The sequence below is a fragment of the Scyliorhinus canicula genome, chromosome 3 (assembly GCF_902713615.1).
Source record: "Scyliorhinus canicula chromosome 3, sScyCan1.1, whole genome shotgun sequence".
In the NCBI taxonomy this organism is placed as follows: Eukaryota; Metazoa; Chordata; class Chondrichthyes; order Carcharhiniformes; family Scyliorhinidae; genus Scyliorhinus; species Scyliorhinus canicula.
In genome coordinates this window covers 26,329,852-26,474,030 of record NC_052148.1, presented here as the reverse complement: position 1 = coordinate 26,474,030, position 144,179 = coordinate 26,329,852, and the positions used below count along the sequence as shown (strand labels likewise).

The 144,179-nt window shown below is 46.5% G+C and overlaps 1 protein-coding gene across 1 annotated transcript; it reads left to right on the top strand.

The window, feature by feature from the left end:
• Positions 1 to 62,200: 62,200 nt before the first annotated feature.
• On the top strand, positions 62,201 to 139,878 carry eif2ak3 (eukaryotic translation initiation factor 2-alpha kinase 3). Its single transcript, XM_038793230.1, is given in 18 exon segments — positions 62,201 to 62,538; positions 68,379 to 68,508; positions 99,151 to 99,345; positions 100,613 to 100,746; positions 101,652 to 101,886; positions 102,021 to 102,195; positions 103,830 to 103,967; positions 106,650 to 106,772; positions 113,998 to 114,221; positions 117,139 to 117,251; positions 117,909 to 118,031; positions 120,125 to 120,274; positions 123,474 to 124,035; positions 124,037 to 124,222; positions 128,857 to 129,024; positions 129,121 to 129,222; positions 131,364 to 131,426; positions 138,376 to 139,878. Coding segments are annotated over 18 exon segments (3,225 nt in total). The 5' UTR covers positions 62,201 to 62,311; the 3' UTR covers positions 138,553 to 139,878.
• The last annotated feature ends 4,301 nt before the right edge of the window (positions 139,879 to 144,179 follow it).

Genomic DNA, 144,179 nt, shown 5'->3' with positions numbered 1-144,179 from the left:
GGGTGCTGCGCTAAGGGCTTTCTTTAACTCTTCCACAGCCTCTGTATGCTGCGGAAGCCATTCCCAGGGGGCTCCTTTCTTAAGGAGGTCTGAGAGTGGGGCGACTTTTGTCGCGAATCCGTCGATGTGGTTCCGACAATAACCAAACAGTCCTAAGAACGACCGGAGGGCTGAAACATTCTGGGGAAGGGGCAATTTGACAATCGAATCAATTCTTTTGAATTCGATCTCGCGTTTGCCGTGTGTGATGACTGTTCCCAAATACATCACTTTATTTTCCAAAATCTGGGCCTTGGGTTAACTTTACAGCCAATTGAGGTTAAAAGTTCCAGGAGTTCGGCCAGAAGCGTAATGTGCTCTGCCTTTGTGTCTGTCTGCAGTAGTAGGTCGTCTACATACTGTACCAGACATTCTGGGCGGGAAAATTTTTCTAAACCATTCGCCAGCTGTCGGTGGAAAATGGAGGGGGAATTGTGGAATCCTTGTGGAAGGCATGTCCACGTATACTGTTGAGCTTTGAAAGTGAAGGCAAATTTGTACTGGCACGCCTTTGCCAATGGTATTGACCAGAAGCCATTGCTAATGTCCAATACCGTGAAATATTTGGAGTTGAGTCCCTGTTTGAGCATGGTCTCGGGACTTGTTGCTACCGTGGGGGCTACTGCTGGGGTTACTTTATTGAGTTCCCGATAATCAATGGTCAGACGCCATGATCCGTCGTGCTTTCTCACTGGCCAAATAGGGGCATTATTGGTCGAGGCTACTGTTCTAAGCACACCTTGCTCCAATAAGCTACCTATTACCTTCTCTATTTCTCCCTCTGCTTCTAGGGGAAACCTGTACTGTTTCTGTGGTCTGGGGTCAGGTCCGGTAACGTGAATTTGTCCAGTCATTCTGCCGCAGTCGTGCCGGTGACTGGCAAATGCTGTCCTGTGTTTGTGTAATACTGCCTTAACTTGTCTGTCCGTGTTTAGTGTAGTCAAGTCAAATGAATAGTCTCCTACTGCGCTAATCCTATTAGCGTAGTCTCCAACTGTGAGGGTAGCGGGTGCTCTGTCCGATCTTGCCATTCGCCAGACACACTGGTTCACTGGGTCGAACGACAGGCTATGTGCATTCATGAAATCTATCCCTCGGATGTGTTCTGCTGTCCGGGGAAGATTTACTAGAACAACTGGGTGTTTGGTGGAAATGTTCCCTAGCTGGATTGCTACGGGTGCTGTAATGTGTCCCTGCTGCGAGTGTCCTGTGAAACCGCTAAGTGTGATGGTGGAGGTGGTCGGCCACGTGTCTGCCTGTGCCGTGGTGGTGGAATTAATTGTGGTGCGGGACCCTCCTGTGTCCCAAAGTAACTCTATGGGCTTCCCTCTAACTTTTGCCGTGACTACCGGTCTTCCGGATGGATCCCATAGTGTGTCACAGACCTAAGTGGGGGAGCCCGAACACCGTCAGTTCGTTCCGTCCACATTGGTCTGTCCTGACTGGATCCCTATACTATGGATCGGTTTGGCTTTATTGCGATTCAGAGTGCCTGTCTGCTGGCCTCTCTGTGATCTCTGGGGTGCATTACATTCTTTTGCCCAATGTCCTAACTGGCCACAGTTGTAGCATTCCTGCGACTTCTGTGGAGGGCTGCTCTTTCCTTCATTTACCCACGCGGGGTTTTGGTGCGCTCTCACTGCCTGTATGTCCGCTGCAGCCTGAGCTTCTTCTGGGGATTTCACTTTGCCTCTGCCCTGAACTGATTGCTCCCAAGCGCGGGACAATCTTTTCAGGACCCACTTCTCATTATGGGCCTCCTCTGAGGGGTCATAGCTGTTGCAAGCGCTCTGTCCTGCTTCTGTTGCATGAGAAATTATGGTGCGCGTCCATTTAACCATGTTTTCACGGTTCAAATGGGCTCTATTTAAATCGCCAAAAACTGCGTTAAAATGGATCCACAGCCTTCCTGCGAATGCTGTGGGGTGCTCGGTTTTCTTCTGTCGGCACTTATTAAGTCCTTCTACGGGGTCACCTCGATTATACCCTATGGCATCTAAAATGGAGGTGTGCATTTCCTCTAGGGTGCCTCCGCCAACGTTCTGTGGGTCGGGGAGGGCTGCTACTACCGATGGGTCTAAACTCAGAACTGTGAGTTTAACCTGCTCTCTTTCGTCCAGGCCGTACATGGTTGCCTGTTGCTTTACCTTTGCGAAAAACTGGTGGGGGTCTGCGGTGGGGAGAAACGGAGTGATCTTTTCACACGCGTCCCTTAGTTGGGTTACAGTTAAGGGGTGGTGTAAGTAATATCGGGTGCGCCTTCTGTGGTCGCTTTTCTCTGGGTGGTGACTGGATTCATTGGAACGGTAACTAGCTGATCTGTGGGGGGTTGGGGTGCTTGTCTTTTCTGCTGCGCTGCTGGCGAACATGTTCCCTGAACATAACACTGCGCTGTCTCACTTAACTCTTTCCAGTCTGGGGCATTCTCCTCATCTAACTGCGTTCCAAAGGTGCTTTGAAACCCATTTTGTACTGAAAGCAGCGATTGCAGCTCTGCAATCTGCTTCCTGCATTTCGCATGATCTACAGTACTCTGTCTTTGTTCTGTGGTGGCAGCATGGAGTGCTCTCAAAGCTGCTTTAAGGTCAGAGCATTGCCTCTGCAAAGCCTCTACCTGCTTCTCTGATTCTTCTCTTATCAGGACGGCACGTTGCACGTCCTGATAGGCCTTTTCGTACTGGGTCTGGCAACTGCTGAGATGGGCTAGACAAGACTGATGTGCCCTCTTGGCATCATCCACCTCTCTACCTTTCTCTGCCAACTTCCCTCTAAGATCCATGTTTTCCTTTTCGATGTCCCTGACATCCACTTTACTCATTCTATTTCTTTCTTCTAATTCTGCCCGGAGCGTCTGAACGACCTCCTCTGTGCCTCGCAATTGTGCCAAACAGGACACAATCGCCATCGGCTTACGTGCTTTACTCATATTTTTCTTGTGAATTTGAGAGAGGTTCTCCCACCAAGTATGTCCTATACTTCCGGGACCTGTCTCCTCATTCAAACAAAACTCTTTCCAAAGGGGCCATCCCTTTCCTTGCAGATACTTGCGGAGTTCCAGCTCCCACATGGGACACTGACCTACTCGGCTACTGCTGGTCGCTGTGACCACAAACCGTTCTGGGTTCATGAGGCGTTCCATTGCCTGCATGGCCATTTTCTGACTCACTTTAATTTGGAACAGGGGGTGTTGAGGTTATGTCTCACGAAACGGGTAAGGCTTACGCTATGTTCCGTTCACAAAACTACCGAAAGTTTGTCGCAACAAAAATGCTTTCAGGTTTTCCTTACAACCCTGTTAGTACGCATGCACTAAACACACTTCCGAATTACGTTTATTCCTTTGAACACCTTGAATATTTGTGATTTCTTTCCTTTTTCTTTACCAGATTTCTAATTCAAATTTCAGGGTCCTCGACGGAGTGGGGGTACCACTTATAACCGTGTCCCGTCAGGATGTCGCCACTAAATGTTGCACGTTTTACTTGAGTGTAATTCGCGTTTATTGGAGTGTATTAACACGCCTCCGTTTAAAGGCCGTGTGCTTAACACTGCTAGGCTCTATGTATGTATTTTCAGCTCAGGAGTCGCCAGGTGCCGTATCTAGACACCTCACAAATATTCCAAGGTCAGGTTCAAAGTAATAAAACGATACACCGATTAGTAAGGTCCAAACGATCAATATTTATTATACAAATATAATAAATACACATGCACACGCTAAGGGACTAAGCTATAACTAAACTAAGCGATCAGAATACTTAACTAAACAGGAACAGGCAAGGTCAGGGAGCGAGGCCTTCGTTCCGATCTTGGTCTGCAACCTTCAGAGAGTGTGCTGGTCGCTGGGGGTCTAGTGGGCCTGGTTCGCGTAGCGAGCGTCGTATTGGCACTTACGGTTCGGCGGCTGGTGCTCAACGGCTGGAGTCAGGATACAGGTCGAAGTTCTTGGTCAAAGCCGGAGCACGAAACAACAGACAGGACCATGTGTGGGGTCTATCTTTTATAGGGCCCCAATGTCCGTGCCTCTTTTGGGGCGGGCTTTACCTTCAGGTATCGATTGGATCAAATTCTAATCGATATCTTTTGAATTCCCCCAATGTGAGGGTCTCTTCTTGATGGAGGGGGCGGTTTCTATAGTGGATACTTCTGGTGCCGCTCTGTCTGGACATCCACTTAAAGTATCTATTCAAACCTAAATGTTGCCATCGTGTGTGCCCAGATCTGGATTGCCTCATTAATATGCAAAGCGTTTTGCCATTAACACCTTTGGTTTGGATCTTCCACCTGGCCAGAAACTAGTTTTGCTGCTTGCAAAATGCTAATCAGTCTTTGCAGACTGCTGTCTTGGCTAAACTGCTTTTTCCCTGCAGTCTTAGCAATTCTCCATCTTGTTAGTCCAGTGTCCATTTTAGGTGGCTACATCTTTCAAGTTATAACCAAGTGAATTTTTAGCATACAGCTAAAAGCAATGTTTCACACCTTCATTGAAATGACCTCTCTTAGTAAACAGCTGGAAAGGAAAGGATGAGGTTCAGTTGAATTTGCTGACAATTCTAAGTGTGAGGTTCTGCCGATATCAGGTAAATTAAAGAAAATTGGAGTCAACCTGTCTATGAGAAACATAATTTAAAGTCAGAATCAAAGTCAAAGTTATGAGCTGGGGACACAATTGGAAAATAAAACTATAGAAATGTAAGGATCCAAACCAAAATTCACACCTCTATTGAAACCAAAGCATTTTTGAATATCACACAGGAACTTTGAACATCACAAAGGAAACAATGTCATCAGAGACCTGAGAGGTGAGGTCATGTCAAAATGAATACCTAGTTGTATTAGAATGTTTAGATTAAAGATATTTTTTACAATCAAAGTGGAATAATAGTTACTTTACAATAAGTTCATAAAAACTTAATAACTGTTAGAAAGAGAATATAAACCCAGAGGCCAGAGCAGGAACTACCAGAACCAGAACTCAGAGAGAAGGAGAGAAGGAACAAGAGAAACAGAGTCAGCTTGGTCATGGGAAAGATAAGACACAGCAGCCGAGCTAAAACAGCTAATACATCTAAGGAAGACTAGAATTTAAACAGGAGTCAGAGTCAGCTCAGAGATAGCTAGCAGAGCCAGCTCTCATAGCTCAGTACATGGGATCGACAAGACATAGCAACCAATCTAACCAGTGAATACATCTAAAGAAGAACAGACTTTAAAGAAGATTGATTGTCAAGTTGGGCCTGAAGGTCCCTTCAACCAACCAGCAGGATCCAGAAGCAAGATCTTTTTACCTTGCTGTAAAGAAAGTGATTGCAGCTTTTAAAAGAAAAAATATAATAATAAAATAACTTAATTTAACCTGAAACAGTGGTTTATTCCTAAGACTACTTTACTTACTCAGCAATGCAGGACCCAGGACATCGATGCTACTAAGTGGTAAGTAGATGAAATCTCCGGTGAAGGTATGGGTTATACTGGGGGATAACTTGAAAATATAGTTTGACCTGAATAGCACCCACCGAAGCCTGCATCGGAGTCAGGAGTGAGAATCCCTGTTCACCATTTATAATGTCGGCCCTTTTTGGTATAGGGCGAATTCTATGAATAGTGGTGTGTTTTCAACAACAGTATATTTTTAAAATAAAGTTAGCATACCTAATAATTTTTTTCCAATTAAGGGGCAATTTAACGTGTCCAATCCACCTAACCTGCACATCTTTGGGTTGTGGAGGTGAAAACCATGCAGACAGGGGGAGAACGTGTAAACTCCACATGGACAGTGACCCAGGGGCAGGGTTTGAACGCAGGTCCTCAGCGCTGTAGTCTCAGTGCTAACCACTGCGCTACGTGCACCTGTTTTATAAATATATTAAGGGAAGAGGGTAACCAGGGAAATAGTACCATAGAATCATCGAATTTACAGTGCAGAAGAAGGCCATTCGGCCCATCGAGTCTGCACCAGCCCTCGGAAAGTGCACCCCAGCCAAGCCCACACCTCCACCATATCCCCGTAACCCAGTAACCCCAACCCAACCTTTTTGGGCACTAAGGGCAATTTTGCATGGCCAATCCACCTAACCTGCACATCTTTGGACTGTGAGGGGAAACCAGAGCATCCGGCGGAAACCCATACAGGCACGGGGAGAAAGTGCAGACTCCGCACAGATTGTGACGCAAGCTGGGAATCTAACCTGGGACCCTGGAACTGTGAAGTAACTGTGCTAACCACTGTGCTACCGTGCTGTCCATGTATGGTCCATTAGGGACCAAAGTGGCAACCTCTATGTGCAGCTGGAAAAGGTAGATGAGATATTAAATGTTTGCATCTGTGTTCAACGTGGTGAAGGATGAGGTAGGTATAAAAAACAGGGAGGGAACTGTAATATAATTGAACAGAATAGCATTGAGAGGAGGTTTTAGCAGTTGAGGGGGCATAAAAGGGGATAAATCTCCAGGCCCAGATGAGATTTATCCCAGGCTGCTGTGTGAGGCAAAAGAGGAGATGACAAGGGCTTTGACACTAATTTTAAAATGCTCTCTGGCCACAGTAGAGATGCCAGAGGACTGGAGGATAGTGAAAGGTGTACCATTATTCAAGAAGGAGAACCTGGGGGATCCAGGGCAATTTGGCAAATTGGATCCAAAATTGGCTTTGTGGAAGGAGGCAGAGAGTTATTTTTGTAAGGGCAATGAAGAGTCTACACCGAGTAGGTTGAAACAAAAACTTACTTTATTTTACAATGTTATATACAGCACCCGTAGTTCCCTACTGGGTCTTTTGTAGGTGCCTGTTTGGGGATTATCAGGAACTAAGAACAAAATTAAAGAACAGGTCCTCAAGGGTTATAATCTCTGGATTACTACCCGAGCCATGCGCAAATTGGTGTAGGGATGAAAAAATGAAGGAAGTAAACACGTGGGTAAAGGAGCGGTGCGGGAAAGGGGAGTTCCACTTCATGGGGAACTGGCATCAGTATTGGGACAGGCGGGATCTGTACCGCTGAGTTGGTCTCCACCTGAACCGATCTGGGACCAGTGTCGCAACGGAAAGGATAAATAGGGTGGTCATAAGGACTTTAAACTAGCAAGTGGGGGGGAAGGGAAGGGTAAAGCCACAAGAAGTATAATGGTTAACGGGAAACAAAACAGCAGGTTGGCACGTGAGGAGGAGGTAGAGGATAATAGGATGAACAGGCAGGGCCAGTCTAACGACTACAGAGGGAAAAGGAAATGTAAAAAATCAAGGTGTAAGGAGACTGTGGGAGTGAAAGTTGGGGATGAGGCTGAGTGTTGTCAGAGATTAATAAAGGAGGTGTTGAGTGTTGTCAGGAGGTGAGAATGTCTGAAAAGCACAGTGCACAAGAAAGTAAGGGTACGGTAGCCACGAGGGAGATTTCATAGTGTGTATGAGGGATTGTTTCTTCAAGCAATATGTTATGGAACCAACCAGGTAGCAGGCTATTTTAGATTTAGTATTATGTAACCAAGAAGGGTTGATAAATAGTCTAGTCATTAAGGATCCTCTTGGAAGGAGTGATTACAGCATGCTGGAATTTCCGATTCAGATTGAGCAAGAGACGTTAGAGTGCCATACTAGAGTTTTAGCATTGGACAGAAGTAATTATACAGACCTGAGGAAAGAGTTGGTCCAAGTACACTGGGCACAGATAATGGAGGGTAGGACAATTGAGGAACAATGGTGGATGTTCAGGGAGATATTAAATACCATTCAATTAAAGTACATTCCTGAGAGGAAGCGGAATTGTAAAAGGGTGAAAAACATTCCATGGCTAAACAAGGAAGCCACGGAAGGCATAAAGGCAAAAACTAGGGCATGCCATACTGCAAAAGCTAGTGGTAAGCTGGAGGATTGGGAGAAATTTAAGGTTCAGCAAAAGGCTATTAAAACTAAGATCAAAAGAGCTAAGATGAACTACGAAAGGAAACGAGCAGAAAACATGAAATGAAAAACGCTTATCGTCACGAGTAGGCTTCAAATGAAGTTACTGTGAAAAGCCCCTAGTCGCCACATTCCGGCGCCTGTTTGGGGAGGCTGGTATGGGAATCGAACCGTGCTGCTGGCTTGTTTGATCTGCTTTCAAAGCCAGCAATTTAGCCCTGTGCTAAACACTGATAACCAAAAGCTTCGATAAGTATATAAGGAGGAAGATAATAGCTAATGTAAATATTGGCGCTTTAGAGGACGATGCTGGTGAAGTAATAATGGGGAACACAGAGATGGTGGAGGCACTGAACCAACATTTTGCCTCTGTCTTCATGGCAGAAGATAATAAACATTTTCCCAAAACATCTGTTAATGCAGAGGAACTTGGCGCAAAAAACAATACTCGGCAGATGCTATCGAATAAACTGATGGGATTAAAGGCAGATAAGTCTCTGCACCCTAAGGTATTAACGGAGGTGGGGACAGAGATAGTGGACACATTGATTATGATATTTCAGAATTCCCAGGATTCTGGATAAGTCCCAGTAGATTGGAAACACATTAATGTAACTCCTCTATTCAAAAAGGGAGAGAGGCAAAAAGTAGGAAACCATTGCCCTCTGTGGTGGGGAAGTTGCTGGAATCAATCATTAAGTAGGAGATAACTGAACATTTGGAAAGACAAAGCTTAGTCCCCCCAATACCAGCATGGTTTTATGAGGGATAAGTCTTGCTTGACAAACTTGCTTGAGTTCTTTGAGGATGTAACCAGCAAGATGGATAATGGGGAGCCTGTGGACGCGGTATATCTAAACATCCAGAGGTCACTTTGATAAGGTGCCACATAAAAGACTGATCCAGAAGGTGAGATTGCAGGGGATTGGTGGTAGAGTACTAGAATGGGTTGAGGATTGGCTGATTGACAGAAAGCAGAGGGTTGGGATAAATGGGTCCTTCTCCGGCAGGCAAACTGTAACTAGTGGGCTGCTGCAGGGATCAGTCCTCGGACCTCAACTGTTTGCAGTTTATATAAATGATCAGCAAGCAGGGACAGAGTGTAATATAGTAAAATTTGTGGATGATACTAAAATAGGTGGGAAAGCAGGCAGTGAAGAGGAGATAAAGATTTTATAGACGGATATAGATATTCTAGGAGATTGGCAGATGGAGTTCAATGTAGATAAATGTGAGGTTATCCATTTTGACAGAAAAAATAGAAAGGCAAATTATTATCTAAATGGAAAGCAGATTCAAGACACAACTGGGCAGAGGGATCTGGGTGTCTTTGTTCATGAATTGCAGAATGTTGGTATGCAGGTACAGCATGGAATAAAAAAGGCAAATGGAATGTTAGCTTTTATTGCAAAAGGACTGGAGTATAAAAGTAGAGATGTGTTGTTGCAATTGTATAGGGTGTTGGTGAGACCACATCTGGAGTATTGTGTCCAGTTTTGGTCTCCTTATTTGAGGAAGGGACTGATGGCATTGGAGGCAGTTCAGAGGAGATTCCGGGGATGAAAGTGTTTTTTTTTTTAAATTTAGAATATCCAATTCATTTTTTCCAATTAAGGGGCAATTTAACGTGGCCAATTCACCTAACCTGCACATCTTTGGGTTGTGGGGGTGAAACCCACGCAGACACGGGGAGAATGTACAAACTCCACACGGACAGTGACCCAGAGCCGGGATTCGAACCTGGGTCCTCAGCGCCGTAGGCAGCAATGCTAACCACTGTGCCACCGTGCCGCCCTCTGGGGATGAAAGTGTTAACGTACGAGGAGAGATTAAACAGTCTGGGCTTATACTGTCTGGAGTTTAGAAGGATGAGAGGGGACCTGATCGAGATGTATAAAATATTAAATGGGATTGATAAAATAAACGTAGACCAAATGTTCCCCCTTGTGGGGAAATCTAGAACGAGAGGTCACAGATATAGGTTGAGAGGTGATAGATTGAGAACTGAGATGAGGAGGAACTACTTCTCACAGAGCATGGTGAATTTGTGGAACTTGCTGCCCCATAGTGCAGTGGAATCTGAGCCATTAAATTGTTTCAAGAAAGGGGTAGATATATTTTTAATTTTCAAAAATGGGTTAAAGGGATATGGGCAATAGGCAGGGAGCTGGCTTTGAGACAGGAAGAGATCAGGCATCATCTGATTGAATGGCTGAGCAGACTCAAAGTGTTGAATTGCTTGCTTCTGCTCCTAATTCCTATGTTCCTATGTTACTGGCAGATTCAATTTATACAAAGCCAAGTATTGATAAAGGTCCTCGGCCTCCTTATCGGGGTGTGGGGAGGGCTCGTATTCTGCAAGATCTATGGGGTAGTTAATCATCCCTACCCTGTAAGACCCGTGCAGATTATAACATCCCTCCCCCCAAAGTCCGAAGAATCCTCCTCAGACTGTGACGAAGGAGGGCACCAGACCCTCTTGGCGTTGGGCTTGGCATTAAACACCCAACTTGCTGGATTAGGTGGCGAGCATCGAGAAGGGTAACGCCGCTTCCGACACGAATGATGTGGCTACTGGAATTTCCGAAGTTGTGGATTCAAAGGTTCCCAATCAGAGATTTCCTGCATCTTCATCTCTGAGTCCTTGGTCTCCTTGGGTTCCGCTGTGGCCTGATCAAGGAGTAGATGGGGTTTTGGAAGAAGTTTCGGAGGACAAGGAATTTTCCGAAGAACTGGTCACCTGGACCGAATATGGTCAAGGTGCTTTCCCAGTATAACCCTGGGCTTGCACCTGGTAAGAAACCCGACCCGTCTGGCGAAGGATAATGCCCGTGATCCACTGGGCACAATTGGCAAAGTTTCGAACAAACACAGAGTCACCCGGTACAACGTTGAGTAGGGACAACGCCTTTGCTGCTACTGGTGGTGATGCACTTTTGTACCTATGTCTGGAAAAACCATGCTATCGCAGGTACAGAGTCTCCGGTCCATCAGCAGTTCCATGGGGGATACCCCAGTCACTGCATGCGGAGTGGTCCTGTAGCAAAACAAGAAATGAGCCAGCCCAGTATCCATCGATCCCGAAGACGGTTTCTTGAGGAGCCGCTCAAATGTTTGCACTGCTTGCTTCACGTAACCATTTGAAGCCGGGTGGTATGGGGACAATACAAATATGCAGCACCCCATTAGCCTTCAACACACTGGAGAAATCCTCACTCATGAAAGGAATGCCATTATCAGGGACAAATACTTCAGGTTGTAGAATGATAAAAGTAGTTTCTCAATAGTCGCCCAGGACAAGGTTTCTGACATCTTGCGCATTTCGAGCTATTTCGAATGGGTGTCAATCAACAAGAGAAATAGGGATTCCTAAAACGGACCTGCAAAGTCAGCATGCAGCCGGGCTCACAGCTGGCCTGGCCATTCCCAGTGATGCAGGGGTGTGTCCTTCATGACTTCTGATGCTCTTGGCACACAGAGCATTGTTGGGCTATCTCCTCTATGTCTGAGTTGAGGCCTGCCCACCAAACGTAACTGCGTGCCGGCATTTTCACCTTGGACATGCCTGGATGACCGTTGTGGAGGTCTTTTACGGTCAACATCTCTTTTGTCTGGAACAACTATGCATGTATCCCACAGCAGGATACCATCCTCTACACTGAACTCAGACAGCTTAGAGGAAAATACCTTTAACTTGCCGAGAAGCTGTCGTTGCTACCCACTGTATGAAATCACGTGCTGAACTTTGGATAGGATCGGGTTTGCTAGGGTCACTCACAGATCTACGATGCCGTGACAGGTAAAGACCATGCTGGGGATCGATAAGGGGCTAGTCGACAAAGGCAACCTTCTCAGTGCGTCGGCTTTCGCAATTCGAATCCCCGGAGTATGTCAAAGCAATACCTGTAGGCAGCAAATAACAAGGCCCAACATTGCATTTGTGCGGAAGCAATGGGCAGAATTGCCTTATCCTCCTTGAAAAGGCCAAGCAAAGGTTTATGATCCATAACGAGTGTGAAGTGGTGGCCGTAAACATATTGGTGAAAACGTTTCACTGCGAAGACCATTGCAGGAATTTCCTTCTCGATCTGCAGCCATTGTACCGGGGGGTGGGGGGGGGGGGGGGGGGGGGGGGGGCGTGGGGGGGCGAAGGTGATTGGCCGTTCCGTGCCATTTCCCCATCCAGTGGGATAGGGTGACTCCAATACCATAGGGCGAAGAGTCGCATGTGATGAGCAAGGGTTTGGCAAGTTCGTAATGGGTCAGTAGCTCTAGAGACAACGACTGCTTTGTCACCCGCCCAAAGGCCTTTTCCTGCGGCTGACCCCAGGGTCATAGGTGATTTTTCTTCAGGACGAGGAAAGAACAAAGTTCCGAGGCATATGTTGGGGTGGGGGCCTACTGGTGGATGTGCACCTTCTCCGCGACAGGGTCCATCCGAAAGCCAAGGTGGACCACCTCTCTGACATGAAATATGCACTTCGCTTGTGATAAGCGGACGTCAGCCCCAGAGGGTCGCTTTAACATGTTACATGTGGCATGTTACATTTGGCAGTCTTCGTAGGATTTTCTCCGTTACGCGCAGGAAAATAGCATAGGCGGAGGACATTCCAAAATGCAGCTGTGTGTATTCGTACAAGCCCCTGTGCGTACTGATGGTGACATATTTTCGGGAGACAGGAGCCAACATGAGCTACAAAAAGGCGTGGCTCACATTGAGCTTCGTGAACAAATGCTCGCCCACAAGCCTCACATAGAGATCCTCTCTGTGGGGCGTGGAGTAGCAGTCCAACCGGGAAGTCGTGTTTACCCTCAATTTGTAGTACCCACTCAAGTGAACCGTTTTGTCCGACCACATTACTGGTACCACTGGCACTGCCCAGTTAGCGAACCAGACGGGCCTGATGATACCCAAGGACTCCAACCGATTGAACTCTGGCCTTTTCCAACAAGGCATAGGGAATCAGGAGAGCCTAGAAATACCATGGTGGGGCTCCCAGGTCGACCTGTATGCAGGGTACAGTCCCTTTACTGTTCCCAATCCAGTTTGGAACACTTTGGGGTATTTTCCTAACACCTCGCCCAGACTACTGGAACCCATCTGGAGGATGTGCTGTCAATACAGTGAGAGATGGCGCAACTAGTCATGGCCCAACAGGCTAGGCCCATAGTCCTTTACCACAATGAGCGGAAGGCATACTGACTGGCGCCCATAAACCACAGGGGTGATAGTAGTGCCTGCGATATCTAACAGTTCTTCCATGTATGTGGCCAACCTGACCTGGGTGTCCGTCACACCCAAGGTCTGAATCCCCAGTTTAATGTGGTCAAACACCTTTTGTCCGACTACAGAGACTACCGCGCCAGTGTCCAATTCCATATTGAGCTGGTGCTCATTCACCCGCACTGCAACCTTAATGGGGGCCACGAGGGGGGCTGCCTTGAAATTCAACTGCATGCAGTCGTCTTCCTTGTTTGGCTCATCTAAATGGAAAGTAAAGGCTCTGGGCTGGCGTCTGCCTGTACTTTCCATTTAGATGAGCCAAACGAGGAAGACGACTGCATGCAGTTGAATTGCAAGGCTGCCCCCCTCGTCTGCCTCTACCGGGATGTGGGGACTGCGGATTCACTCGTGGCCTGTGTTCACACGTGGTCGGCGATCACAAGCCCCACATCAGCTTGGCTCCTCATCTGTAGACTTCGGGGAGGTCTCCAATCGGGAAGGCTCTTCCACGGGCACTGCGTCGGGCCTTTACAACATTCGGTCCAGGACAAGGCGCCGGTTCGGGGAGGGGCCCCTTGATGGGAGGGGGCGTGTCCTGGGGCGTTCACTTCCATGCGCTGTATCTTCTGCACCCCTCACTCTGTGCTTTCCTGGAACAGTGTAATTTGGATGGCTGGTTGCAAGTTAAGGGAAGGCTTGCCTAGTAGTTTCTTCTGAGAGGCCGCATTGTTAATGCTGCAAAGCACATGGTCATGCAGCATTTCAGCAGGGGGAGGCAGTGTTGTTGTGATATCTTTGCTGGACTAGTAATCCAGAGTCCCAGAATCATGCTCTAGGGTCCAGGGCTTGAATCCCGCCATGGCAGATGGTGAAATTTGAATTCAATAAAATCTGGAATTAAAAATCTAAAGGTGACCATGAAACCATTGTCGATTATTGTAAAAACCCATCTGGTTCACTAATGTCCTTTAGGGAAGGAAATCTACCATCCTTGCCAGGTCTGGCCTACATGTGACTCCGGATCCACAGCAATGTGGTTGACTCTTAAATGCCCTCAGAGATGGGCTATAAGTTCTAGCCAAGCCAGTGACGGCCACACCTCATGAACGATTATGAAAAAAAGATAAGGCGGCGCCATATTCAAAGAATTCTGCGATTTTACATCATCTTTTTTTAAATAAATTTAGGTACACAATTATTATTTTTTCCCAAGAAGGGCAATTTAGCGTGGCCAATTCATCTAACCTGCAGATCTTTGGGTTGTGGGGGTGAAACCCACACAGACATGGGGAGAATGTGCAAACTCCACACGGACAGTGACCCAGGGCCAGGAATCGAACCTGCGTCCTCAGCGCCGTAGGCAGCAATGCAAACCACTGTGCCACGTGCCGCCCAGATTTTACATAATCTTGACAAAAACTCGGTGACGGACTCACCTGGGGTCCGTTCAGCGGTATTAAACCAATACCGTTGTAAGATAACGGACGGGCTCGGGTTAAAGCCACAAGTTCAATGAAGGTTTTAGTGTCTAGGGCCGCTGGGTATGTAAGGCGCCACAGGCAGTTAGCAAGGTGACTACCTGGTGGTCATTCTCTGCGATATTATTGGCCCGGAAAAAGTAACACATTCTCTGTACATACTGATTCCAATCTTCCAGTCCGGCATCAAACACGTCCAAATATCCAAAAAGAGGCACAATGAAAGAAATGTTCCAACCTGTATCAAGAGGGCGGATAGCTATCCAGTTTTATCCTCATCGCCAGTTTTGTAAGGGCAATGAAGAGTCTACACCGAGTAGCTGGAAACAAACTCTTAATTGATTTTACAATAACTATTATATACAGCTCCAGTAGTTCCCTACTGGATCTTCCCTGGTTGGTGCCTTACTGGCTGACTCTATTTATACAAAGCCAAGTATTGGTAAGGGTCCCCAGCTCCCTTTTTAGGGGAGCTCGTATTCCGAAAGATCCACAGGGTAGTTAATCCCTACCACCTAAGACCAGTGCGGGTTATAACAGTTATGTTCAATGATTGCTTTAGTGACTGAAAACCTGTATCCATGCTGTACCGCAGGGATCAGTGCTGGGGCCCTTGCTGTTTGTAGTGTACATAATAATAATAACCTTTATTGTCACAAGTAGGCCTACATTAACACTGCAGTGAAGTTACTGTGAAAAGCCCGAGTCGCCATATTCTGGCACCTGTTCGGATACACAGAGGGAGAATTCAGAAAGACCAATTCACCTAACAACACGTCTGTCGGGACTTGTGGGAGGAACCCGGAGCATCCGGAGGAAAACCACGCAGACACAGGGAGAGTGTGCAGACTCCGCACAGACAGTGACCCAAGCCGGGAATCGAACCTGGGATCCTGGTGCTGTGAAGCAACTGTGCTAACCAGTGTGCTCACGTGCCATCCATTAATGATCTAGCTGTGAATGTTGGGGAATATGATCAGTAATTTCGCAGATGACATGAAAATTGGTGGTGTGGTAAATAGTGAGGAGGAAAGCGTTAGGTTACAAGGCGATATAGATGGGCTGAACAGACGGATAGAACAGTGGCAAATGGAATCCAACCTGAAAATTGTGAGGTGATGCATTTTGGGAGGATCAACAAAGCAAGGGAATATATAATGAACAATGGGGCTCTAGGAAGTATAGAGCACCAGAGGGAACTTGGGGTCCATATCCAAAGATCCCTGAGGGAAGTTGGACAGGTAGATAAGGTGGTTAAGAAGGCATATGGGGTCATTGCCTTTATTAGCTGAGGCATAGAATATAAGAGCAGGAAGGTTATGACGGAGCTATATAAAATGCTCGTTAGGCCACAGCAAGAGTATTGTGTGCTGTTCTGGTCACCACACTGTAGGAAGGATGTGATAGCACTGGAAAGGGCGCAGAGCAGATTCTCCAGAATGTTGCCTGGGCTGGAGCATTTCAGCTATGAAGAGAGGCTGCATAGGCTGCGGTTGTTCTCCTTAGAGCAGAGAAGGCTGAGGTGGGACCTCACCGAGGTGTATAAAATTATGAATGATATAGATCGGGTAGAGAGGAAGGAACATTTCCCCTTAGTGGAGGGGTCAATAACCAAAGGCATAGAATTAAGACAAAGAGCAGGAGATTTAGAGGGGATTTGAGGAAAAACCTAGAGGATGGTGAGAATCTGAAACCTGAAAGGTAGAGGCAGGAACCCTCAAAACATTGAAGAAACATTTAAATAATCACTTGGAATGCCGTAGCATACAAGGCTACAGACCAAGTGCTGAAAATGGGATTAGAGTAGTCAGGTGCTGGACGGCAAGTACGGACACGATGGGCTGAAGGGCCTCTTTTTTGTGCTGTAAAACTTTTACTCAATGAATCCCTCTACTCCACCCCAGCCACGGACTCTTGTCGACGTCACAGATGACTTCCTAGATGACTGTTACAAAAAAAATAAACTTACCCTTCTCATCCTTCACCACCTGCCTGCGGCCTTTGACATGACTGACCACTCCATCCTCCTCCAATATCTCTCCATTGTTGTACAGATGGATGTGATTGCTTTCTATCCATAGAATCTCTACAGTGCAGAAGAAGGCCATTGAGTCTGCAATGATCCTCCGAAAGAGCACCCTAACTAGGCCCACTTCCCCCTCTATCCCAGTAACCCCACCTAACCTGCACACCTTTGGACACTAAGGGCAATTTAGCGTGGCCAATCCACCTAACCTGCGCGTGGTTGGCCTGTGGGAGGAAACCGGGCCACCTGGAGGAAACCCACGCACACACAGGGAGAAGGTGCCAGAATTGAACCCGTGTCCCTGGCGCTGTGAGGCACAGCACTAACCACTGTGCCACTGTGCTGGTTTTCACCTGGTTCCATTTTTTAATCAGGCAGGTTGTCTCACATCCTTTAACATTACCTGGATAAGTACTTGGCGCATCATAACATTCAAGGCTATGGGCCAAGTGCTGGCAAATGGGGTGAGGTAAGTCAGGTGATTTCATGGCCGGGATTCTCCAATCCTGCGGCAAGTTCTGACGCCGGCGTGAAAAATGGCCCGAGCCTCGCCGGCGTCAACAGGCCTCATCTGGCAGCTATCCACCCCTTCCTCGGGGGCTAGTACGGTGCCGGAATGCGCCACAGCCAGCGCAAGTTTGCGCATGTGCATGGGTTCCCGTCTCTGCGCCGGCCCCTGGGCAATATAGCGAAGCCCTACAGGGGCCCGGTGTGGAGCGACTTAGGCCCTCACGGAAATAGCCCACCCGATGATCGGTAGGCTTCGATTGTGGGCCAGGCCACCGAGGAGGCCTCCCCCAGGGTCGGATCCCCCCGCCACCCCCACCAGGACGGCCCCTGCAGACAGAACTCCGAGGTACCGCCATGTGGGACTATACATAACCCACGCCGGCGGGATTTCGCCGAACTTGGCGGGCACTCGGCCCCTTCGAGGACTGGAGAATTGCCAGGGGGGGCACTTTCAATGCTCCCCCCCCCCCCCCATCCCCCCCCCCCCCCCCCCCCCCCCCACGCCAGGTCGGAGAATCCCGGCCCATGTGTTGGTGCAGACCGGCCGAAGGGCCTCTTCTGCGCTGTATTATTCTGTGAATCTATCAAGGAAATTACGTCCTAAGGTTTCTCTCCCTGCTCCCCCACCATGATGCTTTCCAGGGTTCTATCCTTGGACCCCATTCGTTTTTAAAATTTCATTCACAGGATGCAGACATCGCTGTTCGGCCAGCATGTATTGCCCATCCCTAATTGTTCTTGAGAAGGTGATGGTGAGCCACCTTCTTGTTCGGGAAGGAGTTCCTGGATTTTCATCCAGCATCAGTGAAGGAATGTTGACATATTTCCCAGTCAGTGTGGTGAGTAACTTGGAGAGGAACATCCAGGTGGTGGGGTTCCCAGGTGTTTGATGGTAGTGGTCGTGGGTTTGGAAGGTGCTGCCTTAGGAGTCTTGGTGAGTTACTGCAGTGCATCTTGTAAATTGTACACACTGTGCTCCGTGGTGGCAAGATTGAATGTTTGTAGAAGGGGTACCGATCAAGTGGGCTGCTTTGTCTTGGATGGTGCTGAGCTTCTTGAGTGTTTTTGGAGTTGCATCCATCCAGACAAGTGGAGTGTATTCCATCACACTCCTTTTTAAAAAAATATAAATTTAGAGTACCCAATTCATTTTTTCCAATTGAGGGGCAATTTAGCCTGGCCAATCCACCTAGCCTGCACATCTTTTGGGTTGTGGGGGCGAAACCCACGCAGACATGGGGAGAATGTGCAAACTCCGCACGGACAGTGACCCAGGGCCGGGATCGAACATGGGTCATTAGCGCCACAGTTCCAGTGCTAACCACTGCGCCACATGCCGCCTCTGCTTGATAGCATTGTTGATCACCCCAGCCATCACTTTACTGATGATTGAGCAGACTGATGGGATGGTAATTGGCCGCTCCTTCTTCAAGAAAGGAGACAGTGCGGACTATGGGAATTACTGATGAAGCTCCCTGCTCTCCATCGCTGGAAAGGTCATCGCCCGAATCCTTCTCCCAGTCTCTGAAGAAATCCTTCTGGAAAGCTAATGCGGCTTCCGACCAAACCTTGGAACAGCGGACATGATTTTCACTGCTCAGCAATGCCAGGAGCAACATCCACCACTCTACGTGGCCTTCTTCGATCTGACAAAGGCTTTTGACTCAGTCAGTCAAGAAATGCTATGGAAGACCTTTTCAAAAGCCAGCTATCCAGACACCCTTTGCCTCCAGTGAGTTGTTTAATTGCCCATCACTATTCACGGCTGGATGTGGCAGGACTGCAGAGCTCCGATCTGATCTGTTGGATGTGGAATCGCGTAGCTCTGTTTATTACTTGCTGCTTACGCTGTTCGGCATTACTGATAATCATGCTGCTCCTGACAATATCCCAAGGCCCAGTGACAGTTTTGATATGTTTGTTGATGGCACCGAGCTCGACTTCCCCACCACTTCTCTCAACTCCTCCACATTTGCTAAATAATCAGACTGCTTACCTGACATGCAGTACTGGATGCACAGTAATTTCCTCCAATTAAATATTGAGAAGTTTGAAGCCATTGTTTTTGTTCCCCACTCCAATCTCAATTCCCTAAGTGCCCCGGACTCCATCCCCTTTCCCTGATAACAGCCTGAGATTGCACCAATTTGTTTGCAACCTTGGTGTCACATTTATCCACAGATGAGCTTCCAACCTTCTGGCTGGTCTCCCACATTCTACCCTCAATAAACTAGAGGTCATCCTAAACCCTGCTGCCAATGCCTTAACTCACAGCAAGTCCTGTTCATCTATCATCACTGCAATCTTCAGCAAACCCACTTCCCTCTCAGATGTCTGCATTCCTCTATTCCAGCCTCCTGCGCATTCCCAATCATATTTGCACCACCATAAGTGGTTGCCTCCATTGCCTCAGCCCCAAACTCTGATATTCCCTCCTCCACCTCTCCTCCTTCCTATCTTGTTTACCTCCCTTAAGACGCTCTTTAAAACGTACCACTTTGACTCAGCTTTCTGTCATTTAACCTAATAGCTCTTTTTGTGGCTTGGTGTCATACCTTGTTTTATAATGTCACTGTGAAGTGCCGAGGCTCATTTCACAACACCAAAGGTGCTATATTAATGTAAGTTGTTGTAGCAGTGTGAAATGGCATATGAGACAGTTGCTGCAATCGAGTTTATAATGGTTTTCATGTGACAAATCTTTACAGCTTCTTCAAATTCGCAATGTCCCATTCAGCCTATCGTGTTTGAGGCATAGAAGCAGAAATTGATACGATAAATACCCACTTTTGCCCATCATGATGTGGACTGTGCCGGAGTAATTATACAACCTTTTCTAACTAGACTTAATGGATAGCACTCTCTCTCTCCACTGAGTCAGTAGGTCGTGACTTGAAATCTCACTCTAGAGATTTGAACTCAAAGGTCCATGATATGATGGAGGAATAATCCAGCAGCTTGTTTTTTACCTTCAGCAAGTTTATTCTGCATCCAACTCAGCAGTGATCCATATGACTACCATTACAGCAACTGTTACGTCTGTGTCTATTTATACTCTTTTGGAGGTTGAGCCAAAAGCATTATCTGTCTTTAATAAGGCAATTTGCTTCACAATGTAATTGCCACAGCGTGAGATGTTACACCAAGCCCTCACCTGTTCTCCCAGGGGCTTGGAAAAAGGATCCCATGGCATTATTCAAAGAGGAGCAGGGGAGAAATTCCCTGGTGTCCATGCCAATATACCGAACCAGTTCCGAAGAAGAGTCATTTTGCACCCGAAAGTTAACTCTTCCTCTCTCTCCACAGATGCTGTCACACCTGCTGAGTTTATCTTCCAGCACTTTCTATTTTTATTTTGGTTCTCCAGCGTCTGCAGTATTTTGCTTCAATTTTCGACCAACATCACTTTAACAGCTTTATCTGGTCACCTTCTCATGAGTGGTGTGGAAACGTGTGTACAAATTTGTCTCTTTGCTTTCTATATTCCAGCACTGCAAAAGTGCTCAGTTAGATGTAAAGCACTTGGTTGGTCTTGAAAGTGTGAAAGATGATATAAATGGAAGTCTTTTCGTTTTTAAGGACCATTTTTACCAAATATCTCCCCATTTCCTACACAAATGTTGACTCCTTGCTGGTGTACAGCCCATGCTCTTCCTATCTTGCCTAAATGTTATTTGATGAAACAGACATTGAGACGTTGCCAGCTAACCAACCATGGAGGGCATCATGCTGGAACTACTGTCTGACCTGCCTTAAGCTCCACTCATTCCACTCATTCTTTAGCAGGGTCACGCGATTGGGATTCAGAATTCTGACTATCGTTTTCAGATCCATAGTCTGGGGCGCATAAATCAACCACAGCAAATCAGCAGTAATTGTGATCAGGCAACTCAGGGCAAACCAGAGGTCTCAAACCCCAATAAAGGTTATCATTGAAACATCTCTGTTTCTCTTGACCATTTAAAAAAAACTTTCGGTAGCTACCAGGCAGGATTGCACAAGGTGTATTCCTTTAATTCAGTTCCTTTTGTGAGCACTGTGTCGCTGGGCCCCTTTCAATGCAAACACAAAGCTGCAAATGTATTACAAATGTTCTTTTGTATGATTTTCAACAATGGCTTGGCCGTCCGTGCTGTGCAAAAGGCGAACACTAGAGGGAGCTTTTTTCCAGGTTATGAATAGGATATTCTGCGAGTCACTGAATAAGTTCATGTTGAATTCACGGATAAACTTAATTCGGCATCTTTAAACTTTGACATCAGTTCTGTGGTATTTGAGTTTGGCTGGCATTCTCTGCCAAGTCATTCACCTTTAAATGCCAAAAAAAACCCGAAGATGTTCTGCAGGTAGCGAATTGCAGTTGTTGAAAAGTGTGAAAGGGAAGATGGTGAGTCAACAGGGAAGACAAGAATTGTGGTTTGATTTCTGCTCTTTGCTGTGATAGTGACAGAAGTCCTCAGCAAACCATATGAAGTTAACCAGTAGGTATATTTATTAAACACAGCCGCACAGCCCCCCCAAATATTACACTGTCCACGCTTATCACAGATAGCTGGCTATGCCGGACAAATAGACTAACCATTCACCGTCACCATACGAGTCAAAGGCACCGCGTATTGTGCATTAGGTTGGGGGCCTCGTTGGCTGGACAGCTGGTTCATGATGCCGAGCAAGGCCAACAACACAAGTTCAATTCCTGTACTGTCTGAGGTTATTCGTGAAGGCCCTGCCTTCTCAACCTTACCCCTCGTCTGAGGTGTGGTGATCCTCAGGTTGAATCACCACCAGTCAGCTCTCCCTCTCAAAGGAGAAACCAGCCAATGATCATCTGGGACTGTGGTGACTGATGCACCATCAATTGGACTCGAGTCGTAGAGAGGTTCCAAACAACAGGCTTTAATATGCTAGATGTGTGCCCGGCAGTGGTCGTACAGAGAAAGGCCGACTGCCAGCCGGTATGAGTTCTTATACCCCGCCTTGTAGGAGGAGCTACCAACCTCTCAGCCAATCGGCGGGGTGTCACATGACTAGCCACAGCCAATTGGCAGAGAGGCACATGACTTGCCTGGGCCAATGGGCAGCGAGTCTGCTGTACCAATGGCAACTTGGTTCTAAGGTAATTTGATCTCCCTAGTCATACTACCACAGTGACTTTACTGTGTATTTAGTGCACAGATAACTTTGGGGCACCCAGTAAATTTGTGGTTCCTCATTAATCCCTGTATGTAGCAAATCACATACCGGCTTTATTTTATGCACTGAGGATTTTGATCACAAAATATTCCAAGTAAAACCTATCTTGTGTGGTCACAGAAAGGAAATGAAATGAAAATCACTTATTGTCACGAGTAGGCTTCAATGAAGATACTGTGAAAAGCCCCTAGTCACCACATTCCGGCGCATGTCTGGGGAGGCTGGTACGGGAATTGAACCGTGCTGCTGGTCTGCTTGGTCTGCTTTAAAAGCCAGCGATTTAGCCGAGTGAGCTAAGAGAACTGAAATATCTGAAAGAAACACTGGAATCGGGCACGTTACCATAGCCGGACTGAGCTAGCGGGTAGGTTCCCTCAAGCTATGTGGGCTGACCATTATAGGATGTATGATGATGAATGAAAGCACATTCACATTTTAGTTGGCTTGCTTTAAAATGTACCTGTGCTGCTGTAGGTCTCAAACATGAGGGACTGGTAATGTATTTTTAAACAATGAAATGGGGTTAAACTGTCCATTGTGGATGTATTGTGTGAACACCAAGGCTCCCTCTGTAAATGATGGGGACCATTAGTGGGATAATAAACATATTTTGACTTTTTCATCCCTGGAACCATTCTTCTGAATGTTTTCTGCTATGGCTTCACATTCTTCCTAAAGTGTGTTCACAAGAATTGGACACAACATTCCAACTCAAGCATGGTTGCACAGTCGTTAGTACCGCAGTCGCACCAGGGACCAGGGTTCAATTCCGGCTTTGGGCTACAGTCTGTGTGGAGTTTGCACTTTCTCCCCGTGTCTGCTCCACTTTCCGCCACAGTCCAAAGATGTGCAGGTTAGGTTGATTAATTATGGTAATTTTCCCTTTAGTGTCCAGGGATGTGCAGGTTAGGTCGGGTTGAGGGAATAGGGTGGAGTAGTGGTCCTTGGTAGTCTGGTCTTTCAGAGGGTCGATGCATACCCGATGGGTCTCTTTCTGCATTGTAGGGAGACTGACCCATTGTTATAAACAGGTTCACTATAGCTTCCTTGATTTTCTACTCTATTGATAAAGTGCAGGATACCATTCACTTTTCTAAATGGTCTCTAAAAAACATTTTGTACGCATACACACCTGGGTCCCTTTGTCCCTGCACTTCCTCTACTTTTTAATTTGCATTGTCTCTCTGTTTCATTCCAACAAAAATGCATCACTTCACATGTCGCTGCATCAAATTTCATCTGTCACATTTGCATCCATTCCATCAACCTATTCATGCCCTCTTGAATTTTCTCACTACCCTTGCCGCAGTCCATAATACTTCCAAGATTTGTGTCATCTCACAACACCCAAATCCTAGGTCATGGATATACATCAAGAACAGCAATGACCCCAATGCCAACCCCAGTGGAGCCCCACAGTATATCTTCCTCCAGTCCGAGAAACAAGCATTCGCCACTACTCCGTGTTTCCTGTCACTCAGCTAATCCATGTCACCAATGCCGCTTTTATTCCATGGGCTCTAACTTTGCTGACAAGCCTTTTATGTGGTACTTCATCAATAGCCTTGATGGATCTCTGTGTCTATTTGGAACCCTGGATATGCGTTATCCCTCCTTAGTTCCCAAATAACAGAAATTCAGAACCGTGCTTTTTGGCAAAGCTTGAACTTTATTGTCAGCTTTAGTGTCCACTGGTAAACTTTGGTTATAATACTAACTTAGGTCAGATTGATTGTCCTTAGCAAATACAGTGGTTGAGTTTAAAATTCAAATTGTGGTAATTCTGCAAATCATGATACACAAATTACGGATTGATATAAATAAAAGAAAAATGGCGATTTAGCAAAGCCAAGCAGCAAAGACATAGTTTTCAGAAAGAAGTTAGATTGATTCCGGAATGGATTTTTCCATCCCGACAATTGATTTTAAAGGAGATCATATCTTAAAGTTTCACCTTCTTTACAGCTGTGATTGGCTTTGGCTAATTTATAATTCACTCAATTCGACCAAACTGTCTGTCTGTCAATTTAAGAGATAAATGTTTTGCTGTAATTTTCCATTCACTGGCTTGCCAATTATGCTTCTAACATTAATTAGATCAGTAAGAAGTCTTACAACACCAGGTTAAAGTCCAACAGGTTTGTTTCAAACACTAGCTTTCGGAGCACTGCTCCTTTCTCAGGTGAATGAAGAGGTATGTTCCAGAAACATATATATAGACAAAGTCAAAGGTGCCAGACAATGCTTAGAATGCGATCATTTGCAGGTAATTAAATCTTTACAGATGCAGAGATAGGGGTAACCCCAGGTTAAAGAGGTGTGAATTGTCTCAAGCCAGGACAGTTGGTAGGATTTCGCAAGCCCAGGCCAGATGGTGCGGGATGAATGTAATGCGACATGAATCCCAGGTCCCGGTTGAGGCCGCACTCATGCGTGCGGAACTTGGCTATAAGTTTCTGCTCAGCGATTCTGCATTGTCGCGCAGCCTGAAGGCCGCCTTGGAGAACGCTTACCCGGAGATCAGAGGCCGAATGCCCTTGACTGCTGAAGTGTTCCCCGACTGGAAGGGAACATTCCTGCCTGGTGATTGTCGTGTGATGTCCGTTCGTTCCTTGTCGCAACGTCTGCATGGTCTCGCCAATGTACCACACTTCGGGACATCTTTTCCTGCAGCATATGAGGTAGACAACATTGGCCGAGTCGCACGAGTATGTACCGCGTACCTGGTAGGTGGTGTTCTCACATGTAATGGTGGTATCCATGTCGATGATCTGGCACGTCTTGCAGAGATTGCCATGGCAGGGTTGTGTGGTGTTGTGGTCTCTGTTCTGAAGGCTGGGTCGTTTGCTGCAAACAATGGTTTGTTTGAGGTTGCGCGGTTGTCTGAAGGCAAGTAGTGGGGGTGTGGGGATGACCTTGGCAAGATGTTCATCTTCATTGATGATGTGTTGAAGGCTGCGAAGAAGATGTCGTAGTTTCTCCACTCCGGGAAAGTACTGGACAACGAAGGGCACTCTGTCGATTGTGTCCCATGTTTGTCTTCTGAGGAGGTCGGTGCGGTTTTTTGCTGTGGCGCGTTGGAACTGTTGATCGATGAGTCGAGCGCCATATCTCGTTCGTACAAGGGCATCTTTCAGCGTCTGTAGATGTCTGTTACGTTCCTCCTCGTCTGAGCCACCGTGCAGCCCGATCTTTTTAAATGCTTTCCCACCATCAAGGATAAACTGATTGACCTGTAGTTGCTGTATTTATCCTTACACTCTTTTTTGGGCAAATGTATTTTAACATTTCCAATTCTCCAGTCCTTTGGCATCTGAGGACATTGCACCCAAGGAGGGTTGGAAGATTATGGCAAAAGCCTCCACAATTTCCAGATTTATTTAAATATCTTGGAGGGGTCGCTGTCAAGTTCAGCCTACCTTTACTTTCCCTGGACTTGAGTGGCGTACTTGACCATTTCAGAGGGCAGTTAAGAGTCAACCATATTGCTCGGGGTCAGGGGTCACATATAGGCCAGACCGGGTAAGGGGCAGCAGATTTCCTTTCTGATGGACATTAGTGAACCAGATGGGATTTTATGACATGCTAATAGATCACTATGGATGAGGCTAGCTTTTTTTTAAATTTCCAATTAACGACCTGAGTTTAAATTCCTCCAGAGATGTGATGAGGTTTAAATTCCTGTCTCCGGCATATTAGTCCAGTGACAGGCACCAAGGTCCCGGGTTTGATCCTGGCCCTGGGTCCCTGACCATGTGGAGTTTGCATATTCTCCCCGTGTTTGCGTGGGTTTCACCCCCACAATCCAAAGATGTGCAGAGTAGGTGAATTGGCCACGCTAAATTGCCCTTAATTGGAAAAAATTTATTGCGTACCCTAAATTTATTTTTAAAAATGTTTTTAATTAGTCCAGTGACATCACCATCCAGCAATCTGTCATCTTGTTCTGGTGGCTTCTCAACTTCATTTAGTACCTGAACCATGTCCTCTGCCTCGATGTGTAAATGCACTTTTTGGTTCCTAAACCTCCTTTAATGACTCTATTACTATTGATATCATGACAAAAAAAAACTTTTTGATTATATTTTATGCTAGCTGCTGGTCTCTATTCTGTTTTTCACTTCCCCTCTAAACCTTCTATATTCAGCCTGGGTCTCACTTCTGGTATCAACCTGACATCTGTCGTACATCCGCTTCTGTTGTTTTGTCTGAGTGGATCTTTGTACCATCCAGGGAGCGCTGGCCTTGTTCGTCACACCTTCCCCCATTGTGGGGATAAATCTCAACTGTAACCAAAGTACCTCCTCTTTAGAGATTCCAATTTATCCAGGCCAGACACATTCTCACCTCACTGAAATTGGTACTCAAGCAATTTATTATTTTTACTCTGTTTGCTCCTTGTCCTTTTCCATATACCTTTTGTTTGTTATAATTTTATGCAGTGTGGTGGTCACTGGCAAGGCCAGCAATTGTTGCTTATGCATAATTGCCCTTGAGAAGTTGCTGGTGAACTCTCCTCTTGAATCAACACAGATACACTGAACATGCTGTTAGGAAGGGAGTTCCAGGATTTATAATAATAATAATCTTTCTTGTCACAAGTAGGCTTACATTAACACTGCAATGAAGTTAATGCGAAAAACCCCGAGTCACCACATTCCGGCGCCTGCTTGAGTACACGGAAGGAGAATTCAGAATGTCCAAATTACCTGACAGCATGCCTTTTGGGATTGTGGGAGGAAAACGGAGCACTCGGAGGAAACCCACGCAGACACAGGGTGAATGTGCATAAGTTGCTGCCATGCATCCTGTAGATGGTATGCAGCGATGACACAATGCACCAGCAGCGAGGAGATTAATGTTTAAGGTGGTGGATAGAGTGTCAAACGTGCTGGCTCTTTTCCTGGATGGTGCAGAGCTTTGTGAGTGTTGTTGGATCTGCACTCATGCAGACCAGTGGAGAGTAGTCCATCATTTGTGCTTCGTAGATGGTGGACAGGCTTTGGGGAGTCAGGAGGCAAGTTGCTTGCTGTAGAATTCACAGGCTCTGAGCTGCTCCTGTAGCCGTAGTACTTATATGGCTAGTCCAGTTCAGTTTCTGCTCAATACTAACCTCCAGAACGTTGATTGTGGAGCCATTCACTGATGGTAATGCCATTGAATGTCAAGAGGCGATGGCTAGATTCTCTCTTGGAGAATGGTCATTGCCGAGAAACTGGGTGGTACAAATGATGCTTTCCACTTATCAGCACAAGCCTAGATATTGTCCAGGTCTTGCTGCACATGGACACGCACTAACTATTTCAGTATCTATGGAGTTGCGAATGGTGCTGAACATTGTGCAGTCATCTGCAAACATCCCCACTTCTGACCTTATGATGGAAGGGAGGTCATTGATTAAGCAGCTGAAGATGGTTGGGCATAGGACACTCTTCTGAGGAACTCCTGAAGCAATGTCCTGAGACTAAGATCTCCAACAACCACAGCCACCTTTGTCATAATATACACCAGCATATCATGGTGCAGACACACACTGATGGGCACACACAGGGACCAATCAACATGTACAAACACCGCAGCCAATCACCAGTTAGAATACACACACTATAAAGGCAGAGGGCACCACGGTTCCCACTCATTCTGGGTGCTGCCCCTCAGTGTAACAAGAACTCATCCAGCCCAGCACAGACTCACAACACGTGCTGAGAGAATCAACCGGTTCGGACAAGGCTTAGGTCTCTAGTTTAAGTTAGCATCATTTAGACCCACAGTCATCGTGTGTTAGTGAGTTAGAAGTAGTAAATAAAATTGAGTTGAACCTTCATCGGTGTTGGAAGTGTCTGTTCATCTCTCAAGTCTGCACTAGCCAACACTTCAATCTTCCCTTGTGATAGGTAGGAATCCAACCAGTGGAGAGTTTTCTCCCCCTATTTCCGTTGCCTTCAGTTTTGCTGGGACTCCTTGATGCCATATGCGATCAAATGCTGCCTTAATGTCAAGAGCTGTAGCTCTCACCTCATCTGTTGGGTTCGGCTCTTTCGTCCATATTTAATCCAAGGCTGGAATGAGGTCAGGAGCTGAGTGACCCTGGCAGAACCCAAACAGAAATCAGTGAGCAGGTTCTTGCTCTGTAAGTGCTGCTTGATAGCGCTGTAGATCACCTCTTCCATCATCTTGCTGATGATTGAGAGTAGGCACATGAGGCGGTGATCGGCTTGATTGCATTTGTCCAGCTTTTATCTGCCAGACATATCTGGGCAATTTTTAATCAGAGTTGCAGTTGTTTGGGAAACCTGGCTAGAATATGATGATATGATTATTGTCCCTCAAACGTTCTCCTCCTGCCATTTGATCTACTTGACTCACCATACCACTGAATCAGATTGAGCAGGTACTCCTTCTTTTTTGCGTTGGAAATAAACTACAAAATTCTTCTGGACATAGTTCAGAAACTCTATCTCCTAGGGGAGGCATGGTAGCACAGTGGTTAGCACTGCTGCATCATGGCGCTGAGGACCCGGGTTTGATCCTGGCCTCAGGTCACTGTCCGTGTGACGTTTGCACATTCTCCCTGTCTCTGTATGGATCTCACCCCCATAACCCAAAGATGTGTAGGATAAGTGGATTGGACACAATAAATTGCCCCTTAATCGGAAAAAAAAGGAACTATTCCTCCTCTCTGTACTTCACACCATTACTACTCCTGTTTATATTAGAGTAATTAATGCCATCCATTAAAACTACAGATTTTGCCCACGTCTGGGATTTCCTTTCAAATTTGCTCCTCCTTAACTTTCCCACTAGTTGACTTCCGGTGGCAGCTATGAAGGAGTAAGTCGCACATTTGGTGGCTCCCACTCGGGTCGGACTTTTGGACCTTTTCCCCCGATTTTCTACCGGACTTGAATTGTAAAACTGAAGACAGAGGCAATTGTGTTACTGAATTCCCACATTGGTGCATGGAGAGAAGGACTAGAAGTGCTCATAAAGGCAGAAACAGGAAGACAGCGAAGGCTTGGGCTGAAGCTGCAGCGGGAGACAGCATGGCGGAGAACCGGACCTCTGGTTTGAAGACCCAGCGGTCAACGGACCAGCTGATGCAAGTTATTCAGGAAGGCTTTGCTAAGCAGAAATGGGACTGCTTGGACCCGATAAAAGAATCGATCGATCGGCTGGAGCTTAGATTGGACGCCAAAGATCGGGCGATCCAGGAGGTGGAGAAGGCGCTGGCTGAGCAGGAGGAACATCAAACTGCAGTGGAGTTGGAGGTGGGGATTCTGAGAGACCAGTAGAAGAAGCTCCTGGAGAAGGTGGAGGACCTAGAGAATAAGATACCGGACTTGGACTCTCACAGCTTGGTCATGGGAGGGGACTTCAACACAGTTATTGACCCTGGCTTGGACCGGTCAAGCTCAAAAACGGGCAGGGTGCCAGTAATGGCAAAGGAACTAAAAGGATTCATGGAGCAGATGGGGGGGTGGATCCATGGAGATTTGGGCAGCCGAGGGTGAAGGAGTTCTCCTTCTACTCACACGTGCATAAAGTGTACTCACGGATCGATTTCTTCATTTTGAGCAGGGCCTTACTGGCAGGGGTGGTGGACACGGCGTACTCGCCGATTATGACCTCAGACCATGCTCCGCACTGGGTTGACCTGCAGGTTAGTAAAGACAGTAACCAGCGCCCGCACTGGAGGTTAGATGTGGGACTTTTGGCTGACGAAGGGGTGTGCGAGCGGCTGAGGAAATGTATTCAGAACCACCTGCAGGTCAACGACAAGGGGGAAATTTCAGTAGCGATGGTCTGGGAAGCACTGAAGGTGGTGGTCAGCGGGGAGCTGTTCTCGATACGGGCCCATCGGGAGAAGGTGGACAGGGCAGAGACGGACTGACTGGTAAAGGAGATACTACAGATCGATAGGAGGTATGCGGAGACCCCAGAGGCAGGGCTTTTAAGAGAAAGGCGGAGGCTACAGACATAGTTTGGCTTTTAACCACAGGGAGGGCGGTGGAGCAGCTGAGAAAGACGAGGGGGGCAATCTATGAGTAATGGAGTGAAGGCCAGCAGGCAGCCAGGGAGATAGGGAAAGTAAATGACGGAGATGGGAACCTGGTTGGAGATTCAGCAGGGGTGAATAAGGCATTTAGGGATTTCTACAGCAGGCTGTACAGGTCGGAACCCCCTACGGGGCCGGAGGGGATGAGGCACTTCTTGGGTGGGCTGAATTTCCCAAAGGTGGACGGGGAGCTGGTAGAGGTTGGAGGAGATAGTGGAGGGTCTGAAGGCCATGCTGGCGGGTAAAGGCCCGGGGCCGGATGGGTATCCAGTGGAGTTTTATAAAAGGTTCTCTGGGATATCGGGGCCAGTGTTGATGAGGTTGTTCAATGAGGCAAGGAAAAGAGGGGTGTTGCCCCCGACGGTGTCACAGGCCACGACTTCGCTGATTCTGAAGCGGGACAGGAACCCAGAGCCGTGTGGGTCCTACAGGTCGATCTCCCTGTTGAATGTGGATGCCAAACTGCTTGTAAAATTTTGTCCTCCGGGATTGAGGATTGCGTTCCGGAGGTTATTGGGGAGGACCAGACAGGGTTTGTTAAGGGTAGGCAGTTGGTGGCCAATGTAAGAAGGTTGTTAAATGTGATCATGATGCCCCCGGAATATAGGGAGGTGGATGTAGTGATCGCAATGGATGCAGAAAAGGCTTTGATCGGGTAGAATAAGACTATCTGTGGGAGGTACTGGGACAGTTCGGACTTAGGCAGGGCTTTATTGACTGGGTCAGGTTGCCGTACCAGGCTCCTGTGGCAAGTGTACGGCCGAATAGGACAACATCGGACTATTTTAGACTGCACCGGGGGACAAGACAGGGATGCTCATCTCTCCCCACTGTTGTTCGCGCTGGCTATAGAACCGTTGACAATGGCTCTGAGAGTCTCAAGGGGCTGGAAGGGACAGGTCCGGGGAGGGGTGTGGAGCACAGAGTCTCGCTCTATGCAGACGATCTGCCTCTGTATGTACCAGACCCATGAAAGGGGATGGAAGAAATCATGAGGATTCTAGGGGAATTTGGCTGGTTTTCGGGGTATAAGCTAAATATGGGGAAAAGTGAGTTGTTTGTGGTTCAGGCGAGGGGACAAGAGAGACGATTGAGGGAGTTGCCATTTAGATTAGTAGGGGGAAGCTTTAGGTACCTCAGCATTCAAGACGCGTGGGAATGGGACCGGCTGCATAAATTAAATCTGGCCCGGCTAGCAGACCAAATGAAGGACTATTTTCGGAGATGGGATGCGCTCCTGTTGTCATTAGCTGGGAAGGGACAGATGGTGAAGATGATGGTCCTCCCGAGATTCCTTGATTGTATTTCAGTGTCCGCGGTCCTTTTTTAATCGGGTCAACAAAGTGATCACTGGCAAGACCCCGCAGGTAAAGAAGGTAATGCTTGAGCGGAGTCAGGAAGAAGGCAGGCTGGCGCTGCCAGATTTTAGTAACTATTACTGGGAGGAAAATATAGCCATGATCAGGAAGTGGGTGGTGGGGGAGGGGTTGGCATGGAAGCATATGGAGGCAGCTTCATGCAAGGGCACCAGTTTGGGTACGTTGGTAACTGCGCCTCTGCCGTTCCTGCCGGCACGGTACTCCATCAGCCCCATGGTGGTGGCAGCCCTGAGTGTCTGGGAGCAATGGAAGAGACATGTGGGAGCAGAGGGAGCATCAGTCTGGTCCCAATCTGTAATAATCACCGATTTGCCCCGGGAAGTATGGATGGTGGGGTTCCAGATGTGGCGGCGAGCAGGGATTGAGAGGGTGGGGGCTATGTTTATGGAGGGGAGCTTTCCGAGTAGGAGGACGCGGGAGGAGAAGTTTGTGTTGGCGAGGTGAAACAAGTTCAGGTGTCTGCAAGTGCGAGACTTCCTATATAAACAGGTGTCAATGTTCCTGCTCCTACCGCTAAGGAGGATGCAGGACAGTGTAGTTTCCAGAGGATGGGTAGGAGGAGCGTCTCGGACATTTACAAGGAACGTATGGGTCAGGGGAGATGCAGACCGAGAAGCTGAAGCGCAAGTGGGAGAGGAGCTGGGACTGCAATCTTCCTTTCTTTCCTTCTCCATCCGTCCTGAAAAGCCTTTATCCGGGAAAGTTTAGTAACCAGCCAATCATTTTTTGAGCCAGGTCTTTTTTACTACCATAACATCATGTCCCCACATGCACCAGCTGTATTCACCACACTCTCTGCATGCACATGGAGATACTAAAATCCTTCTTTAAAATAAATTTAGAGTATAACATAGAATTTACAGTTCAGAAGGAGGCCATTCGGCCCATCGAGTCAGCACCGGCTCCTGGAAAGAGCACCCTACCCAAGGCCAACACCTCCACCCCCTATCCCCACAACCCAGCAACCCCACCCAACACTAAGGGCAATTTTGGACACTAAGGGCAATTTATCATGGCCAATCCACCTAACCTGCACTCTTTGGACTGTGGGAGGAAACCGGAGCACCCGGAGGAAACCCACGCACACACGGGGAGGATGTGCAGACTCCGCACGGACAGTGACCCAAGCCGGAATCGAACCTGGGACCCTGGATCTGTGAAGCGATTGTGCTATCCACAATGCTATCGTGCTGCCAATCATTTTTTTATTTTTCAATTAAGGGGCAATTTAGCATGACCAATCCACCTAACCAGCACATCTTTGAGTTGTGGGGGTGAAACCCAAGCAGACAAGGGGAGAATGTGCAAACTCCACACGGACAGTGACCCAGGGCCGGGATTCGAAGCCGGGTCCTCAGCGCCGTCCCAGTGCTAGCCACTGCGCCACATGCCGCCCAGAGATACTGCAAACCTAATTCAGACCTAGTTGCATTACGTTTAGTCTGGCCTCATCAAATACATTATGATTTCTTAACCTGGTGCGATATGCTTTTCCCAATCCTCTGTATACCTTGCTTTTCCTTTCTCCTGTTAACTCGCTAAGCCACCTACAACAGCACCTTCCAAACCCATGACCTCTACCTCATAGGAGGGCAAGGGCAGCACATGCGGCTGCAAGTCAATCTCGCCCCAAATCTCTTGCAAAAGCCACACCACCACCCTCCTGATATGAATCCTTATTCCAGCTCCTTCACTGATGCTGGATCAACATCCTGGAATTCCCTCCTTAGCACCGCTGTGGTTGCATCTGTTCCAGAAGGACTGCAGTGCTTCAGAAAAGTGGCTCATCACCGCATTTTAAGGGGAATTAACAAATGCTGGCTTTGCCAGTGATCCTCGCCTCCAAAGAAAAAATGGAAAATAAAACCTGTTCCCATACCCCTGCCAGGTTAGTTTACAGCATTCCCAATAACACAAGAAACACGCCTCACAAGGATGTTGGTCCTGGTTCTACTGAGGAGCAATCAGTTCAGACAGTACAAGTCTCACCTCCACCCAGATCCCAATGTCACAGGAATCTGTAGTCCTGTCTCCTGCACCAACCCTCCAGCCATGCATTCATATGCTCTATCCTCCTATTTCTATACTCAATGGGGTGTCACACTGGGAATAATTGAAGATTCCTACCTTTGAGGTCCTGCCTGCCAGCCTCTTTCCTGACTCCTTAAAATCTGCTTGAAGGACTTCCGTTTGTTTCTGCCTTTGTCTTTGGTACTGATATGGAACTCAAACACTGGACTTTCACTGTCACACCTCAGAGCGTCCTGCAGACAGTCAGTGAAATCCTTGACCCTGAAACCAGGGAGACAAATGGCACCCTCGATTCATGTCTGCATCTGCAACGATTTCTGCCTATTCACCTAACTATACAATCCAAAGTTATCATTGCTATGCCAAATTTACTCCTGCCTCCTGCTGATCTTTGGACTTGGCTTTGACTACCCTCCCCAGATAAACTATCAGTCCCACAGTATTCAGAACTGAATACCTGGTTGGAGAGCAAGATGCACTCAATGGACTCCTGCACTACCTGCCTCTTCCTTCTTGGCTGGTGGCCATCCACTTTCTCTCTGCCTACACACTCTTAAGCTGCAGGCTAACCCCATCCAGAAAGTTTCAGCCTTGAAAAAGCACCTGAGTGATGCCCACTGTTGGTCAGCCTCCGAAACATAGAACCTGAGGTCCTCCAGCTAAAAACTCTTCCTTTCAATTTGAATGTCCAGGATGCCTCAGGACAAGAGGCAGCCTGGAGTTCACACATGGGACAGGTAGTGCTTTCCATGGGGCTGAGGCGTCCTGCCATGCCATGTATCTATTTATTCACTACCCCAGAGTGTGGTGGATGCTGGGACAGTGAGTAAATTTAAGGAGGACTTAGACAGCTTTTTAATTAGTATTCATTGAAGAGTTATCGAGAAGAGACAGGACGGTGGAGTTGAGGCCTTGAGTAGATCAGCCACGATCGTACTGAATGATGGAGCAAGCTAAATTGCCTATTCCTGCTCATAGTTCTTATGTTCTTATGTACTAAGGAATAACTACTCTTTCTAATTCCACCTTCCAGCTCTTGGTCTGTAGCCCTGTAGGTAACAGCATCTCAAGCACAAATCTGCTGTTCTTTATTAGTATGGGATCAGGGGTTATGGGGAGAAGGTAGGAGAATGGGGATGAGGAACCCATCAGCCATGACCGAATAGCGGAGCAGATGTGATGGGCCAAATGGCCTAATTTTGCTCCTATGTCTTATGAGGTTATTTACGGACTAACAATAATAAATAAAGTAGGGGAATTAGGAGAACGTTCCCCACCCAGAGTTTGGAGAATTGGGAACTTGCTACCACATAGGGTGGGTGAGGTGCATAATGTGTAAGTATTTCAACGGAAACTAAATCAGTGTAGAAGAAAGAAAGAAATGGTTATGATGATAAGGTGAATGAAGAAAGGTGGGAGGAGGCTTCTATGGGCAGCAGGGTAGCATGGTGGTTAGCATAAATGCTTCACAGCTCCAGGGTCCCAGGTTCGATTCCCGGCTGGGTCACTGTCTGTGTGGAGTCTGCACGTCCTCCTCCTGTGTGCGTGGGTTTCCTCCGGGTGCTCCGGTTTCCTCCCACAGTCCAAAGATGTGCGGGTTAGGTGGATTGGCCATGCTAAATTGCTCGTAGTGTCCTAATGAAAGTAGGGGGGGGTTGTTGGGTTACGGGTATAGGGTGGATACATGGGTTTGATTAGGGTGATCATGGCTCGGCACAACATTAAGGGCCTGTTCTGTGCTGTACTGTTCTATGTTCTATAAACACTAGCATGGACTATTAGTGTTCTGCAGATACTATGTATGTAACACAACAAGAATAATACAGCAGGGGGGTTGGGGAGTTCGTGACCCATTCTACCCAATCACTTGAGGCCAGTCTACTTTGTAGGTCATTCTTGGCCAAAGTGACCAACAATAATTTATGCACTTAATGTTGAAATCCTGATTCTAATCAGGTTGCCCTTTGGGTCTGATGAGCGAATCAGAGTAACGTTGGAGAACATTGTGATCACGTTCTGCTCTGAGTTGGTCAGGCTGCCTGTCATCAGATCTGTCACCAGCATAAACCATGCTTCTGATTGTTATTCAGTAGCCAACGAGACGGCACATTGCTTTAGATAACGCTCCTGTGAAGGGTCTTGAGTCGTTTGACCCCATTAAATACATGGCAATAAATTAAATTTGTTCATGTTGCTGCTACCCAATAGCCAATGGGATTGCACTCCCATGACAGATATTAGAATAATTCATGTATACTTTATTTATTCCAATTATATGCTCCCTCATTGTTAATTTATTTGAAGTAAATGTTGAATCCTGATGTAGTTATTACCGAATGAAGAAAACTTTATACTGAGGTGTCACATTCTTGTGCCTCACCATATATTAAATGTGTCAGTGCTCCTGAAGGGTTTATGTAGCTCCCAGTTTCCACATAGCACAATGTGGTAGGAAGCTCACAGTAGAGGTCACATGCTGAGTGCAAATCACTTGTTGCCAGTACCCTGGGGCCTCCCTTGCAGGCTGTCACCTGATGCAGGTGAGGAAGTTACCAGGAATATGGTTCAGGCAGTAACAGTGAGCAGAAGAAACAATTCCAGGATGGTGCAGTTGTTGTCTGGCATGGAAATGACTTCTGGCTGGCTTGGTGAGCTCAATGTGTGAGGTTGAGGTAAAATAAGTCTCACAACCCAATTCAGACTACTCTCCTGCCACACAAATGTTATGCTTCAAGAATATTCTTGGGTACTCAGAAAACTCACATTCCTCTCCTTCGATACATGTGCCGAGGAGATGTATTTCTTTTTAAAAAATAAATTTAGAGTACCCAATTATTTTTCCAATTAAGGGCAATTTAGAGTGGCCAATCTACCTGTCCTGCACATCTTTGGGTTGTGGGGGTGAAACCCACGCAGACACAGGGAGAATGTACAAACTCCACATGGACAGTGACCCAGGGCCGGGATTCAAACCCGGGTCCTCAGCGCCATAGGCAGCAATGCTAACCACTGTGCCACCGTGCTGCCCGAGGAGATGCATTTCTAACCTGACTTGCATCAGGCCCTTAACCTTTATTGGGAAGACTTGTTGTTTCCCTTGTGTGAGCTTTAAAGATTTGCTGTGGTGTGAAATACAACACAAAGGAGTGATGCTACAATGGGGTTTTCCAAGGTATTCATGTGACAAGTCCTTGTAACTGCTCGGAAATAGTAATGCCCTAACCAGCCTATTATGTTGGAGGCAGTGGGATATAAATGAGTATGAGATGCCTGTCCTCCCAGCATCCCCTCCCCATCACGATGAAGACTTGACAGTTATTCAACCTTTTCCACAAAATTAATGTGTCTCTGAGTGGTGTGACTCCAGATCCACATTGACTCTTTGCAAAATTGTCCTCTGGAATGGGCTTGGCAAGTCACTAGTTCAAGAGCAATTAGGGATGGGCTATAAGTGTTGGCCCAGCCAGCGACACTCATGAATTAATAAATAAAACAAGAAATGGTTGGGAGTGGGCTGGGTTAAACCCTGGGTGGTGGGTCGATCCTAGAACGTGCGTTTGGTGATCTGTGAGTGGGGTTGAGGTTACGGGTGACGGGTGGCTGGGTGGCTGGGGAGGGGTCGGGAGTTTAGAGGTTGGAGGGTTGGAGGATGCTGGTCACAGTGTTCTGTGATATGGGGGGGGGGGGGTGGCAGGTCAGATGTCTTGTGAGTTGTCGAGGTTGGAGTCCCTCTGTTGAAAGACATTGGCTGGGTGATCGGAGGCCTGGGGGTGGGTTGGTGGCAGTGGGGGTGGTGTTGATGGGGAAGGGAGGGCTGATATGGGGGTGGGATCAGAAATCTGGACGAACATGAGAATCGTAGCCTTTGGGGAAGCCGCCAGCCCTTGGGTTGAGAAATTAGAGGTCTCTTGGGGAATGTTGGGGTTGGGGAGTTTGGAAGGGTCTGCCAGGTTGGGTGTCTGATTGTGAACACATTGTCCTGGCAGTGACTCTGGATCTAGCAGGTATACGGAAAAGCACAATTACATCCTGGATCCGACTGTTCGCAGCTGAATGTAGTTGTCGGGTTTCCTGAGGCTTGAAAAACCTAACCCTCTGCAGTCAAATTTTAAAGACCGGAATACCCAATGAAGCTTGCAGCCTCAAAGTGACCCCTCACTTCCATACAGGTCAGTCACTTGGCCCCTGTCCCACCTCTGTTAAAACCAGGAGTGGGCAGTTTGTAGATGGGTTAGTGTCAGGATTCTGATTATTCGATGTCGCTTCCTCCCATTCCAAATTTACCCTTCTTTATGATTGAAGGCGAGGATGCGGTGGGAAGGGAGTGGGGGAGGGTGGAGTTAATTGGGTTAGTAGGGAATAGGATCAAGGGAGCAAGAAGCGGATCTCATGGACAAAATGAGACAGCTGATCCGAAGTTCTCAATCTTCATGACCAGGATATCCATGAGTTCCTCATCTTGTCGGTTGTGTGGGTGGAACAGGCACGGGTGAGAGTGGGAAGGCAGTTTGCTGTAGAGATAAAGAGCTGAGGGTTCTGTTTGCATTCTGGGATAATGATAGAATCATGGATTCGCTCCCGTGCCATTTGGCCCATCGAGTCTGCACCGGCCCTTTGAAAGAGCACTTCACCCATGACACCCCCCCCCCCCCCCCCCCTCCCATCCCGATCCCCATCCCAATCATCCCACCTAACCTTTGGACACTAAGGGTCAATTTATCATGGACAATCCATCTAACCTGCACATCTTTGGGCTGTGGGAGGAAAGTGGACCATCCGGAGGAACTCCACGCAGACACGGGAAGAGCGTGCTGACTCCACAGAAAGTCACCCAAGGCTGGGTCCCTGGTGCTGTGTGACAGCAGTGCTAACCACTATGTCACCGTACTGCTCCCAGAAGGGGGCCATTAAGCTTATCAGGTCTGCACTGACCCTTTGATGGAGCATCCAACCTAGGCCCACTACCCACCCAATCTCAGCAACGCAACCTAACTTTTTAATAATAAAAATTATCTTTATTAGTGTCACAAGTAGGCTTACATTCAGACTGCAATGACATTATTGTGAAAATCCTCTAGTCGTCACACTCTGGTGCCTGTTTGGGTACACTGAAGGAGAATGGGTGACATGATATCACAGTGGTTAGCACTGTTGTTTCACAGCGCCAGGGACCTGGGTTTGATTCCCAGCTTGGGTCACTGTCTGTGTGGAGTCTGCACGTTCTCCCCGTGTCTGCGGGGGTTTCCTCCGGGTGCTCCGGTTTCCTCCCACAAGTCCCAAAAGATGTGCTTGTTAGGTGAATTGGACATTCTGAATTCTCCCTCCGTGTACCCGAGCAGGGACCATAGTGTGGCGGCTAGGGGCTTTTCACAGTAACTTCATTGCAGTGTTAATATAAGCCTACTGGTTACACAATAAGCATTATTACTATTGTTCAGAATGTCCAATTCACCTAACAAACAAGTCTTTCGGGACTTGTGGGAGGAAACCAGAGCACCCGGTGGAAACCCACATAGACACGGGAGAACGTGCAGACTCCGCACAGATAGTGACCCAATCCGGGAATCGATCGTGGGTCCCTAGCACTGTGAAGCAACAGTGCTAACTACTGTACTACCATGCTGCCCTACCGTGCCAACCTGCACTCCCCTGAACACGAAGGGGCAATTTAGCAGAGCCAATCCTCCTAACCTGTACAGCTTTGTGACTGTGGGAAGAAACTGGAGCACCCGGAGTAAACCATGCAGACACAGTGAAAACGTGCAAATTTCACATAGACAGTCACCCAAGGCCAGAATTGAACCTGGGTCCCTGGCACTGTGAGACTGTAGTGCTAACCACTGTACAACCGTGCCTTCGCTAGATCTGGGAACATTGAACAGTTTTGGACGAGGATAGGACACTCTGTTAACCCTATGGTGCTTTATGTAGCCCAGTCAAATTTGGCGATGGATGGCTGGAACAGAAGAAGACTATTTAATGTCTGAAAACTGTTCTGCTATTCTATTAGGGCATACTTCATCAATACCTTAACACTCCCTGTGACCGTCAATATCCTTGCCTCACAAGAACTCTCAGTCGCAGTTTTCATAATTTCAATCGGTCCCAACATTTGCAGAGAGATGGAGGGGAGGGGGGGATGGCTTCAGATTTTCACTACTCTTCATGTGAAGTGTTTCCTGACGTCACTAGTTTGTGCACTCCTGCTCTCGACTTCCCCAGCACAGGAAATCATTTCTCTCCATCTATCCTATTAAATCTTCTAATCACCTTAAACACCACAATTAGTTCACCCCTTAATCGTCTGTGCGCCAGGTTATAGGAACCTAGTTGACGCAATCTGTCCTCTTAATTTAACCCTTTTAGTCCCAGGCATCATTCCATGTTATAGTATCTCTTCAATCCATTGGCTGTCTACGAGATGTTACAACTGCATGCCATTGCACCCCCCCCCCCCTCCAAAAAAACCCACAGGATGTGCAGTTCAATTAAAAAAAAATATCCAGCTCAATTATTGACCAAAGTGATCCCTGAGCACCGATCGGGCTCCTAGTCATTTACCGTAATGGATTTGTGAAGTGTTTAAAGTCTACACAGACACGGGATTGATTTATCGAGCACAGATATTTCCATTTCTCTTGTGTTTCAGAGTTAATATCTTTTCCTTATCCGCGGTGATTATTTTCTGTCTTCCTGGTGCAGAGACATTGCTTCATTGACGGAAATCACTTGCCCGACTCCCGAAGGGCAAGTTGCTGAAGTACATAAACAGCAGATGAGGTAATGTGCCAGCCTGACTCCCAGGGAATTTAAATATTGATAGGATGTGCGGCTTTTTGCTAATGCATTAAACCTTTAAGACCTGCGCTGTCTGAAGAGATACTGCGGGGAGTGAAGCTGACTGACTTCACACTTAAGTAGGTCAGAAGCAAAGGCAAGATGCCCATTTTATTTGGCGCCCCATCATCTTGTAAACCCTTCATACGCTTATTTTCCTGAACATCTGCCACCCTCTCCTATTGAAATCCTTCCAGACCTGGCCTTTACTCAATTGCGAATCTCTCTTAATAAATATGCAAGAGATTCAGTGCAGTGTGTAAAGACAATTCTCGTGTTTAGCACTGCTGAATTGCCCTTTAGTATCCAAAGATGTGGAGGTTAGGTGGGGTTATAGGGATAGGGATAGGGCGGGGGAGTGGGCCGAAGTAAGTTGCTTTTCAGAGGGTCGGTGCAGACTCGCTGGGCTGAATGGCCTCCTTCTTCACTGTAGAAATTCCATGGTTCTATGGTTCTGACTCTCTCCTGTATAACCTGGCACTGACCTTATATAGCTATTGTTTTCATACAAATTTCATAGAATTTACAGTGCAGAAGGAGGCCATTCGGCCCATCGAGTCTGCACCGGCTCTTGGAAAGATCCCAACACCCAAGATCAACACCCCCACTCTATCCCCATAACCCAGTAACCCCACCCAACACTAAGGGCAATTTATCACGGCCAAACCACCTAACCTGCACATCTTTGGACTGTGGGAGGAAACCAGAGCACCCGGAGGAAACCCACGCACACACGGGGAGGATGTGCAGACTCCGCACAGACAGTGACCCAAGCCGGAATCGAACCTGGGACCCTGGAGCTGTGAAGCGATTGTGCTATCCACAATGCTACTGTGCTGCCCAAAATTTTGTTCGCCAATGATACGAAAGATTTGGATATAAAGCCGGTGGATGCTCTCAGCCATGCTCACATTCACTTTTTTTTATTTGACAGCACATTTCAAACCCATAACCTCCACCACCTCAAAGCACAAGAGCAGCAGGTGCATGGCAACACCACCAACTGCAATTTCCCCTCCAAACCACACACCATCCTGAATTGGAACTATATCACCGTTTCTTCACTGCCGCTGGATCAAAGACATGGCACTCCCTAATAGCACAGTGGGTTTATCTCCACCATGCACAGTAGCATCATGGTTAGCTCTGTTGCTTCACAGGGCCAGGATCCCAGGTTCATTTCCTGGCTTGGGGGTCACAGTCTGTGCGGAGTCTGCACGTTCTCCCCTTGTCTGCGTGGGTTTCCTCCGGGTGCTCCGGTTTCCTCCCACAAGTCCTAAAAGATGTACTTGTTAGGGGAATTGGACATTCTGAATTCTCCCTCAGTGTACTCAAACAGGCACTATAGTGTGGCGGCTAGGGGCTTTTCACAGTATTCTCTTTGCAGTGTTAATATAAGCCTACTTGTGACACTAATAATGATTATTATTATTACTATATAGTTCAAGCTGCCCGTTTACCACAACCTTTTCAAGGGAAATTAAGTCTCACTGCACGAGGTAAGAGGTCTTGGTGTAGGTGGTAACATATTAGAACAAAGAACAAAGAAAAGTACAGCACAGGAACAGGCCCTTCGGCCCTCCAAGCCCGTGCCGACCACGCTGCCCGACTAAACTACAATCTTCTACACTTCTTGGGTCCGTATCCCTCTATTCCCACCTTATTCATGTATTTGTCAAGATGCCCTTTAAATGTCATTATCGCCCCTGCTTCCACCACTTCCAGTGACAGCGAGTTCCAGGCACCCACTACCCTCTGTGTAAAAAAACTTGCCTCGTACATCTACTCTAAACCTTGCCCCTCACACCTTAAACCTATGCCCCCTAGTAATTGACCCCTCTACCCTGGGGAAAAGCCTCTGACTATCCACTCTGTCTATGCCCCTCATAATTTTGTAGACCTCTATCAAGTCGCCCCTCAACCTCCGTCGTTCCAGTGAGAACAAACCGCGTTTATTCAACGACTCCTCATAGCTAATACTATAAGCATGGATAGAGGATTGATTAACTAACAGGAAACACAGAGTAGGCAAAAATGAGCGATTTTCCAGATGGCAAGATGTAACAAATGAAGTACCACAGGGCTTAATGCTGGGGACTCGGCTATTTACAATTTATGTCAATGACTTGGGTAGCTGAATTGAATGTGTGGTTGATAATTTTTCTGCTGACACATAGATAAGTAGAAAAGTAAGTTGTGAAGAGGACATAAGGATTCTGCAAAGGAATGTAAACAGATTGAGTGAATGGACAAAAATTTGGTAGATGGAGTATAACATGGGAAAATGTGAACTTGTCCACTTAGGCAGGAAGAATAGTGTGAGATTGTAAACTGAGGCATAGAGTGATCTGGCATCCCTGTACATAAATTACAAATGCTTAGTGTGCAGGTACATCAAATGATTAGGAAAGCAGATGGAAAGGGGTGGCATGTGGCACAGTGGCTAGCACTGGGACTGCAGCGCTGATGACCTTGGTTTGAATCCTGGTCCTGGGTCACTGTCCGTGTGGAGTTTGCGCTTTCTCCCCATGTCTGCATGGATTTCACCCCCACAACCCAAAGATGTGCTGGTTAGATGGATTGGCCACGCTAAATTGCCCCTTAATTGGAAAAAGAAAAATAATTGGCTACTCTAAATTTATCAAAAAAAGGAAAGCAGATGGAAGGTTATTGTTTATTGCAATGGGAATGGAATATAAAAGTAAGAATGTTTTGCTACAGTTTTACAGAGTATTGGTGAGACCCCAGCTAAAGTACTGTGGACAGCTTTGGTCTCCTTATTTTTAAATAATCTTCATTGTCACAAGTAGGCTGACATTAACACGGCAATGAACTTACTGTGAAAAGCCCCTAGTCCCCTCTGATGCCTGTTCAGGTACACGTACAGAGAATTCAGAATGGCCAAATTACCTAACAGCACGTCTTTTGTGACTTGTGGGAGGAAACCGGAGCACCCGGAGGAAACCCACGCAGATACAAAGAGAACGTGCAGACAGTGACCCAAGCCGGGAATCAAACCTGGGATAACCACTGTGCTACCGTGCCGCTTAATAAAGGACGTCGTAGCATTAGAAGCTGATTAGGTGGATTGTCCTTCTAGATCGTAGCGGTAATGGGGTTCAAAGGTGCTATCTGAGGGGCTTTCGTGAGTTCCTGTAGTGTATCTTAGACCATAAAATTATAATACATAGGAGCAGAATTAGGCCACTCGCCCATCGAGTCTGCTCCGCCATTCAATCATGACTGATATGTTTCTCACCTCCATTCTCCTGCCTTCTCCCCATAACCCCTGATTCCGCTTATTAATCAAAAATCTATCTGTCCCTGCCATAAATACACTCCGTAACTTGGCCTCCACAGCCTTCTGCGTCAATGAGTTCCACAGATCCACCACCCTCTAGCTGAAGAAATTTCTCCTCATCTCTGTTTTAAAGGATCGTCCCTTCAGTCTGAGATGGTGCTCTCCGGTTCCAATTTTTTCTACTAGTGGAAACATCCTCTCCAAGTCTACTCTATCCAGGCCTCTCAGTGTCCTGTAAGTTTCAATAAGATCTCCCCTCATCCTTCTCTACTCCAACGAGTACTCAACCGCTCCTCATACGGCCATCTTGTAGAAGGTACACCCTGTTACTACAGTGCATTGGTGCTGGAGGGAGTGAATGTTTTTGGAGTGGGTGCCAATCATGTGGGCTGCTTTGTCCTGGATGGTGTCACGCTTCTTGAGTGATGTTGGAGCTGCACTCATCCAAGCAAGTCGAGAATATCTCATTATACCCCTGACTTGTGCCTTGTATATTGTGGACAGACAATTGGGAGTCAGGTGAGTTTCTTGCTGCAAGGATACAGTCCCTGACCTGTGCTTGTAGCCACAGTATTTATTTGGCTAGTTTCTGTTTAATGGTAATCGCCAGGATGTTGATAGTGGGAGATTGAGCGACATAATACCATTGAATATCAGGAGGTGATGATTAGATTGTCTCTTGTTCAAGATGGCCATTGGCTGCACTTGTGTGGCATGAATGTTACTTGCCCCTTGTCAGCCCAAGTATGGATATTGTCCAGGTCTTGTTGATTTTGGACATGGATTGCTTCCGTGTCTGAGAATCGCAGAGAGTACTGAGCATTGTGCAATCATCAGCGAACATCCCCACATCTGACCTAAACTGGACGGAAGGTCATTGCTGAAGTAGCTGAAGCTAGTTGGTCTCAGGACACTCCACTAGGAACTCCTGGAGTGATGTCCTGGAGCTGAGATGACTGAGTTCCAACAACCACAACAATTTTCCTTTATCCCAGGCATGAGTTTGTATTGATGTCTTTACAACTTTTTTGTCTGGTGTAATAAATGTTTATTGTATAATAAAGATGTTATTATTTGTGTTAAAAGTTCATTCGAAGACTTGTGAATTTATTCAGTAAATTTCCTCCATCCTTGCAGAAAAAAAAAATTAGAACCAGGTTTCACTCTGGGATCCGACTTTTCCAGTATTAACATCAGCTGGAATCATAACAATATGATGTGGGTCCATCCACAGTGCTGTTAGTGAGATTTTGGCAGAGCTACAGTGAAGGGGTGGTGTTATTTTTCAAGTCAGTATGGTGCGTGACTTCCAGGGAACTGTGCAGATGGTCATGTTCCCTGTCTGACTGTTGCCTTTGTTCTTCCAGATGGTAGTGGTCACGGGTTTGGAAGGTGCTGTCGAAGGAACCTTGGCGAGTTGCTGAAGCGTATGTTGCATATGAAGGGAATTAATGTTTATGGTGATAGATGGGGAATCGGCCGTTTTGTCCTGGTTGTTTTTGAGCTTCTTGAGTGTTGTTGGAGCTGCACTCATGGACTGAGGTCATTGCTGAAGTAGCTGAAGCTAGTTGGTCTTGGGACACTCCACTAGGAACTCCTGGAATGATGTCCTGGAGCTGAGATGACTGAGCTCCAACAACCACAACAATTTTCCTTTATCCCAGGCATGAGTTTGTATTGATGTCTTTACAACTTTTTTGTCTGGTGTACTAAATGTTTATTGAGCTGCATTCAAGTTGAGAGTATTCCCTTGAGCTCTGGACTTGTGCCTGGTGATAGGAAAATAAAGGTAGTTTTGAGGCATTTATATTTGTATTGGCAAACATTAGAAATAAGGTATAGTTTGAAGTGGGTTTAATTAATGTTTCTGTGCTTGGAAGGGTAAAACCTATTGTTAGATTCAGGCTGGACAAAGGTGTTTGTATGTGTGGGGGTTGGTTTCAAATCCAACTGTGTTTCTATCGTGCTTAGAGAGGGCTATGGTGTGAAGAGTAAATAAACAAGCAGTGGTTGCTTAGCAACTATACTGTTGTAAGGTAGAGAAATGTTTAAGTTTTAGTGCAGCTAATTTGATTGCAGCTAGAGATGGGTCGCGAGAGAGAAGGCAGCTCATGTAGCTCTGCTGGAAACAGTTGGTTTTAGAAGGCTAAAGAGGGAACACCTCTCTCAGCCTTGCGAGAAAAAAGCCATAATATGGAGTAATGGTTAAGAAAACAGATGCCAGAAACCTAAAGTCCATTTAGTTAAGGAAACTAGAGAAATTAAAAGGAGTTTCCAAGAAGTCTGGAGTTAATTGAATAGAGATTACTGGGAGCCGGAACAGATTACTGTTCAGTCAAGTCAGAGGCTTGAAAAGACATTGGGTTGCAGGAGGCCAGAAAGATATCTGCAGTAGTGCGAAGGTTTGTGAGAAATTGTGAGAAGTTGTGAGAAATAGTTTGGGAGACGTTATTTGAAATAATTGTGGAAATCGGTGGCTGGACCTCGGAGCTAATATAAAACCCTTTAAGACAAAGGAAACTTGAAGGGAGGACTGTAAAAACCTAAAAGCAAAACTTTGAGGGAAGCAGTGGTGGGAAAGCATAATTTAAAAGGAGATTTAAAAGTGTGACTTTTGAAATTGGCAGATAAATCGGAGTTGGGATTATCTGCAGGGATAATTATTGAGAGCATAGTGAAACATTTAAAATTGGAAAGATTGTCAGATGGACCAAGTTCTTGGATTGGATTGGATTTGTTTATTGTCACATGTGCTGAGATACAGTGAAAAGTATTTTTCTGCGTGCAGCTCAAACAGATCATTTAGTACATGAAAAGAAAATGCATAGTAGGGCAATCCTCTGCACCTTCAGGGCTAGACCGGCGCCAGTGGAGTTGGTGACACGCCAACCGACACCGAAGGGCTTGGCACCGTACCAACTGGCGCCGAAGGGCCTCCGCCGGCCGGCGCGAGTTGGCACATGCGCGGGAACGCCAGCGCAAGCGCAGGGGGCTTCTCCACGCCGACCATGACAGACTGTTACAGCGGCCGACGCGGAGGGAAAGAGTGCCCCCATGGCACAGGCCCACCCATGGATCGGTGGGCCCCGATCGCAGGCCAGGTTACCGTGGGGTCTCCCCCATGGTTAGAGCCCCAGGCGCGCCCCCCCGAGGACTCCGCAGGCTGGCCGCAGAGCCAGGTCCTGCTGGTAAGGACCTTGTTTGATTTACGTCGGTGGGATTAGCTAAAAACGGGCGGCCACTCAGCCCATCGCGGGGCGAAGAATCGACGGGGGGCCGCTGCCAACGGCCCCTGACCGGCACAATGCGATTCCCGCCCCCACTGAAAAACCGCCGCCGGATAATCCGGCAGCCGGCGGCGGGACGGGATTCATGCCGCCCCCCCCTGGAGATTCTCCAGCCCGGCGGTGGGTTGGGGAATCCCGCCCGTTTTTGAATCTGTTAGTGTATGTTCTCAGACATTTGTATCTCCTCCCCGGTGGAAGAAGTTGGAAGAGTGAGTAAGCCGGGTGGGAGGGATCTTTGATTATGCTGTCCACTTTCCCATGGCAGCAGGAGGTGTAGATGGAATCGATGGATGGGAGGCGGGTTTGTGGGATAGACTGGGCAGTGTTCACAAATCTCTGAATTTCTTGCGGTCTTGGACCGTGCAGTTGTCATACCAGGCTGTGATGCAGCCATATAGGATGCTGCCTATGGTGCATGGACATGCCGAATTTCTTTTGTTTCCTGAGGAAATATAGGCGCTCTTGAGCTTTCTCGTTGGTAGCGTCGATGTGGTGGACCAGGACAGATTGTTGGTGATGTGTACACCTAGGAATTTGAAGCTCTCAACCATCTCCACCTCGGCCCCTTGATGCAGACAGGGGTGTGGTACAGTACTTTGCATTCTGAAGTCAGTGACCAGCTCTTTAGTTTTGCTGGCATTGAAGGATAGATTATTGTCATTACACCACTCCCTTCTGTATTGTGACTCGTCGTTGTTCGAGATCCGACCCACTATGGTTGTGCCGTCAACAAACTTGAAGATGGAGTTGGAACCAAATATTGCCAAGCAGTCGTGTGTGTATAGAGAGTATATTAGGGGGCTAGGTATGCAGCCTTGCGGGGCCCCGGTGTTCAGGACTATTGTGGAGGAGGTGTTGTTGTTTGTTTTTACTGATTGTGGTCTGTGGGTCAGGAAGTCGTGGATCCAGTTGCAAAGTGAGGAGCCAAGTCCTCGGTTTTTGAGCTTTGATATGAGCTTGGCTGGGATTATGGTGTTGAAGGTGGAGCTGTAGTCAATAAATAAGAGTCTGATTCAGGGGTCCTTGTTGTCGAGATGCTCGAGGGATGAGTGTAGGGCCAGGGAGATGGTGGCTGCTGTGGACCGGTTGCGGCGGTATGCGAATTGCAGTGGATCTGGGCATCCTGGGACTATAGAGTTGATGTGCTTCATGATCAACCTCTCGAAGCACTTCATTATGATTGATGTTAGGACGGTAGTCATTGAGGCATGTTGCCTGGTTCTTCTTTGGCACCGGAATGACGTTGGTCTTTTTGAAGCAGGTGGTTCTCGGAGCGGAGTAGGGACAGGTTGAAGATGTCCGTGAACACATCTGCCAGCTGGCCTGCGCTGACTCTGAGTACATGACCGGGGCCCCCGTCCGGACCTGTCGCCTTCCGAGGGTTCACTTTCAGGAAGGCCGATCTGACTTCGGAAGCTGTGACGGTGGGTATGGGTGTGCCTTTGAAAAGTGAGGAAATTTTATTAGCTAAAGTTCAATTACAAATAAGACAACTGGAAATGCAGGAAAAAGAGATCTTTACAGAAGGAAATTAAAATGAGAAAACTTGATGTGGAAGTGGAAAATTAGCAAAGGAAGAAAGGGAAAAGGAGTAAGAGAGAGAACTGCAGCATAAAATGCTGGCAGTTTAAAAAAAAAGACACTGGAGCAGGATGAAGAATAACGTAGTTCTAGACATGAACCTAGTAGGGAAATGTTTAAATTGACGCAAGCTCTTCCAAAATTTGAGGCAAAGGATGTGGAAGCATTCTTTTTTTCTTTTGTAAATATCACTAAACAGATGAAATGGCTAAAAGAAATTTGGGCATCAGTTTTACAAAATAGACTGGAAGGTAGAGCCAGTGAGTTATGTGTATATTTGTCAGAAGAGGTATCTGTAGATTATGATGTCGTAAAGAAAGCTATCCTTGAGTGTCTGAATTGGTTCCTGAGGCATATATGTAGAAATTGTGTAATTCAACAAAGCAGCCTGGAGAAGCTCATATTGAATTTGAGAGGGTAATGCAAAATAATTTTGACCTTTAGATGCCGACGTTAGAGATAGAGAAAACATATGAGAGGTGGCACTTTTAGAAGAGTTTAAAGGTCAATTTCCTTTGGTTATTAGGACGCAAGTTGAGGAACAAAAAGTTAAAACTGCTAGACAGGCAGCAGAGCTAGCTGATGGTTATGAACTGGTCCATAGAATCAGTTTCCCCATCATCTTGTTAAACCTGAGAAGAATAGGAAGTGGGAAGGAGAAAAGAAAACAATAGTCAAGAAAGAGATGGAACAGTTGGGAATGATCAGGCAATTTCGCCTCAAAACGAGCTGTAGTCCAGAAGCCAGTGTTGAGAGTAGTGAGGTACTGAGGAGGGTATCAAGGTTGCAGGAGTGTACCGGCAGACACGAAGGTGGGTTGAAGTGTGTCAACTTTAATGTAAGGAGCATCCGGAATAAGGTAGGTGAAATTGAAGCGTGGATTGGTACTTGGGACTACGATGTTGTGGCCATTACGGAGACATGGTTAGAACAGGGACAGGAATGGTTGTTGGAAGTTCCGGGGTATAGATGTTTCAGTAAGAGTAGGGAAAGTGGTAAAAGAGGTGGAGGAGTCGCATTATTAATCAAGGATAGTTTAACGGCTGCAGAAAGGCAGTTTGAGGGGGATCTGCCTACTGAGGTAATTTTTTTTTTTTTTAAATTTAGAGTACCCAATTATTTTTTCCAATTAAGGGGCAATTTAGTGTGGCCAATCCACCTATCCTGCACATCTTTTGGGTTGTGGGGGTGAAACCCACGCAGACACGGGGAGAATGTGCAAACTCCACACGGACAGTGACCCAGGGCCGGGATTCGAACCCGGGTCCTCAGTGCCGTAGGCAGCAATGCTAACCACTGTGCCACCGTGCTGCCCGCTACTGAGGTAATATGGGCTGAAGTTAGAAATAGGAAAGGAGTGGTCACGTTGTTAGGAGTTTTCTATAGACCCCCAAATAGTAATAGAGGTGTGGAGGAAGAAATTGCAAAGCAGATTATGGATAGGTGTGGAGGTCTCAGGGTAGTTGTCATGAGTGACTTTAACTTTCCAGATATTGATTGGAACCTGTATAGGTCGAACAGTTCGGATGGGGCAGTTTTTGTACAGTGTGTGCAGGAGGGTTTGCTGACACAATATGCGGATAGGCCGACAAGAGGTGGGGTTACCTCTGGGTAATGAACCAGGCCAAGTGTTAGATTTGTTTGTGGGAGAGCACTTTGGAGATAGTAACTACAATTCGGTGTCTTTCACTATTGCAATGGAGAGGGATAGGGCCATATGGCAAGGCAAGGTTTATAATTGGGGAGGCTAATTATGATGCGATTAGGCAAGAATTAGAGGGCATAAGATGAGAACAGAAACTGTCAGGGAAATGCACAAATGAAAAGTGGAGCTTGTTCAAGGAACAAATACTGCGTCCCTTGATAGGTATGTCCCTGTCAGGCAGGGAGGAAATGGCCGTGTGAGGGAACCATGGTTTACAAAAGAGGTTAAATGACTTGTGAAGAGGAAAAAGGAAGCGTATGTAAGGATGAGAAAACAAGGTTCAGTTGGGTCGTTTGAGGGTTACAAGGTAGCAAGGAATGAGCTAAAAAAAAGGGCTCAGAAGGGGCATGAAAAGTCCTCGGCGGGTCGGATCAAGGAAAACCCCAAGGCTTTTTACTCTTTTTAAAAAATAAATTTAGAATACCCAATTATTTTTTCCAATTAAGGGGCAATTTAGCGGGGCCAATCCACCTACCCTGCATATCTTTGAGTTGTGGGGGTGAAACCCACGCAGACACGGGGAGAATGTGCAAACCCCACACTGACAGTGACCCAGAGCCAGGATTCGAACCTGGGCCCTCAGCGCCGTAGGCAGCATTGCTAACCACTGTGCCACTGTGCTACCCAGCTTTTTACTCTTATGTGAGAAATAAAAGAATGACCAGGGTGAGGTTAGGGCCGGTCAAGGACAGTAGTGGGAACTTGTGCATGGAGTCAGAAGAGATAGGAGAGGCTTTGAATTAATACTTTTCTTCAGTCTTCACCAAGGAGAGGGGCCATGTTTTTGAGAATGAGAGTGTGATATAGGTGGGTAGGCTGGAGGAGGTAGATGTTCTGAGGAAGGATGTATTAGCAATTTTGAAAAACCTGAGGGTCGACAAGTCCCCTAGGCAAGATGAGATATATCCTAGGATTCTTTGGGAGGCAAGAGATGAGATTGCAGAACCTTTGGCTTTGATCTTTGGGTCCTCACTGTCCATAGGGATAGTGCCAGAGGACTGGAGAGTGGTGAATGTTGTTCCTCTGTTCAAGAAAGGGAATAAAAATGATCCTGGTAATTACAGGTCGGTTAGTCTTACTTCGGTGGTCGGTAAGTTAATGGAAAAGTTCCTGAGGGATAGGATTAACAACCATTCGGATAGATGCAGCTTAATCCGGGATAGTCAACATAGATTCGTGAAGGGTAAATCTTGCCTCACAAACTTGATTGAATTCTTTGAGGAGGTAACTAAGTGTGTATATGAAGATAGAGCAGTTGATGTTGTATACATGGATTTCAGTAAGGTGGTGATAAGGTTCCCCATGGCCGGCTCATGAAGAAAGTAAGGAGGTGTGGGATAGAAGGTGTGGGATAGAGGGAAATTTGGCCAATTGGATAAGTAACTGGATATCACATAGAAGACAGAGGGTGGTGGTGGATTTTCAGACTAGAGACCAGTTACCAGCAGTATACCACAGGGATCAGTGCTGGGTTCTCTGCTATTTGTTATTTTTATAAATGACTTGGAGGAGGGGGCTGAAGGGTGGGTCAGTAAATTTGCTGATGACATCAAGATTGGTGGAGTGGTGGATGAGGTGGAGGGCTGTTGTAGGCTGCAAAGAGACATTGATAGGATGCAGAGCTGGGCCGAAAAATGGCAGATGGAGTTTAATCCTGATCAGTGCGAGGTGATTCATTTTGGTAGGATAAATTTGAATGCGGATTACAGGGTCAACGGCAGGGTGAGGAATGTGGAGGAACAGAGAGATCTTGAGGTTCATGTCCACAGATCTCTGAAGGCTGTCACTCATGTGGATAGAGCCATGAAGAAGGCTTATAATGTGTTAGCGTTTATTAACAGGGGGCTTGAGTTTAAGAGCCGTGGGGTTATGCTGCAACTGTACAGGACCCTGGTGAGACCACATTTGGAATATTGTGTGCAGTTCTGGTCACCTCTGGAAGGATGTGGAAGATTTGGAAAGGGTGCAAAGGAGATTTACTAGGACGCTGCCTGGATTATGAGGAAAGGTTGAGGGAGCTAGGGCTTTTCTCATTGGAGCGAAGGAGGATGAGAGGCAACGTAATAGAGGTTTATAAGATGATGAGGGGGATAGATAGAGTGGACGTTCAGAGACTATTTCCTCGGGTGGATGTAGCTGTTACAAGGGGGCATAACTATAAGTTTCGGGGTGGGAGATATAGGAGGGATGTCCGAGGTAGGTTCTTTATTCAGAGAGTGGTTAGGGTGTGGAATGGACTGCCTGCTGTGATAGTAGAGTCGGACACTTTAGGAACTTTCAGGCGGTTATTGGATAGGCACATGGAGCACACCAGAATGACAGGGAGTGGGATAGCTTGATCTTGGTTTTGGACAAAGCTCGGCACAACATCGAGGGCCGAAGGGCCTGTTCTGTTGTAGCCATCTGGGATGGCCACTTCCAGAATACAAAATGGATGCTCGCAAAGAATATAGGGAACTGTGGACAATGTTAGGAAAACAAGCAGGCACAGAGCCTGCATGCATATTGGAGAGACAGCTCCCAGACGGAATTGTAACGATAGGTCGATTTGCATATTGATGGCCCATCTCCGGGAACAAAGGAAAGACACTCAAGCAACTGATACTGTTTCAGACATCCCGGCGCCAGTTCCCCAACCGAAAGCACAAACAAAGCAAGGCAAACTGCCACCAAAGAGACGCCCAGCCATCAGGGCACCCACCCCTTTATTGGTCAAGATCAATACCAGTGATCGAGAAGCGGCCCAATTAATTGGGGCCAAGTTTAAGGCCCACCCAAAACCGCGCGATGTCCCTCCGGGTATAAGAAGGAACCCTCACAAGATAATCGCTCTCTTGGACTTGGCTCTCGAAGCGGAGAGACCCGTCCACCAGCATCGCCAGAAGCAAGTAAGTTTAAGGTTAACGCTCGCTACCAGACGGACGGCCTTAGCTGTTCTCCTGTACCTCTTCGAACACAACAACCTCAGATCCGAACAACGGCCATTGTTCCTCTGACTGAGTGGGCACCCGAAGTTAAGTATAGGCATTAGCATTAGAGATAGTTTAGATTGTAGTACAGTACTTTGTGCATGAGTAGATATTACTGTGTGTGTAAATAAATAGTATTGACTTTGAACTTGGTGCATTGGCTCTTTGATCAGTATTCGGGGTTGAACCTTGTGGCAGGATCGAGATATACCTGGCGACTCTAAAAGTAAAGATAATTAGGATTAAGGAAGGCGACCATATTGACCGCCAGATTTATAGCAAGTAAACAGAGCAACACTGTGCTGTACTGTTTTTTGTTCTATAAATCAAAAAGGAAGGTGCTGAGGGTGGAAGTGACATTCAGGAACCTAAACGTTTCTATTTAACAAAGTGAGGCATATTCGGGCAGATTGTTGAAAATTAAATGGCAGATCTGTTTCAGGAGTAGAAAAAGAAACATCTGAAAAGGAAATGACTGTTTAAACTGCAGCAGTGATGCAGGTGAAAATGTTCCTTCAGAATCAATTGATGGGTGTCAAGATTGTTCAGAAAATTATTTGAGTACTAGTGTCGGAGGTCAGGAGGTTGTGGATGTTTTATTTCAAAGGGAGTTTTCCCTTACCTGTCTAACAAAATAAGTAGACAAATTAAAATTTTGAGAGACCCAGGAGCAGATCAATCTTTGAAGGTGGCCGATAATACAATTTGTACTACAGGATATTTTATGATGGAAACGTTTTAATAACAGATATTCATTGAAGGGATGAACCTGTTTCTTTCTGTAAAGTTAATTAACAATTTTGTAAATTGAATTGTTATGGGAGGAATTATTCCCAAATTATCTATTGGAGGAACAGATTTCATCCCAGGTAATGATTTTGCTTGTGGGGATAATAATGTGATGATAACTGTATCACAACAAGCAATATCATGCTGACCTTAATTGACATTTGAACAATATTGTGGAGAAAAATGAAACCCTTCTTACAAATAACAAGCAATTAAAGAAAAGCCTTTCAAACACAGAAAATTAACTTTCACGTATGAAAGAGTTATTTGCAAATGAAAAAAAAAGAGAATTGAGAATCAGTCAGGAAAAGTTGAACATTTGACGGGGGACTTGAACTGTCGAAAGGATAAAGTTGAAAAACAAACTTGGCAAATGTTGATATTCAGTTGAAACCTGATGAACGTCAAGCATCAGATGTATTTATGAAGCATCGTGGAAAATTCCTTGACCAAGAAAAGGAGGTTCTGGTAAATCTGAATAATTGGTTGAATGCAGAATTAAAAGCAAAACTATGAACTGTTATGTGGTGCAAATATTACTTGCCTATTATCAGCCCAAGCCTCCAGTAGGCAGTAGGCTCCATAACTCAGTGGTTAGAGCACTGGGTATGTAAACCAGGGGTCGTGAGTTCAATATTTTGTTGGGGGCAGCATGGTAGCATAATGGTTAACACTGTTGCTTCACAGCACCAGGATCCCAGGTTCGATTCCCGGCTTGGGTCACCATTTGTGCGGAGTCTGCACATTCACCCTGTGTCTGCGTGGGTTTCTTCCGGGTGCTCCAGTTTCCCCCCACAGTCCAAAAATGTGCAGGTTAGGTGGATTGGCCATGCTAAATTGCCATTAGTGTCCAAAAGGTTTAGGTGAGTTTACGGGGATGGGGTGGAGGTGTGGGCTTAAGATGGGTGCTCTTTCCAAAGGCCGGTGTGGACCCGATGGGCTGAATGGCCTGCTTTTGCACTGTAAATTCTATGATTCTGACATGTTGTCCGAGTCGTGCTGCATTTGGACACAAACTGCTTCGGTACCTGAGGAGTTGCAAATGGTGCTGAACGCTTTGACGTCACTTTGAAGTTTGCTTTGGAGGGATTGATGAAGCAGCTGAAGACGGTTATGCCTTGAATGTCTCCAACAATGTCCTTGGGCTGAGATGATTCATCTCCAAAAATCAAAGCCCGCTACCTTTGTTCTAGTTAAGACTTCAACCAGTGGGGGCAGCACGGTGGCACAGTGCCTACGTAGTGCATTGCTGCCTATGGCGCTGAGGACCCGGGTTCGAATCCCGGCCCTGGGTCACTGTCTGTATGGAGTTTGCACATTCTCCCCGTGTCTGCGTGGGTTTCGCCCCCACAACCCAAAGATGTGCAGGCGAGGTGGATTGGCCATGCTAAATTGCCCCTTAATTTGAAAATAAAAAATAAAAATAATTGGGTACTCTAAATTTATTTTTAAAAAAAGAATTTAAAAAAAAAAGACTTCAACCAGTGGAGGGTTTTCCCCTGACCCCCCAATGACTTTGTCAAAACACAGGAATGCAGACTCGAGATAGGATGATTTAGGGCTGAGATGAGGAGAAATTTCTTCATTCAAAGGGTGATGAACTTCAGAATTCTCTACCCCAGAGGGTTGTAGATTCTTTATCATTGAATATATTTAAGGCTGAGGTAGACCGATTTTTGGTCTCTCAGGGAATCAAGGGATCAGCATCTGGAGTCCTGTGTAGTGTATTGGTTCCCTTATTTCAAGAAAAATATAAATGCATTAGAAGCATTTCAGAGAATGTTTACAACATAATAATAATAATCTTTGTTGTCACAAGTAGGCTTACATTAACACTGCAATGAAGTTACTGTGAAAATCCCCTAGTATCCACAGTCCGGCACCTGTTCGGGTACACTGCGGAATAATTCAGAATGTCCAATTCACCTAACGGCACGGTTTTCAGGACTTGTGGGTGGTAACCGGAGCACCCGGAGGAAACCCACGCAGACACTGAGAGAATGTGCAAACTCCGCACAGATAATGTACCAAGCCGGGAATCGAACCTGGGACCCTGGCGCTGTGAAGCAACAGTGCTGATCACATAATACTAAGAATGGGTAGGTTGTCTTATGAGGAAGTGTTGGACAGGCTAGGCTTGGATCTTTTGGAGTTTGGAAGAGTAATAACAATAATAATCACTTATTGTCACAAGTAAGCTTCAATGAAGTTACTGTGAAAAGCCCCTCGTCGCCACATTCCGGCGCCTGTTCGAGGAGGCTGGTACGGGAATTGAACCTGCGCTGCTGGCATTGTTCTGCATTGTTTTGCATTACAAGCCAGCTATTTAGCCCATTGTGCTAAACCAACCCAGGGGTGACTTAATTTCAAACTTTAGGACCCCAATGTGGAAAAGGTGTTTCCTCTTGTGGAAGAACTAGGGGTCACTGTTTAAAAACAAGGGTAGCCATGATGTGGAGATGCCGGCGTTGGACTCGGGTGAGCACAGTAAGAAGTCTTACAACACCAGGTTAAAGTCCAACAGGTTTGTTTCAAACACGAGCTTTCGGAGCACGGCTCCTTCTTCAGGTGAATGGAAAGGCTTGTTCCAGAAATGTTTATATAGACACAGTCAGAGATGCCCCGGAATGCGAGCACCTGCAGGCAATCAAATCATCAAAGATGCAGAGAGAGAGGTAACTCCAGGTTAAAGAGGTGTGAATTGTCCCAAGCCAGTTCAGTCGGTAGGCCTCTGCAAGTCCAGGCTTGTTGGTGGGGGCCGAATGTAATGCGACATGAATCCCAGATCCCGGTTGAGTCCGCATTCATGCGTGCGGAACTTAGCTATAAGTTTTTGCTCAGCAATTTTGCGTTGTCGCGTCTCCTGAAGGCCTCCTTGTAGAATGCTGACCCGGAGATCAGAGGCTGAATGTCCTTGACTGCTGAAGTGTTCCCCAACTGGAAGGGAACAGTCCTGCCTGTTGATAGTCGCACGATGCCCGTTTATTCGTTGTCGCAGTGTCTGCATGGTCTCGCCAATGTACCACGCTTCGGGACATCCTTTCCTGCAGCGTATGAGGTAGACTACATTGGTCGAGTCGCACGAGTATGCGCCGCGTACCTGGTGGGTGGTGTTTCCACGTGTAATGGTGGTGTCCCTGTCGATGATCTGGCATGTCTTGCAGAGATTACCCTGGCAGGGTTTTGTGGTGTTGTGGTTGCTGTTCTGAAGGCTGGGTAATTTGCTGCAAACAATGGTTTGTTTGAGGTTGCGCGGTTGTTTGAAGGCCAGTAGTGGGGGTGTGGGGATGACCTTGGCAAGATGTCCATCCTCGCTGATGATGTGTTGGAGGCTGCGAAGAAGATGTCGTAGTTTCTCCGCCCCAGGAAAGTACTGGACGACGAAGGGTACTCTGTCAGTGGTGTCCCGTGTTTGTCTTCTGAGGAGGTCGGTGCGGTTTTTTGCTGTGGCGCGGTGGAACTGTCGATCAATGAGTCGAGCGCCATATCCCGTTCGTACGAGGGCATCTTTCAGCATCTGTAGGTGTCTGTTGCGCTCCTCCTTGTCTGAGCAGATCCTGTGTATACGGAGGGCTTGTCCATAGGGGATGGCTTCTTTAATGTGTTTCGGGTGAAAGCTGGAGAAGTGGAGCATCGTGAGATTATCTGTGGGCTTGCGGTAAAGCGAGGTGCTGAGGTGACCGTCCTTGATGGAGACGAGTGTGTCCAAGAATGGAACTGAATTTGGAGAATAGTCCATGGTGAGTTTGATGGTGGGATGGAACTTATTGATGTCATCGTGTAGTCGTTTCAGTGATGTCTCGCCGTGGGTCCAAAGGAAAAAAATGTCATCGATGTATCTGGTGTATAGCATCGGTTGAAAGTCCTGTGTGGTGAGGAAGTCCTGTTCAAACTTGTGCATGAAGATGTTGGCATATTGAGGTGCAAATTTGGTCCCCATGGCTGTTCCGTGCGTCTGGATGAAGAATTTGTTGTCGAAGGTGAAGACGTTGTGGTCTAGAATGAAACGGATGAGTTGCAGAATTGCGTCTGGAGATTGGCAGTTGTCGGTGTTGAGGACTGAGGCTGTTGCAGCAATGCCGTCGTCATGGGGGATGCTGGTGTAGAGTGCCGAGACATCCATTGTGACGAGGAATGTTCCTGGTTCAACTGGTCAAATTGGACCCCTCCGGAAGGCCGCTGCCCTAGACTCGACATGTATGCTCAAGCCGTCAGAAGTCGTGTCAATGCCAGATTCATCACTCGCAATCACAAGGCAGCCTCAAACGTCACCCAAGCACAACGCAACGCCATCCGCACTCTCAAGACCAACCGCAACATCGTCATCAAACCAGCAGACAAAGGAGGGGCCACCGTCATACTGAACAGAACAGACTACTGCAAAGAAGTATACCGACAACTCGACAACCAGGAACACTACAGGCAGTTACCCGCAGATCCAACCAAGGAACACATCCGCCAACTCAGCAGACTGATCAAGACCTTAGATCCAGACCTTCAGAACACCCTACGTGCTCTCATCCCACGTAATCCCCGCATTGGAGATCTCTACTGCCTCCCGAAAATACACAAGGCCAACACACCAGGCCGTCCTATCGTTTCAGGCAATGGGACCCTGTGTGAGAACCTCTCTGGCCACATCGAGGGCATCTTGAAACCCATCGTACAAGGTACACCCAGCTTCTGTCGCGACACGACGGACTTCCTACAGAAACTCAGCACCCATGGACCAGTTGAACCATGAACATTCCTCGTCACAATGGATGTCTCGGCACTCTACACCAGCATCCCCCATGACGACGGCATTGCTGCAACAGCCTCAGTCCTCAACACCGACAAATGCCAATCTCCAGACGCAATTCTGCAACTCATCCGTTTCATTCTAGACCACAACGTCTTCACCTTCGACAACAAATTCTTCATCCAGACGCACGGAACAGCCATGGGGACCAAATTTGCACCTCAATATGCCAACATCTTCATGCACAAGTTTGAACAGGACTTCCTCACCACACAGGACTTTCAACCGATGCTATACACCAGATACATCGATGACATTTTTTTCCTTTGGACCCACGGCGAGACATCACTGAAACGACTACACGATGACATCAATAAGTTCCATCCCACCATCAAACTCACCATGGACTATTCTCCAAATTCAGTTCCATTCTTGGACACACTCGTCTCCATCAAGGACGGTCACCTCAGCACCTCGCTTTAACCGCAAGCCCACAGATAATCTCACGATGCTCCACTTCTCCAGCTTTCACCCGAAACACATTAAAGAAGCCATCCCCTATGGACAAGCCCTCCGTATACACAGGATCTGCTCAGACAAGGAGGAGCGCAACAGACACCTACAGATGCTGAAAGATGCCCTCGTACGAACGGGATATGGCGCTCGACTCATTGATCGACAGTTCCACCGCGCCACAGCAAAAAACCGCACCGACCTCCTCAGAAGACAAACACGGGACACCACTGACAGAGTACCCTTCGTCGTCCAGTACTTTCCTGGGGCGGAGAAACTACGACATCTTCTTCGCAGCCTCCAACACATCATCAGCGAGGATGGACATCTTGCCAAGGTCATCCCCACACCCCCACTACTGGCCTTCAAACAACCGCGCAACCTCAAACAAACCATTGTTTGCAGCAAATTACCCAGCCTTCAGAACAGCAACCACAACACCACAAAACCCTGCCAGGGTAATCTCTGCAAGACATGCCAGATCATCGACAGGGACACCACCATTACACGTGGAAACACCACCCACCAGGTACGCGGCGCATACTCGTGCGACTCGACCAATGTAGTCTACCTCATACGCTGCAGGAAAGGATGTCCCGAAGCGTGGTACATTGGCGAGACCATGCAGACACTGCGACAACGAATAAACGGGCATCGTGCGACTATCAACAGGCAGGACTGTTCCCTTCCAGTTGGGGAACACTTCAGCAGTCAAGGACATTCAGCCTCTGATCTCCGGGTCAGCATTCTACAAGGAGGCCTTCAGGAGACGCGACAACGCAAAATTGCTGAGCAAAAACTTATAGCTAAGTTCCGCACGCATGAATGCGGACTCAACCGGGATCTGGGATTCATGTCGCATTACATTCGGCCCCCACCAACAAGCCTGGACTTGCAGAGGCCTACCGACTGAACTGGCTTGGGACAATTCACACCTCTTTAACCAGGAGTTACCTCTCTCTCTGCATCTTTGATGATTTGATTGCCTGCAGGTGCTCGCATTCCGGGGCATCTCTGACTGTGTCTATATAAACATTTCTGGAACAAGCCTTTCCATTCACCTGAAGAAGGAGCCGTGCTCCGAAAGCTCGTGTTTGAAACAAACCTGTTGGACTTTAACCTGGTGTTGTAAGACTTCTTACTAAAAACAAGGGGTCACCCATTTAGAGCAGGGATTTTTTTCTCCCAGTTTAGAACACTCTTCCTCAAAAGGCATTGGAAGCTGAGTCTTTGACTATTTTTAAGGCAGAGATAGAGAGACAGACTCTTGATAAACAAGGGAACGTTTATCGGGGTGCAATTATTGGATGCCAGAGCAGGCTTGAGGGGCTGAGTAGCCTACTGCCGTTCATAATTCATACAAATCAGAGAATGGGCAGGAAAGCATGCAAGAAACAATACTTTTCACTGTATACTAATACATGTGACAATAATAAATCAAATCAAAAGTGGGGTTGAAGCTGAAGATCAGCCACAATTGTATTGAATGGCAGTAGGGTTGACAAGATGTATGGTCTTCTACTTGTATTTCTTATGAGAGAAGCCCTGAGGAAATTCATCCCTGCTAACTTGTCTGCTCTGCAGATGTTGTCTAACCTGTCTGTGTTTTCACCATTTCGAGATTTCTAACATATTTAGCACCTGCATTATTTTTGTTTGTACAATCATGTAGAATTTACAGGACAGAAACAGGTCATTGGACTCAACTCATGCCCTTATACTCTAATTTAGGGTTTTTCAAAGTGCAGGTTGCACACTTTCTAAAACAAAAAGCAAAGGCTCTTAATCTTTTGATAAATACTTCCTCCAGGTATTAAGACCATAAGCTATCGAAGCAGAATTAGGCCACTTGGCCCATCGGGTCTGCTCCGCCATTCAATCACGGCATATGTTTCTCATTCCCATTCTCCTGCTTTCTCCCATAACTGCTGATCCCCTTATTAATCAAGAACCTATCTATCTCTGTCGAAAAGACACTCAGTGATTTGGCCACCACAGCCTTCTGCAGCAAAGAGTTCCACAGGTTCAAACACAGGGTTGTGAAACATTCCCTTGAGAAATATCTCCCTTTGCCTCCAATCAGAGAATATAAATGTGGATCAACCTCAGGTGGCAGTGCCCCTTTAACGCGATTTTTTTCTGTTTGTCTCCTTTGGGACGCCGTCGAACCTGCTCTCGCCATCCCCCACCAAACCCGCTGCCGCTTTGGATACAGCCACGTCTCTGTGGGTGATGTCATCCGGAAGCCCCTCCAATCAGGATCGGGAGCGACTGTCATGAATGGCAAGAGAGTGTCTGAGCCGGACACGGGAGTAGCGTCACGGGACGACCGACGCGCGTCATCCATCCCGCCCCCACTCCTCATTGGCAGAATCAGGCGCAGCTGAACCAATGAATGGCGGTGGGGCGGGCAGTCGGCCAAACGTCCAGCTGATTGGGTATTTGAAGATTGAGTGGCGGCCCAATCAGAAAAGAGACAACCGCCCCACTCGCCAAACCGATTCGGAGGGTAATCATTGGGCACAGTAGGATTGTCCAATCAGCAGTTGAGGGCGGGCCCTTCACGCATATTCCTCAGATCGATAGGCTGCAGCCATCTGAGTGACGGAAGGCCCAGCAAATCACAATGTAGGGAAGTGGCCGCCAACCCCGCCCACTCCCTCCCCTCGAACGGACCACAACAAAGTAGCAGGCGGCAAACGAGACGGCTTTCCCTGGGTTCGCGGCCGCTGCTCGGTCTGTTCATGTCCCATTTATGGATTCCTGGGTTCCGGTCGGCTACTGGGGCCGCTTCCTCCTCCTCTCCCTGCTGATGCTGTTCATGGCGGCGGCCGGGGCTCTGGCCCAGGCGGAGTCGCTGCTCGAAGCCCCGTCTCCCCGGCTCGGCGGCGCACCGGCCGCAGGAGGAAGTGGCGGGATAGAGGCGGTTGTGGAGGACGATGAGGGGGAAGAAAGCGAGGCGAGCGGGGCTGAGAAGCCCAGGTAGGAGCAACTCAATCCCCCCCTTTCCTCTGGTGTGTGTCCCCCCCCCCCCTTTCCTCTGGTGTGTCCCCCCCCCCCTTTCCTCTGGTGTGTCCCCCCCCCCTTTCCTCTGGTGTGTCCCCCCCCCCTTTCCTCTGGTGTGTCCCCCCCCCCTTTCCTCTGGTGTGTTTCCCCCCCCCCCTTTCCTCTGGTGTGTTCCCCCCCCCCCCCCCCTCTTTCCTCTGGTGTGTTCCCCCCCCCCTCTTTCCTCTGGTGTGTTCCCCCCCCCCCCCCCTTCCTCTGGTGTGTTCCTCCCCCCCCCTTTCCTCTGGTGTGTTCATCCCCCCCCCTTTCCTCTGGTGTGTTCCCCCCCCCCCTTTCCTCTGGTGTGTTCCCCCCCCCCTTTCCTCTGGTGTGTCCCCCCCCCCTTTCCTCTGGTGTGTCTCCCCCCCCCCTTTCCTCTGGTGTGTCTCCCCCCCCCCCCCCTTTCCTCTGGTGTGTCTTCCCCCCCCTTTCCTCTGGTGTGTCTTCTCCCCCCCCCCCCCCCCTTTCCTCTGGTGTGTTCCCCCCCCCCCCCCCTTCCTCTGGTGTGTTCCCCCCCCCCCTTTCCTCTGGTGTATTGTCCCCCTCCCTTCCTCTGGTGTGTTATTGTCGTCCCCTTTCCTCTGGTGTCCCCCCCCCCCTTTCTTCTGGTGTGTCTCCCCCCCTTTCTTCTGGTGTGTCTCCCCCCCCCTTTCTTCTGGTGTGTGTCCCCCCCTTTCTTCTGGTGTGTGTCCCCCCCCCTTTCCTCTGGTGTCTCCCCCCCCCCCTTTCCTCTGGTGTGTCTCCCCCCCCCCTTCCTCTGGTGTGTTGTCCGTCCCCCCCCTTCCTCTGGTGTGTTGTCTGTCCCCCCCCCCTTCCTCTGGTGTGTTGCCCCCCCCCCTTCCTCTGGTGTGTTGTCCCCCCCCCCCTTCCTCTGGTGTGTTGTCTCCCCCCCCCCCCCCTTCCTCTGGTGTGTTGTGCCCCCCCTTCCTCTGGTGTGTTTTCCCCCCCCTTTCCTCTGGCGTGTTTCCCCCCCCCTTCCTCTGGCGTGTTTCCCCCCCCCCTTTCCTCTGGCGTGTTTCCCCCCCCTTTCCTCTGGCGTGTTTCCCCCCCCTTTCCTCTGGCGTGTTTCCCCCCCCCCTTTCCTCTGGCGTGTTTCCCCCCCTTTCCTCTGGCGTGTTTTCCCCCCCCTTTCCTCTGGCGTGTTTCCCCCCTTTCCTCTGGCGTGTTTCCCCCCCCTTTCCTCTGGCGTGTTTCCCCCCCCCCTTTCCTCTGGCGTGTTTCCCCCCCCTTTCCTCTGGCGTGTTTCCCCCCCCTTTCCTCTGGCGTGTTTCCCCCCCCCTTTCCTCTGGCGTGTTTCCCCCCCCCTTTCCTCTGGCGTGTTTCCCCCCCCTTTCCTCTGGCGTGTTTCCCCCCCCCTTTCCTCTGGCGTGTTTCCCCCCCCTTTCCTCTGGCGTGTTTCCCCCCCCTTTCCTCTGGCGTGTTTCCCCCCCCTTTCCTCTGGCGTGTTTCCCCCCCCCTTTCCTCTGGCGTGTTTCCCCCCCCCTTTCCTCTGGCGTGTTTCCCCCCCCCTTTCCTCTGGCGTGTTTCCCCCCCCTTTCCTCTGGCGTGTTTCCCCCCCCCTTTCCTCTGGCGTGTTTCCCCCCCCGTTCCTCTGGCGTGTTTCCCCCCCTTTCCTCTGGCGTGTTTCCCCCCCTTTCCTCTGGCGTGTTTCCCCCCCCTTTCCTCTGGCGTGTTTCCCCCCCCTTTCCTCTGGCGTGTTTCCCCCCCCCTTTCCTCTGGCGTGTTTCCCCCCCCCTTTCCTCTGGCGTGTTTCCCCCCCCCTTTCCTCTGGCGTGTTTCCCCCCCCCCTTTCCTCTGGCGTGTTTCCCCCCCCCTTTCCTCTGGCGTGTTTCCCCCCCCTTTCCTCTGGCGTGTTTCCCCCCCCTTTCCTCTGGCGTGTTTCCCCCCCCTTTCCTCTGGCGTGTTTCCCCCCCCTTTCCTCTGGCGTGTTTCCCCCCCCTTTCCTCTGGCGTGTTTCCCCCCCCCTTTCCTCTGGCGTGTTTCCCCCCCCTTTCCTCTGGCGTGTTTCCCCCCCCTTTCTTCTGGCGTGTTTCCCCCCCCTTTCCTCTGGCGTGTTTCCCCCCCCTTTCCTCTGGCGTGTTTCCCCCCCCTTTCCTCTGGCGTGTTTCCCCCCCCTTTCCTCTGGCGTGTTTCCCCCCCTTTCCTCTGGCGTGTTTCCCCCCCCTTTCCTCTGGCGTGTTTCCCCCCCCTTTCCTCTGGCGTGTTTCCCCCCCCCTTTCCTCTGGCGTGTTTCCCCCCCCCCTTTCCTCTGGCGTGTTTCCCCCCCCCTTTCCTCTGGCGTGTTTCCCCCCCCCCTTTCCTCTGGCGTGTTTCCCCCCCCCTTTCCTCTGGCGTGTTTCCCCCCCCTTTCCTCTGGCGTGTTTCCCCCCCCCCTTTCCTCTGGCGTGTTTCCCCCCCCCCCCTTTCCTCTGGCGTGTTCCCCCCCCCTTTCCTCTGGCGTGTTCCCCCCCCCCCCCTTTCCTCTGGCGTGTTCCCCCCCCCCCTTTCCTCTGGCGTGTTTCTCCCCCCCCCTTTCCTCTGGCGTGTTTCTCCCCCCCCCCCCTTTCCTCTGGCGTGTTTCTCCCCCCCCCCCCCTTTCCTCTGGCGTGTTTCTCCCCCCCTTTCCTCTGGCGTGTTTATCCTCCCCCCCCCCCCCTTTCCTCTGGTGTGTTTATCCTCTTCTCCCCCCCCCCCCCCCCCCTTTCCTCTGTCGTGTTTCTCTCTCTTCCCCCCCCCCTTTCCTCTGGTGTGTTTCTCTCCCCTGGGACCTCGGCGCCGTGAGGTTGCAGGGCTAACCCACTGTGCTGCCCTATGCTGACCATCTTGATTAATGCTTGCTTCTCCAAGTGGAGGTTAATTCTGTCCCTTATAGTTTTAAAAAATAATTTCCCTACCACTGATAGACTCACGGGCACAGGTTTAAGGTAATTGGCAAAAAAAAAAAGCAACAATGCTGAGAGGAAAAACATTTTTGCGCAGCGAGTAGTTAATTTCGGGAAAGCACTGAGAATGAGGTGGAGGCAGGTTAAACCGAGGCATTCTGAAGAAAATTAGACTGTCATCTAAAATGGAAAATTGTTCAGGGTTACAGGGTGAAGGCAGTGGAATGGCATTAAACAAATTGCTCTTTTGGTGCATTGGTGCAAACCTGATGGGCCAAATGGCATCCTTATGGGTGGCATGGTGACCAGCATTGCTGCCTCAGTGTCAGAGACCTGGGTTCAGTTCTGACCTTGGGTAATTGACAGTGTGGGAAGTTTGCACTTTCTCCCGTGTCTCTGTGGGTTTCCTCTGGATGCTCCAGTTTCCTCCCACAGTGCAAGGATGTGTGGATTAGGTTGATTGGCCATGCTAAAGTGCCCTTTAGTGTCATGGGATGTTCAGTTTAGGTGGGGTTATGGAGATAGGGTGGAGGATTGGGCAGCACGGTAGCATTGTGGATAGCACAATCGCTTCACAGCTCCAGGGTCCCAGGTTCGATTCCAGCCTAGGTCACTGTCTGTGCGTAGTCTGCACATCCTCACCGTGTGTGCGTGGGTTTCCTCCGGGTGATCCGGTTTCCTCCCACAGTCCAAAGATATGCAGGTTAGGTGGATTGGCCATGATAAATTGCCCTTAGTGTTGGGTGGGGTTATGGGGATAGGGTGGAGGTGTTAACCTTGCGTAGAGTGTTCTTTCCAGGAGCTGGTGCAGACCCGATGGGCCGAATGGCCTCCTTCTGCACTGTAAATTCTCTGAGTGGGCCTAGGTAGGGTGCTTTTTCACAGGGTGGGTGCAGACTTGATGGGCCGAATGACGGCCTTCTCCACTATAGGAATTCTATGGTTCAAATAGCTGCCTCCTATGCTGTAGCAAATCTGTGATTCTGGGTTCATTAAGCCTTAGACTAATGTTTCTTAAACTTCAGCCAGAGATCTTTGCTTAACTTCTGTTCAGCTTTTATTTTCGTTCACCTACCAAATCCAACAGTATGTACCATCCACCCTTAAGTAAACCTGTGTAACACAATTGCCAGCTGCCTCATGGTTGCTCTTTGAGGAATAATTTCAAAATAAAGCCGGAACACGATCCGCCATTGGACCCAACATCCCAGTTCCTGTTGCAGGCCAGTGCTTATAGTTCTCGGGGAAGAAGGCAGCACGGTGATGAAGTGGTTTGCACTGCTACCTCACGGCGTTGAGGGTCAGTTTCGATCCTGACCCTGGGTCACTGTCTGTGTGGAGTTCGCACATTCTTCCCCCCCCCCCCGTGTTTGTGTGGGTCTCACCTCCACAACCCAAAGATGTGCAGGGTAAGTGGATTGGCCACACTGAATTGCCCCTTAATTGGAAAAAATGAATTGGGTAGTCTAAATTTAAAAAAAAGAGGCAGAAAAGTGGCAAATGGAATTTGACGCTGAAAAGTGTGAGGTGTTACACTCTGAAAGGAGTAATGTGACAAGGAAGTATTCAATTGCCCCTTAATTGGTGGAAAGAAAATTGGGTACTCGAAATTTAAGAAATGAAAAAAACATAGTTCTTGGAAGTAAAAGATGAATAACCAAAGAGGGTGGAGTTAGAGCATCGTCAGACAGTGCATGAATAAACCTTTGGATGTTTGCCACAATGGATGTCGCATTATTTCAATAATCTGACTGAAAACGCTTGCATAGTTCGGCCCATCAAGTCTCCTCAACGCAACTTTCCCGCCTTATCCCCATAACCCTTGATTCCCATACCGACTAAAGTTTGTCTACCTTAGCCGTGAAAATCTTTAACGACCCGGCTCTGCAGCTGTCTGCAATAAATAATTCCACAGATTTGCTACCTCTGAGGGAAGAAATTCCTCCTCATCTCTGTCTTAAATGGATAACCCCTTACTCTGAGATTATACCCCCTGGTCCAAGACTGTCCCAGAAGGGGAAACAACCTCTCGGTATCTACCCTGTCCAGTCAGAGGTTGCAAGAGCAAGAACTCTGAAAGGTGATATCTGGAAAAGAACATGTCAATATTTTGGCTATTTGAACAGAGCTGAAAAGCTCCCCGAGGACAAAATGGAGGGTAGCAGACAGAAGGGCTAACAGGAGTAGTTTGATGGTGGGTGTCAGAGTTCTTGAAGAAGGGTGGCGCAGTGGTTAGCACTGCTTCCTCACATACCGAGGAGCCCGTTCAATTCCGGCCCCGGGTTACTGTCCGTGAGAGAGTTTGCACATTCTCCCTGGGCTTCACCCCCACAACCCAAAGATGTGCAGGGTAGGTGGATTGTCCACACTAAAATTGCCCCTTAATTGGGGGAAGAAAAGGATCTTGAAGATGTGCTGTAGTGGAAGTGTGAGCATAATGCAAGACTGACGAGTGCCATACGATGACTGCGTTTCTCTTGATGGCAGCTGCAAGCGGCAGCAGCAGAGGATAACAGGAACATGACTGCAGACAAGGCAGGAAGGGCTTTTGATGCTTACAGGCAGGGAATCGAGGAATGTGGGAGAAAGACAGGGAGAGATGAGTGGGTGATGCTCGTTGGAGCATAAATGTTGGCATATACCAGGTGGGACTAGTAACTTTTTGATGTCCAGTAAATTCTGCTGTAATGTTTAATAGTTTTCTACGAATACAGTCCAAGTTTAGGAGGGCATACTTGCCGATTTATGATGGCGAACAGTTGTCTGTGTAGATGTGGAAATCATACCAGTCTGAAATTCTATTGATTGATTTTCTATCAACACAACGGGTAAGATCAGGCTTGTGACGTTTTGATGAGAAAACTTGTTTGTCAGAGCACCTCATCTTGCCTTTATCCTGCTTGTATCTGCTGGCAGATCCCTGGTTATTGTAAGCATGATGGATGGGCGCATTGCAGCATTGGATCCAGAAAATCATGGGGCCAAACGCTGGGAGCTCGATGTGGGTGCTGGTTCTTTAGTCTCAGCCAGTCTCAGCAAGCCTGAGGTAAGAGGCAAATGCCATTGTCTGTTACACCTCACTGCCAACTTCCACCTCCTTAACATTGACCATCTCCATCCCTGTTCTGCATGTCTGCCAAAATCTACATTGATGCTTCTGTCACCTCCAGGCTCAACCATCCCCGGTGCTCCTCTGCCTACCCATCCTCTCTAAATTTCAAGTCATTCACAACTCTGCTGCTCCCATCCTGTTGTGATCTAATTCACCATTATCCATCACCCTGAGGTCACTGACCTGCCCCGCAAAGCCTTGGAATTTGAAATTCTCACCCTCCTGACCTCGCCCCTCCCTATTTCTGTAACCCTTATGTCCTGCTCCCTGAAAGAGTTCTGTGTTCCATCGGCTCTGGTCTCTGGCGAATAGGCGATTGGAATACTGTTTAAGCTCTTTTAACTGAACTGCATTGACAGCAAAGTGCTTGACTTCTAGACACAACTTTGTTCAGATCAGAACCAAACTGCTTTCTCAAATGTCTGATGCCTTGGATCCACCCAGCAATAACATCATCTGACCAAGCTGAAATCTAATAAACTCCACAGGGAATCTCCTTCATCAAAACAAAATTCCATTAGCCCAAGCTTTTTATGATGGTTTAATTAACCCCTGTCTCCCAATCTTTCAAACCATTATTATTTTAAACATGACTGCAGCAGTCACACACACTAACCTAGGCTTTTAACCCTTACTGTACCAAGTACCTATAATACAATACATCTGAAATCCCTACATTAATCGCAACCCCTCCAAGCTGAACATCACTTGAAGAAGGTACTGGGGGAATTAAATGTCCATCCCCACGAGTGGCTCGGTAGCACCACCCCCGATCAAGCTGGCCTGGTCCTAAAGGACTTGGCTGCTAGAGTGGGTCTGTGGCAGGTTGGAAGAGAGCAAACAGGAGGGGAAACATACTTCTGAGATCGGGTGTTTCTTTCAGACTAGTATGGCCGTAAGCGGGAAAAACATACTTCACCTCATCGTCACTAACTTGCCTGCCGCAGATTTAACTGTCCACGACAGTATCGGTAGGAGTGACCATTTCACAATCCTTATGGAGACACACGTCCTGTCTTCACGTTGAAGATATCATGGGTGGCACAGTGGTTAGCACTGCTGCCTCAAAGCTCCAGGGACACTGGTTCAATTCCGACCTCGGGTGACTGTCTTGTGGAGTTTGCACTTTCTCCCATACCTGCGTGGGTTTCCCCCGGTGCTCCGGTTTTCTCCCACAGTCCAAAGGTGTGCAAGTTATAATATAATAATAAAAGATCTTTGTTGTCAAAAGTGGGCTTATGTTGACACTGCAATGAAGTTACTGTAAAAAAAAAACTAGGTGGATTGGCCATGACCAATTGCCCCTTAGTGTCTTAGGTTAGGTGGGGTTGCTAGGTTAAGGGGATAGGGTGGGGGCCTGACCCTAGGCAAGGTACCCTTCCAAAGGATCGGTGCGGGCTGGATGGGCCGCATGGCCTCCTTCTGCATTGTATGATTTTATCACCATGCTCGATGGGAGAGACTTTGAACAGATACAGCAACTCGAGAGGCACCGTAGGCCATCAGCAACAGCAGAATTGTACTCTGCAACAATCTCATAGTCTAGCATATCTACCATTACCACCAAGCAAGGAGACTCATCCCTGGTTCAATGAAAAGTACAGGAGGGCATGCCAGGAGCAGCACCAGACATATCTAAAATTTAGGTGTTAGCATGGTGAAGCTACAGCACAACACGGCTTGCGTGCCAAACAGCATGAAAAGTAAGTAATAAAAGAGCTAAGCAGTTCCACAACCAACTGATCAGATCTAATCTCTGCAGTGCTTCCACATCCAGCCATGAATGATGGTGGACAATTAAACAACTCGCTGGCGGAGGAGACGCCACAAATATCTCCATTGTCAATGATGGAGGATCCATGCTGCCCGGAATTATTGCACAGCAAACCCATATGTGTTGTTGGATAGCAGAGAATGGTTTTGATCAATTAAACTCTGTGTTTTTAGGCCCAGCATGCTTCCACTGTGCCACGCTGCTTGGAGTGATACCTGGCATAAATGAAGATGGTTGTGGTCGGAGTTCACTCATCTCAGTGCCAGGGAGTCACAGCAGGAGTTTGAAAATGAAAATCGCTTATTGTCACTAGTAGGCTTCAAATGAAGTTACTGTGAAAAGCCCTTGGGCGCCACATTCCGGCGCCTGTTTGGGAAGGCTGGTACGAGGCTGTTTTTATGGGTAGTTTCCATAGTCCAACCATCTTCAGCTGCTTCATTAATGGTCTTTTCGTCATAAGGTCAGAAGGTAGGATGTTTGCCAATGACTGCACAATGTTCACCTTTCGCAACTCCTCAGAAGCAGTCCATGTCCAAATATGCAGGGTTGGGCTGACAAGTTATAAGTAGCATTTATGTTAGGTAATAACTAGTAGCATTTATGTCAGGCAATAACTAGTAGCATTTATGTCAGGCAATGACTAGTAGCATTTATGTCAGGCAATGACTAGTAGCATTTATGTCAGGCAATGACTATCTCCAACAGTGGAGAATCTAACCAGCACCCATGACATTGAATTCCATCATCGCTGAATCACTTACTACCAACATCCTGGGGGTTGCCATTGACCAGGAACTGGACTAGCCATATAAATATTGTGCCTACAAGAGCAGGTTGAAGGCCAGGAATCCTGCAGAGAATAACTCTCTACCTGACTCCACAAAGCCGGTCCACCTACACCAAGGCACAAGCCAGGAGAGTGATAGAACACTCCCCTTGCTTGGATGAGTGCAGCTCCTACAACACTATAAGCTTCACGCCATCCAGGACAAAGCAGCCTACTTCATTGGCAGTCCTTCCACAACCTTTCACTCCCTCCACCACTGATGAACAGTGGCAGCGGTTTGTACCATTTACACTATGCACTGCGGGAATTCGCCAATGATTAGACAGCACCGTTGAAACTCAATGATTACTGCCACCTAGAAGGATAAGGGCAGCAGGCACATGGGGACATTGTCACTTGGAAGTTCCCCTTAACGCCACACACTATCCTGACTTGAAAGTATATCACTGTTGCTTCACTGTCTTAGGGTCGGAATCCTGGAACTCCCTCCCTAACAGCACTATGGTTGTACCTACACCACAGGCACTGGAGCAGTTCAAGAAGGGAGTTCACCACCAGCATCTCATGGGCAATTAACAATGGGAAAGAAATGCTGGCCTTGCCAGTGACGCTCGTATCCCAAAAATGAATTTTAAACAAAACCTACCTTAAAATCCATTCTTTTACCTTGGTCGTTAGTGACCCCTATTAATATCTCATCCTTTGGTTCAGCATCAATTTTCCATCTGCAATGCTCCTCAGCATCTTTAACATCAAATAATCCTAAAATGTAATATCTATTGAGAAGTCTCCTCTACCCATTGTTTTTAGTTTATTAACACGTCCGCCTTGGATTAGTTTGGTAAAGCTTTCAACCCTCAATCAGGAAGTGGTGGGATGAAACAAGTGATTAGGAAGGTAACTGGAATGTTGTTTATTGCTGGGGGAATTGAATATACAATAGGGATGTATTGTTACAGTTGTACAAGGCCTTAGTGATACCTCATCTGGAGTACTGTATTCGGTTCTAATATCCTTATTTTTTGTTTAATTAAGGGGCACTTTAGCGTGGCCAATCCACCTAACCTGCACACCTTTGAGTTGTGGGGGTGAAACCCACGCAAACACTGGAGAATGTGCTAACTCCGCACGGACAGTGACCCAGGGCCAGGATTCGAACCCAGGTCCTCGGCGCCGTAGCTAATGTCCTTATTTAAGGATGGATGTAAATGCATTAGAAGCAGTCCGGAGAATGTTCACTCGACAGATATTTGCGATGAGAGGAGGTTTATCTTATGAGGAAAGGTTGGACAGGTTGATCCTGTATCCAATAGAGCCTACAAGGTTAAGTGGTAATCTTATTGGAAGACATGAGATTCTGCAGGATCTTGACAGAGTGGGTGCCTAAAGGATATTTCCCCTTGTGGGAACTCGGGGACACCGTTTGAGATGAGAAGAAATGTTTTCTGAAGGTCGTAAATCTTTGTACCTCTCTTACCTAGAGTGGTGGAAGCATGAATATTTTTAAAACAGAGGATCGATAGGTTCTTGATGAATAAGATCAAAGCATATCGGGAGTTTGGTGGAATGCGGAGTTGGGGCCACAATCAGATCACCAGTGATCTTATTGGATGATGGTGCTGGTTTGTGAGCCAAATTGCCTACTCTTGTTCCTAATTCGCATGCCCCTATGAATCCCTACTGCAGAACTGGAGTATGAAATTAGGGTTCTGCTTCAGTGCTGTTCGAAAGGAGATATTATTGAAGTCGGCCGAGGTACATAAATACCATGGCACCATTCTGAGGAATATAGAGAGGTTTGCTGACAACTCATTCAACATATCATTCGACCAGTGTTGCCAAGCAGCAACATCTGGCCATGGATCTCATTTTCTGTCTATTGGATCTTCTGCAGCTTCAATTCCACACTGGCTATGGAAATGGAACAAAAGCAGAAAATATGGAAACCATTTGAAATTCTAATAGTTTCCTGATCTGATTTCCTGCTCTCTGCCCCACATGTGTACACTGCTCGCTCTCTTTCTGCCAGTCACTTTAGCACATAGTTGAATGTGGAGATCTGTGGTATCACTGCATAATCTAACCTTTTGGGAGGGTTTAAGATATCAGTTGTCCTGCCTACCTATGGAGATCATTGAAAGCCCTGTAGGCTGTTTGACGAAGGGCAGGACATTCCTTGATTTACCTTTTTTCCTCCATCAATAACATCAAAGAAATGCAAGACACTGTTGTCTGCTCGGTCTCAGTGGCCATAACATAGTTACTGTGTGTCTCTATCAAATAGCCACTGTACTCAATAATTCAACCTCTATCGAGTGCTTTATATAGATGTGGTAAAAAGCCACATAAATCCACACTTCCCCAAAAAATTGCCAGCTGCAGACCTTGTGCAGCAAACAGCAGAGGACAGGTAGGGGCCAGGAGGGAGAAGGAAGAAAGGTGTGCTGTGGGTCATGACCCAAAAGCCAACTTGTGGGAATCTATGACGAGAACCTGTTTAACTCGGGTTTTCCTGCTCCGTCTGAAGTGAATCCAGGCAGAGCTGTTTTTGTGTTGTAGGGGGCTTTTTGAAACATAGAACATACAGTGCAGAAGGAGGCCATTTGGCCCATCTGGTGTGCACCGACCCACATTAAGCCCTCACTTTCACCCTATCCTTGCAACCCAATAACCCCTCCTAATCTTTTTGGACACTAAGGGCAATTTAGCGTGGCCAATCCACCTAACCTGCACGTCTTTGGACTGTGGGAGGAAACCGGAGCACCCGGAGGAAACCCACGCAGACACTGGGAGAACGTGCAAACTCCACACAGACATTGACCCAGCGGGGAATCAAACCTGGGACACTGGCGCTGTGAAGCCACAGTGCTACCTTGCCAACAGAAGTTGACAATTGCTAGAGAGAGTTTTGCCTAATTTCAAAGCTGCCATGTACTGTGTACGAGGGTATCCCCAATTGTTTCTGGGTGCCTTGATCATGTGCAACATCTCCTGTTGTGAGCTTCTGGGTTTAAATATTCCGCTTTCCTTTTTTCATCTCCTTCACCTCCAGACCCACTGAGGAGTCTGCAGTATAACACAGTGCTTTTCATGTCATCCCAAAATGTTTGCAACCAATGAAGGTCTATTTTTTTTTAAAATGTGGTCAGTGCTGTGATGCAGGATGTAGTTGCCCTAGAAATGTGGACTGGTGACCTTGACCAGCGGAGGATTAGATATAGATTGAGAAAAGCCGTGGACTGAGATTTGGTGCCAGTTCAACCAGTCCATAAATATGGCCACAGCTGAGTCTTGTTCTCAAAGGAGAAAGCACGGGGTCTTGAACGTAACAACTCTTCTATTGTTGTTGTCCACACCTGAAACACAGTCCACCATTGTCCTCTCTCTCAGCCAGCTGTCAGCAGTTTTGCTCTTTGTCATGGATATTTTTGGGTTCAGGCACTGACAAAGATGGGAATGCTGTAAGGAGTGGACTACCAGTGTTCTTTAATGAGTAGTCAGGGCGGCGTGGTAGCAGTGGTTAGCACTGTTGCCTCACAGCGCCAGGGTCCCAAGTTCGATTCCCGTTTGGGACACCGTGCGGAGTCTGCACATTCTCGCCTTGTCTGTGTGGGTTTGCTCCGGTTTCCACCCCCCCCCCCCCCCGCAAGTCCCGAAAGATGTGCTGATAGGTAATTTGTACATTCTGAACTCTCCCTCAGTGTACCCAAACAGGCACTGAGAGTGTGGCGACTGGGGGCTTTTCACAGTAACTTCATTGCAGTGTTAATGTAAGTCTACTTTTTAAGAAGATTATTTTTATAGTCCAATTCAAATTTGGGGGGCAGCATCATAACCCAGGTAACTGATTGACAATGGCATTGTGTAGAAATATCCACTAATCTGATCAGGATCAGCTGCTTCTGAAGTTGGATTTGTGCCTAATACCACTAGTTAAGTTTTGAATTACATCATCTGTGCTATGAACTTGGGAGTAAATGCTGATGCTAGTTTTGGTACAGTAATGTGATTGAGTAAATGCTCGAGTGGTTCCATTAGCATTGAAATATCTATCCTTCAAGTTTATTCAGGGTAATGAAAGCACATTATTTCGTTTTCTGTGGTAAGTGGTTCAAGTTATAAAATTAGGCAAAGAAACCAGATGTTTGATATCGGAACATAAAAGGTAGGAGCAGGTGTTCGCCATTCGGCCCTTCAAGCCTGCTCCCCCATATCCTTTTGATCACTTTCGCCCCAAGAACTATATCCAACTCTCTGAAAACAGACAATGTTTTGGCCTTGGCTGCTTTCTGTGGAAGCAAATTCCAAGGGCTCACCACTCCTCTTCTCTGTCCTAAATGGTCTACCCATAGACTCAGACTGTGATCCATGATTCTTTGCATCCTTCCTGCGACTACCCTGCCAAGTCCTGTTAGAGCTTTATAGGTTTCCATGAGATTTCTCCTCATTCTTCTGAACTCCAGCGAATATAATCCTAACTGACTCAATCTCACCTTGTATGTCAGTCGCTCCATCCCAGTCTGGTAACCTTCACTGCTCTCACCCTAGAGCAAGAACATCCTTCCTCGGATAAGGAGACCAAAACTGTACTCAATATTCCAGGTGTGGCCTCAACACGGGCCTGTATAATTGCAGCAAGATATCTCTGCTCCTATACTTGAATCCCCTCGTTATGAAGGCCAACATACCATTTGCCTTTGTTTGCAGGTGCAGCAAGTAAATAAGGCGGCAAATAGAATTTTATCCTTCATTGCTAGAAGGATGGAGTTTAAAAACAGGGAGGTTATGTTTCAGCTGTGTAGGGTTCTGGTGAGGCCACACAAAGAACAGTACAGTACAGGAACAGGCTGTTCGGCCCTCTAAGCCTGTACCGGTCACAATACCACACTTTGCCAAAACCCTCAGCACTTCCTAGTGCAGTATCACCATATACCCATCCTATCCATGTATTTGTCAAATGCCTTTTTAACGCCGCTAATGTATCTGCTTCCACAACCTCCCCTGGCAACGTGTTCCAGGCACTCGCCACCCTCTGTGTATTTAAAAAAAAAAACCCAAAGAAAACCTGCACATCTCCTCTAAACTTTAACCCATGACCTTAAACCTCTGCCCCCCAGGTGACTGACCCTTCCACCCTGGGAAAGAGTGCCTGCCCATCCACTCCATCCATGCCCCTCATACCTGGAGTACTATGTACAGTTTTAGTCCCAAGGATGTGCTGGCACTGCAGGGGGTACAGAGGAGATTTTCCAGGTTGATTACGGAGTTGAGAGGATTGGCTTATGATGAGAGACTAAGTAGACTGGGACTATACTTATTGAAATTTAGAGCAATGAGGAGGGATCTTCTAGAAACATACATTTATGATGGGAATAGCTAGGATAGAAGCAGGAAGTATGTTTCTACTGGTGGGTGAAACTAGAACTAGAGGGCAGCATGGTAGCATAGTGGTTCGCACTGTGGCTTAACAGCGCCAGAGTCCCAGGTTTGATTCCCTGCTGGGTCACTGTCTGTGCCGAGTCTGCATGTTCTCCCCGTGACTGCGTGGGTTTCCTCCAGGCACTCCGGTTTCCTCCCACAAGCCAAAGACATGCAGGTTAGGTGGATTGGCAATGCTAAATTGTCCCAGCTGTCCAAAAAGGTTAGGTGGGGTTATTGGGTTCGAGGGATAGGGTGGAAGTGAGGGCTTAAGTGGGTCGGTGCAGACTCGATAGGCCGAATGGCCTCCTGCACTGCATGTTCTATGTACTATAGCCTTAAAATAAGAGGGAGCAGATTTAGGACTGAGTTGAGGAGGAACTTCGTGAATCTGTGGAATTCCCTGACCAGTGAAGCAGTTGAAGCTACCTCATTAAATGTTTTTATGGTAAAAGTAGATAGATTTTTGAAATGTAAAGGAATTAAAGAAAACGGTGAGCGGGAGGGTAAGTGGAGCTGAGTCCACAAAAAGATCAACCATGATCTTATTGAATGGCGGAGCATGCTCGAGGGGCCAGATGGCCTACTCCTGCTCCTAGTTCTTGCATTCTTTATGCCGCCTTTACAGCCTGCTGCACCTGTGTGCTTACTTTCAGCGACTGGTGTATGTGGACCCAGATCTGGTTGCACATTCCCCTCTCTTAATTTAAAGCCATTCAGATAATCTGCCTTCCTGTTTTTGCTACCATGATAACCTCAGATGTTTACACATTATATGCTGCATCCGCCATTCATTTGCCCGCTCATTCAACTTGTCCAAGTCACACTGAAGGATTTCTGCATCCTCCTCACAACTCACCCTCCGCCAGATATGTCATCTGCAAATTTGAAGATATTGCATCTAGTTTCTTCATCTAAATCATTAATATATATTGTGAATATCGGGTCACAGCACCATTCTCTGCATTGCCCCACTACTCGCTGTCTGCCATTCCGGAAAAAAAAACAATTCCCTGTCTGCGAACCAGTTTTCTCTCTATCTCAGTACAGTACCCCGAATCCCATGCACTTTAATTTTACAGGCTAGTATCTTGCGTGAGATTTTGTCGAATATATATATGCTGGCTCCCCCTCATCAACTCTGCTTGTTATATCCTCAAAGAATTCCAGTAGATTTGTCAATCATTATTTTCTTTTCGTAGATCTTTGTCTCTTCACATACCTATAGAATATTTTACAGTCTGTTTTTATGTTCCCCACTAGCTTACACTCGTGCTCGATTGGCCTTGAAGAAGGAAGTCCAGTACCAGACAAGCCTGGGGCAAGACCAGGACATGTCGGTGTGATTGGCTGAGTCTCCCTGGCACCATTCACACTTGTCCTCTCACCTCCAGGAAGAATCCGCCCATTCTTGTCCTGGTTAGGTGTGCCCTGTGCACCACCTTTAGTTGAGTTAGGTCAGCCCTGCGCACGTGGAGGTGAAGTTTGCCTTGTGCAGTGCTTTGCTCCAGAGTCCTCCCCCGATTTCCTTGCCTAGCTCTTCCTCCCATTTCTCCCTTGTCTTGTCCACAGGTGAATGTGCCCCCTCTAGTCGTCGTCCATATGTGTCCGTTCAGTTTCCGTTTCCTAGCTTGCCAGATGTCAGAAGTCTGTCTAACAGTGAGTGCCCTGGTATCTGGGGTATGTCGTCGTCTCCTTGTGAAGGAATCTTAGTTCATTCCCTTTTGGGAGCTGGAACTTGTCCATCAGTTCCTCCAGGATAGCTACCCTGTCTTCCTCGTACACGTCTCCTACCATCAGAGTCCCTTTTTCCTGTCTTCACCTTTTGAGGAAGCCGTCCATGGTCGCGGGGCTGAACTTGTGATTTTTGCAGATGGGGCCATAGAGGATACTTCGGTCAGACGGAAGTAGTGTTGCATTTGGTTCCATGTTCTCAATGTGGTTGCTACCACTGGGCTTTTTGAGCATCTGGCTGGGGTGGGTGGGAGTGTGGTCGTGGCCAGTGCTCGAAGTGATGTACCCGTGCAGGAACTCTACTCCATTCTGACCCATCACCATACCCTTTCTGCAATGCATGCCCAGTGGCCGTATTGGAGGTTTGGGAGGGACCAGGTCTTCCAAGTCCCTCCTTTTGTTGTAGAATGTTCGTCCTAACCCTCGGGCTCCCGCCCCCCACAAGCGGATACACGTACACGTTCCATTTGTGGATCTCTATCCAGTCATGGACAATTTGGATCCCCAGGTGTTGGAATTGGTCTGCGCCAGCTCTCTCGCTCGTGCGCTCTCGCTCTCTCTCTGAACAATTGTTGCCATTCATCCATGTTCTCTTTGAATGTTTGCCATTATCTATCCACTGTCATCCTTTTAAGTAGTGTTTCCCAATCCATCATAACCAACTCATATCTCATACCATTGTGGATTCCTTTATTTAAATTCAGGACCCTAGTCTCAGAATCAACTACATCTTTCTCCCAAGGGGCCTTGAACAACCAGATTGCCAAGTATTTTGTTTAAATTACACAATACCCAGCCTATGATGGCCTGTTCTCACTGTTTCCTCAACTTATTGGTCCAGAAAACCATCCCATATTCGCTGCAGGGATGATTCCTCCTTGAAATTGTTACTGTTCAATCTATATGCAGGTTGAAGTTACTTATAATTACAGATGTTCCTTTATCGCATGACTCCGAGTTATAGAATCATACAGCACAGAAAAGGCCCTTTGGCCCATCATGTCTGCACCGGTCAAAAACACCCATCCTAACCTTTCTAATCCCATTTTCTAGCACTTGGCCCATAACCTTGTATGCTCTGGGATCGCACGTTCCTATCCAAATACTTCTTAAAATGTTATGAGGGTCTCTGCCTCCATCACCCTTTACTGGCAGCGAATTCTAAATTCCCACCACCTTCTGGGTAAAATATTTCCCTCATCCTCTCAAACACCTACCCCTTACCTTAAATCTATGTCTCCTGGTCATTGACCCCTCCACCAACGGGCAAGGTTTCTTCCTGTCAACTCTATCTATGCTTCTCATAATTTAATACATCTAAATAATGTTTCCCTGCATACTCCTCGGCTCCAAGGAAAACAATCCAAGTCTATCCAATCTCTCTTCAAAACTAACACCAGCTGAGGCAACATCCTGGTAAATTTCCTCTGCATCTTTTCCAGTGCTACCACATCCTTCCTGGATTATGAATTCAAGAACTGCACACCATATCTAGCTGTGGCCTAACCAACGTTTTATACTGTTCCATCATAATCTCCCTGCTTTTAAACTCTATGCCACAGCTAATAAAGACAAATATACAATAAGACTTCTTAACCACTGTATCCACCTGCTCTCCTACCTTAAGGGACCGGTGTACACGCACACCAAGATTCCTTTGATAATCAGTGCTTCCCAGGGTCCTGCCGTTCATCATGTATTCCCTTGTCTTGTTAATTCTGCTCAAGTGTTTGTCCTGCTTGGGGCGTCACTTGGTACAGTGGTTAGCACTGGGATTGCGGCGCTGAGGACCCGGGTTTGAATCCCGGCTCTGGGTCACTGCCTGTGTGGAGTTTGCACATTCTCCCTGTGTCTGCGTGGGTTTCATCCCCCCACAACCCAAAGATGTGCTGATTAGGTGGATTGGCCACGCGGAAATGCCCCTTAATTGGAAAACAATAATTCTAAATGAAAAACAAAATTTTTTTCAAAAGTGCTTATATCACCTCAAACTGAACCGGATTGAATTCCATTTGCCTCTGATCAGCCCATCTGACCAGTCGACCTATATCCTCCTGTAATCAAAAGCTATCCTCCTCACTATTTACTACCCCACCAATTTTCATTTCATCTTCAAACTTACCGATCAACCTTCCCGCAATCATATCTAAATCATTTTATGTAAAGCACAAACAGCAGGGGCCCCAACACTGATCCTTGCTGGACCCCATTGGACACAGGCTTCCAGTCAGAAAAACACCCCTCGATCATCACCCTCTGCTTCCTGCCACTCAGCCAATTTGGATCCACTTTGCCAAATTATCTATCCTCCCGTCCTCTGGCACCTCTCCTGTGGCCAAAGAAGAATTGAAAATTATTGCCCTGCAGTGTCTCTGCTACTTTCTTCCTTGTCTCACTCAGCAGCCTGGGATATATTTCATCTGGGCCTGGAGATTTGTCTACCTTTAAGCCTGCCAGACCTGCTCTCTGTTTACTTTAATTTCTTTAATTTTATTACTGTCCTTCTCCCTAATTTCTGTACCCACACTGTCCTCACAAGTGAACACCGACACAAAGTATTCACTTCGAACTCTACCTACATCCTCCGATCCGACGCCAAATTGCCACTGTTGTCCTTAATAGCCCTACTCTGTCCCTAGTTATCTTTTGACCCACGATACACTGTAAAACAATTTAGGATTTTCCTTTATTTTACCTACCAGCATCCTTTCGTGTCCCCTTTTTTTGCTCTCCGAATTTCCTTTTTAATTCCCTCGTGTACATTCTATACACCTGCTTCTCTTGTTTTGTGCCATCGATATCTGCCACAAGTCTCCCCTTTTCTCCTTCTCCAATACAGTATATCCCATGATATCCAGGGTTTACTGGATTTGCTAGCGTTCCCCCCCCCCCCCCCCCCCCCCCCCCCCCCCCCCCACTTTTTCTTCTTTGGAACATGTTGGCCTCGCAATCTCCCTATTTCCTCCTTGAATGCATCCTATTATTCTGTCACAGATTTACGTAAAAGTGTCTGCCCCCAGTCCACTCTGGCCAAATCATCATATTGAGCTTCCCCCAGTTTAGAACTTTGATCTCAGGCCCATCGTTGTCCCTTTTCCATAACAAACTTTAATCTAATGGCGTTCTGATCACTCTCTGCAAAATTTTCCCCCACTGATATTTGAATCACCTTCCCAGCTTCGTTACCGAAAAGTCCAGGATCTCTGGTGGGTCCTTCTACGTAACGGCTTAAGTTCTCAGGGATGCATTTTACAAATTCAGCTTCCTCTAAACTTTTCACGTTATGGCTGCCACAGTTAATATTGGGGATGTTGAAATCCCCCACCATCAGAGGCAGCACGGTGGCGCAGTGGGTAAGCCCTGCTGCCTCACGGCGCCTAGGTCCCAGGATCGATTCCGGCTCTGGGTCACTGGCCGTGTGGAGTTTGCACATTCTCCCCGTGTTTGCGTGGATTTTGCCCCCACAACCCAAAGATGTATAGGTAGGTGGATTGGCCACACTAAATTGCCGCTTAATTGGAAGAAATGAATTGGGTACAAATTATTTAAAAAAAATAATCTCCCCACTATCACTACCCTATTACTTTTGCACACTGAAATTTGCCTGCATATCTGCTCTTCTATTTCTCTTGGACTTCAATGTCTCTAATTCCCTGTTTAATGCCATTCCCAACATCACCAGTACAGTTTGCCGGTTTACATACAACCCCCACTAACGTTTTCAGTCCATTGGTGTTTCTCAGCTCTACCCATACAGATTCCACATAATCAGAGCTAAAATCCTTCCTCACTGTTAATTTCCTCAGGCCAGCAATGCAACTCCACCGCATTTTCATCTTGTCTGTCCTTCCTAAATACTGAATACCCCTCGATGTTTAGTTCCCATCTCTGGTCACCCTGCAGCCATGTCTCCATAATCCCTACTATATCGCACCCATTTATGTCTATTTGCCCAATAATTCATCCACTTTACTGCAAATTCTCCGCACTTGAAGGCTCAAAGCCTTCAGGCTTGATTTTTTTTAGCATTACTTGTCCCCTTCCCAGTATTTTTCATTGAGGCCCTGTTTGATTCTGCTCCTTGATTTCTCTGCCTTCTACCTTTCTTATTCTTATGTTCTTGTCCTTGATTCCCCCTCTTCTGATTCGCTGCATAGGTTCCCAACCATGCCTTGATGAGTGCAGCTCCAGCAACACAAGAAGCTCAACAGGACAAAGCAGCCTGCTTGACCCAAGGAGGCAGTTCCCAGTACCTTCTCGGGGGCAATTCGGGATGAGCAAAAAGTGCTGGCCTAGCCAGAAATGCCCACATCCTTTGAATGAGTAAAAAATAAAACACTTGAATTCCCAAAGATTTTTCAAGGCACAAATAGGGGTAGCATGGTAGCATTGTGGATAGCACAATTGTTTCACGGCTCCAAGGTCCCAGGTTCGATTCCGGCTTGGGTCACTCTGTGCGGAGTCTGCAGATCTTCCCTGTGTGTGCGTGGGTTTTCTCTGGGTGCTCCGGTTTCCTCCCACAGTCCAAAGATGTGCAGGTTAGGTGGATTGGACATGATAAATTGCCCTTAGTGTCCAAAATTGCCCTTGGTGTTGGGTGGGGTTACTGGGTTATGGGGGTAGGGTGGAGCTGTTGACCTTGGGTAGGGTGCTCTTTCCAGGAGCCGGTGCAGACTCTATGGGCCGAATGGCCTCTTTCTGCACTGTGCATTCTATGATAATCAGGAGTATGACAATGTGCTCCTTGCTTGCTTGGATGAATGCAGTGGCTTTGCGATATTGTCACTGCGCTAGCAATCCAATTTAATGCACTGAAAAAAAAATGAAAATCACTTATTGTCACGAGTAGGCTTCAATGAAGTTACTGTGAAAAGCCCCTAGTCGCCACATTCTGGCGCCTGTCCGGGGAGGCTGGTACGGGAATCGAACCGTGCTGCTGGCCTGCTTGGTCTGCTTTAAAAGCCAGCGATTTAGCCCAGTGAGCTAAGCCAGCCCCTACTAAACCCACTGGGGACCCGGGTTTGAATCCCATCATGTCAGATGGTGAAATTTGAATTAAAAGTCTCATGGTGATCATTGTTGATTGTCATAGAAACCCACCTGGTTCACTAATGTCCTTTAGGAAAGAAATCTGCATCCTCACCAATAAATTTCTGCCATGGGTGAATTTTTAAAAGTTCAAACAGCACTCAAGAAGGCCGGCACAATTCAATTCAAAGTTCTGCCAAATCAGCACTTCAAACATGCATGGGCCGTGTGTACCATTTGCGGCAACTTGTCAAGGCTCCTTTGATAGCACTTCCCAAAGCTACAGAAATTATGAAATTTAATACAGGCCTTCTAATAAGAAATATAACATTTGTAAACTACTTGCAAAATTCTAATTAAAATCCATAAATATCGAAGACCTTACCAATTGCTTAGGACACCAGACTTTTAATGAAAATGTGCAGTTTCAGTATTGACTCTGAATCAGTAATCCCAGAGTTTTAGTGCCTAAGGCGTGTTTATAAGATGAAATGAGTCAGTGCCTCATGATGAGTTTCTCTCTGACTTTTACTGCAGTTATATTAATGTTTAACTTTCTTCTTGTCTTGTGGCAGTATATATTATTAACACTTGGGATTACTTTCCTGATGTCTTGAAGTGTGCGGCATTTATTTTATTATCTTTATTGTCATGAGTAGATTTACATTAACACTGCAGTGAAGTTACTGTGAAAAGCCCCTAGTCGCCTTTGTTTAGCGCTCTGCCTTTGTCCAAGGCCCCTGTATCACGGGTCTAACATTAACTCTTTCAGTCAGTAACGAGGAGGTGTTGCTTTTTGTCGTTTTCATGGTTACCTGGCTGTTGGAAATCTCCAGTGTTGGCATATTCTGATGTGGCAAATTTCTCTGCTGCATGCCATCCAGGCCAAACCAGCCTGCTTAATCGGCACCACATACCCCAGCTTAAACATTTTAAATCCCTCCAGCACTGGCGCGTGGTGGCAACTGTAGTCTCTCCTGTGACAATATATGGAGTTATGTCTTCACTCTACATGCCCACTGCTGGGGGAGGTGCTCCACAGTGCAGTTTCCAGGAAAGCCCCCAGCATGTTGCAATGTGTTTGGGGCTGGGAATGGGTGACAGAGGGAGCACATGCAGCAGTTAGCTGTCAGGCTAGAATTTAAACATGTGATGTGCTGGTTTTGCAGCATTGCCACAAGGATTGGGATTTTTGAATTTAATTTATGGAATGTGGGCATCACTAGCAAGGCCACCATTTATTACCCCTGAGAATGCAACTAAGTGGCCTGCTGGGCCATTTCCGAGGACAATGCAGAGTCCGTCACGTTGCCGTGGGTCTGGAGTGTAAGCTAGACTGGGTGATGATGGCAGATTTCCTTCCCTCGAGTGTTTTTCTTTAGTGTGTGCCAGGCAATAGTTTCCGCAGTTGCTGAATGGAGCTCTGTGAGCCCTCTGCTGAATTTTGTGACGTGTCATTGATTGAGGTGTACGTAGCTGTAATCCTGCAAGATCCCACTTGTGCCAATTTGCTGCACACAAAGGCTTTGGGAATGGTTGAGGAATACCCAATGTTGGTGGAAGCACAACAGTGAACCAGGTAGGTTTTTACAACAAACTGATAGTTTATGGCCACCATTACCATTTCATGCCAGGTTTATTTAATTAAATGAAAGGAATGTCATTGACGATGGTTGGGTGTAGGACGCTACACCAGAAGTTCCTCCAGGTAATGCGCTGGGGCTGAGACGAATAATCGAAATCTCCTTTGTGCGAGATAGGACACCACCAGCCAGTGGAGTATTTTCTCCCCCGATTCCCATTGACTTCCAATCTTATCTGGGCCTCTTGATGCCACGCTCGGTTAGATCGTGTCGAGGGAAATCACACTCACTTCATCTCTGTTGTTCAGCTCTTTCGTTCATAATTGGACCAAGGTTGTAATAGGGTCCTGGTGAAACCAAACTGAGCATTGGCAAGAACCATTGCTTATCAGTATCATCGCACAGCAATAATGTTAACAACCTTTTCCATGACTTTGCTGATGATTGCATATACACTAATCAGGCAATTGGCCAGATTGCACATTGTCGAGCAAATGCCAGTGTTTTAGCTGCACTGAAACAGCTAAGTAAGCCAAGTTACTGTTGTGTTAATCATTGACTATTGTGCCAACTAAATGTAGTTGAGCTGAATGGTGGGTGGACCAATTGCTGTGGTGTGTGATTCTATCATTGGCTGTGGACTTGTACATTTTCAATTCAAACAGTTGAGCTCATACCTGTTTCACTATCTTAAAGTTACATTTCTTGCAACCTTATTCTGCTTTCATGTGGCATTTCAGGTGACTGTCTGTAAACAGCATTCTTGTGACTTGGAGTGTTGACTCTTGTTTTGCATTCATTGGATAGGTGCAAAGCCATTCTAATCTGATATCCCAGCACCTATTGAGTTGGTAGCTTGAAGGTTACAGCTCCCATCTATCAAGCCAGCAGAGTGACCTCATCATTTTCCCTCAGTGTTCTGTTCATCTGTGCATATCGCAGCTTAAAGATGCTTGAATACATGTGCCTTTGTCTTTCTTACAATAATCATGGTGCCTAATTTGATAGTATTTTAAAATTTGGGCTTAAATTTCTAATTTTCTCATCGCGCACTTTCTCCGAAGCTGGTAACCATGACTGTCACTGTGGGTCAGTCTGGATAGTAAATGTTCCAGAGGTACTTGGCCATCCCAGGTGAACCATGGGTACAACAGTTTTGAAGGATAAATACGGCAAATTTTGGGAACCTTGGATAACGAGAGATATTGTAGGCCTTGTCAAAAAGAAAAAGGAGACATTGTCAGGGCTAGAAGACTGGGAACAGACTAAGCCTGTGTGGAATATAAGGAAAGTAGGAAGGAACTTGAGCAAGGAGTCAGGAGGGCTAAAAGGGGTCACGAAACGTTATTGGCAAATAGGGTTAAGGAAAATCCCAAGGCTTTTTACACGTAAATAAAAAGCAAGAGGGTAGCCAGGGAAGGGTTGGCCCATTGAAGGATAGGCAAGGGAAACTGTGTGGAGCCGGAGGAAATGGGCGAGGTACTAAATGAATACTTTGCATCAGTATTCACCAAAGAGAAGGAATTGGTGGATGTCGGGTCTGGAGAAGGGTGTGTAGATAGCCTGGGTCACGTGGAGATCCAAAAAGAAGAGGTGTTGGGTGTCTTGAAAAATATTAAAGTCGATAAGTCCCCAGGGCCTGATGGGATCTACCCCAGAATACTGAAGGATGCAAGAGAGGAAATTGCTGAGGCCTTGACAGAAATCTTTGGATCCTCACTCTCTTCAGGTGATGTCCTGGAGAAGCCTTGCGTCAGTGGTAGGGAAATTACTGGAGAGAATTCTTCGAGACAGGATCTACTCCCATTTGGAAGCAAATGGACGTATTAGTGAAGACAGCATGTTTTTGTAAAGGGGAGGTCGTGTCTCACTAACATGATAGAATTTTTCGAAGAGGTCACAAAGATGATTGATTGCATGTAGGGCAGTGGATGTTGTCTATTTAGACTTCAGTAAGGCCTTTGACAAGGTCCCTCATGGTAGACTGGTACAAAAGGTGAAGTCACATGGGATCAGGGGTGAGCTGGCAAGGTGGATACAGAACTGGCTAGGTCATAGAAGGTAGAGAGTAGCAATGGAAGGGTGCTTTTCTAACTGGAGGGCTGTTACTAGTGGTGTTCCACAGGGATCAGTGCTGGGACCTTTGCTGTTCGCAGTACATATAAGTAACTGGTCTGATTAGTAAGTTTGCAGACGACACAAAGGTTGGTGGAATTGCGGATAGCGATGAGGACTGTCAGAGGATACAGCAGGATTTAGATCGTTTGGAGACTTGGGCGGAGAGATGGCAGATGGTGTTTAATCCAGACAAATGTGAGGTAATGCACTTTAGAAAGTCTAATGCAGGTAGAGAATATACAGTGAATGGTCGAGCCCTCGCGAGTATTGAAAGTCAGCGAGATCTAGGTGTACAGGTCCACAGGTCACTGAAAGGGGCAACACAGGTGGAGAAGGTAGTCAAGAAGGAATATGGCAATCTTGCCTTCATTGGCCGGGGCATTGAGTATAAGAATTGGCAAGTCATGTTGCAGCTGTATTGAACCTTAGTTAGGCCACACTTGGAGTATAGTGTTCAATTCTGGTCGCCACACTACCAGAAGGATGTGGAGGCGTTAGGGAGGGTGCAGAAGAGATTTACCAGGATGTTGCCTGGTGTGGAGGGCATTAGCTAGGAGGAGAGGTTGAATAAACTCTGTTTGTTCTCACTGGAACAACAGAGGTTGAGGGGCGACCTGATAGAGGTCTACAAAATTATGAGGGGCATAGACAGAGTGGATAGTCAGAGGCTTTTCCCCAGGGTAGAGGGGTCAATTACTAGTGGGCATAGGTTTAAGGTGTGAGGGGCAAGGTTTAGAGTAGATGTACGAGACAAGTTTTTTTTTACATCGAGGGTAGTGGGTGCCTGGAACTCGCTGCCAGAGGAGGTGGTGGAAGCAGCGGCGATAGTGAAATTTAAGGGGCATCTTTTTTTTTAAATATAAATTTAGAGTACCCAATTCATTTTTTCCAATTAAGGGGCAATTTAGCGTGGCCAATCCACCTAGCCTACACATCTTTGGGTTGTGGGGGCGAAACCCACGCAAACACGGGGAGAATGTGCAAACTCCACACGGACAGTGACCCAGAGCCGGGATCGAACCTGGGACCTCAGCGCCGTGAGGCTACAGGGCTAACCCACTGAGCCACCGTGCTGCCCTAGGGGCATCTTGACAAATACATGAATAGGATGGGAATAGAGGGATACGGACCCAGGAAGTGTAGAAGATTGTAGTTTAGTCAGGCAGCATGGTCGCCATGGGTTTAGAGGGCCGAAGGGCCTGTTCCTGTGCTGTACTTTTCTTTGTTCTTTGTTCTATTTATATAGAACCTTTAACGAAGTCCCAAAGTGCTCCACAGGGGTGTCATCACAAACAATTTGACAGTGAGCCAAGTGATGACCAAAAGACTGGTCAACGCGACCGGTTTTAACAGATAAACGAGAAAATGATGGAAATTCTCCGCAGGTTTGGCCGCATCTGTAAGGAGAGAAAAGAGCTAACGTTTCAGAGTCCAAATGACCCTTTGTCGGGTATTGCAGAACCTGGGGCTTGTGGAGCCGGTAGCAGTGGAATCCGTAAAATTGAGAAGCCAGAATCAGGGCGCAGGTATCTCGAGGGCATGGGGCTTGAGGTTAGAGGTGGGGAGTGGCGAGGACGAAGTTTTTTTTTTGTAAACACTCAAAATAATTTTAGAGTACCCAATTAATTTTTCCAATTAAGGGGCAATTTAGCATGGCCAATCCACTTACCCTGCGCATCTTTTGGGCTGTGGGGGTGAAACCCACGCAAACACTGGGAGAATGTGCAAACTCCACATGGACAGTGACCCAGAGCTCGGATCGAACCTGGGACCTCGGTGCCATGAGGCTTTGGGGCTAACCCACTGTGCCACCATGCTGCCCCTTGCAAGGACAAAGATGAGAGATTTACTAAATTTGTGTGCTCCTTTATTGACCCCCCCCCCCCCGAATTTGGATTCCAATTCTGATACAAAATTCAATCCTTCCTGACATGCTGTGGCTCTGCAATTTATTGACGTTACAATAGTATAATCTCCACTTCAGCTCAACTGAAGTAGAGTTTTTGAATATCCAAGTGGCCGCTGTTCTCCCATTTGTCATATAGCTACTTCCTGAGGCATTGATTTTCTCCTCTTTCTGCTTCCTGGGAAACAGCCCTGTGGGTGGAGATCGCCCTCTGCTGTCGTGTCCAAAGAGTGTTCCTTGATTGTGAGTGTTAGTCGGGTGTGCAGTCACGGGGGGTCTCGCAACTGAGTCTAAATTTTTCTTTTCCCAATGCCCATATGTTATATTTTCAGCAGCAGTTACTGAGCGGCAATCCGTTTGAAGTTCTAGCTCGAGATTTTACTTTTCCATCTCTAATCCAAGTGTTTTCAGGGAAATGTAATAGCGCTACCACATGCCAGGCAAGATGAACAAAAGTCAAGCAAAGTGCTACCGAAGTTCCCAGTGAAGAGGGTGGCCTTTGCCCCTCCCTATTTGCCTTTGAGAAGGTGGTGAGTTAAAATGGGGTCACATTGGAATATTGAATCAGTGCCACAGTTCTTTGCTTTGTATGTTCATAATTCAGCAAGATCATGTTCTATTGTTTGTCTGGACTTCACCCTGTCTCGAGCCACACTAAATACTGAGCTCAATGGTTATTTTAGACAAATACTTTGATCCAAACAGTAATAGAAGGTAAAGGAGAACTCGTGTTTCCTACCCACCTGAAGCAAATAATTTCAACTATTTGAGAGAGCTGGAAACAGCAGCACTTCGCTACAGATCAGTAAAGTGCTCTGATTGCATGATTTCTTGTCACAAAATAATTTTTCCAGAACCTTTTGCCTTTGACCAGGCTTGCCCTTGTTACCTTTATTGGAAGTTGGCCTCCACGCTGGTGGTTGGTGAACTGAGCCTGCAGTTAAGCTTGGCTTTGTCAGATGCAGTCCTTTTTGTATTTAATTTCACATTCAAACACCGTTGAAAATTACCGTAGGAATTGCTAGGTTTGTGACCATTCGTGCAGCTTTACACCTGTTGCATTCTGTTCAGAATGACTGCATTTCATTCCGGTTTCACAGATACTGGCAGCTCGCCAGCTCCTTGCTGAAGAGACTATTTGTGCAGGTGCGTTGTCGGGCTAAGCTAATGCTTGTCAGCATGGGTCACAAGATGATGAGCAGGAGTGGTTTCCTTCCACCCTTCCCTTGGTCTGGAGAAAGAAACCAAATACAGTACTTGCGTTCATAAAGTGCTTCATAGAATCCCTACAGTGCAGAAGGAGGCCATTCGGCTCATCGAGTCTGCACCTTGCTCTGATACCTCTGCCCAAACCCACACTATTTCACCTAACCTGCACATCTTTTGGACTGGAAAACCGGAGCACCCGGAGGGAACCCATGCAGACACGGGGAGAAAATGCAAACTCCACGCAGGGGTCAGAATCGAACCTGGGACCCTGGTGCTGTGAGGTAGCAGTGCTAACCACTCTGCTGCCCCACAAGGTGACACAAAAGGGCAATGTTCAGGCCTTTACAACTGTTGTCTGCAGATTTGATTAAGACCGGGAATTCAACAATGGGATCTTTATTCCACTTGCACCATTAGGCAGAAAATCAAGAGGCACATGATTCCTGTGGGTATTTTTTTTAGGGGATCTTTTGTGAGGAATGAAATCTAAAGAATGCCATCTGCAAAAATTCCTTCCTTGAATGTTTGCACTGTTCGTGCTGGGTTTAATCTCTGCTGCCCTCTGGCATTCTGAAACATTGACAGACTTCTGTGAAGAGGGGATTTCTGTTTGAGTGAGGTGCCACTTTAAAGCCTTCAGTCTGGTATGAGTCATACTAGCAGATTAGCTGGTGAGGTAATGGTCTTTGCACAGGCGGGGGGGGGGGGGGGGGGGGGGGGGGTGGAAAGAAGAGTGGAGAGTGGAAGTGGATGATGTCACCTTGTTTCACACTGCACCTTCAGCAATACTACCTGCAGTGAGAGCTCAGACCTGATTATGGATTAGAGGACTTTGTCATTGATACGTTTCAATGCTGATCTCTGTTCCTTACAGCTGAAACTTTTCACTAAGATCCCCGCTGGCGGCAGCGGTACAAAATATGTTGCTGTGCTCAGCTTTAGGTTTAGCCCTGTACATTTTGCGACGGATGCAGTGCAGCATCAGTGCATGCTGAAGACTGTCTTCAGCCACAGGAGAATCCTTCAAGGGAATAGAAAATAAATTCATAGAACCTTTCTTCATAAAATGTGCAGGCTAGAGATGCTGGTCCAGAAATTATATTGGCTAGAGGATCATATCCTGAGAAATGATACACAGAGCAGCTTATGCTGTCATATGTGGCAATTTGTTCTTCCGTTTGTGTATTGTAACTCTTGTGACACTGCACTGCAGATTAGAAATGCTTTTATATATAATGGCCATGTTATAGTGTTATTATTATGCATCATCTTCGTGGCTGATGTCATCAGTAAGTGCTGTGATGTTATTAGTTGTTACCTGTATATATCCGTATCTAACTGTCGTTCTAATTCTATTGTTACTGTTATTTCTATACTCAACTAACTGCTCCTGTTTTTGAGTCCATGCTGTATTTTAAACTCAAGTTATTTTTATATATTAATGAAGATGAATGCTATTTTGTAGTTAAGTTACCACCGACCATAAAGGATTTTATGTTAATTACCCAGTAGAGGCGCACAGGTAGGCAACTAAGTGAGATGAGCGCGAAAGGGAGAGAAGGATATATTAATAGTATTCAATGACGAAATAATAAATAAAGCGTTGAGGGTTGGGTAGTAGAAATCCAGGTGGCCCATGATCCCTTCAAGATTGTAATGATTTATGTGGAGAGAGATAATGGCAAAATGCAGCAAACTGCTCAAGAAGAGATGCCATTCTCTCTAACTCCTTTGCAGTAGTAGAAACGCTAGTTGAGCTGACTGACCTCTCCCTGTGCTTTAAACTTGAATGAAAGCCGAGTCCGAGGAATAATGAATGTGGAGGATGGAGGGAAGTCCGAGGGAGTGATAGCTCTGAAGTTCATGGCTGAAGTTTGTCTGGAATCCTTGGGGATTGATGGAATCTGAAGCTGCAAAGGAGTTTGAGAGAATGGCATCTCTTATTGAGCAGTTTGCTGAATATTGCCATTATCTTTCTCCACATAAATCATTACAATCTTGAAGGGATCATGGGCCACCGGGATTTCCAGATACCGGACGCGAGTCCTGGTAGGACGAAACGGCAGCCACCCCTGATCAGCTTTCCTCCTGGGGGGATTCAAGAAGTCGGTTCGCCAGCAGCTTCTCAAGGACACACATCATCCTGACATGGAACTGTATTTCTGTTTCCTTGCTGTCACTGGGTCAAAATCCTGGAACTCCCTGCCTCACAATACTTTGGTGCACCAACACCACAGATTCACCGGAAAATATTCACTCTTGCCCAAATTATGCTTGTACCCCAAAAAGGAGCCAAATTCCATGAAAAACTTCATTATCTCTCCCACATTGGAGAGTGGATCTGTAATATAATAACAAATCATCCGCATAGAAGAACACTCTCATGCTCCCTGCCCCCATGCTCTATCCCCCTCTGTTTAGTAGAAGACCACAAATGCAATGGCCAGCAGCTTGATTGCTAAGGCAAACAGAAGCGGAGTCAATGGACAGCCCTGCCTTGTACCCTTGTTCAGCTGAAGATAGCCTGAGCTCAGGGCATTAGTGTACACACTCGTGGTGGGGTCCCTGTAGAAAAGTCTATTGCCTGATGTAACTTTTGGCCCAAAACCAAATCGCTCCAGGATCTAAGAGGTACCTTGGCGAACGCATTCCCTCGAAATAATCACCTGGCTCCGTCTCCAAGGGGGACGACAACACAACATCAACAACATCCAAATATTGGGAGCCAACTGCTGGCCTTATTAAATCCTGTCTGCTCCTCAGATCTCAGCAGGTCGGCAGGCCTCCAAACTCATTGCCCCCACCTTAGCCAACAGCATTTAACAGCGAAATAGGCCAATACAAGCTGCATTCTGTAGGATCCTTATCCTTCTTCAGCATCAAGGAAATCAATGCCTGCGCCAACGTGGCCGGCAACACCCCCTGGGACAAGGAATCATTAAAACTCTCCGGCAGGAATGGGACCAACTGACTGTACAAGCAAACTGTTTGTAAAATTTGCTGCTCTGCCCACCTGCATTAACCAAATACAGTTCATGATATCCGGCCCTATTGACGCCTCCAACTCCTGCCTTCTCTCCTGCTCCACCTCCAGGAATGCCAACCCATCTGAAAATTGATGATGCGGGCAAGTTGTTTCCACTGGCTGGTGAAAGCAGAACTAGGGGGCATAGCCTCAAAATAAGGGGAAGTAGATTTAGGCATGAGTTTAGGAGGAACTTCTTCACCCAAAGGGTTGTGAATCTATCGAATTCCTTGCCCAGTGAAGCAGTTGAGGCTCCTTCATTAAATGTTTTTAAGGTAAAGATAGACAGTTTTTTGAAGAAAAAAGAGATTAAGGGTTATGGTGTTCGGGCCGGAAAGTGGAGCTGAGTCCACAAAAGATCAGCCATGACCTCATTGAATGGCGGATCAGGCTCGAGGGGTCAGATGGCCTACTCCTGCTCCTAGTTCTTATGTTCTTATGACTCTACCTATACAGCCCACAGGAGAAGGCCTCAAACACTTCATTAACCTTCTCCAGGGCAGAAACCAGCCCACTGCCAGAGTCCCTAACCTGCTCTATCTCCCAGGAGGCAGCCTGCGTCTCACCTGTGGGTTAACAGATGACTGGCCTTCTCCCCTTACTCTTAAAAGGACCCTCTCAAGCTTTGAAGCTGGCTCGCTGCCTTGCCTGTTGACAAGAAGTCAAAATCCATTTGCAATTACTTTCCATTCGGCAATAACTCTGGTGTAGGGGTGATCGAGTACTGGCAGTCCACCTCGAGAAATGGAGTCCACCAGCTTCTGCCTTTCTTCCCTCCCAGATTTAACCCTTTGTGCCTTAAAAGAGATCATCACCCCCACCCCTCCCCCCCCATAACCACCTTCAGAGCTTACCAAAGTGTGCATGGAGAGACTGCCTCATTTCTGTAAATTACACGTACTCCCTTCCCTAATGGCCGAGGATATTCGCTCACAAAAAAGCTTATCCGCGAGCAACGTCACGTCCAATTTCCACGGGGCTCGGTGAGAGTGACCCAGTTCTCTCTCTCCCCACCCCCCCACCCCGATCTATCAACTCCAATAGCTCCTTTGCCACCCTTGTTGGACTCGGGGACTTGGGACTCGACCTGTCCAACCTAGAATCCCGAACACAATTGAACTGCACGCCCCCCCCCCCCCCCCCCCCCCAATAATTATAATATTTATTACAATAATCTTTATTGTCACAAGTAGGCTTAGATTAACACTGCAATGAAGTCACTGTGAAAAGCCCCAAGTTGCCACATTCCGGCACCTGTTCGGGTACTGAGGGAGAATTCAGAATGTCCAAATTACCTAACAGCACATCTTTGGGGACTGGTGGGAGGAAACCGGAGCACCCGGAGGAAACGCACACAGACACAGGGAGAACGTGTAGACTCCGCACAGGCAGTGACCCAAGCGGGAATGGAACCTGGAACCCTGGCGCGGTGAAACAACAGTGCTAGCTACCGTGCCACCCTAGCTGATGTGAATTGAGATCTGGGATAGATGCCAGCACCTTATTATTGAATGCCACGTCAACCCAATTTTGCATATATACATTGCCCAACACCACCAACGACCCACTGACAATTATGTGCCTCCCGTGTGGGTCTGTTAAAATATTAACTGCTGAAAAAAAACACCCTCTTATTAATCAACACAGCAGTTCCCCACGCCCTACAATCAAAACCTTTGTGATAAACCTGCCTCACCCATTCCTTCTGCAATCTTGGCGATCCTTGATTCTCAAATGAGTTTCCTGTAGGGAGTTAGGAAGAAAGTTGAGAAGTCGGACCTCAAAGGTAGTGATCCAGGGTAGTGGGAGTAGAAGTAGCAGGATATATCGGATGAAATATGTGGCTGAAGAGATGACGTGAGGGGGACAGTTTCCGATTCCTGGTGCATTGGGACTGGTTCTGGGGGAGGTGGGACCTAAACAAACTGGACAGGTTACACCTGGGCAGAACCGGGACTGATGTCCTTGAGGGGCAGTACATACTAGAGTGGTTGGGAAGGGTTTAAACTAATATGGCAGCACTGTAGCACAGTGGTTAGAATTGTTGTTTCACAGCGGCAGGGACCCGGGTTTGATTCCCAGCTTGGGAACGTTCTCCCCGTGTCTGCGTGGGTTTCCTCCGGGTTCTCGGAGTTCCTCAAGTCCTGAAAGACGCGCTTGTTCGGTGAATTGGACATTCTGTATTCTCCCTCGGTGTACCCGAACAGGCACCGGAATGTGGCGACTAGGGGATTTTCACAGTAACTTCATTGCAGTATTCATGTGAGCCTACTTGTGACAATAATAAAGATTATTATTATTGGATTGGATTTGTTTATTGTCATGTGTACCGAGGTACAGTGAAAAGTATTTTTCTGCAAGCAGCTCAACAGATCATTCAGTACATGGAAGAAAAGGGAATTAAACCAAATTCAAGAAAATACATGAGAATACATAATAGGGCAACACAAGATATACAATGTAACTACATAAGCATTGGCATCGGTTGAAGCTACAGGGTGTAGTGTTAATGAGGTCAGTCCATAAGAGGGTCATTTAGGAGTCTGGTGACAGTGGGGAAGAAGCTGTTTTTGAGTCTGTTCGTGTGTGTTCTCGTACTTCTGAATCTCCTGCCCGATGGAAGAAGTTGGAAAAGTGAGTGGAAGAAGTTGGAAAAGTGGGAACCTATGTAAGGATTCGTAGCAGGGGAAGGGGGGATCAAGAACAAGAGAAAAAGACAGCAAGGATAATAAGAGAAGTGATAGGTAGCTAAATCAAGGGCCTGTGTCAGATAATGATGCTGTAAAAACAATACGGACGGGACAAGGAACATTAAAAGCTTTAAGGTTTTTACCTGAACGCGCGGAGCATTCAAAATAAAATGGATGAATTAGTTGTGTAGATGGATGTAAAGGGGTATGATATAATTGGGATTACGGAGTCGAGACTCGAAGGGGACCAAGGATGGGAACTAAACATTGAGGGCTGTTCAACTTTTAGGAAGTACAGACAAAGGAAAAGGTGGTAGAGTTGCATTGTTGAGTAAAGAAGATGTTGATAGAATATGGAGGAAAGATATTAGCACAGACGAAGTGGAATCTCTATGGGTCGAGCTAAGAAACGCCAAGTGACAAAAACAAATTGTAGGGGTGGTATACAGTCCACCAAACTGCAGTGGTCATGTTGGGAATAGCATTAGATAAGAAGTCAGAGATGCATGTGATGAAGCTACATCTGTGATTGTGGGTGACTTTAATCTGCATATAGATTGGGTGAGTCAAATTAGTCACAGTACAATAGAGGAGGAATTTCTGGAGTGTATACGGGATGGTTTTTTGCACCTGTACATTGAGGAACCAGCAAGGAAACAGGCCAACTTTGAATAGTGTTGTGAAATGAGAAAGGATTAGTTGGCAGTCTAGTTGGGAAAGAACCCTTGGGGATAAGTGACCATAATATAATAGAATGCTTTATCAAGGTGAATAGAGAGATAGTTGATTCTGAGACTAGGATCCTGAATGTCAATAAAGGCAACTATGACGGTAGAGGCATGAGTTGGCTATGATGGACTGGGAAACATTGCCAAAAGGAAGGATAGCGGACCGGTAATGGCAGGCATTCAAGAAACAAATAGGTGAACTCCAAACGTTTATTCCTATTTGAAAGGGAACCGTGACCAAACCATGGCTGACGAGGAAAATTAGAGATAGTATTAGAAGAGGCAAATAAATTGGCAAGAAAAAGCAATTGACCTGAGGATTGCGAACAGTTTAAAATTGAGCAAAGGCAGACCAAGGGATTGATTAAGAAGGGGTAAATACAGTTTGAAAGTAAACTCGTGGGGAAGAGAAACTGACAGTAAAAGTTTCTATAGGTAAGTAAAAAGAAAAAGATTGATAAACAAATGTAGGCCCCTTGCAGTCAGAAATGGGGGAGTTCATAATGGGGAACAAAGAAATGTCTGAGGAACTAAGTTCATACTTTTCTTCAGTCTTCATAAAGGAAGACATGAATAATGTACTGGAAGTTCTGAGAAACCAAAGTTTTGAGTGAGGAACTGAAGGAAATACAATATGGAAGTAAGCTCGCAAGGAGCTGAAGGAAATTAGTATTAGTTGAGAAATGGTTTTGGGGAAATCAGTGGGATTGAGGGCGGTTAAAACTCCAGAGCCTGATAATCTTCACCCCAGAGTACTTAAGGAAGGGGCCCAGGGATATTGTAGATCTATTGGTGGTAATTTTCCAAAATTCTTTGGACTCTGGAATGGTCGCTAATATAAACCCGCTGTTCAAATAGGGAGGTAGAGAGAAACCAGGAAACTACAGGCCAGTGAGCCTAACACAGGTTGTAGGGAATTTGCTGGAGTTCATTATTAAGGATTTAATAGCAGAGCATTTGGAAAGTGTGGTGTAATCAGACAAAGTCAGCATGGATTTACGAACGGGAAGTCATGCTTGACAAATCTACTAGAATTCTGTGTCAATTTAACTAGCAGAGTTGACCAGGGAGAACCAGTGGATGTGGTTTTGTTTTAGCCTTTCAGAAGGCTTTTGATGAGGTCTCGCGTAGCAGATTACTATGTAAAGTTAAAGCTCATGGGATTGTGAGTAATGCCTCGAGATGGATAGAAAGCTGGTTAGCTCTGCTGGCTCCAGTCCCACCCATGATGGCCACCACCTCCCCCATAAAACCAATCCCAATACAAAGGAACCATCACAATCGGCAGTCTGCCCCTACCCCGCTCCCAACCCCACCCCACTCTTGACTACCAAACAGCCAACAGATGGACAAAGAACCCCCTCCCCAACCTGAAACAAAACGGAAACAAATAACCTAAACTCGGTATCTCAGAAGAACAACAACCCCTCCCCATGGTAACGAGCTGCAGACCTCTCCCCATCTTCACTTGTTCAGGGTAGAAAGCAAAGTCAACCAAATAGGATACCAATGATCAGCCCCGCCTGAACTGAACTTTAATACAAAATATTTGAGGAAAATCAATGGTCAACCTCGTCCCCCAAACCACTCCAACAATACAATGTACAAACCTCAATTTCAAAAACATCCACTAACGATCCCAAACCCTCCCCTCTCCCCCACTGCTAAAATCCCACCAAAAATACAAATGCAGCTGAACTCAACAATGGACGCACACAAACTCCGTAATCATTAAGCACTTTTGTTCATCCCCAGTCTGTGCTTCTTGACAAACTCCTCTGCATCCTTCGGTGCATCAAAAGAATAGTCTCTGAACTTTGAAGGTCACTTGAAGACGAACTGGGTACACCGCACCAAATCTCACCGTAACTCTTGTAGAGTACAGCCTTGGCCAAAAAACAAGTACCCTGGTGGGAGCCACCCCGTGTGCGACTGCTCACTACATAGCCGCTGTTAGAAGTCAAGAAAGTGTACTTGTCTGTGCCTGATCCGTTTGTTTTTGAAGGTAGCCCGTTGTTCAGCTACAGTTCCCCCCGCCAACCTTTCACTCCAGTCTATCCGGCCCAGCATACTGGATTGTACACCGTTCCTCATTATACCAGAAAAAACACATACACTTAAAACCGGTTCATATATGTATGTATGTGTACATTTATATTTGTATATGTAATTAAAATTTGGATTCAGTAAGCTCTTCGAATGAATGTGCAATTAAACCCCACAGTGTGTCTCTGCTCTCTTCGGTAAAGTGGGGTTGGGTTGCTGAAACAAGTGTATCTTGATGGGGGTTTCTGCACTCTATTCACTCTAATGCTTCTGTTGGGAAGTTTCCTGGCTGGAAATCCTTCCCCCTCTCCTCTTTCTCCCCATAGGCCCTTTTTCCCCCGTTCTGTCACTTGTGCTTTGAAAGAAGCTACTTTGGAATATGCAGCACCAAAAGAGTGCTTTCATTTCAGTCTGCAAACCAGTGGTTCTGAAACTTGCTCAGCTGCCCTCTGTGGGTGTAAACACATGACTGGTGCTGCTGTCCACAGCTTAAGCGGCACGCTGGATGTAACTTCTGTACTTACCCGCAGGTCTTTGGGAACAAAGTAATAATTCCATCCCTGGACGGTGACCTTTTCCAATGGGACCGAGATCGGGAGAGCATGGAGGCAGTTCCTTTTACAGTGGAGTCGCTGCTGGAATCTTCCTACCGACTTGGAGATGACGTGGTCTTAGTTGGAGGGAAGTCACGGACGAGCTATGGGTTGGACGCGCACACTGGAAAGGTAAGGAAATCTGTGGCTGTGTTTTTTAAATTAAAATCGCTTATTGTCACGAGTAGGCTTCAATAAAGTTACTGTGAAAAGCCCCTAGTCGCCACATTCCGGCGCCTGTCCGGGGAGGCTGGTACGGGAAGCGAACTGTGCTGCTGGCCTGCTTGGTCTGCTTTAAAAGCCAGCGATTTAGCCTTGTGAACTAAACCAGCCCCTGTGGAGGACCTAGACTGATGACAGCACAGGACGAGAGGAGTGGAAAGTTAGCACTGTTGTTTCATAGCTCCAGGGTCCCAGGGTCGATTTCTGTCTTGTCTCGCTTGTCTGTGCGGAGTCTGCACGTTCTCCCCGTGTCTGCGTGGCTTTCCTCCAGGTGCTCTGGTTTCCTCCCACAGTCCAAAGATGTGCGGGTTAGGTGGATTGGTCACACTAAATTGCCCTATAGTGTCCAAAAGTGGGGTTGCTGGGTTACGGCGATAGGGTGGAGGTGTGGGCTTGGGTAGGGTGCTCTTTCAGGGACCAGTGTAGACTCGATGGGCCAAATGGCCTCCTTCTGCACTTTAAATTCTGTGAACCATGATCTTGTTCCGGTGTGCCTGTGCTCTAAGGGTTACCAGTTAGTTCCACCCTTTGGCTCCTTCCCCAAAGCTGTGTAAATTTAACTTTTTAATGAACATCAATTTTCTTTATTGTGTTTTCAAGTCTGAAGGGCTCATCGTGTCATGTTCTGTAATTAATTAAGGTTCATTCTGCAGTTCTTTTTAACAAACATCCAAATTGATGCCAGTTCCAAGCAATTGAGCCCAGCCAGCCAGAAAAAGACCCAGTTAGTGATGTGGGAACAAAGGCAGCAGGATCTTCTGCCTGCTGGAGGATGCTGCTGGAGAGATAGGAACATCCGGCTGTTCAAGTTTTAGACTTGAAGTCCGCCTGAATGGTTGGAACAAATTAAATCATCTCCTCTCCCAACAGAGCTATTCTGCCAAGGATTAATCGTTTGCATTAAGTGCTGTCGTGGGGCTTGAGCCCACAATCCATCGGCTTGGATGACACCTTGCGGTCCTCACCGCCCTCTTGCACTTGACCCGGGTGGAAATGAGACCCTCGCCTTAGGCTCCATTTGTATTCCGCTGTTCCACACCTGGTCTGGTGCTGCCTGTGGTAGTGAATGGTAAAAGTGAACGTTGCTCTGCGGCATTGCACTGTCTGCTTTGTTGAAAGGATTCCTCCTTGTCTCTCTCATTCTCTCTCTTTAATACCTCCCCCCCCCCCCCAACAGATGCGGTACGCCTGCTCAGCGGGCGGTTGCCGTCGCTCGGAAGAAGAGAAGGCCGAACAGGAATCGGACCTCTTGTTGCTGCAGCGGATACAGAAAACGGTCAGGGCTGTGGGCCCTCGGTCCGGTGCGGAGAAGTGAGTTGAGTTTACCATTTTGTTCAACTCCTGATTTTAAGGTAGGTGGGTCAGGGGTGTGGCTCTGAAGAGGATATTTTACGATGGGACTATTTGGCGGAGAATGTTTTATAACCGGGGGGGGGGGGGGGGGGGGGGGGTCGAAGAGGGTGTTAACTGGAGAAATATTTTCACCCTTTCTGCTTCCACCCTGTTTGGTTTGAAGCAGTTTTTTTTTTTTTTTTGGAGCCAATTCCACTGTTTTGGCATCAGCGCTGAGCTGTCATTAGCACAAGAAGGAACTTGGGAGTTGGATGGATAATCCGACTACAGCCCACACTATGACAAGGAATTAAGTAATTGAGGGTCTTCAGTAAATCCCACAACATTCTACCACCTAGAAGGACAAGGGCTTCCGACACTCGGGAACACCACCGCCTGAAATTAATATTTATCTGGCCTTTGAGAGATGATTAGGTATGCATAAGCTGCTGCCTGTATAGTGATTGGCCAAGTTCTGGCAGGCTCCATTGACTTCCTTTCCAGCAACACCTCCGTTTTAAAATCCATAGCCTTCATGGCCTCAAACCGCGCGATCTCTACAACCCTCCCCTACTCCAGTCTAGGCCTCTGTGAACCCCCTGTTTTAATCGCTGCACTATTGTTCGCCATTCCGCCAGAAGTAAAGGCCTGAAGCTGTGGAATTTCCTGCCTTCACCTGTCTGACCCAACTCCATTTACGACGCTTCTTAAAACTGACTAAGCTTTTAGCTTTCTGTTTCTAATAACCCCTCGTGTAGCTCTGTGAAATTGTGTTTGATAACTTGATAATTCCTCCAAAGCTCCTCTTGCTGCCGTGTAGGTGCTATGCAAATGAATGTTGTTGCCCAGCATGTGACGGACTTTTGTGCTTTATTTTTTTTGAGATGGAACTTCAGTGTTGGGCACTATGAGCTGAGGTATATTCGAGACACCACATCGAGGATCAACTACATCGAGAGTAGTTCCAGTGATACCTGTAAGGATGGCCAATCAAAGATCTTCTCTGAAAGGGCCAAGGAAGCCACCATTAAAAACCGGGTCATAAAGGTCTCCGTCTCGGACTGGAAGGTGATGTCTTTTCGCAACCAAGGAGGTGGGCAACTGGAGTGGGAGCACCAGGTATTCTTAATGCACGGGTCTGATATCAAGAGAATTGTCTTTAGAATCTGCCAAATTCAAAATTCTGTACCGCTCTGTTCAGTGGTTTGTGACTAATGCAGGCGCCTTCTTGCCCTCTCCCTTTGCCTGAATAGTTCTGTACGCCAGTCGCATCCGCCTGGTTGGTAGAGGATGGAGAAGTGACCCCGGTCAGTCTCTTTGATGATGCCAGCTACTCGGCTAGTCAGGGAAACAAAATGGACGACGAGGAAGATCTGGTGGAGGCGGCAAGGGGAGCAGCCGAGTCGGCAGAGTCTGGCGTCTACCTTGGTAAGGGGGTGAAGCCAAAACCGCGGTGGTCAATGCAGAATAAGCTGGCAGCGTTGGAAATGATGCCAGTTTAATGGTGTAATTATCCACATAGTGAGTTCCTGACTGCTAATTGGATACAAGGAAAAATCGAGGTCCTGCCTGATTACCTTCAGGAAATGGCCTTTGGAAAGACTACTGAAAGGCAAAGTTGCAGGTGAAAAGCTTTTGGGAAGCCATGAGTGCTAATTTGCACACAGCCTATTTCCGCACTCTGTTTTCTGGAAGTTGGCTGAGGGATAGATAGTGGTCAGGGCACCAAGAAAGACTGCCCTACACCTCCAAGATACCATCAAGAGATCACCCACCCTGAGAGGGTCAATTTTTGACATCTCATTTGAAAGGCAGCACTTCTGACAGTGTTATAGGCACTCGTTACTGCACAGAGTTTGTGTCTGGATTATATCCTCTGTTGTAGGGCTTGGGCAGGGGTGCTACCACTGAACCAAGGCTGATGCTTAATGGAATTATTCAAGTACTGCTGCAGTGGTTGGGACTGCGAGGATCTTTCTGGACGGATGTACTGAAATGGGACTAGTAGTCTTGTAAATCATGTAACATGTTCAGAACCCTGAATAAAAACCATGAAAGAAAATCCACAAGTTGAATTTCCAGCAAAACCAAATAACGAATTGCGTAAATTGCAGCGAAGCGTAATTCAAAATATAAATACACAAAAATTTATCTTCCTTTTCAAGAAGTTTAACGGATCAAGCTAAGTTTCAGGAGTCTTGGCACTTTATCAAGTCGTTCTGTAGACAGTGCCTGAATTTGAGAGATTTAAAGCTCCTGTCCAGTTGTGACTTGACCTACCTTTTACCCACCCATGAGATTCAATAGATCATTGTAAGAACCATGCCTGATGTCTGTGATCCGGGAATACCGAGGTTCTGCCGGTGGGAATGTCTGTGACCCGGGAATTCCGAGGTTCTGCCGGTGGGAATGTCTGTGACCCGGGAATACCGAGGTTCTGCCGGTGGGAATGTCTGTGACTCAGGAATACTAAAGCTCTGCCGGTGGGAATGTCTGTGATCCAGGAATACTGAGGAGGCTTTGCTGGTTGAAAGAAATTCCAGGGAATCATTGCCGCTGGCTAAGATACAGCTTCCAGGAGATGAAGAAGGGGTTTAAGTGGAGAATGGTTGGAGGAGGCTGACCTAAAAGGGTTGAATGGCCTGTTTCTTTGTAAATACTGTGCGATGAAATTTTGCATTTGGTGCAACGGAAGGATGCAGGGATAGCAGAGAGCGGCAGCAGATGACTGCTTGTGATTTTAAATAAGTTGAAGTCGTGTAGTGAGGAAATCCGCAGATAGTTAATCAGCATTTGAAAGAGGAACTCTCATATCAGCTTTGCACAGCAATCCCCATCCTTATCAGTACACATGATGATCCAGACCACTGTCTTTCCACTTCAGGTGCTAACTGGTGTCATGTATTTCTGACATTTTCTGTTAATATATTTTTACCAAAAATACTGTGTTTTGTGCAGCTGAGGCAGCTGCAATTTTAACAGCAAAATACTGGATAAAGCGCACTGAACTCTCGTACATTCCTGCTATTTCTAAACATTTCTTTCTTTCACTGTTATTGCAGGCATGTACAAGGGACAGCTGTACATGCAGTCGTCCGTTAAATTGTGTGACAAATTCCCACTGATGATGCCGGCCATTGAGGACCGTGGGGACAATCAAGTCATGCCTTTGCCTAACGTCAGGTGGAAGCCTCTGATCCGTAAGTTACTCCGATACTGAAGCAAGGCTTTAGTCGCTTGACTTTAATTTTCCTTGAAAATTGATTTTCCCAGCAGGTACAGCTGAAATGCGTGTTCTCGTTTTCAGTACCTGTATTACATATTTAATACACCGTGTGTCAGAGCATGGAGACGGGGCATTCAGCCCGGCTGCTATGCTTCAAACCCGAATTCATCTCGCTCTGCCCTATTGGTCTCTGCTGCTGTTCGCTTTACTCCCTGCTCCACCTCACTATCAGCCTAACCTTTTCCTTTCTCCCCCTTGTAATGATTTAACCTCTCCTTAAATACTTCAGTGCTACTCGCCTCAGCTACTTTGTGTTAGCAAAGCCCACCTCTAACCACTCTCCGAGCCTTAGTTAAGTGAATGAATCCCCATCCACTGCATTCTGCGACCATTTCAATCCGATTTAAACAGACTCTGCCGGGCTTGCTGAATATTTACAGCCTTTTCTGTCTTTACTTCAGCTTTCCAGCATAGGCAGTATCCTGCTTTTCCATCTAAACCTGTTCCACAAGACTGAAGTTTATAAAGGAAACTTAGTGAAGCCGTTTGATACTTTGTGAGGTGCACACTGCCTCTCGATTGTCTTTCTATTTATTGTTTTCTGTTTGGAATAAGGCAGCACTATAACTCTCCACATAACCTGCACCCCAGAATACCCCCATTGTTGCTATATTTATCTGGTTATAAATATGGCAGTCAATATGGTCGCCTTTCTTAATCCTAATTATGTTTACACTTGGAGTCGCCAGGTATCTTTCGATACCGCCACAAGGTTCAAACCCGAATACTGATCAAAGAACCAATGCACCAGTTAGTTAGTTCAAAGTCAATACTATTTATTTACACACACAGTAATATCTACTCATGCCCAAAATACCACAAACTAAACTATCTCTAACGCTAACACCTATACTTAACTTCAGGTGCCCACTCGGTCAACAATGGCCGTTGTTCGGGTCTGAGGTCGTTGGGTTCAAAGTGGTACAGGAGAACAGCTAAGGTCGTCCATCTGGTAGCGAGCATTGACCTTGGACTTGCTTGCTTCTGGTGCAGCTGGTGGATGGGTCTCTCCACTTTGAGAGCCGAGTCCAAGAGAGCGATTCTCTCTCAGGGGTTTTTTCTTGTACCCGAAGGGGCTTCGCGCGCTTTTGGGTGAGCCTTGAACTAGGCGCCAATTAATTGGGCCGTATCTTGATCACTCTTATTGATCTTGGCCAATAAAAGGGTGGGTGCCCTGATGGCTGGGTGTGTCCTAGGTGGCCGTTGGCCTTGCTTTGTTTCTGCTTTCGGTTTGGGGAGCTGGCGTTGGGTTGTCTGGAGTTAGTTCGGCTGATTGAGTGTCTTTCCTTTGTTCCCGGAGATGGGGCATCAATATGTTAATTGACCTATAGTTTCAGTCTCGTCTGGGAGTTGCCTTCTCCAATATGCATACAGGCTTTGTGCCTGCTTGCTTTCTTAACATTGTCCATATTTCCCACCAGTCATTGCAATCATCCATTTTGTGTTCTGGAAGTGGCCATCTCAGATGGCTACCCCACCCCTGCCCGACACTCCCCTGTCCCACAGTGAGCAGTGGTTTGTTAATTAGATTTAATTCTAAGATCTCAGCTGGCACATATACTCATTAATTTGTTCAGCTGCTGTATCTTTCTTGTCCCCCCGCCCCTGCCGTTTTGCAGGCGACCGAAGCTGTTCCCATCTTCCACTGTCTTGGCTCCATAGTCCTCAGGCTGATATTCCTATTCAGATGTTACTCCTTTCCCAGTTTAAACCCCCACCCCAACTGGAATCTCTCATCCGCATTGCTGGCTTTGGTCAGCTTCACTGATGGCTGTCTGTCTGTTGTGTTTTACTTTGCGTGCTCTTTTATTCCAAGTTTATTTAAAATTCCTCTTCGTCCAATATTTCGCAATTCAATTAAAAAAAAAAAAAATGATGCCTGGCAGATCAGCTTGATTGTGACTTGCACAGTGTTGGTGACTAGCTTCACTTGTATCCCAGTTTGGTGGGGCATGTTATGGGCGCTACGGTAGTAAGCACTGTTGTTTCACAGATCCTGGGTCCCAGGTCCGATTCCTGGCTTGGGTCACTGTGCGGAGTCTGCACATTCTCCCGGTGTCTGCGTGGGTTTCCTCCGGGTGCTCCGGTTTCCTCCCACAAGTCCCGAAAGACGTGCTGTTAGGTGAATTGGACATTCTGAATTCTCCCTCTGTGTACCCGAACAGGCGCCGAATGTGGCGACTAGGAGATTTTCGCAGTAACTTCATTGCAGTGTTAATGTAAGCCTACTTGTCACAATAACGACTATTATTATTTAACATGAGCTTGGATTAGTATTTGACTGGCGTGGAGTGGGTCCCAGCAGTGGGTGCAGTTGGCATTTTGTCCACCAGATGGGAGTGTTGCACCATTCTGCTTGCTGCAGAATGTGTACGATGACCTGAGATGGCAGATGGAACCATGATTTAATATTTGATCTGAAAGATGGTACATCTAAATGATATGTGCTTTCAATACTCTACTGAAGTAGCAGTCTAGGTGATCTGCTTAGAACTTGAACCCGTGATCTTCGGAGGGGTGAGTGCTACCTACTGAGTTGTGACAGACCAGGGACAAGAGTCATTTAAAGTTTTGCTCCTTGTGTTTTTTTTTACAGATTCCCCAGCTAGAACGCCAGCATTGATTACATCTGATGAACATGATAAATGCCTCAGCAACGATAGGCACTCTCACGATGAATATAGTAATGGGGCGTTGTCGATTTTGCAGTATCCGTATGGTAAGTTGCAACCTGTCTACTGAGCTTAATCTTCTTGATCTTGTGAAATGTATACTTTATATTAAAAAAAATAAAAAAATTTAAGTACCCAATTATTTTTTATTCCAATGTAGTGTGGCCAATCCACCTAACCCGCACATTGGGTTGTGGGGGTGAAACCCACGCAGACATGGGGAGAATGTGCAAACTCCACACGGGCAGTGCAAACTCCACACGGGCAGTGACCCAGGGCCGGGATTCGGACCCGGGTCCTCTGCGCCGCAGTCCCAGTGCTATCCATTGCGCCATATGCCGTCCTGTAAAATGTATACTTCATCAGATAATTCACCACTTAAAATAAACTATGAAATTCTAGTTTCCATCTTTTGTCAGTAGTTGTGCTTTTTGTATCTCCTCAAGTTTAAGGAGAGGTACAATTTATGCTTTCAATTTGTGGTCACAAATGGCCTTTGTTCGCATCATTTTAAGAGCAAATGAAGCTCTATTGGGAGGTGCCATGGGAGTGTCCCTTTAAGAAAGGTTTTCGTCTTATCACATGGCTTCAGTGATGTCATTTTTAGGGTGGAGCTGAGCTGTGGTTGGGAGGTTTGTTTGTTTCATTTTCACTTTTTGACTGCTGTGGATTACAGATGGAGAAAAGTGTTTTGGCCTGTCTCTCTATTTGCATTTTAAATATTTATTCCAATAAAAATCACCTTGGTGGTGGCTCTGGATATATAATTGCTTTCCAGAAGGAGTTGAATCTGCTGGTTAAAAAATTGGATCAGAATTTCAGTAACAAGACCAGTCTTCGTCAACTGAGAATACAGTGTGCTGGGCCACACCCCTGAAAAGGAGTTTTTGGTTTATTGGATTTTGTTTTTGAATTGGAACAGTTAAGGAGGATTCATTAAATGTTATACATAGATTACTGTAGCTGTGTGGTGGCTTTATGTTTGCAATTGATAAAAATTCTTGCTGCGCGTTTATATAAATGTTACTAAGTTCTTCGAATAAAGCTTGTTTTGATTAAAGTGTCTCGGAAGACACCAGCTCTTGTGCTCATCCTAGCCAAATTCACCATAAAGGTTCTAGGTCAGGTGGACTTCATCATATACTTAAGCCCTGGCCCATTATAGTGGTTAATAAAAATAGAGAATGCTGGAAAGCTCAGGGCTGACCTTCTGTGGAGAGGTAAACGGTGACCATTATGAGTTTAATATATTCCTTTACGAAGACGTTAGAGGTGCAGGATAAATGGTAACCGGTGGATGTGCTGTACTTAGATTTTCAGAAGGAATTTATTCAGGTAATGCATCAAAGGTTACTACAGAAGCTAAAAGCTCATGGTGTAGAGGTGAATATTTTGGTATGGATAGAATATTGGCTGGCTAACAGGAAGCAATTGGCACAAATAGCCCTTATTTTAGGTTGGCAGGATGTGACTTGTGTGTCACAGGAGTCCGTGCTGGGGCCTCAACTGTTTACAATTTGTATCAATGACTTGGATGAAGGGGTAAAAGGTATGGTTACTAAATTTGTTCACGATGCAAAGATAGATAGAAAAATAAGTTGTGAAGAGGACATGGAAATGAAAATGAATGAAAATCGCTTATTGTCACAAGTAGGCTTCAGTGAAGTTACTGTGAAAAGCCCCTAGTCACCACATTCCAGTGCCTGTTCGGGGAGGCTGTTACAGGAATCGAACCGTACTGCTGGCCTGCCTTGGTCTACTTTCAAAGCCAGCGATTTAGCCCAGTGTGCTAAACAGCCCCTAGCCATGACATGAGGTTACCGAAGGAGATGCGTAGGTTAAGCGAGTGCTTAAAGAGCTGGCAAATGGAGTATAATGTAGGAATAGTTGAAATTGTCCATTTTGGTAGGAAGGAAAAAATAAATTGCAGAGTTTAGATGCAGAGGGATCTGAGTGCCCGAGTGTATGAATCACAAAAGGCTAGATGCAGCAAGTAATTAGCAAAGAAAAGAGCATGTTATTGTTTGTTGCAAAGTAGGGTGATAATGCTTCAGTTATCCAGGGCCTTGGTGAGACCATGTCTGGAGAACTGTGCGCAGTATACTTTCCTTATTTAAGGCAAGATGTAAATGCATTGGAAGCAGTTCACGGAGGGTTTACCAGACTAATACTGGAATGGTCGATTTGTCTTATGAGGAAAGGCTGGGCAGGTTAGGCTTGTATCCGCTGGAGATTAGATTGGTAAAAGGCAACTTGATTGCAGCACCCTGAGGGGTGTTGATGGGGTGGATGTGGCGATGTGGGGTGGATGTGGCGATGTGGGGTGGATGTAGAACTAAGGGCCACCCTTTAAAATCAAGGAGTTACCCATTTCAGGCAGACGAAGAAATCATTTTCAAAAGACTGATTCACCTGAATGTCTTTAAGGCAGAAGTAGATACATTCCTGATAAGCAAGTGGGTGAAAGTTTATTGGGGGTAGGCAGTTATGTGATGTTGATGTTAAACTTAGAGCAGCCATGATCTTATTAAATGTCAGAGCGGTCTTGAAGGGCCGAATGGACTACTCTTCCTAATTTGTATGTTCATCACAACTCTAGTTTGGGCAGCACGGTAGCACAAGTGGATAGTACTGTGGCTTAACAGCGCCAGGTTCACAGGTTCAATTCCCTGCTGGGTCACTGTCTGTGTGGAGTCTGCACGTTCTCCCCGTGTCTCCGGGTGCTCCGGTTTCCTCCCCCAGTCCGAAGACGTGCAGGTTAGGTGGATTGGCCAAGCTAAATTGCCCTTGGTGACCAAAAAGGTTAGGATGGGTTATTGGGTTATGGGGCTAGGGTGGAAGTGAGGGCTTAAAGTGGGTCGATACAGACTCGATGGGTCGAATGGCCTCCTTCTGCACTGTATGTTCTATGAGTAGGAATGTGATTGTTCTAATGCTGTTGAAAAAGGGAGGCGAGGCAGGTGGAGCAAAAAGGAAACTCAAGAATAGGTTAGAGGAGGGGGAGATTAAATCACAAAGATGAAACATGAGCCAAAAGAGAGGTAATGATTGTATTAAGGACACAGCAATGACCAAATAGGTGTCTGTGCGGAGTCTGCACATTCTCCCCGTGTCTGCGCGGATTTCCTCCGGGTTTCTTCCCACAAGTCCCGAAAGACGTGCTTGTTGGGTGAATTGGACATTCTGAATTCTCCCTCTGTGTACCCGAACAGGCGCCGGAGTGTGGCTACTAGGGGATTTTCACAGTAACCTCATTGCAGTGATGTGGAGATGCTGGCGTTGGACTGGGGTGAGCACAGTAAGAAGTCTTACAACACCAGGTTAAAGTCCAACAGGTTTGTTTCAAACACGAGCTTTCGGAGCACTGCTCCTTCCTCAGGTGAATTCCTCCTTCCTCCTTCCTCATTGCAGTGTTAATGTTAGCCTACTTGTGACAATAACAATTATTATATTATTATGATCCAGATCTTCCTGTCGCTTATCATTCAATTCACTATCTTCTCGAGCTCATATTTCTGCCCTTGGCATGTTGCAATGTTCCAGTGAAGCCCAATGCAAGCTTAACAGAGCAGCACCTCATCTTCCAGTTAGGCACTTCAGTCTCCTGGACTCCATATTGAGTTCAATAACTTCAGATCTCTCATGGTTTGCTTTCTGGCAATGCTGCCCTTTATTCTGCTTCCAACACCGACTCTGGACTGATGCTGTGTGTCTTTATCGTTACCACTCCTTTGCCTTGTCCTTGACATCTTTGTCATTTAATCTCTTCTGCCTGCTAAACGATCCCTCCACCTTTTTGCTCCACCTGCCCCATCCTCTTGTTTCGGCAGCATAAAATCCACCATGTTCCTACCTCTCTCCCATTCTGGTAAAGAGTCCTACGGATTCAGTGATCGCTGTTTCTCTCTCCACCGATGCTGCCAGGCCTGCTGAGTATTTCAGTTCTTTCTGTTTTTATTTCAGATCGCCAGCATTTGCAGTGTTTTGCTTTTATTTTGTCCAGTTTGATGTGGGTGAAGCTCTATGATTTCACCCATGTGTACTCTGTTTTAAGATTAGCTTATTTTTTCCTGTCCTAATTTTTTCCCCTTTCCATTCTCTCTCTGCTGACTCTGAAGTACAGTTCCATGTGTGCCAGCATCGCTTGCTCGAGAGATTGCTAGTTGTACGGGCCTAGACTCTGAGCTGTGGTAACATTTTCCAAAAGCAGTTTTAATCTTGCTGTGACCCGGCATAGTTTTCAACCATGTTTGTGCTTTGTTTGTATTCTCCGCATTCTTGGATACGGTAGTGTAGTGGTAGTCTTCCTCGACTCGTGCTCAAGAGGCTTGGACTAGATTCAGAGGACGCCTGCTCAAATCATACCTTCTGGAGTAAAACTTGCGTCGGTCAAAGTGACCATGAGGCCTTCAGCTTAGCACAAACCAGTTAGGGAAGGCAGTGTGCTCTCTTCACCTGGTTTGAGTTGTGTGTAACTTCTGCGATAGCTTAGTGAACAGTCATCTGTCTCAAACTGGCCACTTACGAAGGCACTTTACTAGCACCTCGGCAGTGGAAATGGGGAATAATTCCCAGCTTGTTGCCCATGACTGAATAAAGATAGTAAAATCCCCATTGCCATTGGTAGAACAGCAGAGGGCGCTCGGAGACCAGATTCAGGAAAGCAATAATCAATCCCTTATTGAGGGAATAATTAATCCCTTATTGATGGAATAATCAATAATCAATCCCTTATTGAGGGAATAATCAATAATCAATCCCTTATTGGTGGAACAGCAGAGGGCGCTCGGAGACCAGATTCAGGAAAGCAATAATCAATCCCTTATTGATGGAATAATCAATAATCAATCCCTTATTGATGGAATAATCAATAATCAATCCCTTATTGAGGGAATAATCAATAATCAATCCCTTATTGGTGGAACAGCAGAGGGCGCTCGGAGACCAGATTCAGGAAAGCAATCATCAATCCCTTATTGAGGGAATAATCAATCCCTTATTGGTGGAACAGCAGAGGGTGCTCGGAGACCAGATTCAGGAAAGCAATAATCAATCCCTTATTGAGGGAATAATTAATCCCTTATTGATGGAATAATCAATAATCAATCCCTTATTGAGGGAATAATCAATAATCAATCCCTTATTGGTGGAACAGCAGAGGGCGCTCGGAGACCAGATTCAGGAAAGCAATAATCAATCCCTTATTGATGGAATAATCAATAATCAATCCCTTATTGATGGAATAATCAATAATCAATCCCTTATTGAGGGAATAATCAATAATCAATCCCTTATTGGTGGAACAGCAGAGGGCGCTCGGAGACCAGATTCAGGAAAGCAATCATCAATCCCTTATTGAGGGAATAATCAATCCCTTATTGGTGGAACAGCAGAGGGTGCTCGGAGACCAGATTCAGGAAAGCAATAATCAATCCCTTATTGATGGAATAATCAATCCCTTATTGAGGGAATAATCAATCCCTTATTGCATTTGGTTTCTTCAAAAATAACCATTGCACTGAAGGATATAAGTGAGTTCAGCACTTCATGTGGGTGTGCTGATGCTGGCACTAGTGTGCTTCTTGCTATAGCATAGACAAACTTTATACCTGCTTTGGGAGGGACTTGTTGGCATGGCACAGGGACTCTAGGAGTCCTATATTCTTGGGGATTTCTAATGATCACAAAGGCCAAGTTCATTGCCTCTTCTGTGCACAGATCTGTAATTGCAAATATCGTGTCCATTTGCCCGAAGTTTAAACCTATACGTTACCGAGCTTGATAACGGGAAAGGTAGAAAGCGGAGGTTACAACGTCAAGCATGCCAAGAGTGGCGAGCGTGGTGGTTCTGTCCATACTCGGGTGCGTGCAAGTTTCTTTCTAATCCACACAGGGAAATGACCTCCAAACTCAGCAGAGCTGTGATACCACTACTCCTCCTATTCTCTGAAAAGTTTGCTGCTGGGTAAACTGGAGTGGTGTTTTGTGATTCTGTAGTTTTAATTTGTCGCCAGGTTAAAACTCTGAGCTGAGGGTGGGAGAGCCATTTAGGAGAAGCCGTTTGGAGTAAGGAATGCTTTGCCTGAAGGGACGGGTTGTGACAATTGCTGCTCTTTGGAGTATAATGAATTAATGTTCAAAGGGAATCATGAGGTGCTGCATCGAAAGCCATCACATAAGATATGACGCTGAGCTACATGGTAACTGAAAACTTAATCTAAGGTGTTTAAAGGTGAATCCTGAAAGGGGAGAAGTTCTGGAATTCCAGATCTTCGGGCCTAGGCAGCTGAAGGCATGGTTACCGCTGATAATGTAGTGAAAAGCCTGAGTGCACCAGAATTAGTTGAGCTTGGGAGAGTGGGAGGGCCAGAGCAGGTCAGAGATTGAAGCAGGCTCAGCCACGGGGAAATTTGAAGTGGAGAACAGGAATCCTAAAATCGATGCATTGCCAGCCCCGGAGCCAGTGTGGGTTAGTGAACCCCGCAGGAATGGGAGAGGGCTGTATGTGGCTGTGCAGGAATTGGTGTGAGCCAGGGTACGACCCAGCAGAGCTCCAGATAAGTTTGAATTGGTTGCTGGTGAGCATCTTTGATCTTTTATTTATTATTTTGTGGAACGAGGGCGTCATTGTCAAGGCCAACATTTATTGCCCATCCCGAACAGCCCTGAAACTGAGTATCAGAGGGTCGGTACAGTGGTTAGCACAGCTACTTCACAGCTCCAGGGTACCAGGTTGATTCCCAGCTTGGGTCACTGTCTGTGCAGAGTCTGCAGCTTCTCTCCCTGTGTCTCCGTGGGTTTCCTCCCACAAGTCCCGAAAGACGTGCTTGTTAGGTGAATTGGCCATGATAAATTGTCCTTGGTGTCCAAAAAGTTTAGGTGGGGTTATTGGGTTATGGGGGATGGGGTGGGCTTAATCTCTTTCCAAGGGCTGGTGCAGACTCGATGGGCCAAATGGCGGCCTCCTGCACTGGAAATTCTCTGATTCTGTGATGCCGGGAGGGGGGGGGGGGGGGGGGGATCTGGAGTCACATGTAGATCAGACCAGGTAAGAATGACATTAGTAAACCAGATGGGTTTTTATGACAATTGATAGTTTCACAATCACCATAACAGAGTACCTTCAATTCCAAGTTTTATATTCATTGAATTTCAATTCCACCTGCTGTCACGGAGGGATTAGAACCCCAGAGCATTAGCCTGGATTATTAGGCCAGTGACATTACCCATCACGTCTCCACTTTTATCTGGTTAATCTGTTTGTGTTCACAGACAATGGTTTTCATTTGCCTTCCTATGTGAGAGAGAGAAGCAAGCGGGGCACCCAGATTTCCATCAGACTCTTCGACTCCACGAGGGCGAAGAAGAAAATGAAAAGTAAAGACCCCGTTCTCCTGCTGGAATGGTGGAGGGAAATTGTTGGCACTATCCTCTTCTGCATCTTTGCAACTACGTACGTTGTTCGTAAGCTCGTCCGACATCCAGTTGCAGACATGGTATGTGCTGAAAATCAATGTCAGTATAACTTGCAGAAAGGCTTTTAATTCCAGTTCTAGTCCAGTCTGGATAAATGTTGCTCGTCTGGAATGCCATTCAATCCACCCTTATTGTGCGGAGTCTACTATCGCTAGAAAGTAGTCTTGTTGTTCTGAATATAATTAAGTAATTTCTAGGTTCCGTCTGTGTTCAGCCCTTGCTTCTGTAATGTTTTAAAAATGATTTTCTCAGTTAAGCTATTCTGCTGGTTGATGAAAAGTTCCAAGAGATTTTATTCTTGCAGACATCTTTGCAAATTCAGGTTTAAAATTAGTTTGATGATTTGGGAGGAGTCCATGAGCTTGAATGGATGCTTTTTATTGTTGTGCATGCGGTGCAACTTGTGTTCTGGTTTAGCCCTCACCTTTCCTCTGCAATGTTTCCCCCTTCGAGCTGTCATGGTGACCATGTCTGTGCTCCTCTCCCCCCCCCCCCCCCCTTGGTGGATCTTCCACCAGCCCCCCAACTTTCTGAGATTTCTGCATTGGTGGATTCCTGAGGTTGGCTCCCCCCATAGCTCCATTATTAGCGATCATGCCTTCAGCTACTGTGGGGCTAAACTGTGGAATTACCTCTCGAAGATCCCCACAAATAGGAGTGGTCCACTTGACCCAGTGAACCTGTTCCGCCATTTGCTAAGATCTGGCTGATCTGAATGTGGCCTCGACTCCATATTCCTGCCCCCTCTAGTGCTGGATTGTCTAGTCGATCAAAATTCTGTCCAACTCTGCCTTGAATCTATTTGATGAACCAGCCTCCACTGCTTGCTGGGGAAGAGAATTCCAAAGACCATCGACCCTCAGGAAATCCCCCTCATTCATCTTCAATGGGTAACTCTTTATTTCCCAACTCTCTAGTTTGAGATTCCCTCAAAAGGGGAAAGATTCTCTCTGTTTCTACCCTACCAAACTCCCTCAACCTGATGTTGCAATAAGATCACCTCTGATTCTTAACACTGCTTGAGTATAAACCCAATCTTTCATCAAAAGACAGCACCTTTATTCCTGAACATTCTCTGAACTGCTTCCAGTGAAAGTATGTTCCTCCTTTAGTGAGAAGACCAAAACTATACAAACACTCCAGATGTGGTCTCTCTAATGCCCTGTACAATGGTAGAAAACTTTCCCTAATTTTATGCTCCATATTCCTTGCAATAAAGGCCAACGTTCCATTTGCCTTACTGATTACTCACTGTGCCTGCATCCCAACATTTTGTGATTCATGTGCAAGGACACCCAGATGTAAGTTGTTAAATGTGCGAACTATCACAACATCCATGCCTCATGTTAGGGGCTCCTTCAGGACAGGACCTGAAATGAATCCCGGTTCATGACCATGTAGGCTCCGAGTAGAGACGCAGGAGAGAATAAAGAATTTTGCCTTTTTTTGTTCCCTTTTTCCCTTCAAAGTCTGAGAGGATACATTATGGCTTGCTCCCTGGCCTTATTATCTGTGGCTGGAGGTGGTTGTGGGGGAAACTCTGTTTCCTATTGAATGCTGTTGTCAGGAAGCAAACAGCAGTGAGTACAGGGGAGACAGTTGACTGACCCGCTGCTTGTAAAATAGTGTTGATATCACGTTGGCACAATGCCTTCTGCCAGTGTATAAGAAAATAGGAGCAGGAGCTAACCATTTGATCTGTCGAGCCTGATCCACTATTCAGTACAATCGTGGCTGATGTTCTGCATCACCTCCTTTCCTATCCACTCTCCATATTTCCTAATAGACCAAAAATCTGTCCGTCTCGATCTCTAATGTATTCAACAGTGGAGCAGGCTCAACGGGTTCACAACCCCTTGAGTAAAGAAGTCCCTCTTCATCTCAATCTTAATCCACCCTTTATGTTGAGTCAATGTTCGAGATTCCCCAGCCAGGGTAGCAGCCTCCACACACTTCAGCCCCTTCAGAATCGTGCATGCCTCAGTAAGATCACCTTTCATTTTTCTATACTCCAGGGAGTGGAGACCCAAGTTACTGGCCTTGCTATTGCTATCCAGTCAGTCCTCCTCCTCCTATATAAATTTACTGTAAGCTATCCCATTGACACAGGGTGGCTTTACACTTGCAGGCAGTGGAGGTAAATGATTTGGGGTGCAGAGCTCCAACGCTGGCTTCTATGTGATAGTCAAATGTGCCGTTCTCCCAAGAGCACCATGGGATAACGGTGCAGCCCTGCAGAAGGCCACTCGGCCCATCGTTTTTATGTCGGCTCTTTGAAAGAGTTATCCAAGTTTTTCGCTGTTCGTTCCGTTTCCAGTCAGATTACTACTTCAGCCTTTCAATCTAATCCACCCTCCATCTCTGTTTCAAGGAGAACAACTCCGGTCTACTCAATTTTTCCTCATCGTTGTAATTTTCCAGTCCTGGCAATATCATGAATCTCTAATGTAATCACACCTTTTCTGTAATGAGGTGACCACAACGGCACACTGTCCCCAAGTTGTGGCCTAACTAATGATTTATGCAGTTTCAACATGCTCTCCCTGCTGTTATGCATTATGCCTCGGCTAATAAAAGAGAGGATTCTATATGCCTTAACCACCAAATCCTGCTATCTTCATGTATCACTTGACAGCTAAGTTTTTGCATTGTCTACAGACCTGATCATTCCGTTTACAATTGCGTGCAAATTGTTAACATGTACCACAAAAAGCAGTGGACCTGTCACTGACTTTTCCTGAGGAAGCCCACTGGAAACAGCGTCCCAGTAACAAAAGCACCCGTCAACAATTTCACTTTGTTTCTTGCTGTCCAGCTTTCTACAATCCACTGGATCCCGTCGGCTTTTATTTTTTTAACCAGTCTGCCATGTGGCACCTTGTCAAAGGCACGTGTTGACTAACACACTGACCCGTGTTTATTGTCTGTTCTGTGCAGCAAAGGAAGGAGTCGGAGTCACCGTGCCAGACTGATTGCACAAGTGAGTCATCGATCGGAGAAGTCAAGGTTGAGCTGGGAAATTCCTCTGGGACAGCTGACTACGTGTCCAGGTAAAAGCAAACAAAATTAAACTTTGTTGTACATTAGTGTTGTTTACGACTGAAGGTGCATGTATTGTAATGAATCCTTCCCACAGCAAGAATCCGTTGAGATGTTTAGTCAAAATATTGTAGCCAGATTGCTGCCCTCTTGATAATGTCGTCCTAATTTAAATCTGCTTCTGGCTGCTGCCTTTCCCACTCTGAATTGAAACAACCCCACTCCCAAGACTTCAGCGCACAAAACAAGGCTGACACACCAGTGCAGCACGAGAGGGCCCTACAGAGTTTCCCTCTTTTGAATCCAACTTTAAGCTATGTCAGCCATCTGCTTGTCCCTAAAATTCAAATGGCCATTCCTCCCGTCTGCACTATCTGGAAAACAGCGAGGAATTCCTTGTCTGTGTCAAAGGTTTTTCCTCATCACTGAAATAACGACTTATTGGTGGTCTTCATTTTGGAGTTGTGTGAAAAATATGGCCCAATAGCCGCCTGCTCCTGTTTCTTACAATCTTTTTGGACTTGAGAGGCTGAAGGCCTGTGACTGCTTTTGTTTGTTTTGCAGTATTTAGAGTTTGGATCCTCCCTTCAGTTGCTTGGTCTTTCGCATATGTAAATATAAAGGCTCCATGTCAGTGGTGTCAATAATGCTGATGAAACCTCTTTCAGATGCCTTACTGACTTTGAGTTGGTTCAGTGTCTTGGGCGTGGAGGTTTCGGTGTCGTATTTGAGGCAAAAAACAAAGTCGATGATTGTAATTATGCCATCAAGAGGATTCGACTCCCCAATCGGTGAGAAAATGTTTGAAATTCCTCCGTTGTAAAAGGTTACCCGGTGGGCGAGCCCCTCCAGCTTTCACCGTTAAATTGGATGCACGTCTGCACGTGTCAGTGCTTTAAAAAGTATTGGTCTTAAAGGGTACTTCCATCACAGGTTCCCATCTCGTCTATCTCGCACTCAATAGCAAAACCACCATAAGATAATGATAATCTTTATTGTCACAAGTAGGCTTACATTAACACTGCAATGAAGTTACTATGAAAAGCCCCTAGTTGCCACATTCCAGCGTCTGTTCAGGTACACGGAGAATTCAGAATGGCCAGATTACCTACCAAGCATGTCTTTCGGGACTTGTGGGAGGAAACCGGAGCACCCGGAAGAAACCCACGTAGACACGGAGAACATGCCAACTCCGCACCGATAATGACCCAAGCTGGGAATCGAACCTGGAGCGGTGAAGCAACAGTGCTACACACTGTGCTATTGTGCTGCCCACTCACTGAAGACTCTTCTTCAATCATGTAAGAGTCATTTAATAAAGGTGGCTCTCTCTGTTCTGTCAGGTCTGAGACAGTTGACTTCAGAAGTGTCTTTTTATTTGTCTGCTGACCTGAGATTGTTGCCAGGTATGAAAAACCAACAGCAGGAGTAGCCAAGCATGCCAATGTCAGACTGCACTGTGGCATACGTGGCATTACCATAGCTGATTTTCCCACTGTCAACATTGAGGGGTTACCATTGACCAGAAACTGAACTGACCCAGCCACATTAATACTGTGGCTACGAGAGCAGTCAGAGGCTGGGAATTCTGCAGCGTGTATCTCACCTCCTGACTCTCCCAAAGCCAGCCCACCATTTACAAGGCACAAGTCAGGAGTGTGATGGAATGCTCTCCACTTGCCTGGATTAGTGCAGCTCCAACAACATTCGAAGCTCAAAAACATCCAGGACAAAGCAACCTGCTTGTGTAGCATCCCATCCACAAACATTTACTCCCTCCAGTGGCAGGTAGTGTCTCAGTGGCAGGCGTGTGTACCATCTACAAACTACACTGTAGAAAGGCTCCTTCAACAGCCCCTCCCATATTTGCGATCCCTACCATCTAGAAGGGCAAGGGCTGCAGATACTTGGGAGCCCCACCACTTGCAAGTTCCCCTCCAAGTCACTCACCATCCTGTCTTGGAAATATATTGCTGTTCCTTCACTGACGATGGGTCAAGATCCTGGAACTCCCTCCCAAACAGCACTGTGGGCGTACATACACCATGTGGGCTGCAGGTGTTCACAAATGCTGCTCGCCGCCACAACCACCTCGAAGGAGAGTGGGGGTGGGCAATAAATGCTGGCCGAGCCAGTGGTGATAAGATCCTGCAAATGAAAAATAAATCAGTCCTGCTCCTCTTTAACACTTGCCTGGGTTCAGTCGGCTTGCCTCCATCACATCCAGATGCTGTTTGAGCTGCTGAGCTTTCATTACATGCTGAGCAGGCTGATAGTGAGTCCTCTTCAAACCAATGTTTGAGTTGCGCTATCTTTTGAGTAGTCGTATGTATGTATGTGTGCATTGTGCCACTAAACGTAAATACGGTTCTGTTGTCGTTGTTAATTGTCCTTTTCAGGGATAAATAGAGTTTAAAAATAACGTAAATCTGCGATTAAAGAACCAGTGTTAGTAAAAGTGGCCATGGAGCTGTTGGATCGTCATTCCTTTACAAAAAAAAAAAAAGTCCCTGGCTCACTTGTGACTTTTTGGGAAGAAATCCTGCTGACCTTAACTGGTCTGGTCTGCACATGGTTCCAGCTCTACATTGACTCTTAACTGCAAGCTGCTGTACAACTATGCTGCTATGGATGGGCGATTGAGTGCCAATCTTGCCAGTGATACTCGGGTCCTGTGAATGAATTTTGAAAACAAAAACATGTTTCCTAAACTGCATTTTTAAAAAATATATACGAATCGTGATATCATAAATTAAGTCTGAAGCTTTGACAGTCCTGCAACTTCAAACCAAGTGATGAAACCATTCTCTCTTTTATGTAGTAAGGAGTATGGTGTTGGCTTGGGAAATTTTCTTCAGTCTTCTAACTGTTCATAATCCCACAGTGATCAAGCAAGAGAGAAGGTGATGCGAGAGGTAAAGGCACTGGCTAAACTGGAGCATCCGGGGATCGTCCGCTATTTTAATGCCTGGCTGGAGACACCACCCGAAGGCTGGCAGGAGGAGATGGACAAGCAGATGCTGAAAGATGAAGGGTAATAGCTCCAATGCTGCTGGGGTCAGTAAGCACACATGAACGCTCTTGTTAAATGACTTAGAAACAGGATGATCGATTGATATAATCTTATCCACACACCGTAAAAACCCAGGTGGGGGAGCACATTTCCTTTTAAGTCCCAATTTCCTGTTTCTCAATACTCCTTTTTCATATCTTAACTTCTCAAGTAAACACTGGTAGATCAAAGGAGCAGGAGTAGGCCATTCAGTCCTCCGAGCCTCCTCTGACATTCAATAAGATCATGATGGTCTGGTTATGGTGTCAACGTTAATTTGACATCTGCCTCCATTACCCTTGACTTCCTTGTCTATCAAAAATCTGTATAACTCGGCCTTTGAAGAAATTCAATGACCCGGCCTACAATGCTTTCTTGGGGAAGAGAATTCCCCAGACTAACTAACCTAGGTGAGAATTCCTCCTTAATATCTGTCTTAAATGGCCGAGCTCTTAGTCTTAAACTGTATCCCCAAATAATAGTTTCTCCCACAAGGTGAACCATCCCCCTGGTATCTACCCTATCGAGCCCTCCCCAGGGTTTTATGTGTTTCAATAAGATCTCTTTGGCACCGTAATTTTGTATCTGACACCTTTTGGGATAGTGTTTCACGCATCCTCAGTCTGATTGTATAAAGAACATTTTCTTTAGTTTTCTTTTAATTGTCTTATCTTAAATTCTAAGGCTGTACAGGCCTGGATCTTCCGTGAAGTGGTAGTCATGATTGGATTGGTGCTCCACTCAGAACTTTGCCACGGCCTAATGCTGCTCTATTATTCTTGCTGTTTTTGTGAGCCTGGCTTCTCCAGAAATATGGAGCACATCAAAGAATTCCATCCAGTGCTGGAGTATCAGGGGAAGACAGGACAAGCCCACGTTTTACAGCATGAGCTGTTGTATGCTCAGGTTAAAGATCCAGTTTGAATGTCAGTGAATGGGTAGGGTGGATGAGGTAAATGGTCGGGTGAGTCGGAGGGTGAGAGGTAAGTGGGGGAGATAGCGGAGGTGGGGGTTGCAGGCAAGTTCTGTAGTTACCCAAGAGTTCCTCTTCCTCCTTCAGGTACCATGCTTGAAGAAAGCATTGGCGACTCTGGACTTCCATTGGATCGGCCTGTGATTATGCTTGCTATTGTCTTCTGCAGAATGACCAGGAAACACTCCCGCCACCTGCCCATCAGGTGTGTTGGAAGGATTTACAGGCTGATAATCAACCTGTTTGGCCAAGTTATGAATGCACCTTCCATGACCTTCAAATCCTGAAGTAGTACTTTAACCAGAGCTTCTAGCCCAGAGCTAGGGATGCTACCACTCGCAAGAATACCTCTTACCCAGGCGTTGGACTCAGTTTTAATCTGTTTTAACATTTCCTGGATAAGTACCATGGAACTGTCTGAAAATCTCTGACTCTAACTGGAGAGTGGGAGACCTTTACAGAGGGTCCTGGAGAGCAGAGGAATTGTCCGTCAGAAGTTCAAACCTCCTGGGCAAGTCACACAGAGATCAGCATGTCAGGAGCTCCGCAGGGTACTGACGTGCATATTGGTCCTATGTCTGACCTCCGGCAATCTGGACACTAAAAAATCTGGGCAAGAATATACCCTCGTTCTGAGTTTTCCTGGAGAAGATCCGATCTTTATCTGATGTGACAGTTCTTTTCAGTTTTAAAACACTTTGGTCATATCTCTCCTTTGTCAAGCTCATGTCCAAAGAACTCTGTCTTTTTCATAGTCCAATCTCCATCACAGGTATCGTCACTGACTTTTATCATAGCATTTATCATAGAATTTACAGTGCAGAAGGAGGCCACTTGGCCCATCGAGTCTGCACCAGCTCTTGGAAAGAGCACCCTACCCGAGGTCAACACCTCCACCCTATCCCCATAACCCAGTAACCCCACCCAACACTAAGGGCAATTTTGGACGCCAAGGGCAATTTATCATGACCAATCCACCTAACCTGCACACCTTTGGACTGTGGGAGGAAACCGGAGCACCCGGAGGAAACCCACGCACACACGGGGAGGATGTGCAGACTCCGCCCAGACAGTGACCCAAGTCGGGAATCGAACCTGGGACCCTAGAGCTGTGAAGCAATTGTGCTATCCACAATGCTACCCGTGCTGCCCTTATTATTGAACTTTCTCCAAGGCCAATTGGTCCTCAAGTAGAGATATCCAGAATTAATGTGCCAAATGCTGCCTCCATGCTCTTTTGGTCTTTGCAGTAGCAGTTCTTTGCTTCTGTGCTTCATTTTGCCATCTACCATCCCATTGGCCTTTTTCGCATTTCCAAGCAGCTGCTTAAATAGTTTGTTTGCCTGGACCACTAAGTATCTTTGTACTGAGTACTTTGCTATCTGGACAATAAATCCACATACCTTGCAGTTCTGATAAAGATGTGGAAGCTTTGGAGACAGTGCAAAGAAGGCTCACTAGGATGTCACCTGGTCTCGAGGGTGTTGGTTATGAGGAGAGGTTGAATCAACTAGGGTTGTTTTCACTGGAAAGACGGAGGCTGAGGGGAGACTTGATAGTGGTCTACAAAATTGAGTGGCATAGATGGGGTGGATAGTCAGAGGCTTTTTCCAAGGGTGAAAGTGTCAATTACAACGGGGCACATGTTCAAGGTGAGAGGGGAAATGTTGAAGGGAGATGTGTGGGGTAGGTTTTTCACACCGAGAGTGGTGGGTGCCTGGAACATGCTGCCAGAGGATGTGGTGGAAGCAGGCACATTAGCAACATTTAAGAGGCATCTGGATGGGTGCATGAATAGGGAGGAAACAGAGGGCTGCGGACCGAGTAAGGGCAGAAGGTTTTGTTTTCAGTTAGGGCATCATGGTCGGCACAGGCTTGGAGGGCTGAAGGGCCTGTTCCTATGCTGTACTTTTATTTGTTCTTTGTTCTGTCCATTCATCAATTTCTGCTATTCATTAAAATTCATTGTCTTTGCTTAGTGCACATTTTGTTTACAAATACAGGCTATGTATAACTATGTAACTGTGCATGTGGGTGCACACTTTCTTCCTCCTGTCATGTTTTTTGTCTCACTTTTTAAATCTAATTTGTTCCTATATGTTCATGTTTGCAATGGCAAGTGTCATTTTTGTTTAATGTTGTGGTATAATTTAATTACCTGGCATGGTGACCTTAAGTTTCATTCTATATTTTCTTTGACTTTCCCAGCACCGAATGGCCTGCGAGTTCTCCAGATATTCCCTCTATTAACCGACCAAAGCTTCCAGTTGCGGGAAACTGTTCAAGTAGCTCTGTGCCTTTGGTGAAGTTCAGTTCCTGCTCTGTGATTTCAGCTGATCAGCCTTCTTCTTCGGAGCCCTGTGTATGTTTAGACCTCTCCACAGACTTCAGCCAGCCTCCCGGAGAGCAACCCCGTTGCGGCCAAGATAGTCTTCTGTCAGAAGCTGAAAGCGAGGGCAATTCTGACCTGGCCCATTCCTTCGAAGTATTCCCTTCAGCTGCCGGAAGTCATGTGAACGAGGACAGGACCACGTCTTTTGATGTGATATTTGAAGATTCTGGCTGTGACCGAGCATCCGAGCATGATCTAGACTTCGAACCATCGTGCCACAGTACGAGCTGTGGTGAGAAACATACCCCTGCCTCCCAGTTAGACACGGAGGGCAGAACTGAGAGTCTGGTTTCCAGCAATATTTTATCAAGTTCCCCGCCAAGACCCACTTCGTTAAATCTGGGCCCGTGCAAAAACCCAGAGGAGAAAGCAAAACCAAAACTCGCCTAAAGTTTACTTGTACATTCAGATGCAGCTCTGCAGGAAAGAGACTCTGAAAGACTGGATGAGTGTCCGATGCCAGATGGAGGACCGTGATCGGACTGAATGTCTACAGATATTTTTACAAATGGCTGATGCTGTCTGCTTCTTGCACATCAAAGGACTAATGCACAGGGATCTTAAGGTATTGTAAACTAGGCACAGGCCGCATTGTTGCCACTAAATCCTTTTAAAGGGGTGGAGTGGGCATGTGAACTTCTCATGCTGTCTGCCTTACCTGTGGAAAGGATATGATTTGAAACTCTCAAAATTCTGTAAGCACTTAATTGTGAAACTGGAGAATACTGGTTAATATTTCGGGTGTAGGTCAAAAGGTAAGTTTCAAGGAGTGCCTTAAAGGCGAAAAGAGCAGATACTCCAGAGCTTGGGGCCCAGGTAGCTGAAGGGAGAACCACCAGTGGTGGAGCAGTTAGAATGTTCGAAAGACCAGAATTCGAGAAGGACAGAGATGTAAAAAAATATACATACTTTAATTGAAAATTTTAATTCATGACAAACGCACAACCCAAGTACGCATTGTATTGTATTGACCAAAATAGATACAAATAAAATGCATCCTTGAACTGAATATGATTAGAAAGTACATTTGCGATCAGTTTGCACAGTTATGACAGATGCAGTAAAAACTATAGCCCTGTGTTAACCGGAGGAAGGGGGGGGGGGGGGGGGGGGGGGGGGGGGGGGGGCGTGGATGTTCCCAGCATGCATCCCCACAGGACAAGGCAATCCAATGGTGGTAAAGCCTGGCCTGGAGGCGAGAAGCACAGATATGGGGCTGTGGGATGGGAGGGGAGGAGGGCTAGGACATGGGGAGATTTGAAAATAAGAACGGAAATTTTCAATTCAAAGTGTTGTTTAAAAGGGAGCCGGTGCAGATCATCAAGCACAGGGGTGATGGGTGAATGGTATTTGACCCATTTTAGTTGACAAATCCTGTAATCTGTCTCTTCTCTTCTCTTCCCCCCCCCCCCCCCATAGCCAGTCATCCAATAATTAAATATTTCCACCTCTGCACCTTACCTGTTGGATGTTTAGCACAGAGCTAAATCGCTGGCTTTGAAAGCAGACCAAGGCAGGCCAGCAGCATGGTTCGATTCCCGTAACAGCCTCCCCGAACAGGCGCCGGAATGTGGCGACTAGGGGCTTTTCACAGTAACTTCATTGAAGCCTACTCGTGACAATAAGCGATTTTAGGGGCTGGTTTAGCTCACTCAGCTAAATCACTGGCTTTTAAAGCAGGCCAGCAACACGGTTTGATTCCCGTACCAGCCTCCCCGGACAGGCGCCGGAATGTGGCGACTAGGGGCTTTTCACAGTAACTTCATTGAAGCCTACTCGTGCCAATAAGCGATTTTCATTTCATTTTTCCTTACCTGGCTGTCGGTTCTCGTTGTGTGTGAAGTAGAGCTGCTTAGCTGCAGTCCCTGAGTACCCCTTTTACCGGCTTGACTGTCACTTGCCTTAAACTCACCATTTGCTTTGAAGATGCCCCTTCTGCTATGGAAGCATTCATCTCTGGTGGTCTTTGTGTGTGTTTTTGGAACTGAACTGTCTTAACTACTTGCATAATGAACTGTGCTGCCCCCTCTCAGCACATGCGTCTGTTGACTCTCTCTCTTCAGCCTCAATCTTGTTTGCCCCTCTTCCTGTCCATAATAAAAACAGAAATTGCTAGAAAACCTCGGCAAGTCTGTTGGGAGAGAAAGAGTTGATGTTTTGCGTCTGTATGACTCCTCTTCCTGTCTGTGGTTTGCTCTTGCCTGGTGTTGAAAAATACTCTGATGTTTCTGTGCATGAGGAGCGGTGTGGAATTGTATTTTTGATTGACATTCTAGTGTCCTATTTTGTCGGAATTACAGTACTAGTAACTTTAATTCAATATGAAGAGTTATGCAGTGGTGCTTGATTGGAGTTCTATTGTCCTGGGAAAATGGGCCATTAAAATGCAAATGAGCAGGGGTTTCGATCCGGTCTGGTTACCTGTGTTTCAGATACACATAGGCTCTGTATCTGTCTGAGTCCTGGCTTGGCCATAATTCCCATGGTCCTTTGCAGGTGGCCATCTTAGATGGCTACACCACCCAAAAATAGACCATTATTCTCTGCCTTCTAGTATTTAGCTAATTTTGTATCCATGCTGCTCGCTGGAGTTTAGAAGGATGATGGGTGATCTGAGGTATAGAAAATACTAAAAGGGATTGATAAAGTAAACATAGACCCAATGTTCCCCCTTGTGGGGCAATCTAGAACAAGAGGTCATAGATATAGGTTGAGAGGCGGTAGATTTAAAACTGAAGTGAAGAGGGTGGTGAATTTATGGAACTCGTTGCCCATAGTGCGGTGGAGGCTGAATAATTAAATGGTTTCAAGAGGGACATAGATATATTTCTGATAAGAAAAACAGATTAAAGGAACCTGGGGAACAGGTAGGCTTTAAGACCGGGAACAGATCAGCTATGATCTGATTGAATGGCGGAGCAGGCTCAAGAGGCACAATTGCTTACTTCTCCTAATTACTATGTTCCTACTATCCCTTTTATTCCATAACTTTTCTCACAAGTCTGTTATGTGACACTATGTCAAAGTTCTTGTACACCATTTCCTCCTCTCCACCTGTCCTGCCACTTCCAATGATCTAAACACGCACACACCCAGGTTCCTTTGCTGCTGCACCCCCTTAAGAATTTTACCCCTTATTTTATATGGTCTGTCCAGTTAGTTGATCGCGATTTCTCCTTTATAAATCCATGCTGACTCTTCCTAATCAACCCACATTTTTCCATCTGACTCTTAATTCTATCCTGAATAATTGTTTCGAGAAGCGTGCCCACCACTGGTGTTAACTAACTGGCCTGTAATTTCTGGGTCTATCCATCCTTTTAAAAAAAAAAAAAATTAAAAAAAAAAATTTAGCATATCCAATTATTTTTTTCCAATTAAGGGGCAATTTGGCATGGCCAATCCATCTAACCTGCACATCTTTGGGTTGTGGGGGTGAAACCCACGCAGGCACGGGGAGAACGTGCAAACTCCACACGGACAGTGACCCAGGGCCGGGATTCAAACCCGGGTCCTCAGTGCTGTAGGCAGCAATGCTAACCACTGTGCCACCGTGCTGCCCCTTGGGTCTATCCATCCTTGCAGCTCTTTTTGAATAAGGGTGTAACATTTGCAATTTTTCAGCCCGAGTCTTGAGAAGACGGGAACGTTATGGCCAGTTTCTGGGTGTGATGATCATTACCTGTCACCTTGAATGATATGGACTTGGACAGGCTAGGAGAATGAGCAAAGAAGTGACAGATGGAATACAATGTGGAAAAGTGTGAGGTTATGCACTTTGGAAGGAAGAATGGAGGCACAGACTATTTTCTAAATGGGGAGATGCTTGGGAAATCAGAAGTGCAAAGGAACTTGGGAGTCCTTGTTCATGATTCTCTTAAGGTTAATGTGCAGGGTTAGTCGGCAGTTCGGAAGGCAAATGCAATGTTAGCATGTTGAAAGGGCTAGAATACAAGACCAGGGAAGTACTCCTGAGGCTATATAAGGCTCTGGTCAGACCCCATTTTGGAGTATTGTGAGCAGTTTTGGGTCCTGTATCTAAGGAAGGATGTGCTGGCCTTGGAAAGGGTCCAGAGGAGGTTCACAAGAATCATCCCTGGAATGAAGAGCTTGTCGTATGAGGAACGGGGTTGTGGACTCTGGAGTTTAGAAGGATGAGAGAGGATCTTATTGAAACTTGCAGGATACCATGTGGCCTGGACAGAGTGGACGTGGAGAGGATGTTTCCACTTGTCGGAAAAACTAGAACCAGAGGGCACAATCTCAGACTGAAGGGACGATCCTTTTAAATAGAGATGAGGAGGAATTTCTTCAGCCAGAGGGTGGTGAATCTGTGGAACTCTTTGCCGCCGAAAGCTGTGGAGGCCAAATCACTGAGTGTCTTTAAGACCGAGATAGGCAGCACGGTAGCATTGTGGATAGCACAATCACTTCACAGCTCCAGGGTCCTAGGTTCGATTCTGGCTTGGGTCACTGTCTGTGTGGAGTCTGCACATCCTCCCTGTGTGTGCGTGGGTTTCCTCCGGGTGCTCCGGTTTCCTCCCACAGTCCAAAGATGTGCAGGTTAGGTGGATTGGCCATGATAAATTGCCCTTGGTGTCCAAAATTGCCCTTAGTGTTGGGTGGGGTTACTGGGTTATGGGGATAGGGTGGAGGTGTTAACCTTGGGTAGGGTGCTCTTTCCAGGAGCCGGTGCAGACTCGATGAGCCGAATGGCCTCCTGCACTGTAAATTCTATGATAATAGGTTTTTGATCAATAAGGAGGATCAGGGGTTAGGGGAAGAAGACAGGAGAATGGGGATGAGAAAAATATCAGCCATGATTGAATGGTGGATCAGACTCGAGTGGCCTAATTCTGCCCCTATGTCACATGGATGCTTTCTGTTGCCCTTTAGCCTTGTTTTGGATGATATGCTGAAGAATCATTAGCAGAAGAGTTGAGAATTGAGCTGAACACTGGAATTGTTGATGAACAGCACCACTCCTATCCTCCCAGTTGTAGAATTTGTATTGTGTTTAAATGGCGCATTGCAAAGCACTCAAACTGGGGTGGCACAAAACCTTGTGACTTTTGACAAAGGTTTAATTTTGTTGCATTCCAAATTTTACTTCCATTTCTTTTGACCATCTCACTCAATGATCACCATGTTTCAAGGACTCTTGTTTGAAATGGCCTCCTTCTTAATTTCCCTTTGAAGCCCTCAAATATATTCTTTACGTTGGATGATGTGGTGAAAGTGGGTGACTTTGGGCTGGTGACTGCAATGGACCAAGAGGAAGATGAAGGGTCTACACTTACACCAATGCCAGTGTATGCAAGACACACGGGACAAGTGGGCACTAAGCTCTATATGAGCCCAGAGCAGGTCAGTGAAGTCATTCACAATATTTTCCAGTACATCTGGTAAATGGAAATTATGGCTATATATATATTTAAAAATAAGTGTCTTTGTGCTTTGTAGATATCTGGAAACACTTACTCTCATAAAGTGGACATATTCTCTTTGGGCCTGATCCTGTTTGAGTTATTGTATCCATTCAGCACGCAAATGGAGAGAGTCCAGGTAAATGTTCCTGCAGGGCAACTTTTCTGTTTATCAATGGATTGAGTCGTTAAGGGCAGGCACAGTGGCACCTGGGTAGCACTGTTGCTTCACAGCTCCAGGGTCCCAGGTTCGATTTGCAGCTTGGATCACTGTCTACGGAATCTGCACGGTCTCCCTGTGTCTGCGTGGGTTTCCTCTGGGTGCTCCGGTTTCCTTCCACAAGTCCTGAGAGACTTGCTGTTAGGTAATTTGGACATTCTGAATTCTCCCTCTGTGTACCCGAACAGGCGCCGCAGTGTGGCGACTAAGGGCTTTCCACAGTAACTTCATTGCAGTGTTAATGTAAGTCTACTTGTGACAATAAAGATTTTAAATGTTTTTAAAAAAATTATTGAGGGACTAACTTGCTGCAATACCTGGACAAGGCAGAAGGTGTGTAAAATTAAAGCGTATGGGATGTGGGATAGTGTATTGAGATGGATAGAAAACTGGTTGTCAGACAGGAAACACAGTAGGAATTAACTGGTCTTTTTCAAATTGGCAGGCAGTGACTAGTGGGGTACTGCAGGGTTCGGTACTCGGACCCCAGCTGAAGGTAAGCATGCAGGTACAGGAGATGGTGAGATGGCAAATGGTATGTTGGACTTCATAGTGAGACGATTCAGTACAGGAGCAGGGATGAGGTTCTGGCAATTCAACGGGGTCTTGGTGAGGCCACACCTGGAGTATTGTGTGCAGTTTGGTCTCCTTATCTGAGGAAGGATGTTCTTACTGTGGAGGGAGTTCAGCGAAGGTTTACCAGGCTGATTCCTGGGATGGCGGGACTGTCATATGAGGAGAGATTGAGTCAGTTAGGATTGTATTCGCTGGAGTTCAGAAGAGTGAGGGGGGATCTCGTAGAAACCTATAAAATTCTAACATGACGAGATAGGGTAGATGCAGAAGGATGTTCCCGATGGTGGGTGTGTCCAGAACCATGAGCCACAGTCTGAGGATACGGGGCAGACCATTTAGGACAGAGATGAGAAATTGTTTCACCCAGTGAGTGGTGAGCCTGTGGAATTCATTACAACAGAGGTAGCTGAGGCCAAAAACATTGTCTGTTTTCAAGAAACGGTTAGATACAGCACTTGGGGCAAAGGGGAATCGAAGGATATGGGAGGAAAGGGGATTAGGCTATTGAGTTGGGTGATCAGCCATGATGATAATGAATGGTAGAGCAGGCTCGAAGGGCCGAATGGCCTCCTCCTATTTTACATGTTTCTCAGCTCATCAGTGCAGTTATTTTCAGCAGATTCAAATGTAGATTCCCATACTATCTATGCAGTTCCCTAAATTACACATTCCTATTTTTCAATGCTTCCACGGGATGTGGGCACTGCTGACCAAACCCAGCATTTGTTGCCCATCCCTAATTGTCTTTGAAGCGAGTGGTTGGCTCAGCTGTTGTGGTTACGAATCAACCACATTGCTGTGGGTCTGGAGTCACATGTAGGCCAGACCAGGTAAGGACGGCAGATTTCCAGACCAGGTAAGGACGGCAGATTTTCCTTCCCTGAAGGACATTAGTGAACCAGATGGATTTTATGATAATTTCAAGGTCGCCATTACCGAGACTCTCTTTATATTCAGTTGTTTATTTGAGTTTGAATTCCACCAGCTGCTATGGTGGCATTTGAACTCGTGTCACCAGACCATTTGCCTGGGCCTCTGGATTACCAGACCAACGACAATGCCACAAGGCCACCATCTCCCCAAATGAGAGGGAGTGGGCCACCATTAAAAGGGTGCCGTTAAGCCAAAGCTTTGGATTTTGGAAAGCATTTTGAAAGAAGGACAGAGGTGATGAGGGACAACCAGGGAACAGGCCAAAAGGCGTTGCTTCCAAAGTGAGGCATTGGGACAGAGATTTTGGCTCAATTTGTGGCTTTGTCCTTTGTTCATTAACTTTGCAGCTCCCACTGTTGTCCTGATTGACACCGGAATGTGGCGACTAGGGGCTTTTCACAGTAACTTCATTGAAGCCTACTTGTGACAAGCGATTTTCATTTCATTTCATCATGCCTGTATTGATTGCACAACAGTGTGTTTGCCCATTGAATCACCCCTGAATTTCAAGGATTGTTTCTGATGATTAAATAATTCCTTTTCCTTTACAGACGTTAACAGGAGTTCGGAATTTACGGTTCCCTCCTTTATTTCTTGAGGAATATCTCCAGGAGGTGAGTATTGAACATACAATACCCAATGATATTTAATTGTGCAGACACTGTCTTAGGTGCTCACCTAAGAGGTTGACAGTGTGAGAAAGATTCTAAAAAACCTAGTTGTTAAATAGAAGTGAGGAATCCTGGGTTATTTCAGCTATTGGAACTTAATTCCAACATGGGAAGCTGGGATAAAATCCATTTGGCAACTGCAGTCACTTGGCATGCACCCCTTTCTGTCCTGAGACTAGGGTCCTGAACTTAAGAAAGTTAACTTTGAAGTCTGAGACGTGCATTGGCTAGGATAAGCTGACAAAGGATACTTAAAGGGGTTGATGATGGATAGGCAATGGCAGACATTTAAAGAACACATGGATGAACTTCAACAATTGTACATCCCTGTCTGGCGCAAGAGTAAGACAGGAAGGTGGCTCAACCATGGTTAACAATGACAGTCAGGGAGAGTGTTAAAGCCAAAGAGGAGATTTCTAAATTGGCCAGAAAAAGCAGCACGCCTGAGGACTGGGAGAAATTTAAAATTCCGCTGAAGAAGACAAAGGGTTTAATTAGAGCAAAGAAAAGTACAGCACAGAAACAGGCCCTTCGGCCCTCCAAGCCTGCGTCGACCATGCTGCCAGTCTGAACTAAAACCTTCTATACTTCCGGGGTTCGTATCTCTCTATTCCCATCCTAGTCATGTATTTGTCAGGATGCCCCGTAAAGGTCACTATCGTCCCTGCTTCCACCACCACCTCTGGCAGCGATTCCAGGCACCCACTACCCTCTGTGTAAAAAAAAAAAAAAAAAAACTTGCCTCGTACATCTCCTCTAAACCTTGACCCTCGCACTGTAAACCTATGCCCCCTAGTAATTGACTCCTCTACCCTGGGAAAAAGTCTCTGACTATCCACTCAGCCTATGCCCCTCACAAGGAAAGGGAAAATAGAATACCAGAGTAAGCTTGCAGAAAACCTAAAAACTGACTGCAAAAGCTTCTATAGATGTGTGAAAAAGAAAAATATGGTGAAGACAAATGGAGATCCCTAACAGTTGAATCAGATGAATTCATATGAGCAACAAGAGATGGCAGACCATTGAACAATTACTTTGGATCTGTCTTCACTAAGGGCGGCACAAATAACCTTCCGGAAGTACTTGGGGACAAAGGATCTAGCATGAAGGAGGAACTGAAGGAATACCTTATTAGTCAGGAAATTTTATTGGGGAAATTGATGGGATTAGGGTTCTTGGCAATGTGGAGGAGCAGAGAGATCTTGGGGTCTATGTTCATAGTTCTTTGAAAGTTGCCACTCAAGTGGATAGAGCTTGTGAAGAAGGCCTATGGTGTGCTAGCGTTCATTAGCAGAGGGATTGAATTTAAGAGCCGTGAGGTTGATGATGCAGCTGTACAAAACCTTGGTCAGGCCACATTTGGAGTACTGTGTGCAGTTCTGGTCACCCTCATTTTAGGAAGGATGTGGAAGCTTTGGGAAAAGGTGCAAAGGAGATTTACCAGGATGTTGCCTGGAATGGAGAGTAGGTCATACGAGGAAAGGTTGAGGGTGCTAGGCCTTTTCTCATTAGAACGGAGAAGGATAAGGGGCAACTTGATAGAGGTTTATAAGATGATCAGGGGAATAGATAGAGTAGACAGTCAGAGACTTTTCCCCGGGTGGAACACACCATTACAAGGGGACATAAATTTAAGATAAATGGTGGAAGATATAGAGGGGATGTCAGAGGTAGGTTCTTTACCCAGAGAGTAGTGGGGGCATGGAATGCACTGCCTGTGGTAGTAGTTGAGTCGGAAAGTTAGGGACCTTCAAGCGGCTATTGGATAGGTACTTGGATTAGGGTAGAATAATGGAGTGTAGGTTAACTTCTTAAGGGCAGCACGGTAGCATTGTGGATAGCACAATTGCTTCACAGCTCCAGGGTCCCAAGTTCGATTTCGACTTGGGTCACTGTCTGTGTGGAGTCTGCACATCCTCCCCGTGACTGCGTGGGTTTCCTCCGGGTGCTCCGGTTTTCTCCCACAGTCCAAAGATGTGCAGGTTGGGTGGATTGGCCATGAAAAATTGTCCAAAATTCTATGATTAACCTAGGACAAAAGTTCGGCGCAACATCGTGGGCCGAAGGGCCTGTTCTGTGCTGTATTTCTCTCTTTAAAAAAAAAAAAGACGCAATAAGTCCCCAGTGCCTGATGCTCTGCATCCCAGAGTACTTAACGAAGTGGCCCTAGAAATAGTGGACACATTGGTGATCATTTTCCAGCATTCTATTGACTCTGGAAGTGTTCCAATAAACTGGAGCGTAGCTAATGTAACCCCATTTAAAAAAAAAAAAGGAGTGGGAGAGAAAACAGGGAATTATAGATCGAGTAGCCTGACATCGGTGGTGGGGAAAATGCTGGAATCGATTCTTGAGGAAGAAATAACTGAGCATTTGGAAAGTGAGGACAGGATTGGTCCAAGTCAGCATGGATTCACTAAAGGGAAATCATGCTTGACAAATCCTCTGGAATTTTTTGAGGATGTGACCAGTAGAGTGGACACGGGTGAACCAATGGATATTATCTGAATGGTGCCAGTTTTGGAAAAGGTGAAGTGCAACAAGACCTGGGTGTCATAGTGGAACAGTCGGTGAAGGTTGGCATGCAGGTATAGCAAGTGGTAAGGAAAGCTAATGACATGCTGGCCTTCATAGTGAAGGATTTAAGTATAGGAGTTGGGGTGTCTTGCTGCAGTTGTACAGGGCTTTGGTGAGGCTGCGCCTTGAGTGCAGTTTTGACCTCCTAGTTTGAGAAAGGACATGCTGGCTGTTGAGGGTGTCCAGCAAAGGTTCACCAGACTAATTCCCGGGATGGCAGGACTGACACGTGAAGAAAGACTGGGCTTGTACTCACTGGAGTTTTAAAGAATGATAGGGGATCTCATAGAAACATATAAAATCCTGATGGGACCTGATGAGAGGCTAGATTGGGGGGGGAAAAATGTTTCCGATGCTGGGGGCATCCAGAACTAGGAATCACAGCCTAAGAATAAGGGGTAAGCCATTCAGGACTGAGGAAGAATTTCTTCTGAGTTGTGAACTTGTGGAATCCTCTGCCGCAAAAAGTTCTTGGGGCCAGGTTTTCAGAGTAACTTCATTGCAGTGTTAATGTAAGCCTACTTATGATACTAATAAATATTATTATTTGTTGGCTGTATTCAAGAGGGAGATGGACGTGGCCCTTGTGGCTAAAGGGATCAAAGTGTATGGAGAGAAAGCAGGGGTGGGATACTGAATTTGCATGATCAGCCATGAACATATTGAATGGTGGTGCAGGCTCCAATGACCTGCTCCTGCACCTATTTTCTATGTTTCTTCAACAACACCAACTTCGTGTTGACCCAAATCGTTTCATTTGTCAGTCAAAATTGTACACGCCGCTGCAGCAACTGTTGGGACAGCTGGCCACGCTTTTGGTCACCTACCCAAGGAGGTAAATTTGAAAGAAAATGATAAAGGTGGAGCAGGATAAGCCGGGAATTCCAGGGCGTGGGGTCCAGATGGAAATTGAGGATGTGCAAAATGCCGGAATTGGAGGAGCGCAGAGATCTTCAAGAGTTGTAGCGATGGATGAGATTAGAGATAAGACGATAGAGAGATTCACACGCTTGAGAATTTTAAAATCAATTTGTAATTGACTCTGGAACTGGCTTTTAATCCTGAATGGATTGTTTATCCTGTTATGTTCATCAGAGGTTTGAGGCAATGCTCCATGAAAATGTTATGAACTATTAGTTTAATGTTTCTTGCTGCATGAACTGGAGATGAATAAAAAGTGAATGGCTTCATATCCAGTGATAATCTGTGATTGTATTTAGTCCATTTCCTCCCAGTGTCTGCATGGGTTTCCTCCGGGTACTCCGGTTTCCTCCCACAGTCCAAAGATGCGCAGGTTGGGTGGATTGGCCATGATAAATTGCCCTTAGTGTCCAAAATTCTATGATTAACCTTGGATAAAAGTTCAGCACAACATCGTGGGCCGAAGGGCCTGTTCTGTGCTGTATTTCTCTATCTATCTATCTATCTATTTCGGTGGTAAATCAAATGGGGTTAGAATAATGCAGACTAGTGAGATGTATTTAAGCACATGCACAGTGCCTTCCTAACCTCCATAATAAATCTCCGCAATAGTCGGCAAGGTATGCAAACGAATATCTGTATTGCTTAATGATTAAATATTTAAATATCAATCCACTGGTCGTGGCACAGTGGCTTTTTATAATCTTTATTGCCATGTGTAGGCATATATTTACACTGCAATGAAGTTACTGTGGAAAGCCTCTAGTCGCCACATTCCGGCACCTGTTCGGGTACACAGGGAGAATTCAGAATGTCCAAATTACCTGACAGCACGTCTTTTGGGACTTGTGGGAAGAAACCAGAGCACCCAGAGGAAACCCACGCAGACACTGGGCGAACGTGCAGACTCCGCACAGACAGTGACCTAAGCCGGGAATGGAACCTGGGACCCTGGACCTGTGAAGCAACAGTGCTACCCACTGCTATTGCGCTGCCCACAGTTAGCACTGCTCCCTCACAGTGACAGAGACCTGGGTTTGATTCTGGCCTTGGGTGCCTGGGTGTGTTTCCGCCGGGTGCTCCGGCTTCCCCTCACAATCCAAAGATGTGCAGGTTAGGTGGATTGACCGTACTAAATTGGCCCTTATTATCCAGGGATGTACCGATTAGGTTATGGGGATAGGACAGGGGGGTGGGCCTGGGTATGGTGTTCTTTCAGATGCTCAGTGCAGACTCGATGGGCCAAATGGTCTTCTGCACTGTAGGAATTCTGTGGTTCTATTGACAATAACCATCTATTATGAGCTCAAAGCTAGGAGTATGTCATTCCAGAAGTTGGTGGCCAGCCATTTTGCGCATGATTTCTGTTAACTTCTGAGCATCAGGGCAGCACGGTGGCCTAGTGGTTAGCACAACCGCCTCACGGCGCTGAGGTCCCAGGTTCGATCCCGGCTCTGGGTCACTGTCCGTGTGGAGTTTGCACATTCTCCCCGTGTCTGCGTGGGTTTTGCCCCCACAACCCAAAAACGTGCAGAGTAGGTGGATTGGCCATGCTAAATTGCCCCTTAATTGGAAAAATGATTGGGTACTCTAAATTTATAAAAAAAAAAAAAAAAACTTCTGAGCATCACTGACTATTTCACAGTTTTGTAGACTGGGGCTGGCTCGAGGGGTTAGAAGAGTTGTTTTGGCAGGAGCAGAATTAGTCACAGAACCCCTGGTCAGAAAATTAATTCCTCAACATTGAACCACCTGAATGGTGTAAGTGAAAGAGTGGCTGACAGATGGTGAGCACAGTGGGAGGTCTTTAGCCTCAACTGTTGATTATCATCAGCTCAACACTTTCCACATTTCGGCCTGCTGTGTTGCCCTGCGGTTATGTTTGCGCATTTAATCTAATGCCTTGCATGTTGTGCATCAGCCCCGAGTACAGTGCTATAAATAGTTGATTAAAGTTGCTGTTGGAAGTATCAATCTGTAGTGCATGAATATTCTAAGTGGCAAAACGATCATAGGCGCCGTAGTGTGGCGACTAGGGGATTTTCACATTATCTTCATCGTGTTAATGTAAGCCTACTTGTGACTGTAAGGATTATTGTACATATCATACAGTGCAGAAGGAAGGTACTGAGCCCATTGTTCACATGCTGGGTCCTCGGCAGGTCAGCCAATTAATGTGTCTTCCCTGGTCTTTCCCCTTAGCCACTCTTTTTTTCCCATTTTGAGTAATGATCCAATACTCTTTTAAAAGTTAGTTTTAAAAATTCCTACTAGTGCTGCCAGATCTGCTGAGATTTTCCAGCATTTTCTCTTTGGTTTAAAAGTTAGTATTTGATCTGCCATTTCTCCACCCACCTTTCTCAGATAGTGCATTTCAGATATCCTTCAAGATATTTATTGACTTTGGTCTCTGACGTAAACCCTGTTCCTTGTCCACTGACTATGACCCCAATTTCTTGATCAATAAGGGGATCACGGGTTATGGGGAGAAGGCAGGAGAATGGAGATGAGAAAAATATCAGCCATGATTAAATGGTGGAGCAGACTCGATGGGCCAAGTGGCCTAATTCTGCTCCTATGTCTTACGGACGGACCCTCCTTGGCCACTGACTGTGACCCTTTTGTTACTGACTGAAACTAAACAAGACTGTTCTCAACCACTTCACTGTGAGCTCTTAACCACATCTACTCCACCAGCAAGACTCTGCTTCCACTTCCATTCCTGCTTCAGCTCACCCACTGATTCCCTAATCCATTGCTTTGTTACCACTGGACGACTTTTCGAAGGCTCTTAGGGTTGGTCTCCCAGTTTGCAATTGACAGAAATCTCAAACTCTGTACCCTACCTTGTGTAGAATTTCTTGTGCCCCCCCCCCCCCCCCCCCCCCCACTGCATTGAGAGCAGTACCATCAGGCCCCTTAAGTCCTTCATACTCCTGCAAAGTATCTTGGTTCAATTTACTACATTAAAGGCACTTTATAAATGTAAGTTGTTGATCACAGTTCATGAGCAAAAACATCTTTCCTCTCCTCTTGTCTTTTTTAAACCAGTTATTTTACTCTGGTTGCCATCCTTCCAACCAATGGAAACAGTTTCTCCCTATCTGTTATTAAAACTATTGTAATATCGACTTCCCCCATTAAATATTCCCTTCCCTGCTTTGAGGAGAACAAATGCAGTTTCCCCAGTCTCTGGTAATTGAAACTCTGACACCACTCCAATAACTCAGCTCAGCGTGCTCTCCAAAGCCTTTACAAACATCTTAAGGCTCTGTGCCCAGAATCGGGCACAATACTCAGCTGAGGTGTTTAGCAACCTTTATATAAAACATCATGGAAGTCAGCCTCTTGTAGAAATTAACTTTTCTGAATTTTTGAAACTCCTCTGGTGCAGCATGAAATGGTGCAGCAAATGCTTTCCCACGAACCTGCCGAGCGTCCTGAGGCCATAGACATTGTCAACAACCCACTGTTCGAGAGCTTTAACATCCCGGAAAAGCAGTTGCTGAGACAGAGATCACGGACGCTCAGTTCCAGCGGAGTCAAGGCTTTGAGGGGATCCGTTTCTTAACGGTGGAACGTCGACCAGACAGGTGGAAGGTTCTTGACCCCCATCTTTTCCCATTTAACGCTGCGCAGTCAGTATTTGCAGATTACAAGCCACATTCGCACGACTCTTTTGTTTACAGAAAAGTTGCCAGGACCAGGTGGTGGCAACACTGTGACTCTTCTGCTACATAAAGTGTACATCCAATCTGAAATCTGAAATGTTTGTCAAAAACGTGACCATTTGAAAGATTTGCGTCTTTGGGGCGACGATGGGTACTGATCAAAGACCCCACTCCAGTTTCACAGGCTAATTCTTCACCAATTCCGTAAGCACATACTGTGGAGTGGGTCGCTTTTTGTGCAATGCGCACGCACAGTGGATGAGATGTGTAAATTTCAAGGGAAAGTGAGAACTGGAACTTCTGCAGCTTTAAAACTGCTGAGCAGGCTGGGAGGTGCTTACACTGCTCAGTGCATCCTCTTGTCACATGACATATTTGCATTTCTAGGCCCCGATTGTTGGAAATGCAAGTAATGCTGTCACTTGAATTTAAATCGTGGTTTTGAAACCGTGCCCTCCCCACCCACGTGCTTTTTGCGGGCTTGTTCGACTGGATTTAGAGAATCATGGAGTTGAGATGTGCTGTGACCGCGAGGGCACAATGACATACACAGCCACTGTTACTGAACCTCATCAAAACCGGTCAAGAGGAGCTAATGGATTTTCAACTTTGTCTTGCTGTGCAAGTTTAATAGTGAAAAGGCTATTTCTGAATTAATTATGCAAACTATGCCTTCACAGTTGTCATTTTGTTAACATTGCTGTATTGATTGAAGGTACTTCAATTTTTCTCATACAACAGGTTTACTGAGTTTCTAACCAACTAATAACAGATAAACCTACTGAAATTGCCTTTTATGTGTCAAGATCCTCATCTCTCTCTCTAGCTCTCCAGTGCCTCGATGGGCAACAGCACCAGCCCTGTGAAGGGCTAAACAGTAAAGGCAGGAAGGTCCCAGGCTTGGTTTCCGTCAGTGTTCAGTCGGCTGCTCTTAATTGTGGTGCTATTGCTTCAGCACCTGTGGGCTATCTTGGGAACAATATCAACCAGGATATTTGCTCCTGATTGACAGAGACTTATCTTGTAGAGACTTAAAGCACATTCATTGTCCGGGCTGATATATCGTTCCCATCAAAGTGAAGTGAAAACTGAATTCCTTCCCCTCATCATGTTGGCCAGGTTGATTCAAGCTCATGGTTGCAATCGAGTATTTAAGTCCAGTTTTGTTATTTACCTAAACAGTTTTCAGCCTATAGACCCATCAGGTTTAAAAAAAAAAACTTATTGTACTAAATCATTGGTGGGCAGCGCGGTGGCGCAGTGGGTAGCACTGCTGCCTACGGCGCTGAGGATCCGGGTTCCCTCCCCGTCCTGGATCACTGTCCATGTGGAGTTTGCACATTCTCCCCGTGTTTGCGTGAGTTTTGCCCTCGCAACCCAAAGATGTGCAGGGTAGGTGGATTGGCCACGCTAAATTGCCCCTTAATTTGGAAAAAATAATTGGGTACTCTAAATTTAAAAAAAATAATAAATCATCTGTGCTTAGAAGTCTCCTTCCAAAGTACAGGTTTGTATCTGGTGGCTGTATCATTTTGTGCATAGTTAAGATTGCATAATTGTGTTTTCCTGAGTCTGTTTGTAAACCTGTTAAAATCTTGTCAGTTCACAAGACCTATACCCAAAGTGCGTTAGCCATTATTTTGGCTAATAAAGGGAATTAATTTCATTGATGTTCAGATTCAGCCTGAGGAAAAGATGTTTCATGTATGAGATTTTCACCAATGAAAATAAGTTCCCCTCCTTGATGAAAAACACATTCAGCAACAAAAATGGCATCACTCATTCTCAGTAAGCATACAGAAATAATCCCATTTCATTTTAACAGTCTTTTACTATTTCTTTCTTTCTTTCTTTTTCTTAATATATATTTAAACCCGCCCCCCCCATATTATCCACCTTTCCTTGCACTTTCTCCTCTTTGCTTCCCCCTTCCCCTCCCCCCACATCTACAGTTCACCCTCTGATAGTTTCTCTGCTGTTTGGCCTTTCACATCTTTTGTTCTCGCTGGCGACTGCCATTAGCACTCTTTCCCCTTGGTTTCTGTGGCCATTACACCCAGGTTCCCTGGGTTTCTGTGGCTATGACTCGTCTTTCATTCGCACTCCACAGTATAAATATTTCCCATTTTCTCTGTCTGTTAGCTTTGACAAAGAGTCATCGGACTCGAAACATTAACTCTTTTCTCTCCCTACAGATGCTGTCAGACCTGCTGAGATTTTCCAACGTTTTCTCTTTTGATACAGAAATGTCACCCTCCTGAGTTATGATCTGGGCAATGAAAATATGCTGTGCAGAGCAGAAATGGAATAGATTAAGTGCTGCTGGAGTTAACAGTTGAATAGATAGTTCGGGAGGTGAACAGGTTACCAGATTGAAATGTCTCTACTGTTGCTGTTCTTTCCATGTCATAAAAAGTACTTGCCGGTAAAATTGTCATCTTTCCAGTTGAGCAAAGTTGAGCCTTAATTCAAAACCTGCAGCTCTGTCAGTATCCACGGAGAGATATCTAGTAACCTTGTAGGATTAATCGTTTCAAGCAAAATTGAGAATAACCAAGTATCCTGTTAAGAATTGGAGGAAAGCGAAACAGGAGGGAGGTAACTATAAAATTATAGGTGCTGCAATCACAGGAGGTTCATGGGCTGAATTTTTAAACTCATTTGTTGGATGTGGATGTCGCTGCCTCGGCCAGGATTTATTGCTCATTCCTAATTGCTCTTGAAGGTGATGAACTGCCTTCTTGAATTGCTGGAATCCATGTAGTGCAGGTACATCCGCAGTGCTGATGGGGAGGGAGTTGCAAGCCAGTATGGTGAGTGGTTTGAAGGAGAGGCTGCATGTGGGTGAGCTTTCGTGGAGTGTGATTAATTACTTTCCACTTGCCTTGGGTGCAGCTCCAACAGCACTCGAGCATGCTGACATCATCCAGGACAAAGCAGCTGTTTGATTGGAACCCCATCCACAACCGTCAACATAATAAAACAGAAGTGCTGAATCAAGTCAACAGGTCTGGCAGCATCTGCAGAGAGTGGGGGAGGGGGGGGAGGCACGATTTATAGAAATTAAATGGAGTCCCATGGCGAACGTGCTTAGACGGGTGTTTCCCATCGCTGGCAGTGCTGAGAATGACCCTGCTAACAAGGGCAGGCCACCCTTGGGGCCCAATCCCTGGCACAGGCATGATGCCACCTGGCAAGGGCACTGCCAGGGTGCCAGACTGGCAGTGTCACCTGGGAATTCTGGCAGTTCCTTGGTGGCATAGGGTTTGCCAGGGTACCACTGCCCAGGGCCCGACCATCAGGGGTCCCTTGATCACCTGGGGGGACCCCTGAATTGCTGGTCTGCCTGGGCCACATTGGTGGAGACTACTGCTAACTGGCACTCACTCGGGGTCTCTGAGGCGCAAGGGTTAGATTGTTTCTGTGCCGTATATCCTGTGCGGTTGCTAACTGAGCATTCTGCCTTCTGATCTGACTTGTATTCACAGCATTTTCTGTTAACTCCCAGCATTGCCTTTAAAAATGTTTATTATGCTTTACGTATCCTCACTTTTCCTTTGATTTCTTGCCCTGGTTAGTTTCTCACAATTAAAACCATTGACATACCTACCTTACATATCTATTGATGCATTAATGTTGATCTGAGAGCTGAGAATAGCCACAAGTTGCTATCCAGTATGAAACCTATGTGCAATTGTATTTTGTTCCAGTTCCTTACCACTGATTCAATCCTGCCTGCTTTAAATCAACCAAGCTTCATTTTACATTCACCTTACTCTTCAGATTATGCAAAAACATATCAAAATGTCACTCCTATACTTTCCCAAAATTCAGATTGGGTTGGACCACCTGAAGTAACCTTTTAAGGATTTGCGCAGCAGGATTGTCTGTAGCCAGGTGATTGTCACAGGTGTGACGCCCTTAATATTCCTGACTCTTAAGTGTATGGGTGCGGGGGGAGGGGGTCGGGTAAACAATTGAAGTGTATTGATAAGACTGCTCAGTAACTGAAGCTATATGCCTTAGACAGTACACATAACCGTTTATTGCTATGCATTCCTACCTGGATTACAAACTTACTTTCTTGCGTCGGGCATGTCACATTTCGAAGTGCACATTCTTTGTCATGCAAGTTTTCCGGTACAGTTTTCACACCCGAGTGGCTATGAATTTTTATAAATGCACTTTTTAAACCCATGAACTATGTATATATGTGTTATGCTTAAAATGTTTAATCATGAGCTCGCTCTTTCCAGGATCGAAATATGAAATTGGAATGAGCACTAGCCCGAATGGTTCTTTTAAAAAGTACCTGTATTGTGGGCACGTAATAAAACCATTTGCTCCTGATGATTCCTGTGGGTTCAAGCAGATGCAGATATTTTGAAGGCTGTGGGCAGTCTGAAATGATTCACGATGCAAAAACATTGTAACTTGGACAAGTTGGTGTGAGCTGATGGGTTTGATAGTCAAACTGGTGTCAATTTTTCCTGATTAGGGGCCTTTAGCATTAGAACTCAGCCCAGCAAGAAAGGGCACATCCCTTGTTAAGGTGGCACCGTGTCTGGCTGGGTTTCCATCAGACTTGTGGGCAGGGAGAACTGAAGTGCTTGGAGAAGAGTTGCTAAATGTTTTACTTTACAGCAGGAGATGTCCAGGTTTTGGGGTGGAGCTTGCGGGGGAGGTACGGTAACAGTGGTCACATTACTGGGCTAGCAAATGGCTTAAATCCCATTATAGCAGCTGGTGAATTTCATCCAGTGAAATGAACCTGGAATGAAATGCTAGGAATAGCCGCCATGAAACTGCTGGCTTGTTGTAAAAGCCTATCTGATTCAGTAACATGCTTTCGGAAAGGAAATCTATCTATCTTCCTGGTTTGTGGTTGAATCTTAAGAGCCCCTGAAATGGCCAGGCAAACCACTCGGCTGTATTCGAGCAAATAGCTCACCTCGGCTTTGAGGGGAATTAAGGATTGGGAACAAATGTCCACATCCCAGGGATGATTTTTTTTTTTAATGGGGTAGGACGGTGCTTTTTATACTGGAAGTAACCTTTCCCCTCTCCCAACATATCTTGATTCAGCGTTTTAAGGCACCCAATGCCCTGTTTGTAAACTGGGTATTTAATAAACATATTTGGTAGAGTTTGTGATGTGCCCCTCTAAGTGGAATCGGTATGTGACTGTGCTTTGCCACCAACAGCCTTTGCACAGAACACCGGTTTAAATGAACTCCTAAAGATGGTGTGAACTGTTGGAAAGAATCATATTACTCTACCCATTCCTCTTGTGTCTGTCTCATTCTGCCACTGTAAAATAAACATCTTTTTCATGAATCAAAATACATAAATTGATAATTATGTATATAATTCATTCAGGATTGTGCAGTTAACAATTTACATTTTAAAATTTATTTTATGAAGGGAGGTTTGTGTAAATCTGAATGCGGAGGATTAAATTTACTTTGTCATACGGTGTAAAACTGTATTAATCTGCACTATCAATCCATTTGGGTTGGTGATGCTG